Source organism: Alosa sapidissima, chromosome 13 (assembly GCF_018492685.1).
Source record: "Alosa sapidissima isolate fAloSap1 chromosome 13, fAloSap1.pri, whole genome shotgun sequence".
Taxonomy (NCBI): Eukaryota; Metazoa; Chordata; class Actinopteri; order Clupeiformes; family Clupeidae; genus Alosa; species Alosa sapidissima.
This window is the reverse complement of record NC_055969.1, coordinates 31,364,091-31,505,236: the sequence shown is the minus strand read 5'-3', so window position 1 is coordinate 31,505,236 and position 141,146 is coordinate 31,364,091. Positions and strand designations below refer to the sequence as shown.

The window sequence follows — 141,146 nt, the reverse complement described above, 5'->3', positions numbered from 1 at the left end:
ATAAAGGAGGTGTAAAAAATGCTAAGATATCTATATGGCTCTGGTTGAAAGGGTGTATAAGAGCTCAGCGGAGGTGGAAGACTGTAGGGGAGAGACACTACAACTCTGGATCTCTACAACTTCAGGTCAGGAAATTACACATTTCAAAAATCCACATTCACGTCTCTGGTCTAACAAATGAGCATCATATACATATACAAAGGTCCAGTGGACATCCTATTAATCATTCAGGTCTATATTGTTGAGAACAGCAGAAACCTGTTTAGATGCCTGTTGTGCTAATGCTGTGAGAGCTGTCTGGCTAAGATTAGCCCTAGCTAATATCAACCCAAGGGTATTGTTATTTCTCAATGTTTATAGACAGTGTTTTGTGCTACTGAGCATGACTGGGCTCCACCAGGGAGTTGTTGCTGGAAATAGCAAGGGTTCACCTGGATCTGAAAATGTAGTCAGCCTTAAATGAGTGAGTGTGCAGAGGGGCAACCTGGGAGTTTAAATGTGGATGTACCCAGCAGGGCTTTGTAGTTGGGCTTAGTGGCCTACCTGAGCTTTGCTGCTGGGCGTAGCTCCAGAGTCCTTCTGCAGCAGCTGCAGGCCCAGCCTGGAGATCTCCTTCTTGATGCTGATCATGATGTCAGAGTAGTTGTCATAGCGCTTCAGCTGGTTGGTCAGGGAGCTGAGGCTGTCTCTCACAAAGTCGTTCTCCCGGGTCAGATTGGTCTTTATGGTCTAGAGTACAGACAGACATGTGTCATTAGGGTTTCCCATAGACCCCAGAGCACAAGAGCACAAGACGAATGCGGATCACAGCCACAGTAGCTGCACTTCAACACTATCCCACTGGCCACTGCTTCTCTCCAGGGTGAAATGAATCTTTTCTGTCCAATTAAACCGTAACATAACAACATCATAGAACACACAGGAATGTGATTTTTCAATCCCTGAGAATCCTCTCTGAAGCTCATCAGAATGATCTAGGACTCGGCATTCCACATGTGTGGTGAAATGAAGTCTCTACGCATGTTCTCATGGGCACTGTTGATATCCATCACGGCCCTCTCTAAACCAACATGGCTGTGGTTTCCCATGGCCCATGTGCAGCTCCCACTGCACAGGGATGGGGTTTTAAGCAAAACACCACCATTAAGTGAAAAAGACCACAGAATTTCCTTAAGGGCTGTTTAATTCGACCACATGCTCATTACGCAATCCCTGCCAAAACGCAAATGGACACTTTCCCTGCTGTCCACTCTCTGAGAAGCACTAATGAATAGCTCACAGGAGACGTTTTAGGGCACTACAATTATTCCATTTCTCACAGCTGCCCCTGCCTTATTATTGCATGTCACTCTTAAGCCCTTTCTCTCTCTCTCTGGGCTGTGGCTTGTTGTTTGAATGTGTTTCTTCAATTTTATGACTTATGTGGATGTTTTTTTTTCTTTTGTGTGTCACAATCTCCCACTTAATTTTACTTTCCGACATTTCTCTGGACTACTCTCCACTCCTCTACCCTGTTTCTCAAACTCTCCTCACCTTCTTCCTCCCACGTTCTCTTAAATCTAGAAAGGTCACGGGGGGGGGGGGCGACTCACCTCCTCCAGGTTGTTCATCTGAGAGACGACCTTCCTGATGTACGCGTGAACTTTCAGCAGGTCCATGCTGTACAGGGTTCCCTCCAGGAGATCCACCATAGAGTGCAGCTAGAGGAGGAAGGCAAGAGAAAGAAAAGAAAAGGAAAGACAAGACAACAACCGAATGAGAACGCAAGAGAGCAAGGATGATTAACCCTTAAAGGTGTAGGTTTTTGAACGTTCTAAGTTCCGCAACAATTGAAGGTTCTAAAATTCTATGTTGAATTCAATGAACCCAGATATTCTTTAGAACGTTCATTTCTCAACATTCCCGTCACACCAGTGTGACGGTACTCCTTTAAGGGTTAATCAGCATCAAAGGCTGAAATTCTCTCAGTGGATCAGAACACCCAGACTGGGAGACTACTCTCTCTGGACGACGTTCGGGGAGCAGTCTCCTTGAACAGGAATGTCGAGTATCATGTCTGCATGAAGTCGTTCTAAGTTTATTTGTCTTGCCGGACAGACTTTGAAAAAAATCCATGTGGTCCTCCATCTGTTGTTTGAGTTCTCTGCTCATCAAGTGGATGTAAGAAAGACACGACGTAACAGGAACTAGGCCCTTGGGCGTATTTTAAGGACTGGAGAGGGTGTGAGGGGGAGAGAACTGTCCTGCAAAAGGTTCCTGTTTATCATTAGTGACACAGAAATATTCTCAATGGGCCAATGTCTCCCTCAACAGCACAGCATAAAACACGTGGCTAAAATTATACAACACTGTCCCATTCACTCTAAACAGATCCAGCTTCTGTTCAGATCAAACTCAGACAGTGAGTGAGAGCATTTGGATGTCATCGAGATGTTTAAAAGTGGAAGCGAGAGTCTTGAGACTTTGAACGATGGATGCTTAGCAGAGAAGACTACACTAGGGGCTGTCGGATGCCCATGAGAGAGAAAGGAAACACACCTTCCTTCTTGGCATATACCTGAAAGGGAACAGGGTTTGCTTTTACTCTTTCTTGACACCTGTAGTGTTTTCACTCTTTCTTGAGACCTGTATTTACGGCTACACCAGCAGGCATGTCTTTTACAGTCCAAAAAAGTAGGAAGACTGAATATGTGTGGAAAGGAAGATTGTTGGAGACAAGAGTGTGTGAAGGAATGCAGCTGGATGGCGTGGGCCGGAGGAGCACGCGGAGCCAGAGAGGAGAGCTGAGAGACAGATGGCCTCTCCATTTGAACAAGGTTCTGCTCATTGATCTGATGATTGAGGGAAATAGGGGAGGTTGTTCCACACCACTGCCGTCATAACAACATTCATTTGGATGACTTATACTACAAGACAAAAGTCATTGTTGAAGCGCAATAAAAGTACGATTTAATTGGGTGGAATTCCAGCAGCACATTACCAAACCGCTGAGCTAAACGCTGACATAAAATTTCTCCATTCCAAACATGTTCACCCACAAACACACAAGGCCACTTTACACAGCCATCTGGGTGTTAAAACATGCTGGGATAATATTGTGTACATTCACTTGCACACAACTGAATGACAGAGAGAGGGAGAGAGAGGTAAATAATTACACAAAGCTCCAATCAATAATCAATCTACTCTTGTGGAAAATCTGATCCGTGTTGATGCCTCGTTGACATTTATCAAACGTGTTGATTTTCTTAACCCACTGTTGCGTGCCCATGCAAGTTCATGACTCATTTGTGGGTGTACACCTGACAATCTGATTGATAAGCAGCCTCTGCTCTGTGGCCTAGCAGGTGGAGTTTTGGCCCTTTGCACGATTGCATCAGATGGTCTTTTCCCTGTCTTTTCAGATGTTCCATCCTCTCTTGTTTTTCTTGTGTGCACATCTGAGGGCTTCGCCCTGAATGAAAGTCATATGTGCTTCAACCGGCCCCTCTCTATCAATCCATCTCTCCACATGGCTCACTCAGTACAGTGTGAGATTCGGTGAGATTGGAGACATGCGGCGTCTGCTCAGTGTCCATGGAGCTGGGACCATTTGTCTGACTAATCGCCATTGTGTTGAGGTGCTGAATGACAATACGCAGCCTACTGCAGCAGTCATCTCCAGAGGGACACACTAACATACCTTGGGTTGAAGAACATGCTATACTGTGAATACCCGTACTGCCTTAATTGTATTGGTCAGTTTTGGGCATAGATTTTCATTTGAAAAGGCTATTGATTATATTGATTATTGACTTTATGATTGATGAATGAAAGCAGAGGCCCAATGGATGACAGTGACACGATAGGTCATTCTGTGTGTGTGAGTTTTGGTGAATGTGTGGTGTGTGTGTGTGTGTGTGTGTGTGTTTGTAGATAGATAGATAGATACTTTATTGATCCCCAGGGGGCCTTAATTGTATTGGTCAGTTTTGGGCATAGATTTTAATTAATTGGTCAGTTTTGGGCATAGATTTTCATTTGAAAAGGCTATTGAATATATTGATTATTGACTTCATGATTGATGAATGAAAGCAGAGGCCCAATGGATGACAGTGACACAATAGGTCATTCTGTGTGTGTGAGTTTTGGTGAATGTGTGTGTGTGTGTGTGTGTCTGTGTGTGTGTGTGTGTGTTTGTGTATGTATGTGTGTGTGTGTGATATATAGAGCGAGAGAGAGGGAGAGAAACAATAGTAGAATTGAGAAAAGAATTGAAGAAAAAAACGAAACAAAGGAAAAAGGATAAAAAGATTGAGGCAGAGAGGAGCAGGCAGAGTGTGAGTCTGGGCAAGAGATGCAAAGAGAATGAGGGGGAAGGTCAACCAGTCTGTGGGCAAGAGAGAGAGAGAGAGAGAGAGAGAGAGAGAGAGGAGTTCCTCGAGGGAAAGAGAGAGATTGAAATGAAGAGACAAAAGAGAAGTCTCCGAGCTACTGATGCATCTTGACCACATGGTGATTAATATAAGAGAGAGAAAACAATAGACAGGGAAAGATTGAAATGAAAAGAGAGAGAAAGAGTAGAGTGAAATGAAGAGATACAAAATCCTCAGTACTACTGATCAGAGAGAGAGAGAGAGACAGAGACAGAGAGAGAGAGAGACAGTGACAGAGTAAAAAGAGAGAGAAACCTCAAAGCAGTAACCTTAGAGTCTACATGGATTAAACCCTGAGTACCTTCACTCAAAGGCAGACACAGACCTCTTGGAGGAAGTGATGAGAGAGGTGGAAAGAGAGGGAGAGAGAGAGAGACAGAGGGAGGGAGAGAGAGAGAGAGGGAGAGAGAGGGGGGGGGACTGCAACTGAGAGAAAAGGAAAAGTGTCCGGTGGGAGGCGGCCGGCTGGCCTGTCCAGTGTTTACCTTCAGCAGCTCGGGCGCCTGCTTCTTCAGCTTCTCCATCTTCCACTCGTTCTCGCAGGGGTTGAGGGAGGAGGGCGGTGCGGTGCACGAGCACTTGCAGTCAGAGCCCGAGCTGACCGTCTCCACCGTGTAGAAGTCCTCCACTCGCACGCTTCCGCTCCGCAGCCGGGCGCACGCGTCGCGCGTCAGGGGCCGCATGATGCACTTACAGCGACAGTCCGAACCCTCGGACGTCATCCGCACAGGCTCCGTCTCCCCAAAGATCTGAGGGAGAGAGAGAGAGAGAGAGAGAGAGAGAGAGAGAGAGAGAGAGAGAGAGAGACAGAGAGAGAGAGAGAGAGAGAGGGAGAGAGAGAGAGAGAGAGGGAGAGACAGCCATTGGTCACTTGGTCACCAATTGGGTTCAAATTAGAGAGAGAGAGACAGGTATAATCTGTCTAAGCTTGAGGCATAAGGTATGACAAGATGATGAGACAGAAGTTAAACAGATTGGCCGAGACAACAAAACATTTGTTTACGATTATTTGCCGTAGATTTCTTTTTGTCCCTATGGTACCCAGATGTTCTGTGCTAGAATATCAGTGGGTCTTGTTTGGAACACACATGTATCTCTGAAGGATCTCCTCCACTAGCATCACAACACAATCTGTTTTCACTGTCGCTTTTCCAAACCATAGGAAAAGTAGGTCATAAGGGCACAAGTCAGGACACTAAAAAGGGAGAGAGAGGGAATGATGATGAAGAAACAAGCTGATCTTGCTTAATGAATTTCCATTAAGATAGGCCACAGAAGTTCAGCCGAGGCTATGTCCCATTCAAATGCCTCGTAAATCATAGATCCCTCTGGCAATTAAGCGAAGCATTAAATTAATAAATCAGTCTTTTTTTCCAACTCGGCGAAGGCTATGAATGGATTTATTTACTATGATATAGAGCTCAGACCCGAGGCCTTTGTAACAGTCCAATAACTGTCTACAAACATTTCATTTTTCTTTAACGCTCACTCTGCTCCCGATCGTGCCACATAGTTCTCTAAATGAAAACCGGTCCCGTCGACACAAAGGCAGGAGGTTCGGTTTGATCCTCCTCCAAGAGCCACAGAGCACTTCTCTCCGGCGGCTTCATTCGCATGCAGTAAATTACAGCCAGTGAGATAGATGACAATTTCACCGCCTGGTTCATAACCATCAGCAGTGGCGCTCCCAGCACCCTCAGATGAGCAATAAGGAGGACAATGGGAGTTCAGCGAGACTGCGGAGCTAGTGGCCAAACGGTGACACATGCAGATAGCCACATCCAGCACGTGTACATATTGTAACGATTTGATAGCGACACACACAGTTGTCCAATCAAAAGGTTTATTCGCTGAGAACGAGAGCAGAGACACAGACCCAGAACACCATACACACGGGGCAGGTCAAGTACACACACACACTACACATACAGGGGAGGACGCAGCCCCCCACACAAAAAGGATCACACACGAGGGAGAACTAAAAGGGAAACATGTCACAATAAAGACGCTAACTTTACACTTATAACTTAGGAGATATAAAGACATAAACCCCAAATGTTCGCTCCCGTATCCCAGCATGCCCTGCATGGGAGAACGCTAACATTGTCTTCTGCGGGCTAGTCTAGCAACTCTCCGTTGGCTTGTGAGCTCGAAAAATTAAACTTCTATCAGGCCAATCAAATCGTGTATAGAGTCGTTAGGCGGGCTTAACATAATGATTGATGGCAGAGTTGCAACGGTTTGGCTTGAATTCCCTGCTACTTGAAACAAAGAAGATGGATGTTGCTGTTGGCGAACAGTGTGAAAAGAGTTAAGCTTTTTTTAAGTTGGCAAAAGTTTGAACTAGCCAACTAGCTCCGCTGGTGGGACACGCATGGGACTCATAGCGCTGTCCTATTGCGTGCAGAGGGAATTTGAAAGACAACCTATTATCACGCCCCTCGGACTGAGCACTGCGAACAGTGAGTGCCCAGACCCTACATTTTAATGTGGGTCTGGCTCGTCAGGCTAGATAAATATATCACTCTCGGCCCATTTCACAAGAGAAAATTAAGACAAAGCACTCAGGTGATTCGATACTGAGAGTTCACATCATCACATGAATACATTCCTTAAGGAGTCTTGCATGTGAAGTGCTCATATAATGGTACCTATACTGTATATCAGTCTGTGTTGAACAGCATTGTGTAAGGACTGAACTCCTGAATATTTTTTTTTTTTTTTCATTACACACATAATTAAATGAGAATCAGGGAGGAATGTGGTGAAGAGTTAAGTCGTTGATCAGCAAGAGAGGGGAAGAGCATGTTCTGTAGACCAGGGGAACTGCTTCCTCGCTTACAGAGTCTCAATGGAACACCTGCATGTCTATATTTAGATCAAAGATACAATCTTCCGGCTCAGACAGGATGAGTTACCAGGTGAATCTGCTTTGGCATAAAATATCCCCAACAGGACCAGCTGGGCTAGTATGGCACCAGAGCAGTAGAGATCAATACATATCATATGAATATAAAGCTGCACTGTAGCCCTGCCACGGAACTGAAAAAACATTACACACACACACAGATCACACAGACACCCCCCCCCCCCCGCCTGACCACCACCACTACACACACACACAATGTAGACCGACACAATCAGGCACACAAACACTTTTCCCAGCCTTGTGTTCCCACAGTCGACCCTTCTCTCTAGACTTTGAGGAGCAGTTTCTCAGTGCGCCTCTGATCAGAGTCATTAGGCAGACAGGCCCTTTTACGTCATGTGAGGTTTAGACGCGTCACACTCACCACTACCACCTAGGACTGGGATCTGGGTTCCTGTGGGAAAACTCTCTCTTTACCGCTTCTGTTTGAAGGAAACCGTAAAAATGAACTTTTACAGGGGCATTTCCAAGCATCTCAGGCTCCACAAATGTTTTCTCCGTTTATAAGTTGGCGTTAGTTAACTTGGAATTGTCTGTCATTTCATGATGCCTTTCCAGTGCATTCCTCAGTCTGCTGAAGGACCCAAGAGGACATTACATTATAAAAATACAAAATAAATCAAATAAGAACTTATTCAGGCTGAAGAATGTGCACACTATAAAATGCATACACACCCAAACATTTTATTTATTTAAACATGCCTACAATATGTGACTTTTACTAACAAATTTCTCAGTTGTGGTTGTATTGAAATTTCAAGCTTAACTGTCTTGCCCAAACCCAGGGTGTTTCCCCTCTCTGCAGCAGCCCTAATGCAGTACAGATCTTTGTATTAACGTCTCTATCCTCTGACAGACACTATTATTATAGGAGATACCCGACGCTGAAGTCACTGTTCGGACATTGACACTGAAGGTCACTGAAGGTCAAAGGGGATAGAGAGGTCAGAGCCTGGCTCGACCCAATCTACGGCCCCCTGCGATCAGCGCAGAGTAAGTCATCGCTTGCTGGTCCATGTGGTCAGCCAGGGCCAGCTGCGCCTCGCCACGCTCCACTGCCTCCATTTTGAACCTGGTAGGGGAGGACACTGAAGAGGCGGAGGAGGGTGAGAAAGAGGATGAGGAGGAGGGTTGCTGGGGCGGACTGGACGGAGCTCTGTGGATGCTCCTGTCGGCAGAGGTCACATTCTCCAGGACCAGTGGACCAGACATGGTGAAATGTCTCTGTTAGCCTGATGCTGTCTCTCAGTGGGGAGGAGGGCTTTTGTCCGGAGTAATGTGCAGAGGGGCAAGGATCCAGTCAACGGGTGACATCTTTGTTTCGATGTCTTGGTAAAGAGTTACTGATGAATTTTGCAAAATTACTGCAAGTCTGACCTAAATTTAACAAAATGTCCACGTACGGTATCTATGTCAGGTCAAGTCTTCCTCCGTCCCAGTCGGTGTTTGAAGGTAGTTCTGAGTTAATTTGCTTAGATTTGATTCTGCTGATTATGAACCGTGCAGATCTGACTTAACTTGAAGATGCCCCTTCAATAACCTTTCCTTCTCAGTTTATGCAACACAGTCACTGCTGCTGCTACGACTACGGCAACACACACACACACACACACACACACACACACACACACTCTCTCTCTCACTCTCTCTCTCTCTCTCTCACACACACACACTTTTGGCTCACTTTTGTATAACATCATCAGATATTTCTGTACACACATTCACACACATTATATTCATAAAGCGAGTAAATCCATATGATCATTTATGCCCTGAGAATACAGTGGGCAGTTTTGTGAGGTGCAATAAAGGGCCCAAATGTGGATTTCATGGCATCTTGCGGCTCTCTGTTTGTTTGTGTCATCTCTGCTCAGCAAAATAGTCTGGCTGAGCCTCCCTGAGCGAGCCCTGCCAACGCTGAGCCTCTCGTTAAAGTTGTCTGAGCATAACTGAAGGACTTGAGGTTTCATTAGCTGAGGAATGCAGTGGCCAAGTCCAACAGGACTGGGTCAGAGTGTGGGGCTGGGTGTGAGAGAAACACTTTCTAATGTGTGTGTGTGTGTGTGTGTGTCTGTGTGTGTGTGTCTGTGTGTGTGTTTGTGTTTTGCCACTCTCTCATGGCAATTCAGTTGGACGTTAAGGGGGTTCCTTTCAGCGAGTGTTTGGTTAAGGGACCCTTAGCAGGCCAAGCCAAAGACCCTTCAATACGACTTCATAGCAACATGGGCCGAGTCTGATGAACTTCAGTGGTTAGGGCGTTAAGGGTTAGTGATAATTTCCTGATATTCACATTCCTTCTCTGGAGAAATAGAGCATGCCAGGTGGGGTCGATGGTGACGGTGGAGTCTCATGTCTGGATGCTGGAGCAGTGCCATGATGTGATTTAGAGGGTTTTGGAGCCGGGGGCGTTGGGGAGCGGGGTGTGTGTTCAATTTCCAGATCTTCCAGTTTAAGGAGACAGGCAGGAGATGTATTACGTCAGATTCAGCCCAGTTTCTCACACACTGTGGTCCCTGTTCAAACATACTTCTCACTAGGTTTGGGTCCAAATTGCTCTTCAGTGTCTACATATGGGACAGCTCATCCTTTCAACACACTAACCGGCTCTATCAGTGGGGATGGGTGTGTCTGCATTGTTGGGAGAATAAGACAGGGCCCTGGGTATTAATGTTAAACTGATGGGAAATATGTGGACCAAAATAGTGCCTGATATTTCAATGGGGCCAAATGACCTTCCTTGTTTTCCCCACAGGGCAGAGTTCACTTTAGCCACAGTCATGCTATCCTGGCAGCTGTCTCCAATCTCATCCAAACCGCTATTCTTTTGGTAAGCCCCAGAATAAACGTGCCGTGAGATCACTCCCTCGAAATCAAATTCCTCTCCAAACCTTTCATCTCTTTGTTGCCCCCCTGTTGATAGTCCCTGGAAGACGTGCCCGGGCCGAGATTAACCGACAATCTGGCTGGTTCCACTGCTGAACAAACTGGGCTTTTCATCCCGGATCCCTGGCTAAGTCCCACAGCCCGTGCACAGAATCCCAGCGGTCCCTTCACAGGTGCGGAGGGCACGTGGTAGCCGATTGACCGCAGAGTGAAAGAGGTGGCAGAGCTGGTCGGGGGGGCAGGCGTAGTAAAGCCTCGCATATCTGCCCTCGGTACGCGAACCCCCGGCCAGCTGCCATGTGATCTGTCTTTGCACAGCACCGTTATCGGCGCTGGCATCGGCAAGGGGCAGCTGACCAAACAACTGCGAGCCTGGCCTAGGCCTTCTGCCAAGACGGAGGGGGCTACTGTTCTCTACAACACACCCTAATGCAATCGCAGAAACTTACACATACTTACTGTAGACACACACACACACACACACACACACACACACACACACACACACACACACACACACACAAGCACACAGACACAAAAACACACACACAGAGACAGGGGATACAGACTGAGTAGGGGGGGGGGGGGGTGCAAGGAGACAAGATAACTGGGTGGAAAAACACAAAGACTGATTACTACTAGTCAAAATATCACTTGTCTGGTCATGTGAACTCCAAATTATTAGCCCCATGCAAAAATACTCAGAGGAACCCAAACATGGGTGTGAGTGCACTGACTCCCTCAATAAAAATGCCTCTCCAGGCCTTTCATCTTTATGAATTATGCAGTGTAATGAATTTAAGATAGACCTTCTCTTCCTGTCTGTTACATTGAGTATGTGCTGAAACGCATGAGCTGTCTGAAGCTGGGTGGCTGTTTCCCTTCTCCCCTGCTGACAATACGGCTACAGTATCTTACTGATATCAAAGGGCATCACAACACCACTGTTTGGGCCTCTTGTGAAATTCCAAAACCATCACCACAGTAACTCAATCAGTCACGAGTGAGAGGAGAGAGAGAGAGAGAGAGAGAGAGTGGAAGAAAGAGAGACATCTTGACCGAAGACTCTTAAAGTAAGAGGGGAAAAAATAAACATGCGGCTTAATTGTTCCTCTTGATGTCCACCCGTTTGGTGTATGACAACAGATCAAAGTCACTGTAATCCTATCGCTGTGGAATGTCCTTTTCCCTAAGCCTAGAAGCTGAAGGGGCAGCAGGCTCTCCTCCACGCACATGCACATACACACACACACACACACACACACACACACACACACACACACACACCACTCAGTCCTGCTGGTCAAACAGGGTGCAGGTAATTAGCTTGGTTACAATCTGCAGTCTTGAACCTCTGCCCAAACCTCATTAAGTGCCCGGTGCCCGCAGGGAGACCCTGCCCTCTGCTCTCGCCTCTCTTCTCAGGACCATTTTAATTGGGAGAGCACTGAGCTTCCCAAGACCCTCTCCACTGGCTGGGAGGGTTACAGGGTGGCCGGGGAAGTTATTTCATGGCTTTACGTCCCGCGGTATGAGACGTATAATACCATAAAGCGGCGCCTTTGACCAGCACTGACTCCATGAACAGAGAGAGAGGATTACAGAGGGACAAGTTTGCCCTTCAGAAATGGCTTGGTCCACATATGAGACTCCGATGCACCCTCAATCCCAGTTTCATTCCTATAATTAGCCTGGGTTTTCCCATGCTGCCTTACACGCGCGATTTTATTCACGCTGCTAGGCAGCCTGGATTCTGTGGACTTCTTTTTCACCTCAACGAAGGAACCAATCACAGAACGGAGGGAGGGCAGCAAGACGATGATGACACACCAAAGCCGTTATGAGCTATGCACAGACGCATTTGATAGACATTCGTAGCGCCCAATAAACGGCTCTGGGCATTCGTAAACCACGTTTCAAATACGAGAAAATGAATGTCTAGTTCCCAGACCCCATCTCAATGAGATGAGGTCTGACGTTAGCCAGGCTATCCTATAATAGGAAATTTCAACAAATATCCAGGGGACAGATTTCTTTTCCACTTTTCCTTACCCCTCTTCCCAACTGTCCTGTATATATGAACACCGCTCTGCAAACAGCTCGATGAAGACATAGGAGATATGCGGTTTACGCAAAAAGTGACACGTTATTGACTTTCTCTTCCTCTGAGCTGGGGGCCCTTTTGGGTGTTGACATTAAGGCACAGCACTTATGCCCCAGGTAATGTGATTTATTACAAATTCCTCGACAGCGTGTCGTGAGCCGAGTCCAGATGCATGGTAACGTTCTCCAATCACACGCTATAGGCATTATTATATTCTTAATCTCTTTGTGTCTATGTACTCCCTCACTCTGCCTCTTCCTTCAACAGACGCCAGCGCTCCATGAGGAGCAACACTCTTTAATCTGGCCATGAGAGAGACAGAGAGAGAGAGAGTGAGAGGTAGAGAGAGAGAGAGAGAGAGGTAGAGAGAGAGAGAAAGAGTGAGAGGTAGAGAGAGAGAGAGGTAGAGAGAGAGATAGAGAGAGAGAGAGAGAGAGAGAGAGAGAGAGAGAGAGTGAGAGACTGACGGCAGTCCCTGGGCTGACGGTGGAGTGGAGCTGAAGTTACTGATACCTTCAATTTCCTGCTGCCTCTGCCGGCCGGCTGGCTGGCTCCCGAGCCCTGCTCCACATGCCAGTGGCTGAGGCCTGCAGCAGCAGGAGCACTGCACTGCACAGTAGCACTCAAATGCCCTGTTTCTACTACTACAGCTTGATCAAACTCAGGAGGGCAACTGTCTCTGTCTGCCTCTGTCTGTTACTGTATATCCATCCGGTCATTCCTCCATGTCACAAGGGCAAGGAGCAGCTCTTGAGATTGTCAATTGTATGATCTGACTCCTAAAGTCTAAATCATGTGGGGTGATTTTTTTCAGGCAACTAGTTGCACTTTGAGAGTCTTTGTCTTTTTTTCATTGAATCTCTTCTCTGGTGTCCGTTCTTGTTATCTGTGGTCATCTAGTCATTGTTTGCATTGTGGCTTGTGCTGAGAGCGGATAACCAGGCACAAGAGTCGTCACATGCTTAAAGACCTGCTGGACCCCCCCATCTCAAGCCTTTATTTTCCATGACAACCGATTGAAGGCCAAGGGTGGGCAACCCATCCTTGTTAGAACAGGATTACCCTCAGCCTGGGAGAACTCATAGTCTCTAGAATGTGAGAGTTCACATTGCAAGTCCACATGCAAGACCACTCCACTAAAACGCCTCATTCCCACAGACCCTCCCCCCCGCCCCCGTATGGCTTGACTAATTAAACTAGTGGCTACTCCTAGTGGCTCCAGACACTAATGCCTGTGGTTTCCTCCTGTGGGACACAACAAGCCACCCCTCCCAATTCCAGAAGTGATATAGTGGTTCACAGGGCCACAGAGGGCTCCTTCTCTTACACCCCCCTCCTGTTTCTGTTACACAGTCATGATAAATGATGGGGAGGCGAGCTGCCATCGAACTGGACCGGACCAGAGCACTGAGCTGAGCTGGGCACTCTGACCGTAGGTGACACCCCACATGTGAGGGAGGCTGACATCCTGTCAGGGTAAGAGAGACCCTCCTGTTGGTGTCTATAGAAGGGTGTAGGGGTGAGCGTGGTCTATGGGAACAGAGAGAGAGAGAGAGAGAGAGAGAGAGAGAGAGAGAGAGAAAGAGGGGGGAGAGAGAAAGGGAGAGACTGGGTGTGAGTGAGTGAAAGAGAGAAAAAAAGGGAAGGGAGTGAGAGGGAATGAAAGACAGCACCAGGGATGGCTACAAACCCACAGCTGTGCAAACAACACTAATATTATTGTTCAAACACTGTTCCCATTTCACGCTACATTTTATTTACACAAAATCAGAAAATCTGTCGTTGCTCTGTCTCTGAGGGCATGCAGCACACCATGTTTCGCTCTGTTTTGATGCTTACACATGGAAATTGGAGCCTAGTTCTTCTGTTTTGATGCTTACACATGGAAATTGGAGCCTAGTTCTTCTGATTATCCACGCCTGTTCAACATCACCCAGTACAAGTACAATACCTTCCGCACTCTGCAGTGTTCACAGAACCCATTAATTGCATGTTTGAAAACACAATAAACTCCTAGGCAAACTGGCAATCGCTAACAATGAGACCGGAGCAAAAATGCTATTTTGGAACAGGCTGCAGTGGTATCCAAGTCAACACAGTGCGGGGAACTGGACAGCTGAGTCCCACCCCGCGGTACATTCATGCATCTGGCATGAGAGGGACACAGCTGTTGCGACACACTCTCGCAGGGGATCTTTGGGGAAATCCTCTTGCCTGCATCATGGCTAGGCAGGGAGAGACGGTGAGGGGGCCAAGTGCAGAGTGCCGAGGAGAGTCCGTGTGGCTCCAGTGCTTTATGGCGCAGCTTAACCTCCTCTGAGTCTGTCATTCTCCCCCAGGCACCTCTGACCTCACTCAAAGTGTGTGTGTGTGTGTGTGTGTGTGTGTGTGTGTGTGTGCGCGAGCCTGAGAATTTGTGCAGAGAAGAGTCCATGCTAGGCTTGTCTAATATACACCGCGTGTCCATAGCTAGCACCCATAGCACTGGAAAACAGACAGAGCATTCACTGAGGGAAAAGACCCTCGAACCAAATCTTCCAAAATTCCATTTTCACTGAGTCAGTCTGATCCAGTGTGCTGTTGAGAGTAAATGCATTCCTCTGTGAGAATGTAAGTAAATAGTAAAGTAAGTAAATTTAATTTATAGAGCACATTTAAAACAGTTTCCACTGACCAAAGTGCTGCACAGAGGATATGGCTAAAAAATAAAAAATAAAAGCAAATCAGAACAAGCAAAATATAAAAGGCAAGCACAGAGAGAAGCAAGACAAATACAGAAATACAATAGACAAATAGACAGCCCTAAACAAATAAATAGCAACAGTACAGAAGACACTTGAATATGAAGAAGAGAGGAGAGAGATGGACAGCTAGGAAGCAGGGAAGGCCAAGGAGTAAAGGTGGGTCTTTAGTCTTGATTTAAAAGTGGTGATGGAGGGAGACAGTCTAACATCTGGGGGCAGACAATTCCACAGACGTGGGGCTGCTACCGCAAAAGCTCTATCGCCTCTTTGCTTGAGGCGGGTGCAGGCCACAGAGAGAAGACCCTTGTCGGCAGATCTAAGGGACCTGGATGCTGAGAGGGGATGGAGGAGGTCTGAAATATATGAGGGAGCCAACCTATGTAATGCCTTATAAACAATCAGAAGGACTTTGAAGTGGACCCTAAAGCTAATGGGGAGCCAGTGTAAGGAGGCCAGAACAGGGGTGATGTGTTGGTATTTCTTGGTGCCAGTAAGCATCCTAGCAGCTGCATTTTGTACCAATTGCAGACGAGAAAGTTGGGACTGGGGGAGACCAAGATAAAGGGAGTTGCAATAATCTAACCGGGATGTAACAAATGCATGAATTACTGTTTCTAAGTCCATGGAAGACAGAGAGGGTTTGAGATGGGAAATAATTCTCAGCTGATGGAAGCTACTCTTGATAACAGAACTAATCTGCCTTTTAAAACAGAGCTCTGAATCAAGGATGACACCTAGATTTTTGCCATGTGGCTTGACAAAAGAGGAGAGGTGGGCTAATTTTCCTTCAATCAGGGGTCTAGCTTTAGAAGGACCAAAAATTATGACCTCTGTCTTATTATCATTTAGCTGAAGGAAGTTATCATTCATCCAGCACTTAATATCCTGGAGACAATCCAGAAGAGGCTGAATGGAGTTATCAGATCTTAAGGGCAGGTATAGCTGGGTGTCATCAGCATAGAAGTGAAAAGAGATGTCATATTGCCGGATGATGTCACCAAGGGGGAGCATGTATAAACAGAACAGCAAAGGGCCCAAAATGGAGCCTTGCGGGACCCCATAGGAAACAGGAGCTGAGGAGGAAGAGGAGCAACCAAGGGATACTGAGAAGGTTCTGTGTCTGAGGTAGGAGCTGAACCAAAGTAGTGCTGTCCCCTTTATGCCTACCCAGTTCTCAAGACTGAAGAAGAATGGGTGACCATGTGTTAGGCATCCCCTTCCTCCCAGTTATTTGCATGTACAGTACATCTCTATACTAAGTGATAGTGTGTGTGTGTGTGCGTGTGTGCGTGTGTATGTGTGTGTGTGTGTGTGTGTGTGTGTGTGCGTGTGCGTGTGTGTGTGTGTGTGTGTGTGTGAAAGAGAGAGAGAGAGAGAAGGGGAGTGTGTGTGAGTGTTGTGTACACACCAAAACCATTCTGAGCCAAGTGCTGCAAACCACATTCAACTACAAATTTATGAATTAGGCTATACAATTGTATGATTTATATGAGTAGCATAGAGTCAGTGTCAGACACCTAGGTAAAGAATATCAATACAGCTGTATTTACACATTACTGCAAGCCTGTGACTGGAAAACACAAGTGTAGGCACAACACAAGAAAAGGTCTATTCATTTCAGCACATCATAGCCCACCCTCCGCATCATGGGCCCCTGTCCTCTCACATGGGCTATCTGATTAGAGTTGCATTCCTGGGACCCATGCCCTCTGCTACGTGTGTGTCCTGATGCGCCATGGCGTCGCCATGTCACTTTTCCTCCTGCCGTTTTATTCGAGGTTAACCAACCGTTATACCAGAAGTGACTTCCACTACCCCGTTAGCCCGTCTCGACTCCAATAGCTCTTTGATCTGTCCGTAAGCTGCCACCCCGAAGAGGCTACTCTGCTTTTGGGCAAGCCGCTTTTAAGTACTCCAATACTTGTGTGGTATAAATCCGAGAGGCCGTCTGTGGTTTTAGTCACTAACAAAACAAAGAGCACACAAGCCCGTGAAATAGCCTTCTACAAAGGTTTGTTTAAAGAAGATTATTGGTATTTCACGACATTAATGAAACGACGTTATTACAGCTGAAAACAATAAGAAAAATGGACGGTGTTATATTATTTCTGTTAAAACTGGTCTCATTGGCAGCTGCCAGTTATAAACAACTGATAGGCTATAACTGGAATGAGTTTCGCCTACAGGGACTAAAAACACAATTAAACCTGCCTGTCATGAGTCAAATTCCTCTCAGCGTTGGCTTGTCGAGATAACATTTCAACATAATTGGCAACTTTACCATTTTCGTCTCACTGAGCACGGATGTTTGGACCGGTGCCAGGTCCATGCATATAGCGCGCCGATGGATACCCTGTTCGCTCAGTGGATTGGCCACCTGCTGCCTGGCTCTCTGCGCACAATCCAGACCAGCTTCACAGGGTCTGCTCTCAATTACTGATGTGAAAACTATGTAAAGCCTTCCATGTGTCTTTGACCATAATTGAATCTGTTCATTAAGAATAATAACATCCCGAACATTGCTTGCAATAATCTTTCAATAAGGGACGCTTCATGCAATCCCAGAGGAATTGAGGCTTACAAAAAAAGGATAAGAGTTGAGTTTGGGAGGCTCAGGAAATCTCTATAGTTTGGCATGCATCACTGCACAAATAACTTATGAAAAGCCATCAGAAACAAGTACTAAAGGCAACTAAAATCCATCATTGATGCCTAACTTCACAATTTGATTGCAAGTGAAAGGCTCTCCCATACACTGAAATAATACGTTTTCTTGTGACATCAAAGTAGCCAGAAGATAAGATGCATGAACCTAAATTCATGATTTGTTATATAATTAGAACAACATAATAATTGCGTTTGGTTTAAAAGTTAAAAATGTCAGCCCCAAAATGCATAACGTTAATGGATCTAAAACAGTTTGTTAAAAAGCAATTGTTAGATTGTTAAAATAGACCTACCTTGCTTTGCGCCTCCACATATTGTGAAAACAAAGGTAAACACAAAATGATGCTTGCCAGTCCCCACATTTCGCCAGAGATCGTATGAACTGTCAAGCAACTCTTATTTCCTATAACCGATTATCTGAGAGTAAAAAATCAAGCTTTCCAGTTTATATCATCTAATTCACTCCAAGAGAAGACACGAATTATGGTTCCATCTCTAGTAGGCTAACCCCAGGCTGGATCAGAAAAATATCTCAAGTCTTGCAGCATGTGTTTGGAGCTCCAACCTCGCCTGCACACTGACACACACTTAGCACACATCACACAATTCTGTTCTAATTCAGTGTAGGCTGTGTCCCAGACGCGCTCTCACCCATCTCCCGCTTTCTCCACGCCACATAAGAGAACAATGCTGCCCTCCCTTGGCCGCATCGTAAACACAGCGTTTGCGTTTGCGTCTAGGTAGATGGTATTGTTTGTGGATTCGATATACTTTTACATATGTTCTAGCCACACAACGTTTTTGCTTAGTTCTATTTTATCCCCCATGGGAACAAACTAAACGATGTAAGAGTCAGACTGATGCTCTTCTAAACCAACGAGTTACAGAGTCCAGTAGGTCCCCAAACCTAGATTGGTATAGTCTACTCTGCAATTAAAACATATAGTCGTAAATAGCGTTTTCACTCATCAGTTTATGCAAATTGCAACCAAATGGAAACACGTTTTGAGTTTATTTTATCGGCTGTACATATAATTGAATGTCTTTCCTGCAAGTGGCCTGTGATAATGTCATGTAGGCAGTAGATTAGTACAAGTATTTAAAAAATGGAGGCACTTACAATTACCACTAGATGGAAGTATTGCACAATGGATAGATCAAACTCTTCTCTGGTCAAGCTCTCCTGCTTTATGATGGTGCTGTGGAGTGAATGACAGTCATTGTCAAATGTTAATCAGTTTGTTCACGGTCCTTTTGTCTGATATTGAAGTGATGCACTCCAGTTCAGCTCCCACAACAGAGCCAGCTTTCCTTACCAACCGGTCCAGTCGCCCAGCATCCCTCTTCTTAGTGCTTCCTCCCCAGCATACCACAGCATAGAAGAGGACATTAGCTACAACAGACTGGTAGAACATCCAGAGGAGCTTGCTGCAGACGTTAAAGGACCGCAGCTTCCTTAGGAATACAGCCTGCTCTGCCCTTTCTTGTAGAGTGCTTCAGTGTTGGCTGACCAGTCCAGTTTATTGTCCAGGTGTATCCCCAGATACTTGTAAGTGTTTACCACCTCCACATTGACCCCCTCAATGGTGACTGGCAGCAGAGTGGGCTTAGACCTCCAGAAATCCACTACCATCTCCTTGGTCTTAGCAGTGTTAAATTGTAGGTGGTTTAGTTTGCACCACTGCACAGTCCTCCACCAGGCTCCTGTATTCCTCCTCTTGTCCATCCCTGATACACCCCACAATTGCAGTATCTTCTGAAAACTTCTGCATGTGGCATGACTCGGTGTTGTAGCAGAAGTCAGACGTGTACAAGGTGAACAGGACTGGAGAGAGCACTGTTCCCTGTGGAGCTCCGGTGCTGCTGATCACAGTGTCAGAGAGACAGTTCTTCAGTCTGACGAACTGTGGCCGCTCTGTCAGGTAGTCTGCAATCCAGGATACTAGGTGAGCATCCACACCCATCTGCAGGAGCTTGTCGCCTAGTCTGAGGGGTTGGATGGTGTTAAAAGCATTGGAGAAGTCAAAGAACATGATTCTCACAGCACTTTTCCCCTTGTCCAGGTGTGAATGCGTCCTGTGTAGGAGATATGTGATAGCATCGACCACGCCCACTTTATCCTGGTATGCAAATAGCGGGTCTAGTGCATGGCGTACCTGGGGTCTGAGTATCCCTAAAACTAGTTTCTCCATGGTCTTCATTACATGTCATGTTAGAGCGACCGGCCTGAAGTCATTGAGCTCACTTGGGTGTGGCTTTTGGGGACGGGGATGAGATGTGACGTCTTCCACAGTGTTGGGACTCTAGACGGAGACTCAGGTTGAAGATGTGGTTCAGTGGCTCCCCCAGTTCGGCAGCACAGGCCCTATAAACGACAATAAAACGACTGCACCGAACTATTGGAATTAAAACAGGTAAATTGTATTGCTATCTAATGATCACCTGTAATACGTATGTATTTTGTTTGGAAAAAATAGATTTTTAATATACTTGGTGCAAAGCTATAACAACTTATCACTATTACAGTTTGACTGTCCTGTTCATAAACAATGTTGAGGCCTTGTCATTCTGATTGCACTGACCGTTTCATTGGCATAAATACTTTTGAGACATACACTAAGCATTTTGAGCAAGATACATACTCTATAGGTAATCCACAATGTTGTGCAGTTTGCACTAATTGTTTTGAGAAATGCACCAAAGAGACTGAAAAATTTTGTTCATAACAGTGACACATGAACTTTTCATTCTGATGGCACTGATGGTTACAGCAAGTCACATGGTTTTGTAGACAATCCACTGCATGATACATACTCTATAGGTAATCCACAATGTTGTGCAGTTTACACAAATTGTTTCTAGAAATGAACTTACTCTTATACAAATGTTAATGATTATTTGAGGAAAGCACCAAAGCAACTGAGATTATGGGGCAGCCCATCGATCAATATCAGAATAAATCCATTGGATGCTTATCTCTGGAAACTCTGGGCTGAAATATCCAATATGCCTTTAACTTACCAAGCAACCTTGTGTATTGTTGTATGGCAAAATGTGTGAGAGAATATTGTAGGATGATTAAATGTTTTTCTTTTCTTTCTGCTAATATTTCACACCACAATATTATGACACAATGGGCTACATTCAAATAATAATCAAATAATACATGCTCATTGAAAATGTCCTTGTAAGTGATAAAAATATTATTATTATTAAATTGATGAAAATAATATAGTTTGAAATACCACTTTTGTTCAGAAATTCTAAAACAACGATGTTTTTTAACACTTCAAAATAACATTTGCTAAATGAACCTTATATTTTTCAGTAGCCATAGGTGTGTAGATTTGAACAAAATATGGTTTGGTTCTTAACGGGAGCATTTACTGCCTGAAATATCCGATTTTGTTTACCACGCTAGGAGTTATAATGCTGGCCTGATGGGTCGCCTATTTACGCCGTTTCAACGGCACATGAACGGTTAGACCGTGAATTCTCGTCATTAAATTAAAATTCCACTGGAGCTCCAAGCGGTTGTGTACACGCAGCCTTACAACACTGTTTACAGCTCTTCGAGTCACGGTAAAATGAAATGTTGGTACATAGCTAATTTAGATACACCTATGGTGTGGGTGGTTGCGTTTCTTTAGGAGTCCGCCGTCTTGGTTTGTATAGAAATGGATATTAAGTGACACATACACGCAAGACGGCGGAAATACGGGACCGACGGTAATAAGGGGAGTTCCGATAACAGGATGTCATGCAAGTATTTTAGAGCGTAAAGCCCTCTCGTTCCTAAATACATCATCATCATAATCATCATCATCTCGTAGCCAAAGCTAAAGCGTAGGCCTACATAGTTGTAACGCCATCAGTTTGTAAATATGTAGGCCTAAGTAAACAGCCCAAATTATAATCAAGAGCGCAGCTGAGATGGGCACCTTGGCAAAGGACTTTGTTGGGCAGCGCTGACTCCTAGCGCGGACTCCTAGGACTCCTAGTCCTACATATCCCAGAACCCCCATATGGTATTTTGTCACGTGATTGCTAAAACTACAGCAAGGTGTTTTTGATTCCGTGCTCGAGCGGGCATACAGCTCTGTGAACTGACAGCGATACGCAACATGGAGTGGCGCAGCTTCTTTTAAAATTCATACAGTTAAAACAGTGGAGAGTCAGCTTCCGTTAAGTAGTCTTTGGCGAAAGAGACCATTTCGACGCTCAGACAGAACATAAGGATGGAGGTGGAAAACCGAACCAACAGTTTTGAGTATGCCGAGCGGAGCAAGGCAATTAATGGTGAGTCAAGCTTCATTCATTCAGTAGTCATTCAGAACCTTACTAAACTATTGCGACGAGTCTTAGCTACTTAAATGTAACCCTGCAATTCATGTTCTCAGTTTAGAACAGTACAACAGTAGGCTAATTTGTAACCGTTTAAGGGATGGACGCCAATTTTAAAAGTAACCTATTTTAATGTAAACGAAATTCTTACTAATTAGGCTAAAGCAGACCCACCATCACCAATAGTCGAGGTTATTTACATAGTAGGCTGTGTTTTCCACCCACTTTATTTATTTGTGTGCTGCAATAGTGAACATATTTTCCGGACCACTTGTTGGATATTCTAACTGAAGACGTAAGGCAAGTCAACTAAACAGACCTTACTCCCCATAGGGGCAGGCCTAAATACGATTAGGTAGACGATTACGTGTTATTGAGCATCCGAGTTCAGAAACACGTGCAAATAAATAAATGTATTGCATTTCATAATATAGCAACGGTTTACGCTAGGGCTAGGCTACTGAGATTGGTGCACATACGAACGAACTGGTAGATAAAAAGCTATAGGAATGTTTTTATGTGGAAGGCTGTAGCTATAGGATCTCTGGAGATCGTAAAATGTGAACTTTTGAACTTGAGCGAACGCCCTGCACCACGCAACTCGACACTAACAATCCACCAAACCGAGAATGGAAATTCTGCAACTAAATGAGAGGAAAGACCTGTCCAGTCATGTAACTGGGTATATTTTATCTGACATGCAAATAATGGCAACAGTGACAGACAATGCTTTAATGCACCAATTGTCCTATAGGCTACTGGTGGATTATCCATAGTCCGCTTTCACAGACTAGAATACAATGCGTCCATGTTATCTTTGGAGCATTTGGCTTTTGTTTGCTCTGGTTATCAGTCGGCTAATCATTGAAATATAAATAAAATATTATAATAGCTAATACACTACTATCAGTGGTTGTACACGTTACATTTATCACGTTACATTGTAAGCTATTTTAATTTATTAGACTAGCCTACGTCTAAGATTATTTACTTTGACTGAAGTTAAATTCAATTTCTGAAATGTATTATAGTTCGTAAATGACATAACAGAAGCCAACTTGCAAGTGCTGTAACCTAGCAAACTCACCTGGGTTAAATGTTTTGCTTTTCTGTTTCCTGTATTGATTGCTTTCTTTGGGGAAATCTATCTCGATAGATTTTCTCAATACATTTATCCCGGATATGGTTAGACAGCCAAGTAAACGTGTATCGTTTTGTATCACTTTCGTTCTATTAGTCTCAAATAAAAGTAAATTCGTTTTTGTAGTGAATTTGGGAATTTTCTGTTGAATTGGGAGCTGGATATAGTCTATCCATTGTATTGATAGACCAGCTTTAAATAATTAAAAGGAACAATGGCGCTATACCAGTTTGATGTTGGTCTGTGTCACATGAGGACTAGGGCTTCTGTTTTCCCTTTATATCTCCACACAAGATCAAGATAAGATCATTATAGGAAAGCTTTTCCAGCCAATAAAACTAGATCGTGAGTCTTTGCTAAAGAAAATGACGAATGAAAGGAGGGGGTTGATGGATGCCCAGTGGCAGACCCAAACCCCCTTGATCAAAATATAAATAGTTTTAGCAAAGTATGAACCACAATAAATTTATACTTTACATATCAGTTCAATCATGAAATAATGTTTTGGTTTAGATGGTTTGCATATTGGCCTATTCAGAGACATGTTTGAAACATTTACAGGGCTCTACAGTGCGCCCATTTCCCTCGCACATGCGAGTAAAAATGATGCCGTGCGAGTGCAAAAAAATATTTAGGCGCACTGGTGCGAATGACTTTTAACCATGTCAATGTTTGTCTACAAAATACACCGCAACATCGAGAAACATTACTGGTTCTAACCATAGAATCACGTCGCGAATGCAGCATAAAAACTACACCTCCCATCAACGTTAGCAGTTTCGCGTTGTGACTCGCTAGTAGTCGCTTCTTTCAAATCCAAGAGCGCGCAGAAAAAGCGGAAAGTTAGACTAGCCAGCCAAGATGCAAAGATTGAAGAAATTAGTTCTTCTATCCACCGAATTCATTGGATATAGGAAGAACAGGATGAGATTCTGAGAATGCAGTGATAGAAGGAAAGGTAACCTAACATGCCTTTTAGCCCAGTTGACGTATTGGCTGCAATATGCAAAATATAGCTGTAGCGAACCGGCACAAAAGTAGCCTCCCGTAATACTCCCATTTTATTCAAAGGTAGAACGCTACTGACAACTCCAGGCTTCCACGCATGCTTGTTTGTTTACACCGAATACAAGCTGAAGTGCAAAACGAAAGTAGGCCTAACGTTTGCCTACTGCCCCTATCAATGCCGATATTTCAAATAAAAACTAAAAGTATAAAACATATATCCTTGATTAGCCTATGTTGGGTTTTGTGGAAGAGAAAATGGACTGTTTTAGTAGTAGTATTAGGCAGTATGCAGTCAGATAGGTCACCATGGGCATATTTGGTTTAGCTGTAGATGGATTCACAAATAAATAAATTAGCCTACATTTGGCAGGATACTTGATATACAGGCTAAATGCAAATATGGCAATGTATTATATTATTTTACATTAACAAAATGTAGGAAAATAGAACAGACTGAAAATAAAGTAGGCACTGATCTTTAAAATCCTGTTTCCTGTAGCCTAAATGTTGTCAGTCATTCTTAATATTCGCAATTGGTGCACTGGCATGTTTAACTGTTAGCTGCAGTATAATGTTAGATTATATGTAAGTTAAGTACAGAACTGACTGTGTGCCCCTAAATTTTTTAACTTGAGCGCAGAAGTGCTCCTGAAAAAAAATGTTAGTGTAGAGCCCTGATTTATCTACATTTAAAGAGTGTGCCATGTCTCATAATTTAAAAAAACATTTAAAAATATTCTATTAAAAATGTTCTACACATAGCTGCTGATTTATCTGTTACTAAATATATGCAAATTCGTTAAATACATTTTGTGCCTTACCTAATGTTAAACCAGTTCAACACTGCACACCAATGGGGGCATATTTCCATAGAGGGGAAGTCATTTAAGTCCTTGTTAAAAATGGGCTTTTTGGCAGAATGAGATGGTTGTTATTTTGCAGTTGTATGTTGCTATATTAGTAAGTTATAAGTTTTAGAATCTAATGTCTTGTTTTACTTTTCAAAGTTAACCAGAGCCAAGCTCGATCTCTATGGCACCAAAGAGCGTATAATGCACAAATATGTACATGTTTCTTTTAGCAAAATAAGAGCATCAAAGGTTGCATGTTTTTGATCACAGATTGTGTCCTTGTGGCATGCTGTTTGTGTGTGGTCTATGTATATGGGTGAAGTTTGTGTGTGTGTCTGTGTGTGTGTCCGAGCTCTGGCTCTTGCCTACAGGGAAAAAGCCTGGCAGATGTTTGAGATGTAGCCGAGGAGTCTGTTGAGATTTCCCCACAGTGGCAGTGATCGGGTGTGGGGAGTGGGGACATGTTGCCGCTCGTCCCTGGGGTGGGGGGTGTGTCGTGTTGTTGCTGGTGGGGTCAGGGATTCAGGGGAGGAGAGGGTTTTTGAGTTGGGATGTGTGTGTGGAGGAGGTTGTTGCTGGCTTAGTCCCCCCCCCCCTGCAGTGACCAGCAACAATGACTGGAGGCATACAGTAGAGGAAGACAGTGTGTGTGTGTGTCAGTGGGAGGGGGGTCCTTGCGGTTTTGCTCTGCTGACTCGGGGGTGGGGGGGGATCAATCAAGTGCCTTTTGCGATCACGTCTTGGCAGGAAACCCTCTTACCTCCCCATCTCCCCTGTCCATACGTCCCTATCTCTCTCCCCTTACTGTCACAGTCTGCCACCCAAATAAATAGCTCCTCCACAGTCCCAGCACTTGTACTCGTACTGAATTTCACTTAAGCAAACACTTACTTACTCCATTTGGGTGAACTGTGTAGTTCTCTGTATTAGTATATCGAGATGGTTTTAGCCTACCACAGGACATGTGATACTGTTTTCGCTGTACTCTAAGGCCTTTTCTAGTTTGATTAACAGCATTTCTTTATAGGACTGGAAGTAACTGCTGTAGTGGCCCAAGGTCCCTCTTGGGTTGTTTTTATCAGTGGAACTATGCACACTAAATGTCCGCGGTTGTAATTAATGACCAGTAGGCCTAGCTGCGTAGGATTGATAGGAAACTGAGAAGACTGTTGTACCCAAAAATGGCCTTTTCATGCCAGAGTCTTTTTGTTGTCCTATGGATAGAATAATCTAATAAAATGTAGGATTTTATGAAATATGTAATGCAACTAACTTTAAAAAATCTCTGTGTTGGTGTATTTCATTTTAATTAATTTTATTTTGTGAGCCAACAAATGCATTTTTTGTAATAAAGAAGATCTAAGCTTTTTTAAAATTATTATTAATAAATAGAATGGAACCTGGATCTCCTTCAGTGATATCAGTTAGAACCATGAGCAATTGTTCTTTAAAACATACTGACTATTCTGCTCAACAAATAACGAATTCCATAAAAAACATTATCATACACTTGTTATTTTGCATGCAAATGACTTGCAGAGGGTTTGTGGTATGCGTTATTGACAGTTCAATGGATGGGGCCATGATATGGTGGAAAAGCAATCAGATGGCCTGCAGCAGTGGAGGCAAAAAAGGTTCTTTGTGTGTGTGTGTGTGTGTTTGTGTGTTTGTTTGTGAGCTGGCCCTTGAGCCATAGGGCTACTTCAGGGTCAGTCCACCTAGGTTGTGCAGATGAGTGAATACCTGGCAACGTGGTTTTATTTGCCTCACGTGAAAGCCAGTAGACCCTTTCAACAATAAAAACAAAAACAATGCTTGAACATTCTATTTGGTTCCCAATCTACTTCCTCTGCATTAAGATAACATATGGAATGTTACAACGGAAGCCTTGTGGGGCCAACTATGATGCTGATAATGGAACTCTCTTGAAAGGGTCTGTAGGTGGAGAAGGGGAAAAAAAGTCATGTTCCGTTGCAAAACTGTTAGATAGATACAGCGGGGAAAATAAGTATTGAACACGTCAACTTTTTTTTTCAGTAAGTATACTTCCAGTGAGGCTATTCGCATGAAATTTTCACAGGACATTAGTATTAACTTAGGTAATCCACACATATATAAAAATTATAAACATTAATGTCTAAAAGTAGTGTTATGAGTAAAAAAGTGGAATGGCACAGGGAAAAAGTATTGAACACGCTAAGAAAAAGCAGTACACAAAGGCGAGGAATGACAAGGAACAAACTGGAATCTATAAGTAGTTAGAGAAATTATCCCTCCTGTCTGTGCAAATTGATATAAGATGGGTTAGTACATACTGGTGGGCTATAAAAAGTTTTTTTTATTACCAAGGTGTCACACAAGAAACATTTCATGATGGGTAAAGGCAAAGAGCTCTCCCAAGACCTTTGCAACCTTATTGTTGCAAAACATATCAATGGAACTGGTTACAGATACACTTCAAAACTTCAGAATCATCCAGCAAGCAATATTGGAGCCATTATCTGCAAGTGGAAGAAACATCACTGCATCATCAACTGGCCATGCACAGGATCTCCTTGCAAGATTTCTGACCAGGAAGTCAGAAGGATAGTCAGAAGAGCCAAGGACCACTCTGAGAAAGCTCCAGAAAGATTTGAAGGCAGCAGGTACAATTGTTACAGAGAAAATCATAGGTAATGCACTCCACCACCATGGCCTCTATGCACGCTCATCCCGCATGACTCTATTGCTGAAGAAAAAAATGTCAAAGTTTGTTGAAAGTTTGCTACACAACATTTGAACAATCCTATGAAATACTGAGAGAATGTATTCTGGTCAGGCAAGAGCAAAATTGAACTTTTCAGATGTCATACTACTCACCATATTTGGAGGAGAAATGGCACTGTGCATCACCCTAAAAATACCATACCAACAGTGAGGTTTGGAGGTGGTGGCATCATGGTGTGGGGTGTTTTGCATCTCATGGCACTAGCAGACTTCATACAGTTGAAGGAATGATGAATGGAGTCATTTTGTTCTGGGAGAATCTTTACTTCCACCAGGATGATGAGGATGAGACATGGCTAGACCTTCCAGCAGGACAATGATCCAAAGCATTCAGCAAAAGAAGCTCTCAATTGGTTTCAGAGAAAGGAAATCAAGGCCCTGACTTCAATTCAATTGAACAGTTTTGGAAGTTAACTAAAGATCAGGATTCACAAGAGGGACCCCTGAAATATTCAATATTGAAGGACTATCTGTTTAAAAGAATGGCCAAACTCACACCAGAATACTATGACTGATTAGTTTCGTCATACAGAAAATGCCTTGAAGCTGTCATCACGAATAAAGGCTTTTCCACAAAGTATTTAAGGAATTTCAGCAGGCGCGTTCAATACTTTTTTTCATGTGTCATTCCACTTTATTACACATAACTCTACCTATGGACATTAATGTTTGGATTTTTTATATGAGTGGATTATCTGAGTTAATTCTAATGTCTGGTGAAGATTTCATGCAAATAGCCTCATTGGAAGTATACTTACTGAAAAAAATGTTGATGTGTCCAATACTTATTTTCCCCGCTATAGATAGATAGATAGATAGATAGATAGATAGATACTGTACTGTATTGATCCCCAGGGGAAATTCAAGGTCTCAGCAGCATACAGACAACACGAACACATTCTTTCACAGCAGAAAGAGTAATTAAAGTATATAATATAAAAACACAACTAAGCAATAAGGACAGTAGAAGATAAAGAATATGCTAAATATACTAAAATACAAATTATACTAACTAACACTTAATCTAAATCAATTCTAAAAACAGTATCCACATAGTGGTGATTAATCAATCAGAGGTGATGGTGCAAATGAGTAAGTCCAACAGTGCAACAATGCAGAAATAAAGTAAAGTCTATATATCTATATATTTAACTATTTTAAGAAAAGGTATTGTCTCCTTAAGACCTTGAGGCCCCTGTATCTCTTGGACCTCTGAGCTCTCCAGCAATTCACTTGGTCGTACTTTTTATTTTGACATACAGATATTGCTTAAAAGATGGGGGAGGCCAGAACATGGACATACACAAACATAACACACCTACTCCCACCGACAGAAACCATCGTCTGCAGTCAAGTCCTTTGCCTGGCCTTTGTCTGAGGTTACGGTGGCTGAATAGGAGAGCCCTCTGTGTTGCCATGGGAAAACTGCGCGCGGCTCCCATTTGGCCCTGTGCGCAATGCGCATAGCAGTGTGTGCAAGTGCAGTCATCAGCCTTGACCCCTCACCGCTGCCTGACCCCGCTGTCAAAGCAGCCACCGAAGGCCGCTGAGGTGAACATTTGACTGACTCCTCTTCCTCTGAGAATGAGACAAAGCAAGATGTTGCACGAAACGGAGGTTGGTCTGGTGACCCTCCGATATCCTACACGTGTGTGTGTCTGTGTGTGTGAGTGTGTATAACTTCTTAGAGTTACAGTAGGGGAAAAAACAGGAACATTGAAAAAAGTATTTTTCACTCTTTCCACACACATCTTTTCTCCCTGTCTACATGCAGGAATAACAAAAGTTTGTATGGCCATATTTGTTGCTCAGCAGTCCAAATTACACAGTTGGTGTGATTACTTGTGTCATTTGTCACCATGTAAGGATCTTTTTTAGCACTAGCACTTGCTGGCACGAAATTTGTAATGTTTTAATGCAACATTATTTTGTCTCTGTCTCAGTACATCATTGATGTTGGGCAACCAGCAGCTGGAACATTTGGGATCAAATACAAGTTCTCAGGGGGAGATGAAACAGCAGAAGGCAGTATTTTAGGGTCATATAAAAGTGTGTGTGTGTGTGTGTGTAAGCATGGTACTGTAAAGGATCTATAGCCAGTTGGTACGGTAACAATGACCGCTGCAATCCCATACTGGGCCTTTTGTCGGCAGGCTGTGATTTCCAACAACTGGGCCATAAAAGCCAGCCCTCACTGTGGCTTGATTAGATTTTTGGCCAATGGGAGGCATTTACGGGTCCCCCAATAAAACAATGAACTTGGAAGGGCTGTGACACACTGCCCTCCCCAGCATTAACACACACACACACACAGAGGACACAGGCACTCACACACACACACACACACACACACACACACAGAGGACACAGGCACTCACAGTGACTCAAGATTTATCACTATGAACTGGAGAGCGAGCTAAAGCACTTCCCCTCTCCTCTCATAAAAAAATCTGCCCCTTTTCTTTCCTCCTCCTCTCCTTCTCCTCCTCCTCCTCCTCCGCTTCTGACTTTGATAACTGTAAGCTCACCTCAACCTTGGCTATTGGCCAGGGGTGTGATTTTCTGTGGCTTTTCCTTTTTTTGAGAGAGAGTAGGCCATAAAAAGGCCTGGATTGTTTTGATCTTCATTCAGGTTTCATTTCCTGCATTGGAGGGGGAGTGTGTTACAGGAGATGCTGAGCTCCGAGGTGACTTTGGGAGGAAGGAGAGTTCAGATGACTGGAGAGTGGGGAAAAGGCCTTTAAAAAACAGACCGACTCCCTCCAACTGCCACCATCAAACGTACATACTAAAAACGTACTTACCAAAAAACTTTCCAAATTGTTCCTCATCAGGCTGCCTTTAGGCTCCTGAACTTAGGTTTAAGTGCATCTTGTGTGTGAAGTAGTATAGAGATTTGTGTGTGTGTGTGTGTTAAAAGTAGAAAAAAGACCTTATTTGGGTAGAAATGGCATCTGATTCACATTCAGACAGTGGATATTTCTCAGTCAACAGCCAAAAGCGTACAGCATGAGGGCTCTCTCCTGCAGGAATCCGACAGGAATGCAGGAATTTCAAACACAGCGGCCCATCACCCGACTGAGTTTCACACTGCAGCTGCTGGCTCCTCTAACTTCCACACTGACCTCCTGTAATAGGAAATGACCTCTGGTCACCTTAGTGTAAATTTAAGATGTTGTGTAGGTTAAACCACATGTTTACACATGATTTAAAGTGTATTAGATATGCTTTTGAAGTGATGTATTTCTAGGTACATGTAGATTAGTTTGATATGGATGTTGATATTAACTCCCTAGCCTAGACCCATATAACCCCCCCCCCCCCCCACACACACACACTCACACAAACAAACAGCAGACACACACACACACACTCACACAAACAAACAGCAGTCACACACACACACACACACACACACACACACACACACACATTACACTTTTATGATTGTTTTTCATCTCGGGCCTGTCCTCTCAGGCTTCAACGCAGCGTCATATCATGCTCTGATCAGAATGGCCCTGCAGGCATGTCCAGCCAGTGTGAAGGCTACGCTAGCCAGGCCAGCCCTCGTAAATCTCCCGTCCTTTTATGTTGAAAGAGAAGATGTCTCTTTGAGCTTGTCACTCAGTGCAGAGGAATAACATCAGCCTCCCCTTCCCTATCATAAACACCCCCTCTGCTGCCCCTGACCAGGGCTTGACCTCGTGTGTGTGTGTGTGTGTGTGTGTGTGCCTCCTGACGTGCACGCACACATGGAGGTGTTTGGGAAAGTAGCGGAGATAAAGAGGTATGAAGGACACATTTGGGATTTTTTGGATGGACCTACTAGTTGTACTTGGACTCCCTGCTTGCAGCTTGCAGTTGCATGTTTGAAATTCTTAATACCCACTGGACAGAACTGCAGGGATGTCTGCGGAGGGCGGAATGGAGAGAGAAAAGCGCGTCATACCTGCTCCAGATCCAGTTGAGTCGCTTGTCCAGGCTAGGTCCTGCACTCCTGCGTCGTTTTGTTCTAGAGGTCATTTCTCTCCCACAGCAAGCCGGCAAATCCAAGAGGTCAATTGACATGTCACAGTTATAAACTTGTGTGTGTGCGTGTGTGTGTGCACACGCGTGCTTGTGTGTGTGTGTGTGTGTGTGTGTGTGTGTATGTGTGTGTAGTGGTGACGCAGGGGCCGTCTGAGGGTGAACAATGAGCCCTGGGGACGGAGAGAGGGCAAGGCTCCGTGCGGCGCTGAGCGGTGGCCGGAGGGTAAGAGGTCATTCGCCAGGTCACCGGGGTGGTCACTGGAACAGGGGGCCCTTAGAATGGGACCCATTCACCCAACGCAAGCTGCTGGTTTTGGCCACAGATTGACCAGTAGGGCCAAGAACAAGAGGGCCCACATTCATCTACCCCCCACCCCCAACACACACACACACACACACATACACACTAAATGGCTAAATGATACAGCGATCATGTCAAGGCAACAAAGCATCAGCTTTGACACCATGGAGCCCAGTGTTGCATCACTTATTGCACTGGAGTGAACTGAGGGACAGTGTCCTCTGGTTAAGTGCTTTTCCCCCTCTGTCCCTCATGCATTCTAACTGTAGAGACTTACCCCCCCTGTGATGTCATTTAAAGGTCACATGATCAAAGGAGGCTCGTGGTGACCTCACAGTCACCCTGCCTTTTGCAGTTTATGAGGACTTGACGCGTATTGCTCTCCTATTTTATAAGGATCACTCCGCTGGATTGGCTTTGCCACTGTTGCTCTGTCTGTCTGGTTTGTCTCCTGTGAGGTGATATGAATTGGAGGGGCTGGGGTTGGTTGTGTCTGGGTGAGCAGAGACAGTGAGGTGGTGATGGTGGTGGGCAGGAGGGAGGAGAGGGGATATTGGCACACTAGTTCTGACCTGGTTGTGGAATGCTCATGTCATTTAACTCCCACTTCCCCCACTTCGCTTCGGCCTCTGATTGTCTCGCTCTCTCTACACACACACACACACACACACACACACACGCACGCGCGCGCAGCAGCAGCAGCAACACAGTCAAGATCTGCAAGCTAGTACAGGCAGGAAGTGTGATTAACGTAATTCTCAGTTTCTCTCAGAATAGGTGGGTCGGCTCCATCTCTTTTGTCTCAGTGATCAGGTTTGAGGCACCGAGGTTCTTTAAAGATCATGGCTGGATAGACCCGCCGAGATCCTCTGAGGGTATGGAGGAGTCCTCTTTGTCCTGAGCCCCAGGGCCAGCTGCAGCCGACTGGCCAACGACACCATAGTCGAGACTGGCCCGTCAACTTTGATAATGACCATAAAAGGGGACTTGGAGAAGCCAGATACAGTATTGACACCACAGATTCCTACAGTGTAGTTTTGGTGTTCACAGATTACTATTTCATGGTTTTACTATTTCATTCTCTTATTTGTTGGCAACTTTAGTGTGTGGAATGTGGATACTAACTCATGTAGATGTTGATATGTTAGGACACATATTTGATTGCTTTGTGTGTGGATACTAACTCATGTAGATGTTGATATGTTTGGACACATATTTGATTGCTTTGTGTGTGGATACTAACTCATGTAGATGTTGATATGTTTGGACACATATTTGATTGCTTTGTGTGTGGATACTAACTCATGTAGATGTTGATATGTTAGGACACGTATTTGATTGGTGGCAAGTCTCCATTTTGGGAGCATGTCTGTTGCCACTGCTGTCCTCAAGGTGCAGCTTGGGATGTCTCATCTCATCAGCCAACTTTGACTGCTTCCTGTTGGGCTGAACTGCAGCTCTATGTATCCCCCTGGTAGCTCTTGTAGATACCTTTGATTAGGAAATATGTTTACATTTCTGCCATACTTTTCTGTTCACTTTTCATATGGCTGCATTCCCAATAGGGCCGGTTTTCCAGCTTCAGTCTTGTAAGATCACACACACACACACACACACACACACTCATAAGGACTAGATAAGAAGTCTGACTGGTATGAATGCTTCTTTGCTGATGAAGTGCTCTTTAGCCATACCTCTTCATCGCCCATGTGGAACCATGGCCATCTGGGCCAAGTTGGGATAGAAGTTTCTGTGTGTGTGTGTATGTGTGTGTGTGTGTGTGTGTGTGTGTGTGTGTGTGTGTGTTGGGGGGGGGTGTGTGTATTGGGATGACTCAAGGGATGATGAGACGCTCTAAGAAGGACTAAGTTTCACTCTGTGACTTGTGGGGTCTGTGTGTGTTGGCATACGACACCTCTCTCTATGGCAGATGTGGTGGGTCAGGTTGAGAGTGTAAATGGCTGTAGGTCATCGTGCTCTCTGATACTGAGTATAGGGATGACTGGACATTGCCCTGATGTATGGGATGCATTTAGGCCACCATGACAGACATTTGTTCTCCTTTTTAATCAGTTCCTTAAGGGAGAGGGAGAAAGAGAGCGAGAGAAAGAAAGAAAAAGAATGAATGAGTCCAGTAAGTCTCGATTTTGTTCAAACTAACTATAACTATGATGGTACCATGTCTATGCAAAATTGAAAAAAATATGTCCATTTGCCTGAAGAAGACCCAGCAGGGTTGAAACGTTGCATTAAATAATTGGGAGTCAAAAGCAGTGTTGCGGACATTACATTTTTTCACTTGAGTATAGTTTTCTTTTGTCCTGCACCTGCCAGAAGGTGGGATGTGCACACTATAACTGTTTGCTGAACCATGTCTATGCAATCCTTTTATCTTTAGCAGAAGAGATGGCCTACTTTGTGTGTGTGTGTGCGTGTGCACATTTGTGTGTATGCGTGTGTGTTTCTGTGTGAGAGGGAGGAAAATTAGAAAGGGAAGGAGAAAGGGATGCCCTGTGTGCTGCTAACTGTGCTTGCTGGTAACATATGCTGCTGGCCAGTGGTGTGTGTGTGTGTGTGCATGTGTGCGTGCAGGGGGCAGGGGGGTTGATACTTGGCACGTGGTGGGTCAGAGTGCTGCAGCTGTCAGCAGCATGTGTGTGTGTGTGTGTCTGTCTGTAAGGGGTAGCGTGGGCCTGACTGATGAGCGTGCTCTCACTCTCACCCAGGTGGTGATTGATGAAGAGTGCGGTGCAGGCGCTGGCCTCCATGCTGGCAGTGGGGCTGCATGCTGGGCACCCCAGATGGTGCCTACAGATCGGCCCGTGTCCATTAACCACTCCGGCCGGCCGCCCACACCACAGTGGGCTGCAGGAAAACAGGTTTTTAATGTCAGGCCTTCAGGCTCAAGTCTTATGAGGGACCCTCTCTTCATGTCTCTTCCCCGAACACCAGATTTGTTTAGCGAGCTTTGGACCAATCACACTGGGCAAGAAAACCGAATCTGTGAAAAAGAGACTCTCTTGCCTTGAGTGAGGGGGTTTTTCATCCTGTGGATTCTCTCAAAATGTTCTGCATGTACTAATTGAAGAGGTCAGTCCTGTACTGCTGTAAGAAAACAGCATGTAGTAGTGTGGCTGGGCTATTCATACTGTTACTGTCAGGTCACTCAAATGGTTTTTAAAACTGTTTCAGCTAATTAATAGCTAAAAACATTTTATGTAAATTATAGGAAGGTTAATGAAAATGACAACCCCTCTTGGATAGTTATGAACTGAGTAGGGTAACAAATACTATAATATTATAGCAAAGCATAACATGCTGCAAATCTTTATATAGTTAATATTACACAATTACAATAAATGTATTTTATAATTATATTATATTATATTATATCACTTGGAGAGAAGAAATACTCTTTTCTGATGGCTGGCGGGGTGAATAACAGGACACCTATGAAGTAGATCTGGTAAAAAAAGTTTAATCGCCGTTCCATATCAATGCTTATGAATGGTAACTATAACAACAATAGTAGGACGACGGTTGAGCCTGGAGGCAGGCTTCGCAACATTAATGGAATCAACTGTTAACAAGCTAACTGTCCATGTCATTCCGATTGAAAAATGTGTGCCATCTGTTTACACGGGTACGTTCTATTAAGATCTGGTGCTCCCAAGCGCTTTAGAATGTTTGATCGGAATTGCCATTGTTGCTTTACTTTGTCTTGGGAAAGATCCTGCGGGCAATCCGATTGACCATACATGGCTGTTTAGTCGCAACAGAGTACACAACCTCTAGCGGATCAGCAGTTTTATTCTGATCGAGGTGTTTATATGTGTCATTTTTATTCCGATTGAGCCATTTCTCCGAGTCTAATGGGAATAAAAGTGTCCATGTAAACCCCCCTAGTGTGGGTCTGCGTGTGCTGGCCGTGAGTACAGGAGCACTGTGGCTGACCCAGTGAGTGTACAGGAGGTGAACGTCTCCGTGGTCTTCAGGGAGCAGAGCCCAGGCTACTGGGCAGATGTCGGAGATTAGAGGGGAAGAGGGGAAGAAAAGTCTGCCAGAAAACTCAAAAAAAGAGTTTTGTTTGTTGTGGTTGCATGAAATTGTCAATGTGTCCTCCATCACACCTTCAGTATTTCTTTCAAGTCTTTTTATCCATTCCAGTTGTATTTTACTCTGTCGGCTGCATTTGTAGTACCACCAATAAAGGTTTAGCAAGTATGGTCGCCATATGTTGATAATGTCCGTCTCATTTTCTTTCATCACTCCAGCTTAGAGGCAGGGAGGCAAATACTGAGGCAGGGAACAGTTTTAGTGCATCTGGAAATTAAGCACATTTTAATTTAAAGTCCTGGGAGTGAGAAATGTGTTTTTTCTACACGCAACACTTCAACACACACACACACACACACACACACGTGCTGAGTCGAGTGGATAGGGGACAAAGGGCATGGCTCTGTCCCCAGGGTGGGGAAGAAGAGGATCAGGCAGATGGGTTTGTCTGGGGGAGGGTGTGTGTGTGTGTGTGTGTGTGTGCTGGGGGGGGGTCAGAGCTATTCTGATGCGCACCGGTCCAGTTCCCTTGTCTGTCCCTTTACCCAGCAGGAGCTGATCTGAACCGCAAACACACCCAGAGAAAGCTAAATAATAGCGTAAGGCCTCCATGAGGGGCTGCTTTTGTTCACTGATCCCCAAGAGTACGCCGCCCACCCCAAGATGGCTCGTGCCAGACCAGGGGCACGTGTGTGAGTGTGTGTGTGTGAGTGTGAGTGATAAGGCATATGATTGACACATCATGGGGTGCTCAATCTTGTAGTCGGTGAAGTGTGCTTCCTGAGTGCACACTTCTGAAAAAGGAAAAAGGGAACTCCTCCAGTTCCGCCCGCCATGTCACTGCGGGGCTTCCTCTGTCCTGCTGGACTGAAAACAGTATTACTACTTTTTTATTATGTTTTTATGAGGAGCTGAAGCAACATTAATGTGATAAAAATGAGTTTCAAAAAACATCATTACTCTTTCAGGAGACTAAGTCCAAATCCATTTAAATGAAAGATTACTTCAACAACATGCTTAGGATGCAATCAGAAAGAAAGCGGTCACTCAAAATAAAAAAATTAAAAAAAAGTACTAAAATGTACTAAATGACAAAATATGGTGAATATTTAAGATGCTTATCTCAAAGAACGCAAAAGTTACGAGGAACATTCTAAGTTCATTTGATCTTTGGAATTACCCCAATATTCCTTACATTTCCATAAAACATAATTGCATCGCAAATCTCTTCACTGTTACATAATTAACCCTAAAATACTTTTTTCTTACCTCCTGTAGGTTTCTACACAGATCACTCCCTCCACTCTGACCAGAATGATGGAATTGGTGAGTCTAATGCTTCTGTGTGTGCATGCGTCTGTGTGTGTGTGGGTGTGTGTGTTTCATTGGTCTTGTGTGTATGGATGCATGTTAATTGTTGACATGAAAGATTCTGCATGTACTGAGAACAATGTTAAAATGCTCATGTTACTGAAGTGGGCTCTTCAGTGACGATGCTGAAGTCCTGTCGCCCCCCACTGGTGAGTTTGTGTACAGCGGCTCTTCTCACAGCTGCTCCTGTGCTCTCACTGGTCACCCTTGATTTGAGAACACCATTTTATATCAAACAGATAACACTGTAACATATGAGGTAAGTAAAAGAAGCAGAGTAAGCAAACATCCTCTAACACTTGAGAACACGCCATCTCAAAAATCTGCTCCTTCAATCATCAAATTGTTGAAAATGTAAAAGTTAATGTAAGTTGCATCATACATGCCTGTTAAATGTATGGTGTAATGTAACGGTATTACTGTGAAGCCATATTCAGTGATGCTGCTCAATGGGAGCTGCTGTCAAAAGTGTTAAATCGTCGGATGAGAATGCACCGCATGTGGATCTACTTGACCCACCAGGGAGTCCGATGACACGTTTTTCTACAATAGGCTAATCAATTAAATTGAATTGATTGATCTGGCCATCAGCTCGCAGGAAAGAGATGGAAGAGTCGTTAGGTAGTGAGGCTGATTGATGTTTTGTTTGTGATCTTTTCAGCAGCATTTTTTTTGGGCAGACTGCACTAAAAAAAAAGGAACGGACTGTGTCATCATCACCCTGTAAACATTTTGCAGCTGGGGCTATAAGAGAGGATTTGTGTGTGCATTTAGTTTGTTTTCGGTGTAGGCATACATTTGATCATTTGGTTCTGGAGTCCATTTCAATCATTTTTGTACCTTAATATGTTACTGTAGTGTAAATGAACTTAACAAGGCCCCCCATTGCAAGTAAGGGTGTTTATGGTTACTCAGTCGATCCCCTATAGCCAGCCAGTGAGTTTTGAATGGTGTTTTAATTAGAGGACTTCTGCATTTTGAAGTAATTGCTTTGTTATGTTAGGAATGTGTGTGTCACGTGACTCTTGACATCTTCCTAATGAGAGTGGGGGTTGTTGTTTGCCTATCCCATTGATCCTCTCCTCTGTGTGTGTGTGTGTGTGTGTGTGTGTGTGTGTGTGTGTGTGGTGGTGTTCTATTGATGCTCCTGTGTAATAAGGGCCTGAAGTAGGAGTGTGTGTTCTGACTGAGGGATGTGTCTCTGAGGAAATGGAGGAGGAGGTGTGTGTGTGTGTGTGTGTGTGTGTGTGTACTGTACATCCAATCTTCACTGTGAGCAGTGACCGCACACACCAGCTGCTCTCTCTCTCTCTCTCTCTCTCTCTCTCTCTCTCTCTCTGTAATATCTTCAGCAGGGTCACTGATGGCTGTTTGGGCCATTGTCTCAGTCCTCACCCTCCCTACTGTGTCACTGGTGGATATGTAGTCATCCATCTTATGGACGTCTGTCTTCCTCTTTTTGCCACTGTTGTTGGGTTGCCAGCGCTACCATGGCGCCCTGATACCTGTGGGTCAGAATATTGGTTCTACCGGTAAAAAAAACGCTACTCTGTATCAAGGATTGGTCAATAATGTCCAAAGCAGCCTATGTGGTAACATTTACAGTTAAGATAAGAATGGTCTCACATTGTTGCAAATAATTTAATAGTCAACTTACCTCCGATGTCTAAGAATGTAACAGTTTGGTCAGGTGTATTCACTGAAAACCTCTGCATTGATTGGCCAATTATACGTAGTTGATCCCTCTTCTATACAAACAAAATAAGGTCACATACTGATGAAGTTGTGTGCTGTGGCCAGCAGAGGGCAGCAGTAGCCACCAAATGTGTCCCTGCTCTCTGCATGGGAACAGGCATCAGACCCATGGGTGGACACCTGTGTGTCAGAGTTATTTATTCAGTTTAATATTAGCTGACTGAAATGGTTTTCCTGAATCTGGAAAAACATTCTTAGCAAAGGCTTCCAGTCATTCATACTGGACGTCATGGTTGAAATGTGCCATCACTCAGATCCTTCAGATCCTTGTTGTGTTTGGAGTGTGTAGCGAAGGTCAAAGCTGAGGTGTTTGTGTAAGAGTGTTTGTTTAAATGGCACATGGTTGACAGTAAATGGAGGTAGATGCTGGAAATGCTGTAATGAGGTGCCCGCATCGTGACCACCGGAGTGGTGTGGTGTGGTGTGGGGTTAGGATGAGCAGTACGTGCGTCAGGGACTGACCTCTTGCCCTGGGCGGGTGCAGTACTGCAAACGGCCTTTGAGGGGCACTCTGTCCTGGTTATAAGTAGTAGCAGCCCAGCGCCTTGGCAGAGGTTCTTTGGTGCGAAAGAGGCGAGAAACAAGAAACGGAAAAAGAGAAGGAGGAGGCATGAGAAGAGAAAGGTGGATCACAGGAAGTGATCGAGCAAGAGAAGGTCACAACCCAAGAGCCTGCAAGCAGTCTCCCACTGCTCAGTTTGGCCATTTCCTCCATCCCTGCCTCCTTTCTCTGTCCACTGTGAGAGAGAGCAAGAGACCAAGATGGAGGGGAATGAAGAGGATGAGAGATGAGAGGGAGGAATGCAGAGAGAGAGAGAGAGAGCGAGGTGGGAAGATACAGAAGGATGGTTAGAGAGGGAAGGGGGCAAGAGATATGAAGGGATGAGGGAGGAGAAGATTGAAAAGGGGCCGAGAGAGACGAGGAGAACGAGAGAACGAGGAGAAATTGCGGGATGTGGGAAGGAAAAGCTGGGGAAAGGGAGTGAGGGAGGGAGGGAGGGATAGAGGGATGGAGGGTTGGTGTGTGTGGCCTGAGAGGGTGTGAGGTGAGGGGCTCACAGGGCTTGTCAGGTGTCTGCACGCATGAGGGGCTGTTCTCTGTGTGCTGTCAGCCTGTCACTCTGAGTTAGGCGTCAGTCTGACACGGCCGCCAGCAGCCAGCGCCAAATATGAGGAACGGATGAGCTCGACGCAACCACGCACATACACACACACACACACACACACACACACACACACACACACACACACACACACACACACACACTCACACTCTTTCGTTCTCTCTCTCTTTCTCTCTCTCTCTCTCTCTCTCTCTCTCTCTCTCTCTGTGTATCTATGTCTCTTCCATTCCCCCCTCACTATTTTCCCTCCCCTTAACTCTATGTATCTATCTTTTTCTCTTTCTCATACAGGTACACTACACACATACGCAAGTCTCTACACTCCTTTATCACACTCACTCTCAATCCCTCTCTCATTCCCAGTCTCTTTTAGACACCAGTCTCTGTTCCCTCTTCTTTTGAAAAGTCTGTTTGTTTTAACAGTCAGATATTCACATTGACATTCTTCTCCCACACATGGACAGTTTGGACACCAATGTGGCACAAGAGGCAAAATCTCTGTGAGTGATGGAGAATAATGTGCCATTGTAAGCACAAGAGGCTGGAGTAAAATTGATTTTGACCTGCATGCTGACCACTTGAGTAGTTTGGGTCTTCCTTGTGGCAAGCGGTCAGATCAGACCTCTGAACTTTTGGCCTGACTTGGGCAGAGTCCTTAGTAGGGCCGCCTCCGGGCAGCACTGCAGCTGCACTGAGGTTGGTCAGGAGTCCAATGTTAAGGTCCAGGTTCAGCTGAAGTTCATTTCTGCTCCCTGTCTTTTCTCTCTCTCTCTCTCTCTCTCTCTCTCTCTCTCTCTCTCTCTCTCTCTCTCTCTCTCTCTCTCTCTCTCTCTCTCTCTCCTCTCTCTCTCTCTCTCTCTCTCTCTCTCTCTCTCTTACTCTGTCATTCGCTCTCCCTCCCTCCCTGCCTCTCTCTCTCTCTTCCTTTCATTCTTGTTCTTGTTCTCTCCCTCCCTGCTGCCTCTCTGGTAGGCCCTCGCTGCAGGTCACAGAAGAAAGGTCACAGTTCACTAGCAGTTTAGTGCCTTGTGATCTCTGCTCACCCCCTGACCCCACCGTGACTCCAGGATGACCGCATCTCCCTCTGTTGCGCTCTATCCCTCTGAGTCTATCTCTGCCATTCTCTCTCTCTCTCTCTCTCTCTCTCTCTCTCTCTCTCTCTCTCTCTCTCTCTCTCTCTCTCTCTCTCTTTCTCTTTCTCTCTCTCTCTCTCTCCCCTGATACAGTCTTTCTCATTCCATCAATCCATCTTCGTGCATTACATTTCTTTATCTTTCTTATTCTTTCAGTTTAAGTCATTCTTTCATTCTGTCTCTCTCTACCTCTATGCCCCCCCCCCCCCCCCCCCCCAACACACACACACACACACACGCACACACACACAGCTGTAAAGCCCTGGGTCCTCAGAGCGGCTGTAAAAGGTGCGGAGCCTTGTAAGAATGACCTGCATTGTTGGGCAGAGTGGGTGAAATAATTGATTTATGTGAGAGAGCCCCAATTAAGTTGTAAAGCCGCTCCAGAGCACACAAAGCTGTCCGCTCTCCCAACCTCTCAGTCACCCTGGGCCACTTACCCAGAATGCCACGGCCTTCAGGAAGTGGGCACCCCTTGGCAGGGATGGGGGGGGGGGTGGTAGTTGAGGGTGGTTGTGGAAGAGGGGGTGTGTGGGTAGGGGGGTGAGGGTTGAAAGGGTGAGGGGCAGGTCGCAGGGTCATGAGGTGAGAGCTGAGTCAGAAGCAGGAGCTGTGCTCTTGGAGGGCTGCAGTTTGTAAACAGCGCTGGGAAATTCCTGACCGTCACCGGCCCAAACCGTGAGAGAGCCGAGGTTCAAAGGGCAAAGCCCAGCTGTTTTAAAGTGCTCTCTTTCTGTCTCTCTTTCTTTCTTTCTTTCTGTCTATTCTTATGTCGTGTCGGTCTGTCTCATCTTCTTTTCTCTTTCCTTATACGTTTTTATTTTCTCTTGTGTGACATTCGTAGTCATTGTTATTTCTCATCTGTGTTGTATTTGAAACTCAGACAGCCCTTTCATATCCCTATTTCATCAGGAGATAACAGATGTAATGAGGTTGGCATTTGGTTGCAGGACTTCATGTTGAGAAGGAAAAGATGCATCCGTGGAGATGGGTTGAGTCTCAAAGTTTGTCAGTAATCCTTTTGTGTGTGTATATTGTATGAGTGTATGTGTGAAAGTTTGGTGTTTGGTGTGTGTGTGAGGGAGAAAGAGAGTATGGTGTGTGTGTGTGTGTGTGTGTGTGTGTGTGTGTGTATGCCTATACCCTGTCTGAGCTTGCCAGCTCTAAAGCGGCTCAGCAGTATCCAGTAGTGACTTCTCTGATGGGATTTGCCACCCCAGATGAGTGGCTCTAGACTGACTCTCTCTCTCTCTCTCTCTCCCTTCTTCTCTTCATCCCTCTTTCTCTCCCCACTCCATCTCTCTCTCTCTTTCTCTCCATCCCTCCCTCCCTCCTTCCCTCCCTTCTCTGACCCCTCTCAGTCCTGATCTGATCCATTATCAGAGCTAAAGCCATGTGTGTCTTGCTGGCTCTGCTGGGCCTTTGAAATATTTGGCTGAGTTGGTCAGTGATTGCACCAGCAGTGACGATACGACCTGCATCAATGGCGACATGGCTCTGTGTACATAAGTGTATATAAGTGTGTGTGTGTGTGTCAGTCAGTCGGAATGTCAATTTTTGAAGCACCTTTAGGCATTATAGGCCCCGTGTTTGTGTTAGGAGGGCAGAGAATGTGTGAAAGAAATGGTGGGTGCGTGGGCGAGTGGAAGGAGAGTGCGCAAAGAAGCCGTGTGCATAAATGAAGGCAGCGTGTGAATGAATGGACATGAGGAGCAGATAGCCAGAATGGACATGAGGAGCAGATAGCCAGCAGGGCTGAGCAGAGAGAGAGAGAAGGATGAGTCTGAAACCCAGCCAGCCAGCCGGGGAGCGCCTCCATCTGCTCTCTCCAGGTGAGAAATACACACACACACACACACATAAACACACACACACACACGCATGCATACACACGCACGCATACACACACACACACACACACATACGCTCACACACGCTAACACACACACACTCACACACATATACGCTCACACACACGCTAACACACACACACTCACACACATGCTAACACACACACAGACTCACAAACACATACTGTATACACTCACACACATACTGAATACGCTCACACACACGCTCACACACACACACACACACACACACACTAATATAATTCATACCTTATAAACACTCCAGTTTCCCTTAAGAATCTCTGCCAATGTATTCATCTGAGATCTTCATTCTTGTGCGACCCAATTGGCGAGGATCCGTCCTCTCTCTCTCTCTCCTCTCTTCTAAAATCATTGGCTTAGCCGCATCCGTAATCATCTGAAATCGCGCCTCTAATCGGAGATGTTTCCTTCTTTTTCCCTCCATCTCCTCGCCTCCGTCAGCACAAAAAGGCATTAGCAACCGATCCGAGCTGTGCGGCCAATCGGGCCTAGCGTGGAGGACACCGTTGTTTGTCACTACAGATGAACCCCGAGTTTATCTGTCACCACTGAAGATTTCAGCGCCGTGCTGCCAAAACGCGAGTGTTTAATCACATCTTTGGGGACAATGATGGAGGCTGATTTGGCAGCAGTGGTGAGAGAGGGAGTTGGGGGGGGGGGGATGAAGAGGAAAGTCGAGAGATGAAAAGAGGAGGAGGAGGAGGAGAAGAAGTCTTGAGCAGAGCGATGCTGAGGATGTGTTTTTTTCCCCCTCAGTACTAGGCCACTTTCAACTCCGCTAACAGACAAAGGAAATGCTGCAGTCACTTGCAAAGGGTGGGAGATTATGGGCTGTAGGTGCAGCAAACCCCAGAACCCTCCTGCTCAGAGTAAGACTCTCTCTCTCACACACACAGACACTCACACGCGCACACACACACACACACACATACACAGAAACATGCAAACAATGTCACACTTCCACGCATCACCATTTCTCCCCCACAATTCCAGCACTATAAGCACGCACACATAAAGTATATCTACTTAGACACCCAACCGCAACTACACTGGACACTCACACTCAATGGCACACTGGACACTCACACACAATGGCACACTTGCAAGCGTTAACCGTTTCTCTCACGCAATTCCACAACTGCAGCCACGCATGCACGCATAAGTCTACTTACATACACACACACACACACATGTGCACGGATGCAACACACTGGACTCACGCTCACATACACTGATATAAGTACATAATTATTTATGGACCCACTGATACAGTATGTTAGGCCTAAACCTCTCTCAGCTGGGAACAAAGCCTGCTAGCCCGCTCCTAATCTGAACAGGCTGTTGGCGGCCGGCTCCATCCCTCCAGTTTCCATGGAGACAGGCCTCTGCCAGCCAATCCCGGCCTCCGCATTGCCGGCGTGACCAATGGGATTATGGGCTGGAGAGGGGATGATGCGGTGGTAAAGCCGGGGGGCCGCTGGGCCTCTGCTAGCGCTTTGGGAGAAGTGTGGGCGTGTTTGTTGTCTGTTGGGGTGGTTGGGTGCTGGTCTCGGAGGGCAGAGGTGCGTGTCGGCCTTTGTGCGGGCGATGTTACGAATCCAAACCTTTTACACGTCGCAGACCCCCCTCGTCCTTGACCTGCGTTACAAAAGTGACGGTGGCTACTCATGATGTCAGGCAAGCGCACATTCTGGCCCACACGCATACATATGCTCAATGCAGACTTGCAGAATGCGGAATTCATTTCAGATACACGTGAGATTCATTCTATGCCACTCGTGCTCGCCAGTGTGCACAAAAGCAAAGTACAAATACAGTCAATGTGTTTCAGCAACTTTAATGTAGCTTAACATGAATGTAGCGTACAAGGAATCTCATTGATTTGATTTACATGAAGACTTGGCTTAAGAACTCAGCAAAAAATGTAAACAATTGGTTGTTAACTTTCAAGAGAAGACTGAAGCATTTCTAGTGTGGTTTACACTGTCACTTGAGTGGCAGTGTGAATGAAATCAAGTCAAAATTGTTTATACTGTATCAAGGAAATCCTGTTAGTCATAAGACAAGACTGTATATGCAACTGTAGAGGGTCACGGGGAGGGCTCCATCACACTGTGGTGATTCATTTTATACATTACGTCATAGAGTAAAATTTGTGTCTTTGGTGCACGTTTTGTTCATGACCTGTATGACATGTATGGACCAAGTGCAAATTTGGCGTGTAGTTAAGATGAAAGATGAAGAAAAAGAATGTCACACAGCCTCTCTTTAATCACTGGTCAGGGCTCCAGAGTGCGACCAATTTGGTCGCAAATGCGACCAACATTTTTAAGGGTGCGACTAAAATTATTCCTGGGTCGCACTGGTGCACCTAATGTCATAAGGTTCAGCGCCTAGACTTTCCTCACATCTGCTGTCTCTCCACGAACTAAGCGGTAGTTCTACTTTTGACTAGTGGTGCATGGTGTACCAATACTGCAAAGGTATCGCAATACCCTGAAATTAGAAACCTCACAATACCTAATTGTATTATATCGATTTTCTTTTAAAAATGACAGTCGTGCGCTTCCCGTAGCCTATGTGTCTTTTCTCCTCACACGCACGCAGCTATGCAGCTGTCGTGATCAGAGCGAGTAGCAATGTTGATTTGCTGACCTTGCACCTCTCACAAGTTTGTGTTGTTTACCTACCTAGGCTATGGAATTTAGTTCATTTAGGCCTACTGTCAGAGTTTTCCGAAATAAGCTACACAACCTATTGGCAAACTTTTACATCTTGAGAGAGTTCCTTCTAGGTAACTGTTAGCTCACACGTCATGTCTATCATTAATGTAGGGATGATTTCAACAAAATCATAGATATTAACATTGCAAGACACTTAACTCTTTCATGATCCCATAAATATTTTCTTTGACTTTTTAGTTTTTTGAACATTTATTTTATCGAATGACATAGAAAACATAATGAATTGCATCCATATATCCTTGGACAATGTGCGACTATTTTCCTCTACCCTAAAACCATGAGAATGAAAGCTTTGACGCAATTACTTAGCAATTACTTTGACGTTCTTTTTAAAGTGACCGGCACTCAATTAGACCTACATACCACCACTATAATAACATTGAAGACAACTGTAATAGTTTAAAAAAATCAATATGAAGTATTCAAATTACTAAATATTTTTAGCTTTTAGTAATTATGCAGATCATACAATACTATACATTATTTGTCTATCGTCAAAGTGGTGGAGGCTCCAAATCAAACCAATACTTTCATTCCTGGTCCATGCTCTGACAACAGCTCATGTATATGGAGAGCAATAAAAAGGGGACCTTGAAATTGTGACGTTAAAGGTGCCGCGATGAAAAATTTGGGTGCACCTAAATTTTGTGCTGGTGCACCTAAATAAAAAAGTTAGGCGCACCAGTGCAACCAATGCAAAATGTTAGTCTGGACCCCTGCTGGTATGAACAACTGTGTTCACTATTTGCAGGAGACAGGCAGTCTTACGGTGATATCAACACAGAACGCTACACAGTCTTACAAGCAGTGCTCGTTGCACGGACTTGAATGTTGATATTTTATTGTTTAAAGGTAAAATGTCTATCTCAGCCATTCTTAATTTGGGCAGTTTCGAAGGACATCATGCCAGCTTTGACTGTTGCCTAGTCGCTAATGTTTCTCCTAACTTCTCACTGGTTTAAGTCTGAGGCTTGCTGTGAAACTAAAGAGGAATTTCTTTGTATTTCTGCCCAGGTTTTTCAATGGGGTTGTGCCTGTGGGACCTTGTATCCACTTAGCATCTTTTTGGAATATAATTTTTTTTAAACAAAGATCATACATTCTGTTCCTTAGTTTAAACTAAAGGGACAAGTTCTAATTTTACTACATCAGTCTTATTCCCTGAGAAATCATTCAGTTGTAAAATGTTTTTTTCCTTGCTTTTTACAGAGTTCTGTAACCGCACCTCATTAAAAAAGCCAATTATGTTTCAACCGAATGAACCAGCGATGTTTATTTTTATACATCACTAGCGCAGGGCATCTCTGAGAGGGATTTTATAATTTGGCTTCACAGGATGAATTTACACTGGACTTCACACAGACACACAAATAAAGATACACACACACACACACACACACACACACACACACACACACACACACACACAAATAAAGATATACACACACGCACGCAAACACACATACACACACACACACACACACACACACACACAAACACAAACGCATTGTGACACATGGTGACACATGGGCACACGGGGCGATGCCTGTGATGTAATGCGTTCGACTGGAGATGTATGACCTCACCACTGCTGTCCGACATGTTTTCTTCAATTAAATCTCTTTTATGTAAGGCCTGACTCACTTTCACTACCCTGCATGCTGCAGACACACACACGCACACACACACACACACACAAATACATTCTCTCTGACATGTGATCTGTTTCCTCTCTCTTTTTCTCTCAGTCTCTCTCACACACACAAACTGCTCCCATATTGCACTGTATGGCTCATTAACATACAGTATGTAGGCGCTGCATGATGCAAATTGAGGAAAATGTGTCACAGGAATAAATATTGCATAGAGTTTTTTTCCTCCAAAACACTGCGTTTCATTGTGTTGCGTCGGTGGAGCTTTCTATTTTTACAGCACACCCTCCTCATGATCGTTTTGGAGATAGCGAAAAATGAGAGGGTCATATTCAGTGGACTCGGAACGGATTATTTGAAATTCAAACTGAATTTAAGTGGCAGATAAGAGTCTTTTGGGAGCACTTGCTGTAGATGGATTTTTTTGATGTGATGCCGAGGTCTTTGTCAAGAAAGTTGCCTTTGTAGTCGGTGGTTGGAATGGGCGCAGTGCACAGTCTGTCCACATGGAGGCTAATACCTCAGACTTCATTCAACCTTTGACTAACTGGCACAGTCTCTCTCTCTCTCTCTCTCTCTCTCTCATTTTCTCCCTCTTTCTTCCTCTCTCTCTCCCCTTCTCTCTCCCTCCCTCCTTTTCTCTCTCCCTCCCCCCTTGCCTTGTTTTCTCCTGTGGGCCTGTCAGATCAGATGTGTGTCTCACTGTGGATCTGGCTTTTAGGGCTGCCCTCACTGAACACCACCACCACCACAGCCCCGGGAATTTCATTATATATTTAGCAGCACAGCATTGGTCTGCGTTCTCCTCCCTAACATCTCTCCTCTTTATCAGCTCTGAAGGGCGATCATGTTGGCCACCTGCCCTGGAGTGGTCAAGAGTTTGCCTTTTAGCTCTTTAGTCTTACTGCATTCATCCTTATTGCAGTGGGGAACACCTGTTTCCAGTGCGTTGTGTCTTCTTTGTGTTCAGGGTTTTAGGTGTGTACTGTATGTGAGGTTTATGGCAGTCACTCATGTAATATTTGAATGAAAATTATAGGAACTTTTGTTTGCGTGTTTTTTTTTTTGGGGTAAGTGCTCGAGCAGGTCTGCACAACTGCATGTAGGCCTCGCACAGAGAAATGTTAGAGTAGCAAAGCGTATCCACATAGAACATTCTGGAATACAATCATGATCAACTCTGTGCAGAGTGCCCTGCAGTCAGGCTGTCCGTCCCTCTTCTGCCCGGGACAGTGTGAGGACATCCGTTTCCTGCCCACTGACCTTTCTGCTCCTCTGTGCATAAACAAGACCGGATTTATCATCGGAGCGTCTTGATTTTAATTAGAAGTCATTTGCGCCAAGCTAGGCCTGTGCTCACATCCGCGGGAGCAGTGAGCGCAGGGAGAAGCTTATCTGGAATGACATCTCGCTTCTCATTAAAAACCACCACGGCCCGTCCGCTTTCTTTTTTTCTCTCTCCGTGCCCAAGCTGGCGGAACTGTAAGGTCACGTTTTTGAAGCTGCATCTTATCTCTGTTCCCCCCCCCCCCCCCCTTTTTTTGGGCAATTTGCTGATTACATTTACGGCTAGACAGCTACTGATGGGCCTTGATGAGACTGAGAGGGAACCAAAATCAGCTCCCAGAATATTAATGTTGGTGTCATGTGTGGAAAGAAACAAAAGCCACTTTTTGCTACTGCTAGTTGGAATGCAATATTTTTTCTTTTTTAAATGGCCGAGGGAATTTTGGACCTGCACCCTGATATTGTTGCTCTTGTGTCTGGTCCTGTTTGAATTCCGCTCGACCACCTGAGTTAGGTCCTGGCTCTGAAGACTGTGCAGTGATGTCAACTGGGCCAACAAGCCCTCCATTGTGTGTATGCGGTGTGCTGAGTAATTTATGTCACAGACGCACGTTAACAGGAGAGTAAGGCTCCTTGCCATTTCTTTCTTTTCTGCCCTGCCTTTCCAGATGACCTGAACTTTCCCATCCACAACCCAGACGAATCAAAAACATAAACCTTCCTTTTTCCCCTTAGTTAGACTTTCAATGCAGATCCCAATTTGGACAATTAAGCATGAGTGCTATCTTTAGTCGCTGTCCCGACGTGCCTTTCTGTGGAGGGACACAGTGGGCTCTGGTGAAGCCAGAAAGTCCTCAGATGTAATCTGTGGGAGGGTCCAGGCTGACTGACAGATTGACCAAGACAGAGGTAGCACTGTTGTTTTATCTTTCTCTCATCTCACTCCTCTGTTCCGTCCCTTAGAGACTGCCAGCCATAGGCTACATTAAAACGCATGCCCAAAAACTAGATCAGCCAACATACAGTATACTTCAAACAGGACTTTTTTTTTTTTTTACTTTAATGCAAATCAGTGCAATTCTTCAGAGATAACAGACAGAATGGGAGGGCTATGGGGAAAGTTAGAATGGCTGCAAAAAAGATAAAGATAAGGATTTAACTCTTCTTAGCCATTTTTTAAGCACTTTTCAGGAGTTACTGCCTTTTACTCATTTACCTTATTATCCACATTCATCTCATGTGAAGAAATATATTATGACCTGAACTGCTAGGCTTGGTGTTGCTGTTGAACTTTTTAGGTTCAGACTCGCAGTGCATTCTGGCTGGTGATCTAGTTTGTTTACAGCTATGCACTAACACTTGATGAAATACAAATAAAAAAAAACAGACCAAAACAGTCACAAATTTTTTTTTCTGTTGATCTTTTGTTTAGAAATTGGATATTTTAATGATCTAAGAAAAGTCATATCTTGCATGTGCAAGTTGTCGACGTGTGAATGAAGAGTAGTCCGCTGTGAAGACCGTGCTCGGTGTGCCGCATGTCCCTGATTTGAACTGCTCAGTGAGAGAGACACAGATTGGGTCATTTGGAAAAGAATGACTGACTGTCAGAATGTACAGACGAGACTATTGCATTAGAAGCTCCTTCCAGCAGGTTAAAATAGGGTAATTTTTATGGGCCAAATTAAACAAACATCGCTGACCTTTTCCGGTAAGTCACACAAAAGCCAGACATGAAACAAACTGGGTGTGTGTGTGTGTGTGTGTGTGTGTGTGTGTGCATCTGTGTGAGTTTTATGGTCAGAAAGAAAGAGCGTCCACCGCTTTCCATTTGGGGCTGGAAAGAAAAGGGGAAGAACAAGGAGGCAGCGAGAGCTGGAGCAAATGTGCACGCATGCGGTCGGAGCTGACTGGAACATTTTGATGTGTTAAAATTCCCAGCGTGGTTGCAATTTAGAGGCAGCAATTACCCGCAGATTAGCTCCACATGGCCCCGTGCGTTTAACTCAATTTAAAAACACGGAAAACTAACTAGCACACAGATTTGTCCCATGGAGTGGAGCAGTCTGAATCTTTTCTAAACTTTTTTTTCTTTTTTTTTTTTTTTACAGTGGCAACTCGTCGAACACTCAACTGAAAATGGTTAAATTCCACTTTATTTCTTGTCACAGACATTAATGGCATGTCAGCAAGTTTAACTTTCAGCTCCTTTTTTTTGTTTGTGTGAACAGAGAGCGAGAGAGAGGGAGGGGGGGAGGGAAAGACAGACAGAGAGGGAGAAAGAAGGGATTGTGCTGAAATTCAAGTTGGTAGTAGTGTGTTGCCTAGACGATAGTCATATAGAGAGAGAGAAACAGGAAGTGAGAGAGAGAGAGAGACTATGTTGGCTCGGTGCAACAGTATGTCACCCAAACGGGATCCTCCGCTCTGCTCTCGTGGACCACTCTGGGTCTGGGCTGCCATTTGCTGATATGGTTCCCCTCCGCTGCTCCTGCCCACGAGAACACTGTGTGCTCGGCTAGTCTGGGCGGCAGATGCCCGCCAACCAGATCTCCCGTCTGTCCGCCCCGCGCCCGTCTGGCGGGGGTGGGCGGTGGAGAGGGAGGAGGTGAGGATTGGTCAGTCTGTCACCCATCCTGAGGTGGCCGTTTAGCTCCTTGAGGTGTTTGTACCGCAGTTTGCATTCATTGATCAGTGAGTTATTCTCATGGCAAACCCACCGACAGCAATGAATGTTTATCGCAGCCATTACGATGTGAGGAGAGGGAGTCCAGGTTGGACGAGCGCTCCAGGGGCTGAGGAAAGAAATCTGTGTGTGTGTGTCACTGTGTGCCTTATCGGTGTGCCTCCATGGACTAGCCTGTGAATATATCACCTGCCCGTGTGGTCCGTGTTGGTCTCAGTTGGCGGTAAGAGCAGCCTGCGGGGTACAGTCAACGGTCGATGGTTTCTCTCAGAGCTCCAAACTCACCGACAGCGTTGAATGTTCCCCGGGGGCCCCAGAGGTGTGTGTGTGTGTGTGTTGCAGCCTTCCCTCTCTGTGAAACAGCAACCCATCCATCCATGCACAAGCATCTATACTCCAATACATACGAGGATCCTGGCAGTTAACTCACATGAGACACTCATAGCACCATAATAGTAAGCTATCAGCTGTAGGTTTGACATCAAAGACAGGTGTGTGTGTGTGTGTGGGGGGGGGGGGGGGGGGAGGTTGCATTCTTTGTGTAGTCCTTGTGTGTGTAGTGTGCAAAATTGTTGTGCTAAGGCACTATGGAGAATGCTGCATCCATGCTTGGATCAAAGCAACACAGGTGTGGTGTGTGAAGTTGCTCCCGTTGAAGGCAGCGCTGTTCCACCTGCCCTGCTCCTCGGCTCCACGTCTCCACCCATCCTCTTCGTATTCTGAGAGAGAGAGAGAGAGAGACAAACAAAGTCAGAGAGGTGTTTTATAAAAGTTGTTGACATTCAGTAACCTTCCCCCTTCCACAGGCATCAACCCGTAGTTGGAGCAGAGTTTTGGTGTCGAATCACAAATGAGTAAGTGTGCGTAGAGGAGCAAAGTGTCGGAGTCTGAGCCCAGTAGTCAGATCAAGATTATGTGTGCGTCAGGGAGTGTGTGTGTTTGTGTGTGTGTTTGCGTGTGTGCGCGCGTGCACACGCCCGTAGTGTGTATGTGTACCATATGTGCGAGTGTGTGGGTGTGGTGTATATGTTGAGGTGTGTGTGTGTGTGTGTGTGTGTGTAAGCCTCATTCTGACTGAGCGCAGCCTTGAGAGACGTATACCACCCCCACCCCCCCTCTTGCTCGGATGAAAGGCTTGCTCTCCCCCTGCAGCTTCCAAGTTTACAGAATCGTGCCATCATGTATAATTAATGCACAACCTCTCTCTTCTGCCTCTCACCCTCCCTCCCTCTCCCTCTCTCCCTCCCTCTCTCTTTCTTCCTCTCTCTCTCTCTCTCTCTCTCTCTCTCTCTCTCTCGTTCCCGCTCTCATTCTCGCTCTCTCAGTGTGTCTGCATTTTTTCCTCCTGGTGCGATTTTCACTCATCTCCTCTTTTGTCTCTCCACTTCCTGCTTGCTAAAATCCTCCAGTCTGAAACGCTTGTGGGAGTGGGACGCCGCTGCTGCCACATGCTCGTGTTAGCGCACTTCGCCTCGTCCCTTCAAGCTATAGACAGATTCAGTCTCTCCACGCCACTCTTTTCTGCGTTACACGATTCCATGTCAAGTACCTTCCTATAAAATATGTAAATGTTTGTTAAAAAGCACACTCTCTGTGTAGGGTATGGTAATGAGGAGTGTTCTGTGCATAGTGAAAAGCAGGCCTCAAAGGATGCGTTCTGGGTTCTCTCCTCTCTTTTCCTCCCCTCTCTCCTTCTTCTACCCCTCTCTCCTTCTCTCCTCTCTTCCTCCCCTCTCCTTCTTCTACCCCTCTCTCCTTCTCTCCTCTCTTCCTCCCCTCTCTCCTTCTTCTACCCCTCTCTCCTTCTCTCCTCTCTTCCTCCCCTCTCCTTCTTCTACCCCTCTCTCCTTCTCTCCTCTCTTCCTCCCCTCTCCTTCTTCTACCCCTCTCTCCTTCTCTCCTCTCTTCCTCCCCTCTCCTTCTTCTACCCCTCTCTCCTTCTCTCTCCTCTCTTCCTCCCCTCTCCTTCTTCTACCCCTCTCTCCTTCTCTCCTCTCTTCCTCCGCTCTCTCTCTCCTTGTTCTACCCCTCTCTCCTTCTCTGCTCTTTGTCGCTAGACAGCTGCTCTGCAGCTTTGACTCATAAAAACAGCAACTTTTTAGCCACCACAGGAGGCCTACGCCACCTCAGGACTTTCTGTGTGTGTGTCTGTGTGTGTGTATGCACATATGTAGTTAACTCGTATGTTAATGCAACCATGGTTCTGGATGGAATTTTGGAATATCATGTTTCTTGATGCTTGAACTGTTTTGGCACACAAATTAAATTAGTGATGTAATTCTTTGGTTTGATGTGTGCATGTTTGTGTGTGTGTGTGTGTGTGTGTGATGGGGGGGGGGGGGGGGGGGAAGAGTGTGTGTGTGTGTGTGTGTGTTTTTGCTGGCAGAGCTGTGGGTCCTAAATTATTGACTGAAACTCTTGTCAGCAAGACCCACTGAAGTGAACACGCCACATTCAAGAGACTACGAGAGGCTAAATATAGAGGCGGCCTCGGCCCTGCCCAGCCCAACCCAACCCAAGGCAGTCTCGCAGTCCTACACACACACACACACACACACACCACAGCGCAGCTGCCTCTTAACGGAGCTGGCCAGGGATTAATCAGCTGCATCTCACACAAGGTGCCTCATTACTGTAACATGTGTGCTCACACACACACACACACACACAAATACACACACTCAAATACACACACTCACAAATATATACACACACACACACAAGCTGAGATAGACACACTTAAAATATGCATACCCACTAAGAAACACAAACATGCACAGAAATACACTCGCTCATTCACTTATAAATATGCTTACTCGCTCAGTGCAAGATGGGGGAGAAGTAGATCAAGATGCAAAGGGCCAGTAAAGGGGCTGATCTAATGCTTAGGAGTAAAAGTGGAAATGCCTTCCACAGGTAATCAATGCCTCAGTGAAAGGTAGTGGCTGATTGTAGAGCCTCCGGCCATCGATCGAACCAGACCAGGTCAATAAACCCCAACCAGCTTCCCTTCATGTGCCTGGTGTGCACCCACACAGGCTGAACACACACACACACACACACACACACACGCAAGACAAATACACTTACACACAAGCACACACGGAGGTGTAGTGTTTCCAGATAAAAATGGATTTCCATGCAGGAAATATCAGGCACCCTCTGATTTCTGCCTTGGTCATTTGTGGGCAGCTATTGGGTTACTGCGTGTTATTATGGTGTGGAGCAGGATGATGGAGAAGGATGATGGGAGCAGGATGATGGAGCAGGATGATGGAGCAGGATGATGGAGCAGGATGATGGAGAAGGATGATGGAGAAGGATGATGGAGCAGGATGATGGGAGCAGGATGATGGAGCAGGATGATGGAGAAGGATGATGGAGCAGGATGATGGAGCAGGATGATGGAGCAGGATGATGGAGAAGGATGATGGGAGCAGGATGATGGAGAAGGATGATGGAGCAGGATGATGGAGCAGGATGATGGAGCAGGATGATGGAGCAGGATGATGGAGCAGGATGATGGAGCAGGATGATGAGCAGGATGATGGAGAAGGATGATGGAGAAGGATGATGGAGCAGGATGATGGAGCAGGATGATGGAGCAGGATGATGGAGCAGGATGATGGGAGCATCTCCCAAGTGAATATTCAGCACATCCCATCAGTCTGTGGTCGGTCTCTTTCTGTCTGTAAACGTTTCACTCCTGCATACCCTGGCTGTCTCCTTTTCTCCTTTTGTCAATCTTCTCCGCTACCCCACCCCACCCCACCCCCACCACTCTGCCTCCCCCTGCGTCTCTGTTTCTATTCCAAGGCAGGCACTACCACAACTTTGGCACCTTGCCGTACACTAACGAGATTTTCATTCTTGGATCACCCCTCCCCCCTCCCCCTTACCCAGCACCCCCTCTTCTCCTCTGCTTCTCATCTGCTCGTCTTCCAGCTCTCTCTCTCTCTCTCTCTCTCTCTCCACTTCTCTTTTTCCTTCTGTCACTCTTGCTCTCTTATTTTTGCTGCTCCTTCACTGTCTCCTGTTCCCTCTCTGCATATGAAAGATCCTGCATCCCAGAGGTTCTTTTTGTATCCGTATGGAGAGCAGAAGCTCAGGGTGGTGACAGCTAACTGGCTAGCGACTAGCTACCATCATCGCCGTGGCAGATAGGCCCCATCGGAATAACAAACGGCGGATGGGGACGCCAAGCAGGAAGCTTTGAGAGCGAGTGGCACCGTTATCATGCGTTAGAGTACATCCCCATAGTATTCCCTCTCTCCCTCCCTCTCTCTCCCTCTCTCATACACTCTCGCTCCCACTCAATCTCACCATCTCTCACTAGCTCACACATTTCACTGGCTTTCTTTCTCGCTATCTTTCTCTATCTATCTCTCTCTCTCTGCACAAAGCCCATAGGGGTCAGAGAGCTCCAGGACCGCCCTGTCAGCAGATTCCAGCAGGCGAACACCAGGGGAGTAGTCTAGCGAGTGGCTCAGCATACTGAAACCCACTGTTTTTTTTTTCCAACCACATGAAGGCTTTCTGACTTTTATGACAACTCTGTCTTTAAAAAAAAAATCTACAATAAATTTGATTTCTAACCAGATCTTAAAAGCTGTCATGCATGAATGGGTGCATTTAAGTACATTGTGTACATTTCCAGTCACACATACATTGTATTTTTCAGTGGGAACTGTATAGGCAGTTCGGCCTTTCTCCTCTGAAGCTGGTTTCAGTCTCACTGACAGAACAGCTGGAGGGTTGCAACTGCAGCACTGTTGTGGCGGTCAGATGGTGATTTGTGGAAGTGAGTGGAGATGGGTTTCGGGAGGGGTTGGGGGTTCAGAAACCCCTGAGGGAGACGGAGAGGAAGAGTAACCTGACACTGACTCTCCACATACCTGAGATGCCAGCGTGTTTAAAAATACACCCATAGAGACTCTCAGGACCAAAGATGTGTCCTCCTCCATCAGCCCAGAAACACAGCCCCAGGTGAGATTTGATGAGTTATGGGCCTAACACACAGGAAGCGCTGTGTCAAACTTCTCACATTGCCCCTCCCCTTCTCTCAGAATACACTGGACCTTTAGCCCTTGACATTTCATCTCATCCATCAGAAATTGATTTGCTGTACATGCATATCTGCTGCAGTCTCTAGCCCGTACAAGTGAATTGACTTCATGCTGCAGTTGACCACACACACACACACTACATTCTCCACTTCTCCACAGACATAGCTGTAGTTCATAAAGCACGTTCACAGTCGGACTAGCATGTGTCTCAAGTCCACGTCCAATCCTGACAGACATGCAATCATGGTCGTCGTGACCAATGGTCTATATTTGGTTGGCAGGCAAGGTCCCTCAGAAATCCGATAGCCTGTACTCTTTGGCTCTACTGTACGTAAAGTACACTCCATTTTAAATCTGTGTTCGCAGGAGGGCCACAGGCCTTCGCCATCTCGAAGTTTCCCCCCAGTGTGAACCAAACTCTGCAGCGGTTGCCGAGGAGGAGGCGGCAGTGTTTAATCAGCTTAACGTTTTCAATGGGTGTCATCGCAGCGCCTCTACCTGGCATTTCAATACCGCCGGCGCTAAGCTGGCAGATCTATCTGGCAAAGGTCTTAAACACTCAGGGTTAAGCTTCGCACCGCGCGTTTGAAGGCCGACACAAAAGAGGCGCGCTGGAGAAAACGGCCGCGCTCAGTGCGATGGCATCTCAAACGAGTCACGTTGCATCACTCGTTTGTGTCTTTCTTTCTCTTTCATTCACCTCCTCCCAACACCCCATCTCTCGCTCTCTCTCTCTCTCCAACCCCCCCCCCTTCTTATTCCTCAATACTTTTTTGCCCCCAAAAGAGGTCAGGTTTATCATTTGCCCTCAATTTTCTTCAAAGCCTTGGCATTGTGGCGGCTTCAGAGGCTAAATCCTTGCGGATGGTTTAATTCACTGACTCATGTGGCGTGACCCTCCGCTCTGCCGCCTTATCAAAGCCTTGGGAAGAGCAGCAACAGCCATCCCCATTTGAATAATGCAAGCAGACTCTCAATGGCTTCGCTGCACATCTCACTTTGAAGTGGAGGAGCACATCCAACCCACGCATCCCCCTTCTCCCCACATTAACACACACACACACACACACACACACACACACACACACACACACACACACACACACACACACACGCAGACAGAGATAGATCTCGAGATGTGAGTGTCCTTTGGTCTTTGCGACCATAGACAGTTAGCCGGGGCATTGCACCAGTGATAGCGATGCCGCTACTACAAAACACAGTGTGTGTCAGTAGCTGTCTGTCGTGTTTAGCGCTCACCCTAGCACGATCTAACGTTAATGAACTGTAATGACTAATTTAATGAAGCAGGTGAATTGTAGGATGAAAGCAAAATTAAAGCGCCCCCCCCCCCTCTCCTCCCCTGCAGCCTCCCCCCCATGCTTCCGTGGTCAGCATCTGAATCATTAATGAATCGCATGATGCAAGAGCAGACGTGAGTCTTGCTGAAACTCGATGACAGGCTGTGATAAGCGTGTGTGTGTGTGTGTGGTGTGTGTGTGTGTGCCCGTGCCCGCAGAGCTGTATCTGTATCTATATGGGGCTGGTGATATCATCCCATCCCTAGTCAACTCATCCCAACTCTAACCCAAGCCCCCAGCCCTGGCAGTTTTTTTTTTTTTTTTTTCATGGGCCCGCCGGCGGATAAAGAGGCATGAATAGCCCCCGCCACAGCAGCGCAAATCAAACAAAAGGTTTGCCCCGCGCTTGTTTTCGCGATTTGCCTAATCCGCGTGGTTTTAATCTGGCGGGCAGACGCTACGTGGCCGTGGCGCTACTGTCCAGCTGATGGATTAGCATCTCTCTCTGCATCTCTCTCTGTGTCTCTCTCCCTCTGTCTCGCCCTCTCTCTCTCTCTCTCTCTCTCTCTCTCTCTCTCTCTCTCTCTCTCTCTCTCTCTCTCTCTCTCTCTCTCTCTCTCTCTCTCTCTCCACAGGCTCCAACTGTTATAATCATAATCATCGCAGGCGCTCTTGATAATAACGGTAATGTGCGGCCCTTAGCCCGGGCTGACCCCCTGCGGCGCGGAGCTCTCGGGCGGAGGGGAAGTCTACGGGTGGTGGGGGCCCTGGAGCCCCCACAACAGAATAGAGCTCTCGGGCCGCTGTTGCTCACGCAGCTTGCCATGGTGCAGAAGGAAAGAAGAGAGAACAACAGAAAGGATGGAGGGAGGATAAAAACATGCCAAAAAAACAACAGCAATATTGTTGCCACACGCCTCTCACTCCAGAGCTCAAATGATACTACTCGTAGCAATATATACTTACACAAACACACACACACACTGTATGCATTAGAAAGAGGTGATATGTGTGTCAGAGAAGGGGGGGGGGGGGGTAGCAGGCTGATGACCTCATCAGTCCTGGCCCCCATGCTCTCCGGCTCTGCTGAGATGTTGGGTGAAGCTGCCATGGCTGCTGACCCAGAAGTGCTTTAGCTTCAGTGAGTGCCTGGCCCTGTGTTCGGTTGTTTGCCCTCCGCTGTGAAGGGGGTGGCGAGGTGGGCTTTGGGTCCTCACGTCACACTGCATCAAAGTCATAAAAGCAAGTGGCCGTGTTCTGTGTGGACGCAGGCCTTTCACACACCCTGCTAGCTACGTGTGTGTGTGTGTGTGTGTGATGAATGATGATGAACATCAAGGACTCGTACCCCGCACCCGTCTAATCCCGTTGGCTCTTTCGGGAGCAGGGAACAAAACAATCTGACAGGCCCCCCTAGCCGTCGGAGAGGCTGGCCTGTCACCTCGATGTGTCCTCTGTCCCATGCAGCTCAAGGGGGGCCACCAGCCCTGCCACTTTGGTCCAACACTCTGAGGTCATTGCTGGGGATGCATTTTGGGGGTTAGCCTAGAGGCGATTCAAGCTGTCGTCCCCGTTATCACAGGGGAAGCCGAAGTGGTCACTAAAGTCGACTTCTCAGCACTTTTTCCATCTTCAGTCCACCTACTGTCTTCCATCCTCAGTCCACCTACTTCGAAATTCGGAGGAATTTTCTTGCTATCAAAAGGTGATTTTGTACCTTGGTAATTCTTTTTAGTGGAAGATGAGGAATTAGATTTTTTTATTTTTTTTTGGGGGGGGGGGGGGGCGCTGCTCTTTAAGTAGTTTAAAGTATCCCCATAAGAGCAGAGACAAGCCTCAGCTTAAACAGCCTGATAAGGGAAAGCACTTGAGAGATGTACGGTGCTTAACCCCGTCATGCCCTCTGCTTGCTAATGCACATCAGCCCAAAGCTGCATGCCGAAGCAGTAGCGCTGGTAGTGGTCCTCATAGACTCATCCATCAGCGGTGTGTTTTAAACAGGAGACTCTTGTCTCTTCAGTTCTTTTTTCTTTTTTTTCTCCTGCTTCTCCATCCCCCATCCCTCTTCTGTCTGTCAGTCAGTCAGTCTTTCAAAATGTCTGTCTCACTCACTTGTCTCATTTGCGATCACTACATCCTTCGCTCTGTGCCCTCTCTGGTGTACTGAGATCTATGTTCTACTTTCTTGCTGTTAAGATCTCTGTTTTATGCTCTTACTCTCTCTCTCCCTCTCCCCCCCTCCCCCCCCCCTCTCTCTCTCTTTCTCTGCCCATATATCTCTCTCTCCATCTCCTCTCCTCCTTCCCCTCACTTGTTCTGTCAGCGAGGAGCATCCTCCGGTTAGCCCGCAGTGAGATATTGTGTGTTAATCTGCAGCGGTTACCGCACTCTCCCCCCTCTGCGCTCCTTATCTGTCCAGCAGATGGCTGCTGCCAATTAACAGCAGCCCGGTCCTCCGCGAGGCAGAGTTCTGCCTGAAATTCCTGAGGCTGGCTAAAGTGCTCGAGCGCGGACACCCGACATGCACCACACGGGCACCTTGTCGGCTGCCATCCTCTGGCAACTGACCTGTGTGTGTGTGTGTGTGTGTGTGTTAACAGAGCCGGAAGCCGTCCTGCTGCAGGCGCTGTGGGAAGTGTTCGGGCCCGAGGTTTTCCCCTTGTCCCCTGTAGGCAGCCTGTCAGTCAGCAGCTCATCTGGTTTGATGGCCAGTGAGTCACCTTTCACAGCTGCCACGGGCTCTATCAAGCTATGCTGATTATACGAGTGGACAGCTGCACACACACACGCGTGCGCGCGCACACACACACACACACACACACACACACAGTCCCAGAATTTCTGACTTGATGAAACATTTAAGATGCATGTACATAGTGGAATAATGAATATGTAGGGCATGGATGCCTAAGTAGTGCTGTGGGTGTGCAAGAGTAAACTTGTCTTTGTTCCGGCTCCATGTCTAGCGCAAACAGACAAAAGGGAGATGGGCCAGATCGCTATGCTCCACGTTGCCGCTTTAAAGATCAGACACGTACACTCCACTCCTCTCCTCCTCCTCCTCCTCCTCCTCTCCTCGTTCTCCTCCTCCTCCCCACCTCTCTCACTCTTTCTTTCACTCTTTTTTGCCTCTTCTGTGTCTCTCCATTGCTCTGTAACTCTGTCTCTCTCTCTCTCTCCTCCTGTTCTCTTCCCCCTCTCTATCGCTTCCTATTCCCTCTGTGTCTCTCTTCTCTGCTCCTTATTCCCCCTGTCTTTCTCTTATCTTTAGCGCAGTGTTCTGTCTGCAGGAAGGCTTTGATCTTTTGCAGAGCCAAAGGTGCATTAGAAATGAGCTCTGCCTTTGGTTGAGGAATAAAAGGCCGAGACCCAACCTCGAACTGCAAAACACAGCACGTGCCGCAAACACACAATCACTCACACACACACACACACACACTCACACACTCACACATCAGGCTTGTGCCACAGAGAATATCAGAAGTCCTACATACCCCAGTTTTTCACTATGTAATAATTTTGTTACAAAATCAATGAAAACCTAACCCTCTCTTACACTCCAAAAATAATCAGCGAACTCACACACATCCACATCTCACATGCAGTGCAATACACACACAGTACCGTCACTCAGCGCACACTTCAACCCAGTTTCGCACCATAAAGTACACCATCACACTCGTGATGGTGTACTACACCCCTCCACACAACCTGTCATGCTGTCAAGCTCATCATACCCAAAACCGGCAGATGTGTACAATACTGTTCCCAACTAACCATCCCAAGTTCACACTGGTGGTGCATAAAACATAAAACACACATTTTAGCTGGTTTTCCTTTTATGTTTACGGGGATATATATACATATATGTGTGTGTGAGAGAGTCACCGTCACTATCACTGTGCTCGTTAGACAAGGCCAGAATGACAGCGAGTGATGAGTGTGTCAGAGAAATGTGGGTCACGTTGGCCGATGACCCACTGAGGCCGCTCCCGGCTCGCGCTTCTGCCTAATCTGCACTAATGCGCAGAGAATGGCCGCCAGACGGGGCTCCTAATTGACCCTGATATTCAGTGAACAGAAAAAAAGCCTGTCAAATGGCTCGCTTCGTATCGCATTTTTTTTGTAAGACACCCCCCCCCCCCCCGACACACACACACACACACACACACACACACATACACACACACACTCAAAATGTAGGGAGAGAGGCAGAGTTGCACTGATACGCCCGGTCAGACATGCATCATTTCAACGGATAAGTGGAGGCACTGCACTCGCAGGAAATCGAACAGTCAAAATTCACTTCGATCTTTGTTTGAAAACATTGCAAAGTGCGCTTTGGAGTCGGCAAAACACTGCGAAATCCTTTCCTGTGTGGTGATGAATTTGCTCACAGACTAAGCCAGGCCATTTATCTCTAATAATAATAAAAAAAATGACAGAAGAAGAAGAAATAAAAAATATCAAAGATGTACGTAAGAGCCCCCTTTTTTAATTTAGTCATTTGCGGGAACAATACGGTTGTGAAGCGCTACAATTACACGCCATTTGAAAGTGTCAGCCTCAGAATGAGTGTCCTGATGATTTTGCATGCCGCAGTGAAATGCTGGCAAATGCTATGCAGTCAAGGCAGGAGTGTGACAACGGCTCTGTCTCCCATCTGCTCGCACGATAAAAGCCTTTTTTTGAACAGTGCGGTGCCATCTCTATCGCTCATCAATGTCCAGCAATTTCTCATTAAAAAAAAAGAATATTTGAATGTTAATAGCACCGCTATATTACGCGGTGGATTTAGAGCGTAACATTTTCAATCCTATTTTTTATTTAATTTATGAGAACGCTTTATACAGTATATTCTTAGATATTTCTGTTATATTTTTCTAAAACAAAACTGGAAATGATACTACACCTATACGATTAATTGCTCTTTTAAGTGTCAATCTTAATGTTTTTAATAAATCTATCAAACATTTAATCTTGGTTTTATGACACGGTTGCACTTTGCTTTATCTCTGACCTATAATTACTTCTGGCGTAAAGCTATGTCTGCGTATTTTTTTTTATTGCCCCCCGCCCCCACCCCAACCGCTGCTTTGAAGCTCTGATTAGCAACATAGCGCTGTGGAATGCTTTTCAGTTAGGTGTGTGTGTGTGCGTGTGTGTGTGTGTGTGTGTGTGTGTGTGTGTGTGGTGTGTGTGCACGTGCCAAGCTCCTTGTCGGATGGGTAGAGAATTGTCTCGGCCTTACGTGCTTTGGCCTCTGCCAACCCTCTAAAAAACACATTCTGAATCTCTTATTCACTCACTGGCATACACACACACACACACACACACACACACACACACTTACACACACACACACACACACTTACACACTCACAATACTGCCCCTGGCTGTACACCTGGTCACCCACCCCAACAGTCAGTCTGACTAAGACAACCCAGGGCTGTTTTTCAGCTTGGGCACACATCTCTGAGGAAGAAGGAATGCCAGCTCTGGCAGTCACACCACACCGAAACCCAGACTGATACACAACCACTGACACGCCAAACCAGATAAACACTTGTAACACACACACACAAACACCCACACTCATCACTCATCTCGCACACAGGTATAAACAAACATATACCCCCATACACACCACTCTCTTTCTCTCTCGTAGCCTTCTCTCACTCTTCCCCATCCTCTCCTGGGTGTCAGCTCTGCTGAGGTTCACTGACTCCATGCTCTGGATGTGAGTGTACAGCAGTGAGCGAGTGAGCGAGCCCTGTGGAGTAAGTAGCCTCCGCTGACGGTGAGCATTGCTGAGTTGCCTCCAAGGCTCCCGAAACGTCACAGCCAACCACCACTGTCACCACCACAGCAGCTCACGGGCAGCACGCCCTGTGGTTTGGAGCCTGCTTTGGAGAGTCTCTCTCTTTTTTCTTTCTTTCTCTCTCTTTCTCTCTTTCTCTCTCTCTCTCTGTCTCTCTCTCTCTCTCTCTCTCTCTCTGTCTCTCTCTTTGTCTCTCTCTCTCTTTCTCTCTCTCTCGTTTTTTCCTCTCCTTCTCTCTCTTTCCCTGTGCCACACCCCACCCTGAAAACCTTGGGGAACGTCTTCACACTCCACTCTCCACTCCATCTCTCTCTCTCCCCCTCCCTCCCTCCCTCCCTTTACCTCTCTCCATCTCTCTGTCCCTCTCCCTGCATCTCTTTGGCCACTGCCAGTCTGCCTGCCTCGTCACGCTGACCAGACTCGCAGCCTTTCCATCTGTCTCTCCCTCTGACTCGCCTGTCCTCGCACCCTGGGAGGCGGAGCCTTTCATCTACCTGTACGCTGATCAGAGGCTTCTTTCCTCCTCCATAAAGCTTCATGTACGCTGATCAGAGGCTTCTTTCCTCCTCCATAAAGCTTCATGCAAACCAACCGTGTCTCCTTTGAAACCATTCTGGAATTTGATTTCTGCCAAAACTAAAAAAAAAAAAAAAAAAGGCTTAAAGTAAATAAAGAGGGAAAAAAATAATACAAATATGCTCACAAACCATCAAAGAATTGTTTTTGAGGTAGCTACCTGAACCTGTTAAAGACAATAGTTATCCAGACTGCTGATTTTTTCAAATAGCTTTCCCTGCTTTCATGTACTTAGTATTCATTCTTATCTCTGTGCCTTTTTTCCACCCATCATTTTGCGGCCTGGCGGTAATCACGAGCTAAATAAAAGAGGACGATATCTTCACAGAGTTTCAGGGACAGAGCATCTGTCTTCTCTCTCTTTCACACAGAGACGATAGAGGGATAAAAATTAAATGAGCTACTTGTGAGTGGAATGGTGGTTCAGGGGTGCGACATAAAGGGGAAATGGGGAGATAGCGAGAGAGTGGGGGCAGGGCAGTGCGGAGAGGAGGCGAGTAAGATGCCCTAGGGTGGTGGCAGGGCAGTGCGGAGAGGAGGCGAGTAAGATGCCCTAGGGTGGTGGTTGTTTTTGAGGCACCGGAGTGTCTTTAACAACCATGTCATTGGAATAGGAGCTAACTGCAGACAGGTTAAGTGGCTTTTTATGTACACACAGCCCCACTTCTCCCTTCAAAGTCACAGTCACAAACACGCACATACATATATATACCCCCCCCCCCCCCCCCACACACACACACACACACACACACACAGACATTCCTTTCCATACTCATGTTTTTTAGCACCAAATTGTCTACAGAGAAGTCAAGAGCTTAATTGGTTTCCACAGCATGCCGGAGAACGTTCCACGTACCAAGTGTGTCTTTGTCATGGAGAAGTGTAGGGGGGCGAACTTGTCTCTGAGAGGTCCATCAAAGGAAGTAATTTCCTGTCTAAGGCAACCCTCTTGCCCCCGCCAACCAAACCCCCAAAAGCCCTCCCTCTACCCTCTCCTCCCTTCCCCTAATTCTCTCTCTCTCTCTCTCTCTCTCTCTCTCTCTCTCTCTCTCTCTCTCTCTCTCTCTCTCTCTCTCTTCCTCTCTCTCTCTCTGCCCACTCTTCCCCACTGCTCTATGCAGAACTTTGGCTTTGTGTGCAGGCGGGACTAGCTGCTCGCGACTGGGTGCTAACAGATCCCCATTGTCCATTGCTGAGGCCTGAATGGCCGAGGCAACCTCAGTGAATTGCTTGTCTGGTTTCTATTCAAATCCAGGTAGGGAGAGAGAGAGGGAGAGGGAGAGAGAGCGGCTTCTCTCAGGGGAGGCGTGACTGAGGTCTGTGATAGGCTCTGCACTTGTGTGTGCGCGTGTGTGTGTGCGCGCTGTCTCCCATGAACATGGGGACAAGCACCAAGTAACACCCCCCCCCCCACCCCCCCCACCCACCAATAGTGCACGCACGCACAGGCACATGAATGTTCAGCATCCCATGGGCCATAAGGGCAGCTCTGAGAGACTACAGACTATGAAGGGTGCTAGGGAAGTCTGCTCAAGTGTGGCTCATGTCAGCAGCGCGTTTATCATTGATATCAGCAGGTCGTTATCAGTCCACATTCCAACTCAACTCGGCTCAAGTCTAGCCCAGCTCCTCTCAAGTGTAACACACACACATACACACACACACACACACACACACACACACACACACAGTCTTGACTCCGCTACGTCTTCACTTAAACCCACTGGCAGCTCCGACAACCTCCAGATAGCTTTCACATGTCATGTCACCATATTTTTTTTCTTTCTCCCTCCTTCTCCCGACAAACGTCACCATATACTCAAGAAAAAAAAAAATATCTACAATCTCGACACTGTATCCTCTGGCAAAAGTAGGCGCATTAATTCTCAAATCCTTAACACAAACGAAACCGACAGTTGCCGTCACGCTCACCACCGTCGGGTTGTTCATCCAGGCGAGGAAAACTGGAGCGCATTCACATAGAAACAAGCCACTTTGAAGCTTGGCTGAGTCCACTGCTAATCTGATGACTTGTTTGACTCCTTTTTCTCGGGAGCGCAAGCTGCCTTAGCCCTATAGCCCTCAGAGTTATATAAGCCACAGTGTGCTTGGTGAACTTTTAGCAGGACACTTACAAGTGATAAATACATGCATGACACAATGACTCATTGCGGCGCTCAAGGTTTTTTTTTTTTTTCTTCTGTCATCTCAGTGGTTCTTTTTTTTGTCTGTGCGTGTCTTGCGCTAGTTTTGTCCCCCTCCCCCCACCACCGCTAAAGCTGCCGCTGCCGTGCCTTTGCATGAGAACCACAAGTCAGAAACCCCAACGCTAAGAAAACCCGCAGAGGAGGGGAAAAAAGTGCCCACTTCGCCTTTTGAGAGGCTAGTCACGAGCTCTGAGCACCTTTTGCACACCGGGTTCTCCTTCTTCCTCCTTACCCTGGCCCCTGGATACCTCCCACTCTTTCCTTCTCTCTCTCTCTCTCTCTCTCTCTCTCTCTCTGCGCCTCATGCAGTTCTTCTCCTCTCCCCCCAAGCAGCTGGCTGTCCTGTCTTATCCAGGGCTGGCCCTAATGACCTAGCGAGGCTGTCTGGCTGGGGCCCCCTCTGCTTTTGTCCAGTGTCTGGCCTAGTTCCTCCACCCTCATCCCCAACCACCACTAACCACCACCAACACTCCTCCTCCTCCTCCTCCTCCCCACCGTCCCCAAACCCTCCCTTCTCCTCTCCGCTCCGCTCCTCTCCTCTCCCGCTCGCTCTCCCCTTTGCTCCCCTCTCATGACAAGCCGTGCCCCCAGGCTTTCAGACATGCACGCTGGCCGGCCCGACCCGACCCCTCAATGCCCTCACCCCACTGACCCCCGTCTGCACTCAATCTCCACACAGAAGAGACACGAGAGGAAGAGAAAGGACAAAAAGCACAAATGATCAGGAAAAGAAACCTGGCGCCCAGAGTTTCACAGAGGTGCTGGTGGTGGGTTTTTTTATTTTTTTAAGTGAAGGCAGTTTTTTTTTTTTTCTTCTGAAGTGCCATTTAAAAACAGTGTGCGTGCGCACGCCAACAGCGCCAGGAAAGGACGGAACGCTGCCAATCACAGCGATGACAAAAAGGACCTCACCCTGTTGACTTGTCTCGATGAATAAGCCATCGCTCAACTCCCTATCCAAACTGCCCACTGCGTGTGTCTGTGTGTGCGTGTGCGCAAACGGTAAGGATTGGTGCGATCCGTACACATACAAAAATAGATAGCAAGTACCAAACAGCTCTGATTCACCATACTCCTAAATAATCACACAAGCATGCATTACACGAAACACAACATGACACACCGGGTGAATGGGCAAAAAAGAAAGAGTGAAAGAGACGAGAGAGAGGGAAGAGGAAGGAAGAAAGATTTGCTCACCGAGTGGAGAAGTAAGTCCCGTGAAGTTCTGCGCTCGTCAGACTGGGGGGCCACGCTTGAGAAAGGCTGATCTGTCAAGAAATCAAATAAATAGGAGGGGGGGGGGCAAGCACAAAAGGAGGCCAAAAAAAAGGAGCAGGAAAAAAGAGGGTGGGGGGTCGGCCGGGAAGCTGAAGAGAAGAGAAGAGAAGCGCGTCCACACACACGACAGCTTGGCAGCACGGCACAGTTCTGCAGGGGCAAAAAAGTTGAAATGGGGAAAAAAAGGGAGCCGGGCTGGGTTTTCTTCCTCTTCTTCTTCTTTTCCTTCTTTCTTCTTCTTTTCGTTCCCTCCTCTCACTCTTTTTCTGTCTCTCTCTCTATCCCCTCCCTCTCTCTGTCTGCTTCGTCGTCTCCCGTCTCTTTCCCTCTCTCTCTCTCGCTCTCTCTCTCTCTCCGTGTCACTGAGTCCCTGATCTCCTGTTTATGCGATCCTCAGCTGCTTCGACAGGAACTCTGTCATTTTTTTTTGTCCGTGGATAATCAGTAGCTTGAGAGAGGGAGGTAGAAAGAAAAAAAGGGAGGAAAAAACAGAGGGAAAAACACACACACACACACACACACACGCGCATGCACTCTCACACTCCACAGACACACACACACACACGAACAGCCGGGGCTAGACAAGCTATTGAACAGCTCCACGCTTCATACCAGCCTAGTCTGTCCCACTTGAAATGAACTATATATGACCCAGTTGATGGACAGGAGCAAATTAAGTCATGTGGTGGGAAGGGGCACTCACCATTGGCTAGGCTCCCGGCAGCCCCGGGGCTTGCGCGACGTGATTGGCTAATGCAGGGATCATTGAAACACGAGTCTCACACCATTCACAGGCGGATGAGCTGGGCAGGGTCACTGTTTGGGTGTCTGGCTTGCTTGCAATCAGGAAAGAGGAAAGAGTAGAGGGGAAAAAATCCTTTTATCTTTTTGGATTCCCACTTTTTTGTGTTGATCTGAAGACGTGTGTGTGAACGCAGTAATTAGTGTTTGCCTTCATGGCTTGGGTTTTATATGCATAATGTGGGTTTGTTGTCTTTATGTGCAGTTACGGTTGATTACTGTGGGACATTACTTGGTTCAGGAATGGGATTTATTTGATTTTTTTTTTCTTTCATTGAAACAAATTGTATTTATTCTCCATTTATTTCCATTTGTGTTTTTATATTTGTGTACATTTGTGTGTTTCTGTGATCCCAAACCATAACTAATCGCTATTCCCAGATGCCACTATTCCCAGATGCCGCTTCTTGTTCCCCTTTATCTTTTCTCATTTTCTCCTCTCCTTTTCTCTTTTTCCCCAATCTCCTCTTCTTCTGCACTCTTCTCCTCTTGTCTCTCTTTCACCCTCTCCTTAGCATGGGAGGCCCCAGTATATCTGAAGAGCGTTGCCCCCAGGTCCTGTGGGACTGTCTCTCAGTGTTAATCCGGCGCTACTGAGAGAGGTGCCGATAATCATCTCTTTGTCTCTGGCTCCCTTCATCTGTCTGACCCGAGCACTCGCTCACTCGCTCCCGCCAACGGAGCACTCTTCGCTCTGCTCCTTCTCCTCTTCCTCATCCTGCAGACCGCAGTGTTGCCGCCTCCTCCTCCTGTTCATCCTCCTCTTTACTCCTTTTTGTCCTTCACCTCCTCTTCCTCAGCCTTAAGCCAGTGTGGCGAAAGGAGAAGAGAAAATAAAGAGGAGAGGAGAAAATGAGAGCAAGGAGAGGGAGAGGAGAGGAGAGGAGAGGAGAGGAGAGGAGAGGAGAGGAGAGGAGAGGAGAGGAGAGGAGAGAAGAGGAGAGGAAAGGAGAGAAGAGGAGAGGAAAGGAGAGAAGAGGAGAGGAAAGGAGAGGAGAGGAGAGGAAAGGAGAGGAGAGGGAGAGGAGAGGATGCAGGCTGGATGCGGCCGACCTGCTGGCAGTCAAATGCTGCACCTCTCCCCACTGTTCCAGGGATGTGGAGATCTCTCTTTTTTTCTACCTTCTCTCCCTCAGTCTCTCTATCTCTCTCTTTTTTTTTTTCTTGCTTCTTGCTTACATTCTGCTTTTTTTCTCTCTCTCACTTTGTCACTCTTGCTTACTCTCACACACACGGATATCTCTCTCCTCTTTTTCTCTCTTTTTCCCCTCCCCTTCATCTCTCGCTCTCTTTCTCCCCCTCCTTCATCCCTCGCGCTCTTTTTCTCTCTCTCTCCGAGTCGCACAGTTTGAAAAGTCCTCCCTCTGCAAGCTCAGCAGCGAGTGTATCAGAGATCAGAATAGGATGTTATTTTCAACATCATTTACACACTGAGTGTGTGTGTGTGAGAGTGTTTGGAGTGACCTACAAAACTGTGCTGGCATGCACAATAAACACAACTGGCCAAGCCAAAAATATTGACATATCGCTGGCATCATAACGAGCAAACAAATGCAAATGTAGCTGGATTTGGAGGATGTCTTTTGAGAGTGTTCGGCCAAACGTGTTTACTGTTTACCCATTCCAAGGCATCAAAAACAAACTTGCTCCAGCTTATGATTAGCATTTAGCAGTACTGCTCTCATGCAGATTGTGTTCAAATTATTCTCATCAAAGAATACCCGATACGGACTAGTATCTGTCAGATTTGAGATCAGTGGGGGAAAAACCCGGAGATGAGGGAGTGACGGCAGTATAAAAGTGTGTCACTCAGGTGTATACAGAAATGTATATCAGAGAGAGAAAATATGGGGAATTGAGAAAAAAGCGGCTCACTCCCAGCCAGCCCTCGGAATTGAATTAGTTTCCTGACAGCGACGCTCGAGTCATCGGTTAGTCACGCTGCCACTGGAGTCATGTGACAGCTGAGCACCGCTGCCGCTGCATTCCGCATGGGTCATGGGCGCTCATCACCGAGAGGCTGAGCACCATCCGGGCCCCCCTAATTCCGCTTTCATTTCACCTCATCGTTTTTGCCACTGTATGGCTGTCATGCACTCTGTCACATAGTAGCAAAATATCCCACTTTGCTTTTGCACAATTCAACCTAGGCGCCCTTGTGCAGCATGTAGACTCTTTTTTTTTTTTTCTTTTTTTTTTTTTTTTTTGCGTGGTGGTTCTCCGCTGTTCCGTAAGGAACCGCAGGGTTCTCGCTGTGTGTTTGTGAGTCATTACGCGGACATTTTGTTAGCAGCACAGCATAATAGCCTCAGGCGTACGCTGTTGCCAAATGCACTTTTTCACACTTGATTCGATCAGAGTGACCTGAATAAAAGAATTCTCTCAGCTCAGTGCCCTGCGTTGTTATCGCTTAGAACCAAGGGAGGTGAGAAGGAGGGAGAACAAGAGAGAGAGAGAGAGAGATGAAGGGAAGAGCAGATAGAAAGATAAGGGAGGTGTTATTTAACCTCCTTTCATGTTTTTTAACTGAACTTTTGATAACTCTTCTGTTGTTCTAAATTATGCCTGCTTGCTAGCCATGTGACAGTGGCAGGCAATGTATATTTACTACTGAGCATTTCCATACCACCGCACTAAAACTGCAGCCCAGTGGCACTATAGTAAATGTAACCCCTGGACCCCATGCAGTGTTCGAGCCCATTTGATGTTTATTCAGGGGAGCCATTTTGGCTATGAGCTCCCTGTTGTTTCTGTAGGCCTTGTTTGTCAGTTCGGGACGGTGGTTCAGTGGGTAGGGGGAATGTGGCTCACACCTCGAGGGCAGAGGTCACAAATAGCCCATATCCATACATCTGTATCTCACACACACACACACACACACACACACACACACACACACACACACACCATCTGTTCCATCAGATTGCCATTATGTCTGTGGACAGGAAGCTACAGAGGAGAAACTATTCATTCCCTTCACAATCATGCTTAATCCATTATTCAGTAATGCTATGACATTGTTGTTGTTTTAATAGTTTAATAAAAGTTAAGAACATATTTTTCCACCTATACACAATTGTCTGTGGTGAATTTACATACATTTTCTCTTGGACCTAATTCCAACAGAGGCAATGGAATCATATACTGTACTACGCCAGTAATTAGAGTTTGACCTTTTCTCAAAAGTAGAAATACCAGCATATCACATTATAGTCATAGCCACAAGACATAGTCTGTAGGTAATATGACTATTTACAATAACTGAAGCAGACACAGCTTTCCTGGTTCACACGTTGGATATTGCGTAGTGGTGTTTATGGATGCACCACGGCTGTTCTGGACCGCTCCCAGAGTTCCTGCACCCCCACTGGGGATCAGCTTAGCACTCTCTGGCCCTCTCAACCGGCGCTGCTGTCCCAGCTCCCCGTCACAGCTGTGAAAATGTCGGTCATGGCTGCCTCCGTTCTCCTCTGCCATGGCCTGCTGTGCATCTGCTTTCTCTCTGATGCTGTTGGGTTCAATTTGTACTCATTTAGAGTATGGCCCATTCCCATGTTGATGGAAAGTGATTTACTTGCGAAAATGTGTATTTGTTGCAATTTTATTAGGGGGTTTCCCTTGCAAGCTTTGTAGTTTTGGTCCCAAAATGTCTCCTTTGATTGACATTTGAGGCAGCCATGGCCTACTGGTTAGCGCTGCGGACTTGTTATCAAAGGGTTGCCGGTTCGAACCCCGACCAGTAGGCATGGCTGAAGTGCCCTTGAGCAAGGCACCTAACCCACCCCTTACTGCTCCCCGAGCGCCGCTGTTGTTGCAGCTCACTGCGCCGGGATTAGTGTGTGCTTCACCTCACTGTGTTTTCACTGTATGCGGAGTGTGTTTCACTAATGCACGGATTGGGATAAATGCAGAGACCAAATTTCCCTCACGGGATCAAAAGAGTTTATATACTTATACTTATACATCTCCTATTTCTCCCCCCCGACTCTGGTGGGTGGCCTCCCTGTGCTCTCTCGGCTGCCCCATAGGTAGGTTTGCACAGGGGCTCTGCATACATCCAGTACACTCTTGCACTGCTGTGCAATGTTGACTTTGCTATACCAATAGACACTCTCTATTGCTACCACTCTACATCTCTTCTTTTTCTCTCTCTCTCACACACACGCACACACACACACACACACACGCACACGCACACACACACACACACACACACACACACACACACGCACACACACACACACACGCACAGACACAGAGAGAAAACGAAAACTGTTTATGTCTCTCTTGCTGTGTGTGTACATTGAGCAGGAGAGGAAGCCTGAGAGGTCTTCACGTGATCCTGTTTGAACTCGCTGAACTGAGCTCCAGCCATGAAAAGGCTCTCAGTCCTCTGGCTCTCACCCTGTCCACTGCGCCGTGACCATTGGTTGGCTCGCGGGCCTGCCTGTCCGACACTGGGCCCTTCACTGCACACGCTCAGAGCCACACAGTGCCAGCAGAACTCCATGTCCCAGTAGCCTTGCTTGACCCGCCTGGACCCATTGTCACACGCGAAGGCAGCGCGGCATGCCCTGAATTACGCACCGCGGGCAACAGGGCTCTCATTTAAAAATAACTGATTAATGCCGGAGAGAAAAACGTCCTTTAAAAATGTTTACTCAGCTGGACATATCACGTCCATCCTTCCCACCAGCCAACCCCAGACCCCCCCCCCCCCCCCCCCCCCTCCTGACCACCTCACCCCCCCCCCCTTCACCCCCCCCACTGTGCCGTCTTGCATGATGACTGATGGAAAGTAAGAAATGCGAACTGGTTCGGGAGTCGGGGCAAGCTCTCAGCAGCCGTCCAGTCATGGCCAGGGTCAGGAGAGGAGGGAGGGAGGGAGGGAGGGAGGGAGAAGCCGCACAGCCAGCAGCAGCTTTAGGCAACGCAGAGTGTGGGAGCCGTGGGCTGAGACTGGCCTGGGATCAGAGCGCGGCGGAGAACAGCAGGGGCTGCGGCAGACGCAGCGGGGTTTCTGTTCCGATGAAATATGATGGAAACGCTGCATGCAGCGGAGGTGGTGGTGGTGGTGGTAGGGAGTTGCGCCCAACACGAGGGTGTGTCTTGGGGCTATGTTTGGCTATTAAACATGTACCATGGGATTTAAAAGATCACTCTTTTCGAACCTCCCACCTCCCCAACTTCACCCACAACTCCCCGCCCCACCCTCAATTAACCGGACCTCTCTCTCTCTCTCTCTCTGTGTCTCTTTCTCTGTCTCTCTCTCTCTCCCCCTCACTTGTGCTTTCTTGCTGGTTGTATAATTTATATTTTTCTTTTATTCTTATTAAACCTTTATTCACATTATTTTATATCCGGGCAGCCATGGGCATCCACATCTGTTATATCATGGCAACATCTCTTTTTTGAGCACAACAACCGAGGCAAGAACAAGGTGGTGCCTCACTGGTGGAGGTGTCTGAGAGCAGGTCTAAAACTAGGTGTAAAAGTGTTACAACAACGCACATGCAATTTAGATGGGAAGAGTCAGGAATTGTTTCACATAGCACATAGAGTCCTTCTTTTGGACTCTATGTCCTTCTTTTGGAGAGTGATCACCCCACCCTGCATCACACATTGCGTAAACCAAGTAAAAAAAGAACTAGTGACCAGATAACAGGAAGGACAGTTAAGACGGGCCTCCCAGGACACCCATGGGCTACACCTTGTGAGAGTCAAAATGACACTTCTTTTTGAGGTCAAGCAGGGTGGTGTGGCCAAGCCCTTGGCAATAACAGTGTGCCAACACCTTACCAGTTTGCAGAGCACCTCCTCTGCAATTGGTCAAAATGCGTCATGGTTATTTGCGTCATAGTTGACCAACAGGGCACAGAATTTAACCTTCTATTCCTCTTCATTACCCTAACATGCTTGTGCTAAAACAAAGTCGGGGATCAGAAACAATCAGAAACAGTTACTGTGAGGCAAAGCTATGAAAAAAGAAACATTGTTTGTTTGTGTGGCCAATTTAATGCAATAATTACAATTTTCATGGTCAACACAAGGGATGGGTTGAATTCTAAAGTCAATGGAATGATTCTAAATAATGCAAAAAAAAGAAACATTTTTGCCCTCCTTTTTTCTGTTTACACATAACATGCGGAGAGTGAGGGAATGGCTTAGATGAGGGCTGTGGCAAAATACTAATCATAGTAAGTGGTAGGATTGGGGTTTGTTTGCAGTAGAGGTGTGGCAAGGAGAATAGGGGTATGGGTAAGGGGCTACATTAAATGTTGATAGATAGATTTGCTGACTATTTAAAGAGGTTTTATAAAAAACCTAAAACAGATTATCCGGATTAAATGTTGATTATCCAATTATTGAATAACATGCCTACCTCAAACAATCGCTAGCTGCATGTTCAAAATGTATAGTGTTTGAAGGCGCTTTCCTCAGTAAGTTGCAGTGAAGGCTCGGGGATTGGCAGAAGGAGGAAGTCAATGTAAAAGGAGAAGTGCATCTATGGAGATGAGAGGATGGGGAACCTTTGCCCTTTCAACCCTTCCTCTTTGGCAGTCCCAAAGGTACCCAGAGGAAAGACACACTTGTGTGTGAAATCAGTGCTGTCCACTTAGTTCTCTGCCCTTATACATTAAACACATTGTAACACAAGCGTCACACACATGCAGTTCTCATAGGCTATAAACTGGGCAAACACAGTGCTTTTTTGCATATGTAGTAAAGAATTGCATGACCGTAGGTAATTGCTTTTAACTCTTTCACGCTTGCTATTGGATTCAAACCCCCCCCCCCCCAAAAAAAAAAAAGACGCATGCACACACACACACGCACACAAGCAGGCTCCCTCTGGCTGCTGGCGTCCATGTTCTGATGCTGTGTGACAGGCTGTGTGGAGCCCGGGGCCTCTGACTAACCTGCTCAGTTGTGCAGCTGTTCACACAGCGTGTGTGTGTGTGTGTGTGTGTGTGTGTGTGTGTTTTTTCTCCCCCATGCGGGATAGGAGATGCAGAATGTGTACTGGGCATTGGTTTGTGTGCATTTTCTGCGTGTAATTGTAGATTGTTCACTGGGCATTTGTATGTGTGCTGCTTTGCTGGCTGTCTCTCTGTATAACTGTCTGATCAGCCCGGGGATGTTTTCGCCCGTTGCCCTTGGAGAGGTGACTCCACTGCACACACTCTCTCACACACACACACACACACACACACACACACACACCATACAGCCAGCCAGCAGCCCTATGTCAGGCACACTGCCCTCTGAATGTCAAGTCAGTGTGTGTGCCACTTTGCATCGGTGACGCACATGTTCAGTGTAAGACAGCGCGTGTGTGTGTATGCTTATGTGTGTGTGTCCGTCATGCCTATGTTAGGGAGTGCACACATGCATGTTCTGTATATTCGCCCATGCAGATGGTGATTCATGTAATGTATGTAGACTCCTCACGCTTGACCTAATGTTGCAAATAACCTCATTATACCTGACCTCATCGTCCCCTTCGTTAGATTTTTTTTATCCTGTTTTATTATGTTGTTTATAGCCGTACTGCCGGAACACAGCGTGTGTGTACGTGTGTGTGTTGGGGGGTTATATGTTTGCATATAAGCTTGATTGTATGATAGGATTGGGTCACAAGTCATTCAAAATGTCCAAGCCCAGTCCCTGCCATCATGTTGATTCCCATGTGTCAGTGTTCCCATACTTCACTTTATCTGAAGATTGAAGGCAGTGTCTCAGCAAACTGGCAGGGCCCCTCTTCCTCTTCCTCCGTCTTCCTCCTCCTCCTTTTCATCGGAGTGTGTCATCTTCATACTTGGCGTGCTAGGCAGGAAAAGACGTTCCTGCGTGCAAGCCATGACATCTCGTCTAATCGCAGGCGACAGCGGGGGTCTGTACCCAGCATGCACCCCTGCAGCCCTGCCCTGCTGGACCTTGGGAACCACAGCGCAGAGCCACGCTCCCCCCACCCCGCCCCTCCCCGCCCCTCCTCTCACCTCCCCACCCCGCCCCTCCATGGGGAAACTAGGTCACCACTCTCCAGTGGAGCCACTGCTTCCCGTATATTTAGTTTTTTTTTTTAAACTCAAAAATAGGACTTTTATGTAACATGCCGAGATGTGTTCCACAGATATGTGCCAATGTATGTGCGTATGAGAGAGTGTGTGCGTCTTTTTCTCACGCGCAATTGCAACACCCTCCACCTATCTCTTTTTTTCCCCCCAACCAGCCCCACCCCACCCCTTTTTTTGCGGAGGCGCAGTACGTCAGAGAGCAAGCACCCACCCAAACACCCCCCCCATCCCCTTTTTGCCAGTCTTGCGGCGGCCATGTTGCAGGATTAGCGTTAGCGTAGCAGGAGCAGCAGCATAGAACAGTGCTGCAGCGCGCTGGGTTTGGGTGGGGGGTTGGGGGTTGGCGGGAGATTAGCCGCAGCGCTAGCTTCCCTTTGAAGTGTACATCATTCTCCCCCCGCTCTCTTTGTGTGGAAGGCGAAGGACTCCATCTGAGAGCGCAAAGCCTCAGCCTCGGCTTCACACTCCTTCGCCTTCTCCGCAGGTTCTTAAAACCGACACGCTCCATCACTGCGCCTTGCCCAAACCCCGCCATACTTCTTTCTCTGTTGAAGTAGCTGTCAGTTGTTTTTCGATTCCGTAACATCTTTAAGCCTGTTGTGTCTACCTAGCCATACAACAAACATCCCTTGTCCTGACAATATGAATGTTTCGGAGTGTTTCTGTCCGTTTGTTGTACAGAAAAAAAAAAAATGTCCTGGCGAAAAACATTAACACAACTTAACTTAGTGTTTCATAATCTTCCCTCCAGTAAAAAATTGTGAATGTCTGATGCACAAAAAGAGACTTTATCGTTAGTCCCCGTCAACTTTTTTTTTTTTTTTGTTCGTGCATGGCAGTCATTTTAATGCCTGTAAATGTGACATCTTTTCATTGTTCCGCGCGAGTCGTTTTGTTCCACTCTGCACACTGGTGCTCATTGTGCGAGGGACTCACGGATGTCACGGCGGATTGCGCCTCCTCCGTGTCAGCGCTCGCCATCCCTGGAGGAGCTCGGCTGCGGCAGGCTTCGGCGAGGGTTGGGCACGGAGTGCTTTGATCTCACTTTTTCCTCGTCTTCATCGTCATCGTCTTCTTCGTCTCAGGGAGGAGAAGAGGAGACGAGGCGAGCGCAGAAATTGCAGCAGGAGGAAAATGAGACAGAGTAAGAGAGGAGCGAGAGGAGAAAATGTAACAACATGGCCCCCGATTTTGAACTCCATCATTTGTCATTTGTCCTGATGGCGACCGCGCCTTTGTTGTCAACTTCAATCTTGAGCAGCTTCTGAAAATTGTTTGGCATCAGACAAAGCGTTTTTGAATGCAAAACCTACTTGACCCTTATATCTCTTGCGTCTCCCTTCTCATACCTTCAGGCATAAACAACATGAATCGCTCTTTTGCCCTTTAATGATCAGCTCTACATTGTGTGTGTGTGTGTGTGTGTGTGTGTGTGTGTGTGTGTGTGTGTTCTCTGTTCTGGGATGCTGGTAGAGCCCCAGCGTGCGTGCTCTGAGGAGTGTGTGAAGCTGTGATATAGCATCAGGTGAAGGGAAATGGAGCGAACACACACACACACCACACACACACACACGCACTCTTTGATCTTCGAAGCCATGTGGAACACCTCTTTGAACCCATTTCCAGACTGGGCTTCTTTGTCACTGGATGGGGGGGATCAGAGAGGCTGTGGTTTGGGGGAGCGGGCGCGTGGCCAGCCACTGTTAGCCAGCCCACAGCCAGACTCGGCCCCAGACGGGGGGGGAGGAGAGAACCCCTGCTCGTGTGTGGTCCTACCTTTTTGTCAGGTGCTCTCTGACGCCAGAACACAGTGTACCATTTGTCTGGTGTGTCTGCGTGTGTGTGTGTGTCTGTGTCTGTGTTTCAAAATGATCTATGACTGTGGTAGACTAAACAAAAACAACCCTGGTGTTGTCTCCTCTGACGGAAGGGAGATGTTGGGACTTGCCTTGTTCTGTGAGGTAGTGTACACACACTGCTCCCTCCCCCTCTCTCTCTCTCTCCCCTCCCTCCCTCTTTCTTCTCTTTCTCTTTCTCTCTCTGTCTCGCTCTCTCCTTTACCTGTAAGGCCCCTCGGTGTCATTGAGGACAAGCTGGAGGCCCAGAGAATAGGCTGCAGGCCGCTGCATCTAGCCCACTTCCCTGAAGACGTCCCCCAGCTCAGCGGAGCACCTCAGCCGTGCCAGGAATAGGGGGGCTGCATAAACAGAGCTGCAGTGTTGGGAGGCTCAGTCTGATAGATTGAGTGCCGCCACATCCTGTCGGCCGGCCACACTGGATGGCCGCTCTCTCTCTTTCGCTTTCTCTCTCTCTCTCTCTCTCTCTCTCTCTCTCTCTCTCGGTCTCTCGTTCCCTCTCTGTCTCTGTCTGGCCCGTGTTCCGTGAGGGGCTCCTGGGACTGTGTGCCGACACACAGTGAATGGCCGCGAACAGGACGCATTTTACTGCATTTTTCCCCCCCTCCCAAATGCGCCTGAATTATTCAGCTTGTGTGGGGGAAGCTGGCCCTGCTGAACAGGAAGAGAATATTTTTAGCCCACAGACATTTGGGGTGGGGTGGTTATGGGTATGGCGTGGGTTGCAGGGGACGGGGGAGGGGAGAGCGAACAGACTGAATGATAGAGACGGGTGGTTAATGTTCCTTCACAACCGACTTGTTTCCTTTCCTCCGGAAGTGCTTCTTCGGTTCTCTTAACTCGTTTGTCGGCCATTGCGTCACCTGTCTGCTCCTTTGCGTTCTTATTCAGGTGTCCTATTCCTTCACCGCTCCCGCCATCACCTCCTCTTCATCTGCATCCCTCCATTCTCTCTTCATCCCTCATTCCTTTCCTCCGTCTCTTTGCCTAAGTGAGTTAGAAAGACTCAGACAGGCTATCGGAAGGCTTTACGAACGCAGCCAGTGGATACCTGCCTCCAATTTGTGCTTAGTCATTCTGAGTCATCGGGACGGCTGTCGGATTTCCCTCTCCTCCCCCCCCCTCTCTCTCTCTCTCTCTCTCTCTCTCTCTCTCTCTCTCTCGATCTCTCTCTCTCCCCCTCGATCTCTCTCTCTCTCTCTCTCTCTCTCTCCCTCGATTTCTCTCTCTCTCTCCCTCGATCTCTCTCTCTTTCTCTCTCTCTCTCCCCCTCGATCTCTCTCTCTCTCTCTCTCTCTCTCTCTCTGTCTCTCTCTCTCTCCAGCTGATGTTGTTTTACATTTCTCACGATCCTGTCAAGAGGAAGCTCTTGTGCAGGATGTAGAGAGGAAAGGAGAGGAAGTCTGTTGAAAATGAGAGAGAGGGGGGGGGGGGAGAGAGGGGGGGGGGGGAGAGGTTTCTGTGAGGCAAAGGGAACAGGAGGTGGGGGGTATGCTGGTATTCAGCGATGCACAAACACTTCGGCTGAGTGGAATCCTTAACTCTTTTATTCAAATCTGCCTCTCCTTCACCAAGCCCAGTGGGAGTGGTACCTGCTGGCCATGTCCAGAGGCTATAACCTGAACTGGATGAGTGCTCCTCCTTCCTCCACCCCTTCTTCCTCCTTCTCATACCTTCTTTTCTTCCCTCCCTCTCTCATTCCTCTCTTTCTCTTGTCCCTCTCCACGCCATCACCCCCACCCCCCCTCCACCCTCGTGGTTGAGGATGGTGCAGAAAACCAGCTCATTGCACACACGGCAGGAGTCGTCCCCACCTCCGCTCCTGACAAGAGAAATTCCCATTTCAAAACACTTCTGCTCTCTGCTGCTGCTGCACTCCTCTCTCTCTCTCTCTCTCTCTCTCTTTCTCTCCCTCCTCCGAGTCGGCTGATGGCGGATCCCCATGGCTCGCTTAATGACCACTCTTCCCCTCATCATCGCCCCTTCTTCTCGCCCCACGAGCGGAGAGCAGGGTGACCCAGGCGGACGCAGGCCGTGGTTGTGCATTTAAAACAGCGAGGAGGGCGCCTAATGGAACACTATGGCCATGATTTAATATCCTGTGACATTTTGAGTCTATGTTTTAGCCCACAGACCTACACAGCTGTGGCCTAATTCTTCTTCTTCTGTGATTTTTTTTTTTTTTTTTTTTTTCCACCCTTTTTTTCTTCATCCTGTCATCCCTTCTTTTCAGAGCGATATCCTCATCCCTGGCCTTTTAAGGATGGGTTATTGTGAGCAGACTGTGTGTTCCGGGTGGCACGTGCGTGTGTGTGTGTGTGTGTGTGTGAGGGCGAGTGTGTTGATGTGACTCTGAAGTGCCCACTGAAAGGGGTAGATTAGCCTTAGACCGGTGTACAGAGGGCTAGTCCCCATGGGGTTGGGACTTGATTATGGGGAATTAAATCAAGAGGGACCCTGTCCACGAGGCGCTGATAACTCTTTCTCTCTCTCTCTCTCTCTCTCTCTCTTCCCAACCCACATATCCTCCTCCCCTCCCCCATCCCTAGCTCTCTCTCTCTGTCTCTTGCTCACTATCCCTCGCTCCCTGCCTGCTTACCATCACAGCCAAGTCTTATTTTTCATGCCTCGGTGATTCCCCATGACCCCCCTTCCTTCCTTCCTGCCGGCCTGCCTGTCCCCTCCCTCCCCTCCTCTCTGTCTTCCCCCTCTCACTCCATCACACACATGCAGGCGTGCACACTGTCCCCTCCCTCCCCTCCTCTCTGTCTTCCCCCTCTCACTCCATCACACACATGCAGGCGTGCACACATTCACAATGTTGCATGCATGCCTCAAAACAGGCAAGCATCAAAGTCCTTGCACGAAATGGCCTGTGTGTGTCTCAGGTGTATTCTCTGGGGGCTTTGGCATGTTTGTGTCCCTGCTGTTCTGTCACTCACCTGGGCTGGATGCTGGGTCCGAGCCAGAGGCTGCTACCAAGAACTGTCCTCTACTCCTCTCCTCTCTGCTTCTCTCCTCTCCTCTCCTCTCCGCTCCTCTCCTCTCCTCTCCTCCCCTCTCCTCTCTGCTTCTCTCCTCTCCTCTCCTCTCCTCTCTGCTCCTCTCCTCTCTGCTCCTCTCCTCTCTGCTCCTCTCTGCTCCTCTCCTCTCCGCTCCTCTCTGCTCCTCTCCTCTCTGCTCCTCTCTGCTCCTCTCCTCTCTGCTCCTCTCTGCCCCTCTCTGCTCCTCTCCGCTCCTCTCCGCTTCTCTCCTCTCCTCTCTGCTCCTCTCTGCTCCTCTCCTCTCTGCTCCTCTCTGCTCCTCTCCTCTCCTCTCCTCTCTGCTCCTCTCCTCTCCTCTCTGCTCCTCTCCTCTCCTCTCCGCTCAACTCATCTTCTCTCCTCTCCTCTCTGCTCCTCTCCTCTCCTCTCTGCTCCTCTCCTCTCCTCTCCTCTCCTCTCCGCTCCTCTCCTCTCCTCTCCTCTCCTCTCCTCTCCGCTCAACTCATCTTCTCTCCTCTCCTCTCTGCTCCTCTCCTCTCCTCTCTGCTCCTCTCCTCTCCTCTCCTCTCCGCTCCTCTCCTCTCCTCTCCTCTCTGCTCCTCTCCTCTCCTCTCCACTCAACTCATCTTCTCTCTGCTCCTCTCCTCCAGTATTCTGTGCTTCACATTATGTACATGTCTCATGCTACAGCGGTGTGTGTGTGTTTGTGCCAGTGTGTGTGAGCGAGTGTGTGTGTGTGTGAGCCAGTGTGCGTGTATGTTGGCAGGTTTGTATGTGTGTATGTGTGCAGTGCATATGGATCTGTGTGTTAGAATGTATAGCCATCTGTTCAAGTCTTCATCAGTCAGGCGAATCCGGTGTTATGGAATGCACATGCATCTTTTATGAGATACCTGAGAGTACATTAAAGTAGCAATCAAAAACTAGCAATCTCACTACTAAAATGACATACAAAACCTCAATGTGCACTGACAAAAGGCTTGCTAGCACAGTAACTCAGGTCTTCTGGTGGTGATGTACGTATTTAGCAATGCCGAGCTCTGAAACCTTTTTTATTTTAATTTTTTTTTGCTGGGTGGTACCAGCTGGACCACAGCACTTCAGACCAAGCCTATGTGGCTCGTTGGATTGACTGCTGTGGTCATGGGAGTAAGCAATACTAGCTGCCTACATAAACCATGCCTTGAAATGTCACACATTGTTGTGTACGGTCTCTTCCATGTCTGAGTTGGTTTCTCCATCGTGTTTGTTTGCTATGCTGCTCGTGGCTTATCCAGTTAGTTGGTCTCTCCATCGTGTTTGTTTGCTATGCTGCTCGTGGCTTATCCAGTTAGTTGGTCTCTCCATCGTGTTTCTTTGCTATGCTGCTCGTGGCTTATCCAGTTAGTTGGTCTCTCCATCGTGTTTGTTTGCTATGCTGCTCCTGGCTTATCCAGTTAGTTTGACAGTTAGAGCAAATGCTGTCTGTCTGTTGTCCAACTGTCTAACCAGGCTAATGCTTGTTAGTAAGATTTGTATGGTGGGTGGATGGTGTGTGTGCGTGTGTGTGTGTGCGTGTGTGTGTTGGGGGGGGCATGTGCAGCAGCAGTCAGCTGTGTGTGTCCAGCCTCTTGTCTTTTCTCCTCTCCTCTCTTCTCCTCTTCTCCTCTCCTCCTCTCTCCTCCTCTCTCCTCTCCTCTCCTCTGTGATGGGGTGTTGCAGGGCGCTGGAGCGCTCTAATGCGGCCCCATTTGAACACAGCCAGAACACAGACCCACGCCAAACCCTGAGGATCTATACCTCAGATACTCCTCATCCACAGATCACCACAGATATCGCTCTCTCCCTCTTTATCTCTCTTATGTTCTCTCTCTCTGTCCCCCTCTTCATATCCTAATTTCCCTCTTCCTCTCTGCATTCCCCCTCTCGGCTATAATCCTTCCACCCACACATTTGCAGAGAATTAAGCCGCACAAAGATTTTTTCTACACATGTTACAGGGCGGGAGTCAAATAGAAGTTGGCATTAAGTGACTCTTTAAGTGCTGCTAGGTGAGGTGAATGGTGGGGTGCATGGACCTGTGTTGGACAGGTCTGCATGGACCTGTGTTGGACAGGTCTGCATGAGGTGTGCTGTGTTACTCCAGTGCTGATCTGTCATGTAGCGGAGTGTCAATTTAGTGAGGAAGCAACTCCAGTGCTGATGTGTCATGTAGCGGAGTGTCAATTTAGTGAGGAAGTCGTGGGAGTGAGCCGGGTCCCTGATGACTGAGGCGCTTAAAGGCCTTTTGTTTGGAGTAGGAAGTGCCAGGTGACAGAGGGAGCGCCTTTAGACTCCTCTAATCCCAAATGAAATGTTAGAATGTTCTCTCTATCTACTACATACACACCATACACAACTAAAGCCATACATACTCTACGTTAAAGAGTTTGTCCACATAGAATGCCAAAAGGCTCTCCTTAGAAACCCACTAATGTGTTAATTCACATTATGGCAAGATGCACATTACGGAGCCCCTTGCCGACTCTTTGAAGGGTCAGGCCGACAGACCGAAGTTTGGACGGGTCTACTCGGGGGTGTGTATTGTCACTGCTGCCTGTGTTTGCTTCTCCATGTGGTGCGGTGCAAATAAGAAGCCAGCGATGGCAGTGAGATCTGTGGCAGCCATGGATAAATGCATTGGCGTACTCGGCCCAGCCCCCTTTAGTCTTCAGGAATGGTGTGCGACGCAGCCTCTATCACTTCAAACAAACCAGGCTTGAAATTTCAATTTTAATAAATACATAAATAATGACTCGGTGCTCAGGGACCTGTGTCCTTCCTCAAGGCAAAACGTGCTGCCGAGTTTCCACCGCAAAATTTGATTAAAGGTGAGTGGATGGCCAAAAAACGCAAGAGAGAGAGACTAAAAGCTTGACATTGAGGAGTTTGAGCGCATAGATGTGGAAAGAAGCTTGTTTATTTTTTATTGTTCATTGATTTCTGTTTTCTGTGCTTCAGACCTAGCTGCTAATCATACTGTATGTAGGCTATGGAATTTCGTCAGTGTTCATTTGAAATGGATGTATGCTATTCAACACACTAAAGTGGTACCTTGACCCTTATGCTCAGTGACTCCAGTGTGCAGTCTGTGCCTAGCTGGCATATGTTCACATATTTCTTGGCATTCGCGGGTTTATGTTTGTGTTCCTGTTTTTACATATGTGACATGGGAGTGTGGGGGGCCGGGGGGAGTTAGGTGCAGCACATGACGCGGAGGGTGAGGGGTGGGGGGGGGGGCATGATGGTGGTGAGAGGGAGGCACAGAGACCTTCGCTGCCATCTGTCTCGGAGGTTGCCATGTGCTGTCTCTCCCGTGCCCCGTGCCCACGCGCTGGGAGGCTGAGGGCGCATCTGTGGCTCCTCCTGCAGCCAGCAGCCCCGTTGCCTCCGCCTGTGTGAGCGAGTGGGGTGGGGGTTAGGGGGGGGTTAGGGTGGGGTGGGGGTTGGGGGGGGTGGGGGTTAGGCGGGAGATGGGGTGGGGGTTAGGGGGGGATAGGGTGGGGTGGGGGTTAGGGGGGGGATAGGGTGGGGTGGGGTGGGGGTTGGGGGGGAGATAGGTTAGGGTGGGGTGGGGGGGGGGGTTAGGGGGGAGATAGGGGTGGGGAGGGGCTGGGAAGGATGGCCACTGCTGCTGCTGCTGCTGGGCTGCAGGTGTAAGGACTTGGTCCCCTGAGCCACACTGAAGGTCCACAGTCAGTGACAGCCGACACACACGCACAAATGCTCTCTCTCCCTCTGACACACAAATGCACACACATACTTTCTCGCTCTCACACATACACATGCACATGCACATGCACATGCACATGCACATACACATGCATTCAAGCACATATATATACTAGCAGTAAAGTTTCAAATGCACACGGGCACACAATTAAATCAGACATACACAATCACACTGTACCATATGTGGCAGACATATTTGCATACATCACTGGCACATGCACACAGACATGCATAGTCTGCAACAAACAGATATGACCAGACTTCCCACTTGGAGAAGGAGGCGGCGTTCGCTTCCTCCATTATGGGGACCGCAAGAACACAGTCTGCTCTCTCCAGATCTCCACAGTTTTCTCACGACTGCCAAGCAAACGGCTGTGATTACAGCCCATGTGTGACTCATGTGGCCCAGTGCGGGCCAGACTGTGGCCCAGTGCGGGGCAGGCTGCGGGCCAGTTGAGGGCCAGAGCTGAGATTTGGGGGGCTGTTGCTGTGGAATGTTGGTGTGAGCTGTCATATGGAATCGGCTCTGTGTCTTCATGTGTAAGTGGTTGTTTCTCAGCCGCGTCAGGAGCAGTCGACAGGATTGGAAGGCTGGGTTTTGATATCATGATGAGTCAGCCCCTTACCTCGTACTTTCTCTCCCTCCCTCTCTCTCTCTCTTTGATCCCCTACCTCCTGCTCCAAAACAAGCCCTCAGATGATTTGCTTTTCCCATCACTCAGTGCCTTCTGGTTCATGTGTCCCCAGGCATTAACTGACTAATGATTTCTCTTTTCCCCCCTTCCAGATGGACTAAAGGAGCACCATTTAGGTAAGAGCCTGTTTATTCTCTGTGTATGTCCTTCCTGAGGTAAATGTCATTTCTGAGAGTTGGGAGATGCATGAGTGTGACAGACTGTTATCCGTGGCTGTTGTAGGGACAGTGCACTACAAGGCCTTTCTGTGCACCCTGTCTGGCTGCAGGCACTCTGCAATTATGCACACAGTTCACTGGGCTGCAGTGTGCCCACAAACTCCCCGGGGTGTGCAGACGCGCACATACATATGCACGGACACGCACACACGCACACACGCACACACGCACACACGCACACACGGACACACACACGGACACACACAGATTTGTAAATGAACATATAAAGGCGCATTAACTTGACATATGTTTAGAAGGTCTTTTCAATGAATTATGCAGACTTTCACCCAAAATCTCATCAAGTCAAAAATCAAGAAGTCTGAATAGACATCGCAGTACATTGCTGGACACTTGCGCTATCTTGTATCTAACCACCGTGTAGACTAGACGTAGCGTTCATAACCCCCGTGTAGACTAGACGTAGCGTTCATAACCCCGCGTTGACGTCGCGTCGCTCACCACTCTTCAGCAGTCCGAGACATGGGAGGAGAAGCGCTTAGGTGGGGGAGCGGGAGGGCTGGACTGGCCAGGCTGTGATTAGGAGGTTCCTCCACCCTGATAATAGGGTGGCGTGGTGCCGCTTCCTGCTCACGCTGCTGCAAAACCCACTAAACCGTCGCCTCCGCCAGACCCCAACATATCATTACTGCTCCTCTGCTCCTCTGCCCAAGCACGACCTGCGTCCATCCTCCCCGCGGACAGCTCCGCACTGTCCAGGGGCCATCAGGAAGTCAGACTACAGGAGGGGCCTCATACACAGGCTCCTACTGCTTATCGCCATCACAACACAACTTTGTGGGGAGACTCATCTGAGGAATAGTGTACTGCTAATCAACACTTTCAGCAGGCGATTCATGATGACAGAAAGACATACACACACACACACACACACACACACACACACACACACACACACACACACACACACACACACACACACACAGTTCCACTTCCAGCCAACCCTGCTGTTTAAATCATATGACCCACAGTAAGACCTCAGTGCAAAGCCTAACTTGAAAGGCCACTATAGAAGGTAAGACTTAACCTTCTGTTCCTCTCCGAAATGTGCTTCAGGAGCTGGGGACCAATCCTCCTGCAGGGGTCTTCAGAAAGGAGCCCAATAAAAAACCCTGACTCTTTTAAATCCACACTTAATAACTCGCTGTCATGACATCATAATGCATAATCATGAGCTCATGGAGCTTCTGCCAATCACGCACAACCCCCAGATGGCTGTAGTGACACAATGTTTCACTCACGCATCACATTTGCATGGGCACTTTTTTTGCGCCTTTTTGAGCACGTTATTGGCCATGTGTGGGTGCATGTGTTTTTGTGTGTGTGTGTGTGTGTGTGTGTGTGTACACATCACTCTAATGCGGAGTGATTTAGAAGGTGCAGGCGCGGAGGTTGAGAAGGAAGAAGAGGGGGCCGCGTTTAAACGGGTTAGGGAGCGGAGTTAATTTGCGGCGATTAGAGTAAGCTCCCCGTGCGGCGGGGGAGCGGACAGCCCGCGTGCTGCTAGCGCCGTTTGACATCGGGATTAATTTGACTGGAGATTACCGCGCGCCGCTCGCTGACAGCCATTTTACACTCGTGGCAAATTTGTGGCGCTGCAGCAAAAAAAAAAAAAGGGAAAAGGGGAAAAAAAATTTGAGTGGAGAGTTCACTGCTCTCCAGGAATCCATAGCATGTTTGGAATGAGGTGTACGTTTCAAACAGGAGCATTCTTCTGCCCCTCTCGGTTCCCTCGAGAGAAGAAAAGGGTCGAACAGGGTGGGGGTGGGGCAGAGATGAAGGGGTACCAGGGCAACAGCGGCTGAGGCCTCCACAAATGAGCTTACCATTGATTTTAGCTTCATTGATTCAGATGATTTACTGTACTTCATCTGTTCAGTCTTTTTTGTTAAAGACATCTGTTTTAAGTTTTGGAGAAGATATTCTTTTCTGTGTATACTACATGATTCATAATGTATAGATCACAAGAAAAAATGTCAGGGTAGAGTTCCTGAACTGGCCTTGCAGTTAATGTGAAAAAATGAATGATGAAGGATGATCAGTTTAGCATGTTTCCCTGGGAGTGTAGTCAGCCAACAGATGGCATCACCATAGACCCCTTTTCTCCCCAGTAGAATTGAATACGAAAAGTGTCAATATGTCTGCGACACTGCTGTATAATTATTACGCAGAGGTATCATCAAGCCATAAATCATGCTTTAATAAAAAGCTTGCCAAGTTTTCTTCTTTTTTTTTAATCTTTTTCTTAAATATATTCAGATCAGTCCAGACATGAAGAAGAGCAGAATAACACTTTGGCAGACATTGTTGAGAATTTCAGAATTTATACCGGTTACCTTTTAAATGCCGTCTGTAAGCAGAGTGCAGTCATGTAACCACTCTCTTTGTTCTACGGCTTATTTCTGCATGACACCTCTGTGTTTGAAGCCAAACATGGATTAATGCACACAACACCTCTTTTTGTCATTTCCAAATCATGGTGCCGGTGTGGGACTGGGATGACGTCCGGCGCGTCTGTCAGACCATGGGAGTCCGTGTGGGTTTAGGATGCCACACTACGACATCGCCGCGATCGTCCACGCTAACGTTAGCGCTTGCGCAAGCCACAATCCCCCCAAGAATAGAAGGAGTTTAGTAGGCCGACATTGTGTAAGCAAGGGTGGTAAGTGTGTGTGTGTGCGTGTTTGTGTGTTGGGGGGAGGGGGGTGGATGGTGGGGGTTAGTACTGCATGAATAAAATAACGTGGGCATCTTCCCAGCAAAATGTGTTTTGTCAAAAAGAGAAGTGGAGCAGGAGAATGGGGCAGCAGTGAGCTCGGCCTGCCTGTTATTTCTGCAGGCACTGAGCTCGCCAACCACTAATGCAATGTGACAGTTCTGGAGCAAGAAGAGGAGGGTAGAGGAGAGAGAGAGGGAGAAAGAGAATAGAGGGATGAGAGAGAGGGAGAGAGACAGCGAGAGAGGAGGAGGGGAGGAGGTGACAAACAGCACAGGGAGGAGAGTGGAAGTGACAAAAGGAGGGAGTGACAGAGGATGGGTCTGAAGGAAGAGGTAAGAGGGAAGCTCCTGAAAGCAGAGCGTAGGAACATGCCATAGCACTCAGACACACGGAGAGGAGCAGTGCAGAGGAATGGTCTGCGTGTGAGTCATATGATGAGGCCGTCCCGCTGATGAATGTGTGTGTGTGTTTTGGTACAGTCTGGCCTGACATTAGAGGGCCCATCCCCAGGCTGTTCCTGACCATCTGTGGTGAATCTGCACAGAAAATTCAAAGCCGTCGTACCTAGCCATAACAGCATGTCATTCAAATGCAGAATTGAAATATAAATATTTTTTAAAAGAGAGTATATAAAAGAGGAGTGTATGAAATAGTAATGGTGATATAAGGGCTTGAATATTTTATGGGGCGGTTGAAATCTGCCTGGCTGTAATGCTGGCTGGATTGGAGCTGCATATTCTCCCGTTGAGCCCCCAGGAGAGGCAGTGAGGTGGAACCTGTCTGTTTGAGGGGCCGCTGCTTCTGTCGGGGTTAAAGAGCCCCTCACACATGGGCACACCTATCACACGCCTGCACAGCTACACGCGCACACACACACACACACACACACTCTCGCACTCCCACACTGGCATTTTCCTGTTTTTATGCTAATTATACATTTTTGCATTTCATAAACTGAAAGGAAAAGTCAGAAATGTATTTGAAATACACCGCTTTATCTTAAAGCAACATTATTTAACAATTTTCACTGGCCTCCAAATTTTTCTGGCCTTGGTCTTGTAGCTATCTATGTCTCTCTTTTTGGGAGAGTTGTGTTTGGGTCAGAGCGCCAAAAGAGCACCAGAAGATGCCAGATAGCATGTTAGCAAAGCTTTTAGCAGTACCAGCTGGGATGTAAATGCAAGGGTTTTGCATTTGTTTTAGGTCGATGGCGCACTATTTGTAGACTAAAACACCATATTAGGTAGATGACCCGCTATCTGTAGACTAAAACACCATATTAGGTAGATGGCTCGCTATCTGTAGACTAAAACACCACCGTGTTCCATTATGCTACATAAAAAGGCATTTCCTTATCAAAGTTACCTTGTCAAAGTTAGCCCCAATTTATTTTTCATATACCATAATGCAGTCTAATACTATTTCGCTGCTGTATATCCAAGTGCACGTGATTGGGCTAACATTGTTTTGTTAACTTCAGTATTGCAACAGATGTTATTTATCGTCACCACATCACAATGTTATGTTCCTTACAGTCTATGTTAATGGATATTTATTTCTAAAATACTGGGGGGAAAAACACAGCATATATTGGAATTGACTACCTATAACATAATGAAGTGGCAACTTCAGGTAATGACATATAATAGACCGTAGGTTTATACAGTAGATGATTTCAGTTGTGTTGAATTCAGGCATCCAGTTGCTTATGACACACATACATGCAGAACAAGAAAAACATTCACAATGTTGTAAGGGTGGAGATGCAATTGAGAAATGATAATCTATCTATCTACTATCTATCAATCTATTCTCTATCTACCTACTATCTATCTATCTACTTGCACTGATTCATACTTTTAAAACATTTAAATGGAAACATACTACAGGAACCAGGCTGAATAGGCCTACATTATGTTTGCATGTTCAGTGTCTGTCTGGCTATGTATTTGTCATGTTCACTTTCATGAGTCATGGATAGTGTTTTTGTGTTCAAAAGTGTGAAGAACTGAGACTGTCATTTTTCTTGCACTGTTTTTGCATGTACAAGACCAGATATTATCTTCTGAAGAAGAGAAGAGGATGGTGAGTGAGAGAGAGAGAGAGAGTGAGTGTGTGTGTGAGAGAGAGAGAGGAAAAAGACAGTCTGTTCCCCTCTGTCTGAAACCTGTCATTATGAACTTGGCAGTGTTTGAGAAAAAAGGAGAGACTTGGTGGGGTGTCTGGTGTCTAAAAATAAAGGAGCTGTAGAAAATGGCTCTTTTCTCCACCACACGGGCCACAAATAACAAATAGGAACGCGCCTGCAGCCCCAGGGTCCCTCCCCTGGAAGGAATGTCAGGGTAGGGTGGTCTGGGCGGCAAGGCAGGGTCCCCACATACCGCTGTGGCTTTTGTGTAACCCTCTCTCTCTCTCCCTCCCCCTCTCTCTCCTTCTCCCTCCCTTCTCTCCTTCTCCCTCCCTTCTCTCTCCCTCTCTCTGTCTTGCTTGTGACTTTGTCTCTGTGCCCATGTCTCCAGAGAATAAAACCTCTTTGCTTGTTGATGCAAGTCCGGGAGATGAGGGTTTGTTCCTTGCACAGTGGCTTAACAGTAGCTGGCAAAAATGTTGGGGTTCGGAGCCGCGGTGGCTTACTGTGTTCTATTCCTGTGATCCGTGATGGATGTGTTTGCCTGGTCCCTATCTACACATATGAAAGTCATCATCTTGCGCGCTCCATGGGCTGCATTCATTTGCCTCCTACAGCACTGTGCTTATAATCATGGCAGCCAAAACACACTCTAAGTAATGAAGCATTCGGTTTTCGGAGTTTTTTTTTCCCCCCTCCCATTTCCTTCCTCCTTGTGTCGGCTTCTAATGATGAGAATTCCGTAATTCACAGGGTCCGGTGTACATTCGCTTTTCGCCAAATAAACCTGATATGCTCACTTCCTGTCCGCCTCTCTCCCAGTGGCACGTTAATGAAGGGCAGCGGAGGATGGATTATGGAAATGAGCTTTTGCAGCAGGCCCCTGAGATGCTCTCCCCTGAGGAAATTGTGTTAATTATGGAAAAAATGAGGATTAAAAAAAGAATCCCTCATAATATTCAAAGAGCGCGATGTGACCTTGTTTGTTGGGGTGGAAGTAATCTGCCCTATTTATTTCCCTGGCTCTTTTCCTCATGTGTGAGGTTTTGTTTTTGCCTGACATCACGTTAGCGCCCCGTGCTAATGGCTGCGTTCTCTCGGGCAGGAGGAGGGGGCAGTTGGGGTTTTTTGTCCGGAGCGCAGGGGTCCTGGTGGTGTCGGCATGTCTCCCCCTGCTGGGCGAGTTGAAGTACTGCAGCTCAGTGCTGTGCTTGTGCGGAGAAGGCTCCCCACCCCCCACCCCCCCACCTCTCCCTCACACGCTCAGGAGAATAATCCTTTTTGTTTTCTGACCCCGTGTTTCTCCGTATCTCCTTTCCTTTCTCTCCTAACTTCCTTTCTCTCTCTTCCTTTATTCTCGCTGGCTCTGTCACACAGACAGACACCTTGCGAACACACGGTGGAGGTCTCTCTGTTTAACCTCTCTTTAGAGATGCGAGTCTCCCACGTCAGTAGCAAATGGAAACATCCCGTCGCTTTCTCATGCAATTTATGAGTCTCTGAGAGTGCCTAGCATAATGACACATTTCCTGCATATACTCCCATGTACACGGACCATTCACAATCTTCTCACTGCAGAACAACAATGGAAGTGATGTGTGCTTGATTACGAGTTATTTATTGGGTATTTGTGTGGTTAAGCTGGCATATTTGTGGTACAATGTAATAAATGTAAACTTCAGTTTAGGTGGAGAAAGTTTTTGATTGTTTGTGCTTGTGTGTGTATGTGTGTGTTTGTGCGTGTGTGTGTGTGCGCGCGCACCCTTGTGCGCTTGTGATTGCGTGTGATTGCGCGCGCGCGTGTGTGTGTGTGTGTGCGTGTGTGTGTGTATGCATGATGGATGTAAACAGAGGGAGTGTGCTCCTCGGTGTTCTGGTTGGGTGGTTGGTGAGTAAATCCCATTCTCAGTAGCGCAGAGAGGAAACTGATGGAGCCAGACTAATTACACTAAAGTATAATTAGTCATGTTTTAAAGGCGGCATTGCTCCCTCACAGGCAGGCCAAGGAGGTCGGGGACATTTTAGTCAACCAGAGAAGGAGAGAGCAAGATTGTGTTTAAACCATGATACTTTCCAGTAGTTGCTATCCACATGGAAGGTTTATTGCCTTTTAACAGTTATTTTGGAGTGCTGTTAAGATTCTGCTGCTGGACTGAATTTGTGAAGAAAGTGATAGAATCAGAGCCTAAAGGAAATTCCCTTTAGAGTGCACTTCTTTGAGACGGACTTCAGGAGTCCGAACGTGTTCTAATTGTGTTGCCACATTGTGTTACAGTTCAAGTCGGTGCTGTGCTGTGAGGTAAGAGAGCAGAGAGCAGCGTGGCCGAGTCCCCCACCCCCATCCCCCAAAACATACTGAGCCATCAGCCATCAGCCACAGCAGCAGACTCCCACAGGGACCTCCCAAACACACACCAACAAACACACACAAACAAACACATGCATAGGCTACACACACTAACCCACACCAGCACACTCAACACTAACACACACACAAGCACACACTCAAACACATGCTAGCAAACTCGTATCAGGACACTCACATGAACACACAACACATTTATTTGAACACAAGCACATTTTTACACACACACACACACACACTGAGAAATATGCAAAAGCACATTCACACAGGAACAGCTGATTCACACAGACCTACACTAGCACACTCACATCATCACTCTACACCACATATTATGCATCCTCTCTGACACAGAGATCATTATTCAAATAAACAGAGAGACAAATACTACAGATACGCACTAACAAAAGCGCACACACATGCACATGAAATCTCCTACAAACATAAGTTATACACACATCACGTCTTACCATTAGTTGCTTAGGTTTGTACTGTGTTTTTATACAGATTAGCTTGAAGCAGAATGACTGTTTTGCACAAAGATGCAGTCTGAGTTCACACACAAGCACATAGTAGTTTGTGCTGCCGTGTTGGGCTTTTTCCACTTTCATGCTGTGTTTTTCATACTTTGTGAATATCCAGGGGCAGCTGTGGTCTACTGGTTAGGGGTTCGGGCTTGTAACCGAAGGGTGGCCGGTTCGATCCCCGACCCAGTAGGAAAAATGTGGTGGTGTGCAAGTGGTTGAGCACTGCTCTTCCATGCCCACATCCACGGCTGAAGTGCCCTTGAGCAAGGCACCTAACCCCTCACTGCTCTCCGAGCGCCGCTGTAGCATGGCAGCTCAGTGCTCCGGGCTAGTGTGTGCTTCACCTCACTGTGTGTTCACTGTGTGTTCACTGTGTGTTCACTGTGTGCTCACTGTGTGTTCACTGTGTGCTCTGTGTGTTTCACTAATTCACGGATGGGATAAATGCAGAGACGAAATACCTTGTATGCGCAAGTATACTTGGCCTATAAACCTGATTTACATTTTACATTTACATCTCTCTTTATCATTCTTAGCCCTTTCAAATGAATGGTGAATCAATACAAACTCTTCCTCTATCCCCAAGCCTATACATAGCCCTACTGCATGGTCTTTTTAGCCACGGGAAAAGGATGTGAATCCTCGCCACAAAATACTCTCGATAATAATAATACTAGCGCAGTGCCCTTTCAAACACGGCATTTCTGTGATATGATAGGGAAAAACATAATTCCAGCTAAGCATTCAATAATGAAAACTGAATATTATATTATAATGTATTTGCCTATAATTAATGTGCAACGATGTGACTCAAAAACAGTCTTTGGAAGCATAAGTGACATGTCGCTCTGTCTGCCACTCGTTGTCTAGCTGTGTGGCATTCTGAAACGTTTCGGACTATTAGCCTATTGCTCGTTTCAACTTGGGACCTTGCAGTCGGAATTGTCGTTTGTTTTTGTTGTATTCATTTGTTTAAGTCTCAAGTCCAAAGTAGCCTGGGTTATTCAAAGTGTCAGTTTATTGCATATCATTTAAAGGTTTGTGGGGTGATGTGTTTGTTGGGCTAATATCTGTCCTCATCAGATGTGGCTGAGGACTGGGCTGCCTAAGGGAGAGCCTCAGCGCACGACTATACGACTCCTCTGTTGGGCTTGACACTCTTATTTTTATGGCTGCAGCTTGATGGACAGCTGCGCCAATTTATTTTTAAAAATATCTCGAGACTCTGTGTCTCTCTCAAACAAACCACACACACACACACACACACACACACACACACACACACACACACACACACACACACACACACACACACACACACACAGATACCAGAATATCTACCTTGTCATTTGTGCAGAGCAAATTGGAAAAACAGTGAAGGAATACATTGCACTTTTCCAAAAGAATGAAATCTTGTTCTCCAAAAAATCCATGGTGGTGAAGAGCCACACACACACACACACACACAAAAGCCAATGCTTTATTTAATTCCACAGAGACATAATGGCAGAATTGTACACACACACACTAATGAAACACCCTGGTGTGTGTAGGCTTGGACAGTAATAAGGATCTGAGGCTTGTGTTTGTCCTGTGTAACAAGCCTGTGCTGAGGATCAATGCAGCTGATCAGTTTGCCTTAGGCCATCTCACTGTGTAGCCCGCCCAGCTTAATTCTGTACAAACATGCCAAGGCCAGAGATATTGATCACATTTATGTGTTTGCACACATGTACCGAAACACACACCTCCATAGTCAGTCAACACACACACACACACACACACACACACACACACACACACACACACACACAGACTCCATACCTCCTCCTTCAACTCTTCTGCTTCATCTTTTTTTTGTTTATCTCCTCTCTTGATTTTATTCCTTTTTCACCCTGGTTTTACTCTCCCCCTTTCTGCACACAACCTCTCGCGATCTCTCTGGCTGTGATGTGCATTGCACTGCTCTTCTCAAAGCACTGCTGGGACCACATGTGGCTTTTGTGATGAAGACAAGTGTGTTGCATAGCAAAACTTCAGTCTGAAATGGCACTCCGCTTGACATCGCTCACAGCTGATGGAAGATAACAGGGCCATATTTGGCGCAAGAAGACACACACACACACACACACACACACACACATACACATACACATACACACACACACACACATCAATGACACCCTTGTAAGCTTAAAATGGCTGCAGTTATCACTTTCAAGGTCAGATCAGTCATCGCCGGAGCCGGTTATATTTCCTTTGGGTGGATCAGGGGCCACCCATGTCAAGGGTCAAGTGTGACCTAAAGACGGCTCAGTCGGAGTGATTGTTGATGGTACATCGCTAGTGATGAGGCTGGATCTCCCACGATCACATGCCCTGACTTTTTTAAGTCTGAGTGGATGCTGTTATTGACCACCCACTCTTCTTCACTGTTTAGCACAAAACTAGTCTGTTGATCACAGTACGACAAACTTCACCCTGTTGCATCAAGTCCATTCCTCCTCACTCCTGTTTTATTCTGGGTCTAGGTCCTTTCCTATTGGTCCAGCATGGTGTCACGTGGTCCCATTGATGATGATGGCAATGTTATTGAATGCTGTTGAGAAAAAACCTTTGTTCACAGAAAATGGCTATTTCTTTTTTTCTTTGTGTTTTTTAAGAATAGTCCCACTTTAAGTGGAAGCTTTTGCTTACTGTTTACAATCAGTCCATCTATTGCTATTGAATGTCGACAATCTGCCAGCAATGACTGTGGGGAAACGCAATAGTTTACTTTGTTACAACTTAAAGAACTTGACCTGAATTATTAACCATGTGATCAGGTTTTATTTATATACATCCAAATAAGGTCATGTTTGTGTATGTCGATATGGTTCGATACAACAGATATGGGAACTGGAGCTGATGCATTGAAAAAAATTTTTTTTTGACAATGCCTGCAGTACCTTGCCAAACCACTTTATGTATGTGTTCATACATATTTAAACATGGAAAAGGTGCCTTAGTGTCCAACAAATGAATGGTCATCTCACTCAACCCCTTTTCCTGCTTTCAAGCACCACAGATGATGATGACCACAGCGCTCTCTCTTTTCCGCCTTTCTCTCTTCTGCCGAGCGCCCACGTGGATGTTTTTGCCTCTGCTCAGCGCCATTACCCAAATGAGCCCTCACAAGGCCATTAGCACCTGGAGCCCCGGCGGCCGCACACACACGTGTGTGTGTGTGTGTGTGTGTGTGGGGGGGGGGGATGGATGCACAGGGAGCCACTAATGAGACGATTTGTTGACGTCACTGTTTGTTGCCAGTTGGGAAGAGTGCTAATCCCTGAGCACACAACCATCCTGTAAAGCCAAGGGTTTTTGGGTGTGGGGGGGGGGGGGGGGGGGGGGGGTGTATCCTAGCGGGGGAGGAGGTTGAAAGAGGGAAGAGAGGAGCCAGAGAGAGAGGGAGGGGGCACACAAGGGGGGGAAGAGGGGTAATTTGGGTGGAGCATTGTTTGAAAGGCTCAGAGAAAAATAGGGGCAGTTAAATTGAGATAACTAGCCTCTCTCCCCCTTCTGCCCCCCCCCCCCCCTTCCTCCTCACGCCACCCGCCCAATGAGCTGCGACCTCAAGCCAAGCCATGACCCCTGGGCTAGAGTCCAGCAGTCACATGACCCGCCTGTAAACCGACCTAAAGGGGCCGTCCTCTTCACAAGACCAGGGGTGAGAATAGGTGAGAGAAGCTACTGGGAGAGATCGAGAGTGGATGAATGAGAAAGAGAGAGAGACTCAATGAGACAGACAACAGTGGCAAACAAGAGAGTGATAGTTTGAGTTGGTAGTAGACAGAGGAAGACATTTTGTTTGATAGAAGAGTGGAGAGGAGAGTCATGAAGCTTTGGGTTTCCCACTGGATGCAGCATTTGTAGTTGATTCTCAGGCCCACCAAAACAGAGTGGATGGTTGCCAGGTGACTCTCTGGCAGGCTAGGACCAGCATGAGATGGATACATGGGATGGTAAGAAACCTTGCATGGGAAATGTATCTGTGTGTGTGTGTGTGTGTTTTGAAGGAAAGAGTGAGTACATGCATATGTGTGTGTTTGTGATTATAGAAGAATTTGAAGGGGTATGTGGGTGGGGGTTTAGCAATTCCTCTTCCTCAAGCTACATTCCATTTGAGTTGATTATGGGAAGGATGGGATTTAGGCTCGTAGGGTGAATCTAAAGCCACATTTGTACAGCACTACTCATCATGAGGAGGCCTGGTTTGCATGGAGAATCACTGGACTAATTAACCACAGAGACGTGTGTTCTCAAGGCTTTAATTAGATGACTTCAGGCTGATGAGATATGAGGGACTCTGAAAGAGAAGCTTACTCCTCTCTCTCTCTCTCTCTCTCTCTCTCTCTCTCTCTCTCTCTCTCTCTCTCTCTCTCTTTCTCTTTCTCTCTCTTTCTCTCTCTTTCTCTGAGGCTACATGTGCCAGTCAGTTTGAAGGAAGCTCCAGCTTTTGGCCTTGAGAGATTACTCAATCAGCATTACAGGCGCAAGACTAGGGGCAGAAGTTGTCAAATATGAATTGAATTCATTACCAAAATATCAAGCCTGATTTATTTCCTAAATGTTTATGTAAAGAGTGTTTTTTTCCCCCCTTTCCTCTCTTTATGATATGTGATGCTCTAGTTTAAATGGCACATGTGGTGATCTGAATAGGAAGAGCATTGCTCTGTAATTGCTGTACTTTTTGGAGTGATTGAAATTATGAAATGGCAAAGCGATTTACTTGTTGATTTGTGTGTGTGTGTGTGAGCACATGTACACACTGGCAGCCGTTTGTCTCTTTTAATCACGTCAAGGATGTAATCGCCTGTGTTAGATAGAGAGAGAGAAAGAGATAGAGGAAGAGAGAGGGGGTAAAAACGAGTGGGAAACATGGAGGTTTATTTGCGGTCTGTGTCTGCTGGGGCCCATCTGGAAAAGGTTTTTGTCTGCTGGCAGCAGTGTTTATGTGCTGCCGTGGGGGTCGGGGTGCTCCTGCCGAGCACTGTAAAATCCCCCGGGGCTTATTGAGACCCACAGCTGGGCCAAATCTCCACGCCGGGGACCCCTCTGCGGGCAGCCTCTCCCTCCCCACTCATCTGCAGCCAGAGCCAGGCGAGGCCGAGGCCAGACCCAAACACACACGCACACCCACACCACTTGGCTCCTCTCGGCCCCGTCCCAGAATCCCACCATTCCCCTGTAAGAACGGAACCCCAGCCCAGTCTACGCTGTGGTCAGCCCTGGACGGTCCCTCTGTCATTTCTGTGGTTGTTATTGTGTGTGTGGTTCGGGCTGGTTTGGGTTGTTCTGCTTCCTGTTGTTATGGGCGCTGCTGAGAGCTTTGTTTTGCACTGTGTTGGGGTTTGGCCTAGAAAGTCAACCCTTCTCATCTACTCATCTAAACAAACCCACACGAACATACCAGACCAGGCGTCACTAGAACAACTTGAATGAAGGGATTGCCCAATATGCATGACTGGTCCCCACTATTTCCTGTCTTCGTAAAAAAGGGGGGTTAGAGTGTTGGGAATCTGGTTACTCCTCTAAAGTTGTCCTGTATTGATACTCAATCTTTTGTTGGGGAAATATTTGGGGGGTTTTGCATTCCCCCAGTTTCGAGGTCGACATTCTTTTGACTGACTCATGGAGTTGCTGCATAGTTTGGCTGTGCTCTGTTAGTTTTTATGTAAATGGAAAACCATGTGTGCTCATCTCTCAAAGAGGGCCTGCCGCTGTGCTGTGAAGCAGCCGTTTAGCAAGACAGTGTTGAGTCGCCTTTCAATCAGCCAGCCCCCGCCGGCCCCACACCCCCTCCTCTGCACTCCTCTCTGGTCAGCACCTCAGCTGCCTTTCTTATGCATGCGGCCCAGTGTTAATTTTGAAATCCTGCTCTGCAAAGGTGCAAATGAGGGAGGGAGGGGAGGGAGGGAGGAGTGGAGGGGAGCTTGCCTCATCCCCCTTCCAACTGTAGCAGGACTTACAAATCTGATCCCCATCTATTACATTTTCCTTTAACAATCTGATCCAGGGGTCCAGTGAATGGGCAAAGATCATTCTTCTTGTTGGAAATCGACTTGGCTGACTTATCTTGACCGCTGCTTGGCTTAGCCGCTCCTCCACCTCCACCTTCTCCTCCACCCCCCCACCCCCCCGTTCTCATTCTGGGTCATGTGTGCTCCACAGCTGCCTGATAACCTTTTGCAGCAGCAGCCAACATGAGGGCCTTTGTCTCAGCTGATAAAGGGTTAATTCAATGTAAGCCTTTCATTTTAATCCTCTCTCCTGTGTGTGTGTGTGTGTGTGTAGGGGGAAGGTAGCTAGAGATGTACTTTTGTGTGTGTGCTTGAGGCTGTGTGAAGATCAATATCCATGAAAAGAAACGGGAAGCACAGTTTCACTGTAATTCATCACATATTAAAGCGCTTTGATAAGTGAGGCTGCTTTCATCTGGCCACCGCTGCTATCTATCTATAGTTTCCCCTCCTGTAGCTGAGCTACTGGCAACTCCATCACTTCTCCTCTGTCCCGCACTTCTGAATCAGAGAGAGGCTTTATTTTATGAGAGAGAGAGAGAAAGAAAGAGAGAAGAGCTTCAGTGCAGCCCCACCCCTCCCCCTCTGTTCTCACACCCTCCCCCCCTCACAAACACACCACCACCTTCACCAGCATCTGTCATCATCACACTAAAACAAAGGGACTGGCTTGGGACACATTAACTGGCTTGTTTTCTGGCTGCCAACTTATGAAAGCTTGTCATTTGGACAATTAAACATTTTGTCTGTACAGATGTTATGTAACCACTGTTAACACTGGATAATACAGTATAGTGCTACTTTGCCATTGAGTAATCATCGACCTTTTGCTAGTACATTTAGCTTGAGTGGTTGTATTCTGTTGCTCCTAATGAGCTGGAGAAGTGAGACCTCATTTGAAAATGAGCCCTTGCTGATAGACTAAATGAAGACGTGGCAGTCACTCTGAACCTCCTGGCTCTTTATCTCCCCTGCGGAGAAGCCCTGGGAATGTCAGGATCAGGAATGCCAGGAAATAATGCCTCACTGTCTCTGCCGCATCTTCAAGGACACATACTCATGCCAGAGAGAGAGAACCCTCAGTGGGAATTCCGAGGTTGGAATGCAAAGTGTAGAATCTGCTTTGCCATAAGTGGTTACAAGACCCAGGGATCAATTGAGCTCCCTGTCATGTTTGGTTAGTTTTTGGTGATGCCCACTTTGCCCTCTACTTATTCAGTTAGCATTGATCATGTGGCCGCAGGTTCAGGTCAGAGGTTGCCAGGGGGTCAACATGCAGTTTGGATGAGCGTGCGGTAGAAAACAGCATTAAATGGAGCATCCTGCCTTCCAGTACACAGTGCAAACTCTGTACAGCCTGACTATGCATAGATTGCACCTTCCCTGAGATCGGAATAGAATCCAAATCCAAATAAATAAATATTGTTTTTTAATTCTTTACAAATTCTCAGAAGCAGAAAGAAAAGCCTCTGTTCAACATTGCAACATTGGTTTGTACCCATGAGAATACTCTTAATGTACTTATTACTCAGAGATGATAGCAGTCCTAAACGCACAGATTGTGTTGTGCGCTATACGTCTCTGAAGTGCTAATCTGCCACAGCGCATCTATGGCCTCTGCATCATTAACACGTTTGGAGCCGTTTGGAGCTTGGGCATAATCAGTTAAAGCTAATGACACGGGTGCTAATGTCTTAATAAGATACGGCTTACGGCAGGGGCCAGTCGATGCACTGAGCCCTATAATCCAATACAGCGCTCGGAGAGACGGGGAGGGAATGAGGTCCCTTTGTGTGGCATCTCTGGGCGAGGGCCTTCGGAGATCACCAGCTAAGGGATTAAGACGAGAGCCGCAGCCGCTCCCGAGGAAGACCCAGCTTATACGCTGGAGATGAAAGCGAGCGGATTGACGTCCAACTATTCTGACCTTCAGGAGAGTGCGTGTAGCGAACTCTAGAGCCTTACAGTTTTGACTCTTGTAGGAGTGTGGCAGGGTTGTGTGATGTGCTTTTTATCTGATGCATTGAGGGAGACTGAGCAGATCGCCCTCTGGTAAAGGGATGGAAAGGTCTTGGCACGTGTTTGAGTGAGACTCTCAGCTTTGCATCATTGACTCTCTATGTGTGACATTTAAATTAGTGCAGAGGGTAAAAGAATGTCATGGTTGTAGCCTACATCTGCCATGACATTTTAGTGTAAAGTCAGAGCGCTTAAATTTAATTTAAGATGACGTAGTTTTAGCCCTTTATATCTGTATAATTGTGTCTGTTAAAATCTCATGATATCTTTTTTTTTGGTCAATTTGTCAAATGCATGTTATCGAGCTGCCACTTTGTTCCCGGGCTGGGCTCATGTAAAAGTGTGATTGGTCCGCACTAAACTGGATAAACTTTGATTTATTGATTCTCCTGAGCGGTGGTGTACTATTGGCGAATCTGTCCCCTTAACAGCCGTTCCCAGGTCAGCAAAACGGGGCATGCCGCACCAAATGCGGAACCCCTTCATTGCGCCGCTTTTAAAATGCCTGAGTTGCATTTCCTGATTGCTTTAAAGTTTGGTATGGCACCCAGGCTGACCCCGGCGGAACACAATGTGGCCCTTTTAATGGGCTCAGGGGGAGGGGGCTCCGGGCAGGGGCTGTAAAACGCCCCTGGAGTTCAAGATGAGGTTGAGTGCTGGCCAGGGCATTGTGGCTCCTCGCACACTGGACCACAGCTCAGTGATTTAACACAGCTGTCACAAGACCTTACCATGACCCTGTTCTCTCTCTCTTTCTCTCTCTCACTCTCTCTCTCTATCTCTCTCTATCTCTCTCTCTCCACCTCCTCTCTCCCTCTACACACACGAGCCTTACACAAGGCCCAAAACCACTCACAGAGTGCAGTGTAATGATATGTTCCCATGTGGACATTCTGACGTCACAGTTGGTTGTGTGTAATTTGTTAGATGGGATCGTGCGTGCAATGCGATGCCCTGAAAGCACACCAAACTAGAGATGGTAATGTTGTGGTGTGGTGTGGTGTGGCTGAGGGCGGGGGAGCAGGAATGGGCTCACTGATTTGTGGTCAGTGTGAGACATTCATCACAGAAAGGTAACATGGTGGCCATTTGTTAGACTACGAATGAGAGGGAAAGGGTGGTAGACACAGAGCTCTGCAGAATTTTATATGTTGTTAAATGTATTTATTTGCTGTAAATGTATATTTCAAGTTCATTTGAGTTCCAAATAAGCTTTTACCAGTGCAGTAGTTTGACTACTATTATTACACCAGTATTACATGTATTTTGCAAAGCTCTTTTGTAACTCACTTACCTTACCTTTATGAGTTGGTCAATTATACAACATAATGATTAACATTTTAATTAGTAGGAAAACATTCAAAATCGGTCTTTGTTAATAGTTAACCATTTGCACCCCGGGGCTGGGAGTGGAGGAGGTGTCCCGCTGGACGGAAGCGATGGACATGGGGGAGCCCTGGGGGCTCGCTACTTTTCGGATGTGAGGGGGTGACCGGCGGGATTTACTAAACAAAAAAACAAGTCAATGGAGTCAGTCATGTCATCAAAACGGTGCGGCTGCCTTGCAAGCACAGGCGCTGGCGGATCCATTGTTCAGAGCCATTGAAATCCTGCCTGCTAACTTGCACACACAGGCAGGAGAGAGGAAAAGCTATTTAGGTATTTGCTATTGGAAAGGCGAGCTCGCATCAATGGGCATGTGTGCTGCAAGCAAGTGATAGTGTTGAAAAATGAATTCTTTACCTCCAAAAGCTTAATGAACACAGAGATAGAGAACCCTCAGTGGGAATTCCGGGGTTGGAATGCGAAGTGTAGTGTAGAGAGTGCAGCTACAGAGCTGAATGAGCCTTTTGGTATTTGCCGTAAATGTTTGATGTGTGATACACTGGTTTCGCCTGACTGTTGGTGCATGTTTGAAAAACCTGTTGCTAATACACAATAGCTTTCAAACATTTATTTTCTTCCAAAGGCTCGTAGTAACTGGGAAAGCATTTGGCATGAGTGTCTTATATGTGAGTAATAGTCTGGTAGCCTCATGGTGAAGTGTTGGTGTGTGTTAGTGAAATTTCAGCTGTTGTTGCTACCTCCTTTCCCCCGTCATTGATAGATATTGGTTTGTTAATCTCCCCTGAAGGTATCAGTAAAGGTCAGTGACCACAGTGCCTATTTGACCTCCCCCTTCCTGCCCTCACACACCTCACATAGAATTAAACCTGGAGCTGCTGTGGTCCATCTGCATGTGAAAAGCTGTGCTGGGTTTTTCCCTATTCTCCCCAGCGGATCTTTGGCAGGGTCTTACTTCTACCAGTGCCCAGTCTGCAATCCTCATGATGATGTGTTTTTGTGCTGGAGCACAATGCATCGCCCAGTCCCTCCTCTCCAGGCCCCTTTCAGAGCCGGCGCGTCATCCCTCCGCTCTCACCATCCTGTTCACTCGCTCTTTGTGGAGGTCTCACCTCTCCTTTTTTCGGGGAAATGGAGTGAGGTGATTAGACGCTGATTTGGGACAATGGAGTAGTGTGAGGGTAACCTTGGCACACGACCTGGCCCACATTTTAGCACCATTATTCCCTCCCTCTTGGCCACCTCAAGTGTTTTAATTTACCTCCAGGGTTTTTTTTTCTTCTTCAATGGCCAGAGGAAAGCAGCTCAAGGATGAGCCATGTCCACCGAGGCAAGTCTTTTTTTTCTTATTTCATTCACAGCTCAGCGGTATCTAAATCTTCAAGGATTGGTCCATCTTAATGTACATTTTCGGCCATGTTGAAGTTAAGGTTCAACTTCCCTGATGAGCTCATTTGTGCTGCCTTTACCTTTGGAACTGTGGTGCAATTGTGGGCTGAAATGTCATGACATCCAGGAAGTGACATAACACCACATTTCCATTTCCAGGCACGGTTGAGTTCACCCCAAACACCAACACAAAGACCGACCAGTGGTAAGATCCATGTGCAGCACGTTATACATGGGGACGTTTTCTCTCAATATTGAGTTTCAGCTCGACACTGTAGAACGTGGCTGTTCCATCTTCTGCTAAACTGATATATGGTGTTTTGAAGCACACTTAAACACGTTTTTTTTTTTTCTTCTTCAATCCGTTTTTTCACCACCAAGGTCATAGGAATGTCTCAGAGAAACATTTCAATGTAGATCGATCATTATTAAGGGCACCTGTTAGCTACCATTGAACAGAAGAATACACATGGATGTTTTTGTGTTGGTAAGCTGAATGTTAGTCGTCCATATTGGTGTAGGCAGGAAGTGGAGAACTCCTTGACCCTCCCCAGCATTATGGTGCTTAGGTTGGACTGCAGTGGGATCCCAGTAGTGTCGTGAACATCAGAGCGGAGCTCCCAGCTTCATCTCTATCCCCACACCCTCTAAGCACACACACACAACTGCACATACGCACAACTACACACACACACACAACTGCACATACGCACAACTACACGCACACACACAACTGCACATACGCACAACTACACGCACACACACAACTGCACATACGCACAACTACACGCACACACACAACTGCACATACGCACAACTACACACACACACACAACTGCACATACGCACAACTACACGCACACACACAACTGCACATACACACACACACACACACACACACACACACACACACAACTGCACATACGCACAACTACACATACGCACAACTACACACATGCACGCGCCCACACACACACACACACACACACACACACACACACACACACACACACACACACACACACACAAAACTGCACATACGTACAACTACACACATGCACGCACGCACGCACACACACACACACACCTACATACATGCACATGTGCGTACACACACCCTACCCCTACAACCCCCCCCCCCCACACACACACACACACACACACACACACACGTACGGGGTGATGAGCTGAGCTGGGCTTAGCTTGGCCTGTAGAGACCAAGTCCATCCTCTGGCCCATTTAGCTGCTCACTGACCTGCAAGGCCGAAACACGGAACACATAGTGCTGTCGGAATCATCGGAGAGTTTAGCACCATCCCCCTCATCCCTTTCATTCCTGTCCAACTGTGCTCATCCCTCTCTCTCTCTCTCTCCTGCTCTCCCTGCTTCTCTCTCTCTCCATCCCTTCCTCCCTCCTTCTCCCTCATGGAATATAGGGAAAGGGTCAAAATGTTGCAGGGGTGAGAAACTACATGACGAAGATGATGATGATGATGATGATGGTTGTGATAATGATGATGCTGGTGCTCATGTGGGTGGATGGAAGATTTTTCTAATTCTGTCTGAGAACAGAGGCGCAAGGCCCGGGCTTAATTCCCCCACTCCTGCCTGGAGGATTTAAACGCCAGAGGAAGGTTGGGGGGGATTATGTCATTTAAGAATTCACACTACTCCTATTTCCAACGCTTTGAGCCGCTTCATCTCCCCAAAGAGTGTGGACCAGTGTGGAGGGTGATTAAGATGGGAACCACACACACACACACACACACACACACACGCGCACACACACACACACAATTGGCATCAGAGGAATTGTCATACATGTGCTCTAAATATAGTTCCTTTGAAGACTGCAGTAATTGGTATGCATGGTATTCATCCTCTTCAGCAACCGTTCATTCATTTATTTGCATCACCCAAGTCTACAGCTCTGCTCACAGGGTGCATCTAAACCGATGAGTGGATTTTCAGTCAAGATCAATGGAAACAACTGAAATTACAAAATGGTAAAAGAGGCAAATATAATTGCGTTCAATAAGCATGTCATCAACAAAAACAGTTTGTTTTCATTGTGCTGAATAAATTCCTAAAGCACTGCTGTGCATATTGAAAATGTGATATGCAGCGGGAGAGGCTCCATGGTCCGTACCCCAAGTGCCCATAGGGACCCGGCTCTCCCCCCCCCCCCCCCCCCCAATAAATAAATAAAAAATAGGCTACACATGCTGAAGTATACTGTTTTGGATACTGTTGCTTGCAAAAGTATCCAACCCCTGCAAACCGTTTTCTTGTTTAGAAAAGGTATCTACGCTTATTCCCCAGTCAGTATTGAGTATTTCCATTGTGAAAATGTATTCTTTAGCACATTTCTGAAGGCTAAATATGTTGCCTGCGTGCTAAAATAAAAATAAATAAATAAATAACAAATACAGAATATACAAGTACAACAAAATAGCATATAGCCTGGCCTTGAGGGCAGTCTTGCTACATCAAAGTAAATCACCACTTTAAGCCCCTGACAAGGCTCAAAATATCATTACACGTCTGTGCTACAATGGAGAGGGTCCCTGCAGCTAAACCAAAGGAGTTTTACCTCCGCTACCTAAGTAGAGGGGGTTGAAGTACCTTTTTTAAAATGTAATATGGTAATACATTTCAAAGGTGTTGAATACTTTTGCAACCCACTGTACATAGAGACACACAGGTCTAAATTTGACGTAATTTCTTATTTATTTTTGACTACCAAATCCCACCCTTTAAAGGACCTGTGAAAATATCAAGTTAATGAGGTCAAATATAATTTAATGTGTGCCAGAATGTGCTAGACTGATAAAATAATCTCCTGCACTGACTTAGTACCACAGGTAGCCCATCTACTTCAGTGAGGGGAATAGTTATCCACAAACTGCACATGCACACACCAGTGTCCTACATCACCAGATTATCCAAGACTGATGGGGGGAAATGGAGAGGATGGAGAGGTGCTTTAACAGCAGGAGTGAAACAAGGCTCTCGGCAGCCATCTTGTCCTGGTTACAGGACCCATGTTGGCACGGATCTGGAGCTGCCAAATACTCGCTGTGCGACCACGGATGCCAATCCGAGCGCTTGGCAGGGGTCTGGCTGACGTGCGGCCCGTTCTGCTTGGCTGTAGCAGCTTCTGAGCGAATTGTCAAACTTTTAAAAGTAGGTTGGAGCAAGTTAGATTCTCTTGGCAGGCAGCATAGACAGGTATGGTTGTGTGTTTATTCATGATGAAACCTCAAGCATGCTGTTCCTTTCCACGTTTAGAAGTACATTTACAGTGTTTTATTTTAGTGACCTTTGCCCTGATTGAGCCAGTTAACACCAGCTGGATGTTATCACAGAGTCGCTGCATATGTGTGTATATAGTAGCATCAACACCACCCCAGCCCATGCATACTGTATGTGTATATAGTACCATAACCACCACCCCAGCCCATGCATATAGTATACCACCACCCCAGCCCATGCATATGTGTATATAGCAGCAGCATCACCACCACCCCAGCCCATGCCTTCAGAGTGTCTTCTCCATTCTCCTACTTCCACTCTGTGCTAAGTAGCCAAGCCTCTACCTGCTACCTAGTGGCTATGGTACCCTGACCACTCAAGTGTGCTTTAAAATGCCCTTAATTAAAGCAAGGCCTGAACATTGGGACCAGCCCTGTAGCACCTGCAGCCATCACATGGAGCTGATGGTGCACAAACACATGGAGAGAGACCCTTCCGCAGCATGATTTGCCCCACTCACCTGAAGGGCAGGAGCTGCTGCTTGTGTCGTGGCATTTCTAGGTGCCACCCCTGGGGGCCTTGCGGGCAGTAATCCGGAGGGAAATGTGCAACGTGCCAACGTGGCTGCTCATGTGAAAATGCTCGCAGTGTTGTGAGCAGCCACATGAAATGTGGAACGAGCAAAAAGAAGAAGGGGAAAAAAACAGCAGTTGACAGCTGAATTCTTGCAGATTCACACTTGCACGTAAACGATCATGGCAAATACACACATTGGGGTTCGTGTGTGTGTGTGTGTGTGTGTGTGTGGTGGCATGAAGGGTTGCTGCAGCTCTCCTCTTCCTCTCCTCTCCTCTCCTCTTGCTCTCCCCTCTGGCCCTGGGCCCCATGCGCCCCCCTCATGCCTCACTCTCCCCTGTGCCCGTGTCCAGGGGCGAGCGCGAGATGCCAGGCAGCGTGCCGCTCAGCCTGATTCTGTCGCCGCGCTGGGCCCGCCATCTCCCCGCTCACCCCCGATCCAATGTGACAGCCCCCCCCCCCTTCGCCCAGAGCGACTCGGCCAGCATCGGCACAAAATGGAGGCAAAGGCAGGGCAGCAGAGCAGAGAGGTCGGGGCTGGTGGAGAGGGCAGGATTGGAGAGGATGGGGGAATGCAGCCCCAGCAATGCGCCTGCTCTGGGTTAGACTGGGGTGACTCATTTTGGTGCTCACTGTGATGCCTGATGGCTATATGTGGGTATACATGCCACTCAATGGTGTTATCGTGTACTAAATGCCTCTGTATCTTTTCTCATTTGTCTTGATTTCTTTCTTTTCTCTCTATCCTCCTCTCTCTCTCTCTTTCTGTACCTGCTCTTCCTCCTCTCTTTTGGTCTCCCTCAGATGATCAGGCTGACCAGCGCTCCTGCCTCATCTGCGGTGACCGCGCCACCGGCCTGCACTATGGCATCATCTCCTGCGAGGGCTGCAAGGGCTTCTTCAAGCGCAGCATCTGCAACAAGCGCGTGTACCGCTGCAGCCGCGACAAGAACTGCGAGATGTCGCGCAAGCAGCGCAACCGCTGCCAGTACTGCCGCCTGCTCAAGTGCCTGCAGATGGGCATGAACCGCAAAGGTAAGGCCGTTCGGAAGTCATTCTTTTAAAGCGGGGCCTAAAATCATCCAGTGTACAATCATGGAGCTAAAGCCATTTTCGAAAGCCATCGTTTGTTAGTCGAGTAAGTCACAGTTTGTCAAAAATATTTTGACATAGAAGGTATGGGAGGTGTAGATGATTTGAAAAAAAAAAAAAAACAGTAAAAAAGTGGACATCTACTTTCTGCTGAAAGCATGTCAGATTAGAGTCGTGCTGTGGGACTACAGGAAGTGTTAAGAAGCCTGCAGCAGCAAACAGCAGGACACATGTAGGCTATCAGCACGCAGCACAGATTACATCACAGGTTCGTCCAGAGGAGGACAGATGTCACCAGGCATCACACCAAATCCTCAAATAAGGCATTATTCTTTACCTGATGGGCCCATCTACGGGCAGATCCTCCAGGTGTGTGTGTGTGTGGGTCTTAATTCGGAAGAGGATTATGATGCAGCCTGACAGGTGTTGGCCTGGATAAATCTAAACTACACACACCTGAGAGGGCTTGGTTGTGGGTGGCAGTCAGTCACATTTAATCTACTCGATTGGATGATACTAGACCCCTGACGCCACACACACACACACACACACACACAGACACACTCAAATCACATGGTCTTTCTCATTTTCTGAAACTCAGGTTGACATCAGTTCCGCTGTCTGTCACAGAGGCTCATTGAAAGGGACACTGCTTGTGATCCTTTCCTGTCCTCTATCTTACACACACACACACACACAGACTCATAGATACACACACGTGTACTGATAAATTTTGCATCCCACCTTTATAGTAACTTAGATAACATCTGATTCCTCGCATGAAATGTTTGATCAAACATTGATAAAATAAAAACATTGCATAGATCAATCCGATAAGCAAAACCCCTCCTTTTTCTCGGGTGGCAAGATTGCCCTCCATGTGACTGCACAGATCAGCCTGAGCTCCACACAGTCTTCCATCTGTCCACCTCCGCAGCGATTTCAGGCCTCACTCCGCATGTTCTGGCCTGTCATCTCCAGGCCCGCTGTGGGCACTGACGGTCTGCCGGTTGACGCACCTCATCAACGCCGACAGGTGCGTCTCGGCTGCGGAGAGGCGCCAATCCGACACGCCGCTCTCTGTAATCCGAATTTCACCCTCCATCTCAGTGCCTGGCCCAACCAACAGCACGCTCCCTCAGGCCTGATTAAATGAAAATGAAATGTAAAGAAATGGCCCAGCAGCTTCATATATTTAAAAGATGCGGTTCAATTTTGCTCATGAGTTGCTTTACATGGAACTAAAAAGGGGTAGCATAGAAAAAAGGAGAAAGAGGGAGAAGAAAGAGGAAGATGCAGGGAGAGAGAGAGATGTGTGATATGTAAAGTTTTCGATAGTGATCAGGCATCTATGCCTGCAGAGTAATGGAAGAGGGTGCCACCCCTACCCCCACCCCTATCAAATCAGGACACAACATCTGAGCGTGCATGCGTCCCATATCAGATATGAACACAAACTCACTCACATGCACTAACAGCAGGTACCCATCCCGGTCGTCTCCAGAGGCGAGGCAACAAACTTAATCCACTTAAGGTGTGAACGCTACAATTAAAAGACAACGACCATGGTGTACTTAGACCAGTGGTACATCGAGAGCTACCTGTCTTTCAAGGAAAGGAAGGGGGTTGGATGTAGTGCAGGCATGCCAGGGATGCGTGTGGCTGAGAGATTCCAAGCCCGTGGGAAGTTCCCCTTTTGTGGTTGTTGTTGAACTAGTAAACAAACTGCCAGTGCTGTTCTCTGTTGAGGCAGTTTAAACCACTGCAGCATTGCCCCTTGAGAGGACAGGCATTCCCGTAGGACACACACACAATCTCTCTCACACACTCTCTCTCCACACACACACACACAAACACACACACATATAGACACAAACACATACACATACACATACAGATATGCAAACATGTGTGCGTTTGTGGGAATTTCTGCCCTGATTTTTTTCAGTCAATTCACATGGCCTACGGCTCCCCCCAGAGGCCAGAGCAGGGATTGAAGAAATGTGATGCCCCATTTTCTCACCTCTGTTATTTGATCAGATTACCTCCCATGTTATAATCCACAACCACATTCAGTCAACACATCTACAATATGCAGTTTCAGTGACTCAAATAAATCACCACCAACCAAAAGGACTGGTCACCATGTATTAATCTGATATTCAACCAGTGACATTAACTAACGGTAGTTTCCCAGGAAGTGTGAGAGAATGCAAATAGGATGTACATATTCCAAAGATAATTATTAATATTAAACAACACTCACACCTTATTCCCTCCCATTTTTGTGAGATTTTTGAGGTGTTCTATTTTAAGAAAATAAAACTAGATGCTAGAGGCTAGATTTGACCCAATCTGGCCAGAGTTGCAGCACCATGACCTTTTTGGTTCCAACGTGGTCCCCTTAGATGAAATGCTAGTTTCAACCTTTAAAATTCTCCATGTGTACCTCATCAGAATATGTTTCTGCTATTTCTCCATGTGTGAATACTCCCAGAAAAAACTGCTGATACCTCTGATTTTAAATAGCATTGAATGTTTTTTGCATGAGGATGTAAACATAGTCCATAAGCCTAAGTCTTTATTAAATGGTGTAATAAAGACATATTTATAAATAAATATTTATAAAATGGCAAAATGAAAGTGTAGGTAGATGTTTGATGTCCTGATAGTGGATTGGGTGCAGTGTCTGGATCTGATTATGATGCTCTCTGGCTCACCCTGCTGACATATAGCTGCATTACATCTATCTGACACAGGGTTATATAGTACATATAGTATAGTATAGTATATAGTACAGATATTGGGACAATACTAACCATCGAAAAGTGGGCACAACGTAAGTAAGAGCTCGATGCATACTAGCAGTGTACTGATGGAAGTATGCAGTTTGAGACTCAGTCAAGGCCTCCAGATTTCTACGCAAGTCCCATAGATGTTATGATGTCAAATTGAAAATTTAAAGGTGTGCCCTGTATGTTAATAAACAGTTACTTGGAGGAGTTCACTATTAGAATCCACATATTATGTAGGTCCATTCAATGTAATGCAAGTTTGTATGTGTGGTCATCTGCATAGTCAGTTTTCAACACTAGAGGGAGCTGTGCCTATACTGATGATGTGGGCTCCATCAATAGTTTCTGCAAGAGCTTTTTTTCTCCTCATGATCTAAGCAGCAATGATGGAGGTTGTGGATCTGGAAGGGTTATGAATATTACTCTGAAGAATTGTTAAGAATATGTTTTTGAAATTGGGTCGAAAAAGAGGGTCATTCCATACTCACCTCAATTTCCTGAGTGAAACTCCTTTTATTTGATGCTTTGTATGCTGGATGAACTGATCATATATCATATTTTGATCTGATTCATAACGATACCTGTCTCTCTCTCTCTCTCTCTCTCTCTCTCCCTCTCCTTCTGTTCATCCTTCACTCTACTCCTGTTCTCCATGCATTCTGTTTGCTTTCCCTTCTTTACCACTTCCAGCTATCAGGGAGGATGGGATGCCAGGTGGAAGAAACAAAAGCATTGGGCCAGTACAGGTAAGCTCTGCTCCCACCCACCATATCTGCAGCCCCCTCCTCCCTCCTCGCCTCACCCCTCCGTCAATTCACTTCACCTCCAATTAAGTATCCCTCTCGCCCCCCCCCCCACCCCCCCCTCCCTAACCTCCTTTCAGACAGCGCGACAAAGTGCAAGCGCAGAGATGGACAAACATGTCTTCTAAAAGAGCACGTCACACATTCTTTGGGAAATGGATTTGAAGTGTCTGGGCTGTATGAGGGTTTTGTGCCGAGCTCTACAGCGCTCTTCTTGTCTCTCCGCTCGGTCTTCTTCTGGCCACGAGTGGTGTCTGACGGCAGCGAGCGCCGAGACAAAAAGAGAGAGAGATAAAGAAAGAAAAAAGAAAGTAATAAAGTGTGTGTGTGTGTGTGTGTGTGTGTGTGTGTGTGTGTTTCGATTTGTATTTTTTCGACGGAGCTTGTGTGGCCTTCAGAGACAGCGATGAAGGCCACGTTGATTGATCAGATCAATGCGGAGGCCTTTGATAGAGGGAAAAACCAGGCAGCACAGTGCTTTGCTTTCGCAGCCCCCCAACCACCACCCCCCCCTCCCACCCCACCCGCCTCTTGCCTGCTCGTCCAAGCCTCCAACATGCTTGCAGCATTCTCAGTGGCTTTGTTGTCAGTCATCTGCACAATGTTATCCATTAATGGCCAAGTTATGTATGATTTCAACAAGTGTAACACTTTTATTTACCTCTCCCCACTGCTCTGACCTCACTCTCCCCCTCGATGGCGGCAATGAGATGCGCCAGTCTCGTGTTCTTAAAACTGCCTGAAATCATTCCACAGTGCTCACGATACCACATATTATGCCCCCCCCCCCCCCCCCCGCCCGTTAAAAAAATGTTAACAGAATGGCTTTTTAGATAACATTCCCCACATAAAGCTTTGGCGAACAAGCCGAAGCATTCAGATGGGCCTCGCGGCGCTTTGCTTTGCTTCGCCTCGCTCAAACCGTGTCCTTGCATCGCTGCTTAAAAAAAAAGAAAAGAAAAAGCGGAGCACTCGGAGACAAAGACGCGCTGGCCCTTGCCTGGCCCTTGCCTGGCCCTTGCCTGGCCCTTGCCTGGCCCTTGCCTGTTCCTTATTATCCGCGGCCCAAGTTAACTCATTAGTCTTAATCTTCATTCTGCCTGCCTGCGCATTGAGAAAGTAATCAGACGCCTTTCAGCCCAGAGAATAGAGCAGAGGGAAGCAAGAGAAAGTGTGTGTGGTAGAGGCGGCAGGGCAGGGTTCAACTCCCCGTGCACCCCACACACACACACACACACACACACACACACACACACACACACACACACACACACAAGCCCTACCGCTTGCCCACACACTCTCACTCTCATACACACACTCTCATTCTCTCTCTCTCTCTCTCTCTCTCTCTCTCTCTCTCTCTCTCTCTCTCTCTCTCTTCCTTTAGTATCCTCTTTATTAATGGTTTTATTTATTCTCCTGCTTATTTCTAATGAGACTCCTCTCCTCTCCACTCTAACGTCCCTACAAATACTTGTGGCTGTGTATTGATTGTCTGCCAGCTATCGATTGCTTGTGAAAGATGCTCCATGCCACCACGTGGTACAATGAACCAAAACCCCATGGGGGGGGAGGCAGCTAAAATGCCCTACCTCATCCAGGACCCCCCTGAGTAGCCAAAATGCCCAACCTCATCCAGGACCCCCCTGAGTAGCCAAAATGCCCTACTTCATCCAGGACCCCCCTGTTCAACATTAAATTCAGACGGAATAATGGCAGTAAACAACAACTCACCACAGCTGATAGAATAATCAGTGCTCCGTAAAAAGAAGCGAGGCTAGAATAGCCAGTGCTCAGTAAAAAAGTAGGTTTTGCCCTCCCAGGCATATTGTGTTTTAAAATGGAGAAAAGCAGCTGGCTTAATTGTTTTTTTTGTGTTGAATAGTGCAATGTCTGTCTGGGTAAGTGATGAGGGAAATACAGCCAGATTAACCTCTGCCTCCTCATCCTCATCCTCCTCTTCCTCCCCTTGTCATAGATCTCGCACGAGGAGATTGAGCGCATCATGACTGGTCAGGAGTTCAAGGAGGAAGCCGGCCTGGCGGAACACACCTGGAGCAATAACGGAGACAGCGACCACAGCTCCCCTGACAACGGCGTCTCCGAGGGCAACCATCCCTCCCCCATCTCTACCTTGTCCTCCAGGTAAGGAGCTGAGGTGGCTGTGGGAAATGAAAAAACATATCAACAGACAGAAAATGGTGCAAAGCAAGAGCATTCAGATGCTTTCAGCAGCAATGAGTAATATCTTCCTGTGTGGGCTTGTGAAAGGCTTCCTCATTGTCCTTTTGTTGCAGTCTGAACGGTCAAATAGAAACTTATGGAGAAAGGAAAAGCACAGGAGAAAAAGTCAAAAGGAGACTGAAGAGGATTGCACAATTCTCTAGACACACTAAGAAACTTACATTCATACTTGTTCAGTTCAAATTCTGTAAACAGATAAAGCATGAGAAATGAATGAAGCCTTACTATATTCCCTTCTGTGGGAGAAAGGACAATTTAGTCAAAAATAGTCCATTTTTTGTGCCAATGTGCCATTTTGTATAGTTTGGCTGTGGCTTTGGGCTCATAGCTAGGCCACAAGGCACAGAGACAAGTCACGCTGCGCTGTGAGACCACGCACGTGCACCTTGGCCTCAGCAGGGATCCTCACCCAATGCCAAATTCACACCACACCCATAAACCAGCAGCGCCTCGGAGCTGACACCGCAACCAAAGAATTCTGGAAAAACCTTGTCGCCTTTTGTGGCGTCTGCCAGTCAGAATGTGTGTTGCCGCGGAAACCGAGGCGCGTAGTGGTGTGTTTTTCGTTCCTGCAGTAGCGTGCGGCGATAAGCACCGCGGCGAACGGGCCGCCACCTCTGAGCGAGCCCGTCTCAGGGTCACCTCTCCTGTGCTCAGTGACTCGTTTGGGGGGGAGGTAGCGTGGACAGCAACACGCTCCACCCTCACCATGTCCAGTACGTGCCGAAGTCCGCAGCTCCCACTTCACCCTTTCTCTTTCGCATTGTTTTTCTCACATGAACGCGTCTGTACATGTGAATCTCAACAGTACATCAGCCGAGGAACACCAACAAAACTGACTCTGCAGAAGTGGAGGACAGCTTCTTGACACATTGTTTAAACACAACAATAGATGGCAACTTCAGTCATAACACTGCTGAATTGAACGTCCTATCCATAAATTGTCCTTGTATGCCACTGCGTATGTGCTCAGTGGAGAAAACGGCTGCTCACAGTTGTTATGCCTTCTGCATCATGCTTTCATTCACAATGTACTTGCTGCCAAATCACTGACTGCACATATGGGTTCGATAGATTAATTAATTACAGATCAATACCCTTCTCTTATCACAGTGCACTTTCTCTCTCTTTCTTTTTCTCATTGAGCAGCAATACAGAGAAAGGTTCAATAGATGAGTTATAAAAGCCAGCTCCGTAACCATTCCCTAACCACAGTGTAACAGCCCAATCCAGCCACTGAAATCCCTTTTAGCCAGCCAGCAGATGTTGTTTATTTTCTGTTTTGCTTCAGTGTTATAGAGAAACGTATTTAATGTGTTGGTTCATGGATTCATGGATTCTCTCTCTCCCTCTCGGCCCCTTAGCCGCTCGCTGGAGATGAACGGCTACTCTGCCTACAGGGACCAGTACGCGGGCACCCCCGTGCCCCCTCACTACCAGTTCCTCCCGCACCTTTTCGGCTACAGCACCCAGACGAGCCTGCTGCCCACTCCTGCCCGGAGCCTGTACCCCCAGTCCCAGACCCTGGTGTCCCAGCTGGTGGCCGCAGAGGACCTGGCACCACTAGCCACACCCATGCTGATCGAGGAAGGGTGAGATGATGATGATGCTGCTGCTGCTGTCTTTGTGTGTGGGGCAACATGGCATTTACCACCAAAGCATTATTTAAACAAAGATCACCTGGTTTTTCATTTGTGGCCTGGGCAAATGTGCGTTTTTTAAGATGTGTATGGTCTGGGGAAGAATACCATAAACTAAGGAAATTCTTGTTTACCACGGAATAAAGATTCTTGTTGTTTCAAGCCAAAGGCTTTCATTCAGCTGAATCACTGTCAGAGTCATTACATTACTCAGCATTTAAATCAAATGAATGGATATTTCTATTTGATCCAATTGATTTGGCTGCTATTGAGGCTTTGAATGCCTAACACATTGTGCTGGGATGATGTAGTTGGGCTCCTGTACTCTATGCGTGTCATGGGAAGTGGAGCTGGCTGTGCATCGGTTGTTTCCCAGGCTTGCATTCTCCTCTCACATTCTCTTCTCTTCTTCTTTCCACTCTTCATCACTTTCTCTCTCCTGTCCCTTACTCCCTCACTTTCTCATTACCCTCCCCTATTTAATTTTCTTCTATATACATCTCCTCTCCTCTCGTCTCCTCTCCTGTTCCCTTCTCTCCTCTTCTCTCCTCTCCTCTCCTCTCCTCTCCTCTCTTCTCCTGTTCCCTTCTCTCCTCTCCTCTCTTCTCCTGTTCCCTTCTCTCCTCTCCTCTCCTCTCCTCTCCTCTCTTCTCCTGTTCTCTCCTCTCCTCTCCTCTCCTCTCCTGTTCCCTTCTCTCCTCTCCTCTCCTCTCCTCTCCTCTCCTCTCCTCTCCTGTTCCCTTCTCTCCTCTCCTCTCCTCTCCTCTCCTCTCCTCTCCTCTCCTGTTCCCTTCTCTCCTCTCCTCTCCTCTCCTCTCCTCTCCTGTTCCCTTCTCTCCTCTCCTCTCTTCTCCTCTCCTCTCCTCTCCTCTCCTCTCCTGTTCCCTTCTCTCCTTTCCTCTCCTCTCCTCTCCTCTCCTGTTCCCTTCTCTCCTCTCCTCTCCTGTTCCCTTCTCTCCTCTCCTTCTCTCCTCTCCTGTTCCCTTCTCTCCTCTCCTTCTCTCCTCTCCTCTCCTGTTCCCCTCTTCTCCTTTCTTCCTTTTCCTCTCCTCTCCTACTCCTGCTCTCAGGTACCGTGTGACTCAGGTGGAGCTCTTTGCGCTGCTGTGCCGCCTGGCGGACGAGCTGCTCTTCCGGCAGATCTCGTGGATCAAGCAGCTGCCGTTCTTCTGCGAGCTGCCCATCGAGGACTACACGCGGCTGCTCAGCGCCACCTGGCAGGAGCTCATCCTGCTGGCCAGCCTCACCATCTACAGCCCGCAGATCTTCGGAGACCTGGCCCACATCACCACCAAGTACACGCCCACCGACGAGGAGCTGCAAGGGTCAGTCAGGATGTGCGCGCGCACACACACACACACACACACACACACACTCACGTGCACACACACACACACACAGACATACACTCACGTGCACACACACACACACACACACACATGTGCATACACCCGCGCATACACACACACACACAAACACACACACACGCACACACACACACGTGCATACACACAAACACACACACATGCATGCACACACACACACACACACACACACACACACACACAGTATGTCATGAGCTAGTGCAATGAAGACCAGCATGCCAGAAAACGATAAACATCATATTATACCGGTACATATTGTGTTTGGTGTCACTTCAGTAAATACTTAAAAGTCTGCACACTTGTCTAATCTTTTCCTTTTTTGTGTTTTATTTTGTCATGCTGTCTTCTTTAGATGAAGGTCGAAATTTTGTACAGCATGACAAAATAAAACCAAGAAAAACACTTGAAGTGTGCAGACTTTTTAGTATTTACTGTTTTTTGACAGTTTGTGATGTGCACAATGATGTCCCTAAACTAAACTTTGGGTTCACTTCAGCAGCCATAACATACTAACTGTTTATATTAGTAGATGAATGCTCATGATGAAAGCTTTTTCTTTTAAGTTTGCAAGGTATTATAGAGTGACGTATTTGCCCTTAGGCAGACTTGAACAATTTTGTACTAGCCCAATCCAGCCAATGAAAGCCCTTTTTCAGCCAGCCAGCAGATGTTTATTTTCTATTTTGCTTCAATGTTAAAGAGAAACGTCCTATTGATGTATTGGTTCATTGATTGGCAGTTTAATTGGATATTGATTATTGACTCAGGTTTGGCGAGGACAGCATGGAGGTGATGGAAAGGCTCATCTACTTCTTCCGCAAGTTCCACCAGCTGAAGATCAGCAACGAGGAATACGCCTGCATGAAAGCCATCAACTTCCTCAACCAAGGTAGCCCTCGGCCGCCCAGCACCCAAACAAGACCCACACAGAGCAGCCAGTCAGCAGCGCTGTGGAGATTCACATCCATGTGACCCTTTTAGGCTAGCACAGATCTGGAAGTCATGTACTGTACATTCTTAAAAAGTCCTGCTCCTAGCCTTGGGATGCTTTTTGCTTAGGTACAAGTAATCAGCAGTTGACAATTTCAAACATGTGTGTGTCTATATATATATATATATATATATATATATATATATATATATATATATATATATATACACACACACACACACACACACACACACACACACACACACACACACACACACACACACACACACACAATCTGTGAAGGACACACACACACACAGGCACAGAAACACATAGACCCCAAGCCTGTGTGGGGGGTAGCCTGGTTAAGATGACATGACATGAACTAAATGACTGAATGAACAAAGTGACCAGGCAGTACTCACAAACTCCACTGCTGTCACCTGTATGGGGGCCACATTAAATTGTTAGGCCCGTCATAATGAGTCTCCCTTGGCTGCTCAGTAACCCTGTGTTTACTGGATGTGTTTTTGTCCAAGCAGACATCGCCGGTCTGACCAACGCAGGCCAGGTGGAGCAGTTGAACAAGCGCTACTGGTACGTGTGCCAGGACCTGACCGAGAGCAAGTACCCACACCAGCCCAAGCGCTTCCCTGAGATCATGATGTGTCTGCCAGAGATCCGCTGCATCGCAGGTGAGCTGCCATAGCCAGGCCACAGCCTCACACACACACACACACACAGGGTCCAATGACAATATACACACACAGGGTCCAATTACAATCCAAATAGAACCACAGGACATGTCCTGTCAAGTCCAGTGATATAAAGTGCTTTGGTGACATTGTTGATAATGGCAATATTGTCTCATGGCTTCATAAAGGGCTAACAAAGAGTCACAAAATAATCACGTCTATGTAACTTGACAGATTGAACACAGAACACGGGTAACTCACAAGAGAAATAAGTAGAATGTTCATCATCAACAAATTCAAAGGAAATTGCCTAATAATAGAATAATTAATCAGTATGACAGGAATTAAATAATAAAACAGGGTAAAATGAGGAACCATGAAAGGAATAATAACGATACAAACTTGTCAGTAAAAGAGTAAAAGGAGAACCAAGTACAATGATTAAGAAGTTAGTTACAGTAAAACTTCTAGTACAAAGCCTTGTCAAAAATTTGTTTTCAATCTAGCCTTGGACTGTCTTGTTATACCAGAAGTTGAAATTGTTTAAAAAAGAATGTCACATCATGATAAACTGTCATGCCATCAAATATTATGTGACACATATTTTGTTTAGGCTGTCATTTGACACTCTTTTATGAGCTTGTTAGGAGAAATGTTTGGCCGCATGTTCCAGTAATGAGTATCCAAGTATCCTAAGGCTGAACACTTCAGTTTAACCCCATAAGGCTGCAGTTTTAGTCCTATGAGTCCTGTTACTTCAGGCCTGCCACTATACTAGTCCTTTACTATAATGGCCCAGCTTATGACAAAGCCTTCCTCTGTCTACGAGGCCTGTGTGATGTGGTGTGACGGTGTTACTTGCAGCTATTCAGAATGTCAATCTTCAGAATGTCTATCTTCTTCTCATTCATTTGACTCCATGCGGATGATGAGACAGAACTGGTTGATGAGGGCGAGTGGAGACTCTGTGGCCTCTCTGACCGTGTCCTGTTCCCGTATGTCTAGGTAAGATGGTCAACATCCCCCTGGACCAGCTCCCTCTGCTGTTCAAAGCCGTCCTCCACTCCTGCAAGTCCAACGCGAGCAATCTCAGCACAGTGTCCTCCCCCGGCCTGACCACTCGAGCCGCTCCTGGAAACTGAGCCACGCCTCCTTAAACCTACCGTCGAATAGGAGGAGAGAGAGCCGCAGAGGAGGGAGGGGCAATGCTGACAAGCCACCTCCCTCCCTTGCGGCCCAGTGTGTGAATGTGCCGAGCAGCTGTTGTTTTTTTTTTTCTTTCTCTCTCTCCTTCATAATTTTTTTAAAAAAAAAACAATGTTGTTTTTGTCCTCTATATCTATTTATTACACGACAGAGATGAATGTATGATTCTCTATGCTGTGCACATGCTTCTGTTCCAGAATGCACAAAACAATGCAAGTCACAGTGCAGTTTACCGCAAGTCTGTTAAATCAAATGTTGACAGCATAGACAGTATTTCTCTTTTTTCACCCAGATTAGTTCTGGCCGATATTCTCTCTCAAAATTTTTTTAATTCTCATGATTGGTGATGCGTGGGCAGGAATGAACTACATTTTAGCCAAATATACTACCTCAGTTGTTACATGTTCAGGTGCTGATTGCCGTATTTACCTGTGTAGAATTTTCCACATATTTGGAGTTGGTGCATAAACGACAGCACCTTGTCATCATTTTTTTTAATTCATTAATTTCTTGGTCATAACTACCAAAAATGTCCATAGATATTGACAATTGCAGCAAGCAGTTTAGCTTTGTTTATGGACTTTATATGCTATATATATATATATATATATATATCAAGCATATATCAAGAGACATTGAGTATTCGCTGTTCTCTTTCTCATTTCCGAGTGCTAGTTTAATTTAAAGAGAACAATACAGGTATTTTCTACAGTCCCACGTAAAGAAATCCTGTGCAAGGGAGTGGATGGTAAGACATTTTATTCTTAGGTTTGATTTTTTTTTTTTTGAGCACCAAAAAATCAAGTATTGTTTTCTTTCTACGATGGAAAGGGGCTCTGGAAGGACGCTGTGAATTTGACCACTAACTAGTCGATTGGGAACAAACATACGAGTCCTGTGACTGTTTGGCCAGTAGACTGTGGCCCAGTAAGCCACCTTAACGTGTGCCAGTTGCCGGGGAGACAAGAAAGTGCAATACGCACAGTGTGAGAACGAACTAAACAACCCCATGACTGATACAGTAGGAGGGACAGATGGATGCTGACGTGCTAGGTATCGCTACACCCAGCCGTGTTCAAACATGCTTCTTTTGGTAAGGATCCTTTCAGAACCACCACCACCCCCCATTCTGACTGTGCTCTGTGTGTGTGTGTGTGTGTGTGTGTGTACGCATCCGTGTGTCTGTATCTGTGTGCGTGCGTGCAAACACACTTGTGTGTGTGTGGGTGTGTGTGTGTGTGCGTGCAGGCTTCCAAACACATCAGCCAAAGGGTTCCAGTTGGCGTCTGTAAGGACCTCTCTGGTCTTCTCTCTCATGGGTCCCTGAAGACTTGTGTTTTAAACAGGGTAAAAGCAAGTGTATTGTACTGTGTTAAGAAAGAATTCTCAGGAATCACTATTGTTGAAGTACATATAGAATTGAGTAGTTTTAGGTCCTGGGGACATTGTACGTTCCCAGTAGTGGATATTTTTTCCCCCTGGGATATCTGTGATTTGGGTGGGGTTCTATTTTCTTGGTGTGTGTGGAGGATTTGAGATATTAAGTGCTAACTTCCAAAAAAAGAGGACAAATCGTCGACCGTTTCTGCTGTGTGTGCCTGGACTGGTTTGAAGGCATTATAATCTTAAATGGTGCTACATTATGCAAGTTAGATTAGTAGATTACTGGGTGCACCACCACTAAGAGACAGGTGCTCTAAAACCCAGCCAGGACGATCAAGGAGCACATCCAAACGTGGGTGACGAGCGAGGTTGAACTGACTGACACATTTGCATTTGACCAGTTTATTGTTTTCTGCCTCTGCCTGAAAACATTCCAAGTATTGCTTTGAAAAAAAAAAAAAAATTGTATTTCTTGTGTCTCTAAATGTTTACATATTTGCACCAGACAATGATTCTAAAGTGAAGTAACTGTGCCAGATTGGAAGGTTCTGCTATGCTGTGCATGTCCACCACTCAGCAGTGGCCTTCAGGGCTGCGTAGACGCCGTGGCCAGGCTCTTGAAGTGCCTCCATTGTGCTACTATGCTAACCGTGCAGCCATACGTATGTATTGGTCTTCTCGTTCATCATTATGTTTTGCTGTCCTTTTTAAAAGAATATGTTGAGTTGGATTGTATTTTTGTCCTCTTCTATTGATGATCATTGTGAATGTTACATTTCTGATTTTTAAAAACAATGTGTAATTTTTTTATCTGTGTTCAAGCGAGGGATGACTTTTTTAAGGGTCTGTTCTGTTGCCATAGTTCATGGGCAATGTGAAATCCATTTTTGATTGGAAATGGCAAATACCACTCCATTTTCTAGGGGGCCGTGCCTCTGTCAATATAAATACTTTTGTTTTGGTTTATTGTAATCTCCACATCAGGTCTGCAGTGGGGGTTTTGTTTGATTGATAGGTGGTGTCTGTCTCCAGACTCAGACACTCAGGGATGCAGCACATCGCTCCACTCAGACATGGCCACTCTCCTCACCAGACACAAATGGGCATAGAGTGCTCAGCCTGCTTACATTCTCTCTCTCTCTCTCTCTCTCCTTCACTTTCTCCCTCTCTCTCTCTCTTTCACTTTCTCCCTCTCGCTCTCTCTCTCACAAGTGGGCCACAATAGGAGCTTGGGGTTATTTTTCATTTTCAGTCTCCTTCGATCTGCCTCTCACTGTGTTGTTGTGTTTTTTTTTTTATTATTATTATTATTTGATTTAATTTTCACATATTCTCCTGAAAGATGAACTACTGAAAACATAATCTGAGGAGTGGGATGTTTCATCAGCCACTGCGCTGATGGGTGAATGGATGGACATTCACAGATGCGTTAACATTTTGAGGTCATATCTTTAACAGGAGATTCATTCATGGCTGAGTGTTTAAAAAAAAAAAAAAAAAGCAGCCATCAGATTTGAGGAGGTAGAAATTGATAGCCATTCTGAGGATTAGCAAGGCATAATGCATCTTTAGTCACCCCTTTTCCAATTTCCCAAGAAACTGGTGTAGTTGTAATTGCCATAAATGTAGCGCTGGCATTGATTGGATCTTCAGTGGCTATTGTCGGGAGTTAAAAAAGTATTCAAGGGACTTGGATTATACATCTCATTCTGTGAATTTGATAACATTGTGTTGTGCAGTGAGTCTTGAATGGTCAATGAGTAAGTAATTGATTAGTGTCATGGCCAATAAAATGCCAGAAGACCTCTATCAGATACTTTCAATGATATCTTATCACTTTCACGAGTCAAGTGATGATGTAGATTGGTATATTATCCCCAGCATGTAGATTATCCCCAGCAGCCTCAGCTTTGCCTCTCTCTCTCTCTCTCTCTCTCTCTCTCTCTCTCTCTCTCTCTCTCTCTCTCTCTCTCTCTCTCTCTCTCTCTCTCTGCTCTCTCTCTCTCTGTCTCTCTCTCTCTCTCTCTCTCTCGCTCTCTCTCTCTCTCTCCTCTCTCTCTGCTCTCTAACTGGGACTACCTGTGGCAGTGTGACCAAGAAATGTTCACCGCATGTTTAGAATGTTAACTTGATGCAAAATAAATGTGAATCTTATGCAACTCAATTCAAACTGCCTCTGCCTTATTCTCTCATTCTCCATTTGTTGCGCTCCACGCTGCGAATGTGTAACCACTACCAGTACTAAATCAGAAGAGGCTCTGAATGGACGTACTGCCTGCCCTTATCAGAGTTTGTCAGCAGATTTTGTAGTACCTTCTTCCAACCAGCCATGAACTTCGGCCCCTGTTGTTTTCTGGGCTCCCCGACACTTCTCTCTTTGATTCGGGTCGTGTCTAAACAGAGACCTTCTCATCCCTGATCGCCAGCCCAATTAGAAAGCCCGGTGTTTATTTTAAGCTGTGAGTGAGCCTGGGTCTAACAAATGCCTGGCAGCGAAGGTCATTAGCCCCTAGCAAGCCTGAACCCCCACCCCCACCACCCCAGAGCCGCTATTTACCTTGCGATAAAGCACTCTCCATCACCATCACATCCACCGGCTCCAAATACAAAGTGGGGGGGGCGGGGGGGGGGGGGGGGGGGGTGCTGAGTCAGCAGGGTATATCAGCCAGGCAGCTGCATCCCTCTGCTCACCTCAGCCCCTTATCATCCTCCTATGGATGTCGAGTCGAGAGGTGAAGTCTGTTTTTAGCCAGAATCGAGTCCTCTCTCACATCGGGGCCTCCCACTCCAGATGAAGGACAAATGACCTCCACGAGCACTGCAAATGAACTGGAAGAATGATCCAAGGATACGAGGAGTGGGGTGGCGGAGTGTACTTTGACGCGAGCGCGCTGTGGTTTGTTATGGTGTATCATTACGTAATGATGAAATGTCCCTCTCTTCTTGCCTTACTTCCTCTCATAGCTGTGGCCAGGGATTTGCCCTGGGACACAATACGCTCTGACCTTCTGCCTGGCCGTGCAGAGGAAGCGCTCTCTCTTCCGTCTCTGAAAGGCGCTCAAGTGCCTAGCGACCACCTCTCTATTTATGGGCTTCCTCCGATGCAGGCCAAGGGGAAGTGGTCCAGTATTTGGGATGTCCTTGGCTACTGTCCCAGGAACCAACGTTACCCCCTTCCTACTGCACATAAAATGAACTGGATAAAATAGTGTGCTATCTTATTTCACATGTCCAGCTTGTCCTACATTGTTTTTTCTTCTGTATGGCTGAGCAGCCTTATAGTCTGCCGCCTATATGGTTCTGCATGAGCAGTACATTTCCCCGAGTTCAAAGCATTTCATGGAAACAAAACAATAACATGCTTCTGTTTACCTCACAAACAATGTTACAAGAACCTCCATAGGCCTGTGCAGGTAGTGTCTTTGTTACAAGCTGAATATCCTGTATTGATTGCGGATGAAAAAAAAATACCTACTGTCTCACAATAAATGAATGCCAACATAAGTCTTTAATTTCCATTTAACTGGAAAAGTTGTATTATTAACTAAAGAGTAAAATTACTTTTATGAAGTGAAGACCTGCCAGCTATTCTTCAGACAGTCCCAGGGAATAATAAATCCAGAGAACAGCTGAGTCTTTAGTAAGCACCAGGCAGGCTGATTACATACACAAACACTGGGTGACAGTCATTTATATATACCAAACCATCTAAACATATTAAGACTGTCCATTCTGGAGAGGGCACTAGCAGTGGTATGCCTCCACGGGTGAGGAATAATATTGTGACTGAGATTAGGGTTCAGATGGTGACCCCCGACTAAGCACTTTCCTTAAAAGGGCTTGTCGGGGCCCTCTGCTGACCGAAGGGTACCACTGCAATCAGGGGGCCCACACACTACGCCTCATACATACAGTCAAATACTCAAATACAGTAATCTTATCTGGACAAAATGTCCAACATCCCAAAGAGATGGGTCAGATAAGAGGCCTAACAGTGATTTAAGAGATAGAGTGGGGAGAGGGGATGAAATGACCTTCACTTCATCTGACTTGAAAAGTGAGATGGACTTTGTCCCTCCTCCTCCCCCCACACACACACACACACAGCACTCCTCATCCCAAAGCATGTGAGCTTATTGACCCGGCGTACGTCCACTAACTGATATCTTTCACATTACTGCCAGAGGGAACACAAACATGGCTAGACTCCAAGATGCCACTTGACATATTACTGTTGTTGTAAGCGAATGCATTTTCTCCCCTGTCAATACGCGGAGCATGTTTGTTGACGGGTCAGAAATGAGGAGCTTTGTGAGGAGCTGTGATTTAGAGTTGTAGAGTTTCGTGTGTGTGTGTGGGGAGGGGGGGGATTGTTGTTGTCTTTTTTTCCTGCTCTGATCCAAGGTTCTACGGGGTTGCTCGGGGTGAAGCACACCCACGTCACGCCGGGGCCGGGCTCAGGGCCGGGGCGGCAGCCTTGTCTCTCCGCTGACCCCCAGCACACACCGTATCTGCAGCCCCCCTGCACACACTGCCACACGGGCGCACGGCGTCGGCAGAGAGAGGGCAGGAGATGGAGAGAGAGAGAGGGCAGGAGATGGAGAGAGAGAGAGAAAGAGAGAGGAGAGAGATGGAGAAAGAGAGGAGAGAGAGAGGGAGATGGAGAAAGAGAGAGGAGAGAGAGGGAGATGGAGAAAGAGAGAGAGATGGAGAAAGAGAGAGGAGAGAGAGAGAGAGGGAGATGGAGAAAGAGAGAGGAGAGAGAGGGAGAAAGAGAGAGGAGAGAGATGGATAGAACAGGGGTGCATAAAGTGACAAGAGTCAAGATAGAGAAAGAGAGGGAGTGGGGAAAGTAGAAAGAGAGAGAGAGACATTAATAAGGAGGGAGAGGAGACCAAGGTGGACACAGAGAGAAAAGAGAGGGATAGAGCCAGGGAAGGGTGAAGAGAGGGAGAGATTGCTGGAAAGGGTAGAGAGGTACAGTGAAAGGAAGAAAGAGAGCAGAGGTGATAAGTGGAGTAAACTGGGAGCTCTGTCCTAGGAATGCAAGTGTGCAAGGCTACATCCATCTGAGCACACGGCAGGACAGGGCAGTGGATGAGCTGGAGGAGGAGGATGGACAGAGGAGGGGTGGGGGCAGCATCATTTGGCAGTCTTCATGATAACTGTCAGGGTTACTGCCACAGACAGATGGCTAGAGACAAGGGCCTATGCCTGTACTGGTACCTGTCTGTGTGTGTGGTGGGGGTGATGCTGTGTGTGTGTGTGTTTTTGTGTGTGTGGTGTGACTGTGTGTGTGTGTGTGTGTTTTTGTGTGTGTGTGGTGTGACTGTGTGCATGTGTGTGTGTGTGTGTGTCTGTGTGTGTGTATATCTGTGTGTGTGTGTGTGTGTGTGTGGGTAAGAAAGTGAGCGTGTGTGTTCCCTAAAAGGGGTAATGATAGCCACACCTGAATGAGACACACTCCAGGAGCGTGGCAGAGAGCAGAGAAGACGTGCTTAACTGAAGGGCAGAGAGATAAGAGCCTGAGGACCACCATGCACATCACACTCACACACACACACACACACACACACACACTAACACACACTGAGGGAGAGATAAAGAGAGATCAAGGCTATGAGCTACTGCAGATACTTTTTAGAAATTTCTCTCTCTCTTTGATTTCCAAAAAAAAAAAAAAAGTTTGAAAATGCGCTGCAAATGTGAGCCAATTGGATTGATTGGATTGAGTGCCAATATCAACCAACCAAAGACATATCCACATCTTGAATGATGAATAGAGAAAGAAATATCACTGACTGCGGGACATCGATTTAAGTCGGTTAGACCCACTCTAAAATGGAGCTAAATTCACTCTTTATTTTGGCTTTTAAGGGTCTCATTGTCTGAGCAGGCATAATGTAGAACTGTAGACCAAATATAATACAAGCATGTTTAGACTCGCTGTGTCAAACTGGTAGGGTGAGGTCACAACAGTAGGTTCCCATTCCTGAGATATCAACTTTGTGCTCTGACAAAAGCCAGTGTTGGGCACAAATCAAAAAGATGAAGGTCTTTTTTTCTTTAATTCATCAGGGATGAAGGCTACTTTTACTTTTTTGATTCAGCAAAAAAAAAAACGCTGTTTCTTTTATTAAGATTACATTGGTGCCCTGTAGACCTAAATTGCTTTGACCCCCTGTTCCCAGTTTGCCTGGACACATTGGTCTTTTCCAGATGGGGAAATAAAGTTATTTGTATCTTTGAGCTGCATGATGCACTGATGCTGGGGGCATGCATACAAGCCTTGTTCTTTTCACTGGGGAAAACACTTGTTCATTTCATCCCAAATGCAGGTTGTGTTAGGCACGCACTCCTAATGCGCTCCCACCCATCGTACAAACATGAACTTTTTACGGAGCTGCACGCTTCAGTTTGCTTTTAGACCATTTACAGAACAATAATGACCAATTACACTCAACATCCGAACCAGGCGATGGTGACCTTGAATGTGAAGAAATCATTTCAATTTGGCAATGCATTCAACCATCTGTGCTTGGTGAGATATTGAAGTGTCTCAAAACTAGACAGCTGTGTTGTGCTTGGGTGTGATTCTTTCCACTACTCTCCTATCTGGGCCAACAGTATATTGGCAAGAACTACTTTTAATAAGTTTCCATATCAAACAGAAAACGACAAGTCTGAAAAGACAATTTTAAAGGGGAGTCAAGGAAAGAGGGGGAGTTGACTGGAAGGAAGAGGGAGACAGACTTTGTTGTGGTAAAATTATATTTGCTGGACATTTTGAGTTCCAGCTGTTTATATTCATCTGGGAAATGCATAAGACAATGCAACAAAAGCATTAAGAATGGATCCAGCAAAATGACCACCTCAATAGAATACCCACCCCTGTGCTCTCCTTGTCCCTTGCATTGCTTAATTTTCACATCAATATGAACGTCATTGAGATACAATACTACAGTACTAATGTAATGTGCTACAGTTATTCTGTGCAAAAGAACGTTCTTCTGAATGCCCATAGCACATAGTGTATTGCAAAGATCTTAGAGTGTAGCGCTCTATATAATCTTTGGTGTATAGGCCTACTGAAGCTTACACCACTTTTAGATGAAGTTACCACATCCAACCTGATGGTGGTGGTGTGTCGACAGTGACCTCAAGGTGAGCTACCCTATACAGACCATTCAACTGCAATGGAGCAATGCTGCAGTATTATTCTGCAGTATTATTACCAAAAAACGTGGTAGCCTAGGTCAGTGTTTTTCAACTTTTTTTGTGCCACGGCACACTTTTGACACTTGAAATGTCCCACGGCACACTAACATCCCGTGTGAAGAAAAAATAAACATACCATAGCCTAAAATTTCAAATAATACACAGATATGGCCTTATTATGGCTTCTATGCAAGACCTGCTCAATAAAACAAGCGCCCTCTGTTTCATTTGTAGGTGACTATATCTAATTTAATTGTTGTTATGAACTGGATATGTGATGATTCTGTGAATACTGGATATGGGGCCCCCGTTGTACAATGCCTGCCACAAATAGTGCAATCATACAATCAATGAGAGCATGTGGTTATAAATTATTTGATGCAACAGTTGCTTTTCTGGACCAGTGAATGACATTTGGGTAATTTTCTGCGGCACACCTGATGATCTCTCACGGCACACTAGTGTGCCCCGGCACAGTGGTTGAAAAACACTGGCCTAGGTGAATGAATAAAGAAAATGGCTTCTGTTCAAAATGTTTTTGTACCCTTCAGCTAGCCGAATAAATGTTTATTTTGACTTTAACCAATCCAAGATGCAGCATACTCCGTGTGGTACAGCAGAAAGACTGGGGTGGCTAACCTTAGAAGAAGAGGCTTTTGATTGTTTTTCCATTCGTGTTGCCACACAAAACGCATTTTCTATGCGGAGAGGCGCAGGTGAGGTATCATTACATATTCATTTTTAAGGTTAATACAACTACGCCTAATCGTTGAATTAAACATACATATTGGCCAGAAGCTTTGATTTATTCGAAAGGCCATTATCACTATTGCAATCAACCCTTTCTTTCTCTAAAGTGGATTACAGGCCAATTTGTCCCTGCAGGTGTGATTGTCATGCGACTGTGTTCGGACATAGGCACGTCTCATTGGGGCATAATCATTCGTATGCTATTTAAAGATAGATAGATAGATAAATAGATAGATACTTTATTGATCCCCAAGGGGAAATTCAGGAAGTAAAAGTAGCCTAGCCTATATTATTGTTGGAATGAAGACTGTTGACCGTTTACTGATTGCGAATATACATACTTCACGCAATTTAGCTAAATATAGCCTAGGCCTACTGTTGAGTAGAATTAATTCACATAATTTATTTGCGCGACGTTGAAGTTACGGGGAACCTTCTGCCTCTCCTTGCTTTGCTCTCTTATCTGAAATGGGCTACAACTGTTGCTGGCCAATCGCGCTGCGGGTCTATGATAGGTCTGCAGACCTAAACGTACTTTAATTGGAACATCTTTGCTCTAAGTCCAGTAGGCTACCTTTTAGTGTGGAGGCTTCTCTGTGAGGGATGCAAAACAATGACGGCGCTGGGAATAGCACCATATGGGTCCACTTGGGCGTTTTTGTTCTTGTGTGTGTCTGAGTGTCTTGGGGAAGAATTCATGTGTGCACAGGTCTGTCATTCCATTGTCAGATTTCCAACAGTGCAAAATGGAGGATCATCAGCAGGCGCAGGTTAATGCGAAATATTGAAAAGACGTAGGCTACTGGCTGATGGTTTCCTCAAGTGTAGGCTACACAATGGAAATTGGAAACTGTTTTACTGTTTCTTAATCGTTTCATTGTGGTGCGGCTAATTTGTAGCGAAAATAATTAGGCCAGGTCGGTCTCACCCCGTGACGAGCTAAATTTGGCCTAATCTGCACCATCCGACAATTGCTTTAATAACATTTCGTAATGTTAACATTGAACATGTTTTAGAATAAATATAATAAGCCAAAATAGGCGATGTTGGAGGCTATACTCCATAATTTATTTTGCATAAGCATGGCATATTATTGAGTTTAATTATAAGAAATATAGGTGTCAATAGGTTTCAAATTCAGTTTGACAGGAGCTGATGTGAAAAAATACCAAGGATAGCCTATGTCTATCGATGTCAGACGCCATAAATCAAATCCTGTTAAAACTGAAATGAATTGTCATGGTACCAAGTAAGCCACTTGAGCACTATAATTGCCGTTTTTTTTTTCTTTAGGAACTTCTGTCTAAACTTGATATTACATGTATATGATGACCTATTAGGCTACTGATTCGATTTCTCTATTTTCCTTTATCTGTTTGCTTCAATTAATCTAAAACAGAATGATGTGTTCAAGGTTTAGCAATATGTTATAGGCCTAGATAGATAGATAGATAGATAGATAGATAGATAGATAGATACTTTATTGATATATATCTTAGCTCCTGCATTGTCAGATTTTTCCATCTTTTTGCGTCCTAGCTTATCATGACAACACGACACGACACAACACAATAGGCCTACGAGCTCTTCTTTATCATCATCATTATTGTTATTATTATTAAGGAAGTTAAGTATGTTTTTTTTAATGGAAATGTTATCCTATTATTGTTATTATTAATATTATTATTATTATTATTGTTGTTGTTGTTGTTGTTGTTGTGTAGGCTATGGGTGTTTTTGTTGTTTGTTTGTTTTGTTTATGGATGCGATTAAAGTTATCTCAACGTTTCACAAGTCATACCTCATATTATTAATAGTGCTATTATCTAGCTCAAATTGTTTAGCCTATAATGTATAGGCTTGTGTTTTTCATACCCCTCTTATCTTTGACTGGGTTGCCCTTGAAAATCCGCAATAAAGAGGAATGCGCAACAGCCTGTTCTGAAGGCGACTGAAAAGGATGCACGTCGACTCATCATCATATTCTCAGTCAATTTGGGTGCCTTTGGTAATCTGAAATATACCGGGTTTCTTTAGTAGCCTAGCGAACACCTCCCAGAGTTGCCTTGTTAAAATTGATCGCTCATGTTCTCCATGGGCTGCCTGAGAAATAGTCAAAGCAGGCCAATTCTCTATTTTAGTTACACGATCTAACATTATTCACAACTAAACGAAGAAGGGATTATTTTTCCACGTGTAAAAAACGTTACAGTATATATTCACAAAAGTTTCACATTAATTTACATGAATTAAAGCTTCTTGCAATTGCGACAATAGGCTACAAGAGCAAAATATTTAAACACTGATCGTCGTGTTTTCTTTTTGTAGTCCATTCTTTATTTTAAAATGTATTCAATTTAATAAATGTTTTATGCATAGGATTGAAAATCTGATTGATAATTGTCACACGTTTTAGCCGATGTGTTATATGTATAACAAATGGCTATAGGCCTAAATAAGAATAAGACTAGGCCTATAGGAGAGAGACAATGACAATCAAGAAGTTCTGCAAGCATTTAACTAGGTCTAATGTTTCAGGTAATGCTAATGTTAATTATCTAATGTTTCATTTAATTGCAATAATGCCTAGAAAAAGAGAGCCTCAGCCTACCTGCTTTCTATAATTCCCTCGCAAATTGTCGCACGTCTGAACGATTATGTTTTTGTGAACGCAAAGCCATGTAAGCTAGGCTACCATAGCCCCTTCTTGTCACCACAGGCGCACTGTAAAATCTTACCTACTGCATCTATCCACTAGCCTTACCAGGGCTGCCAATGGAACAGACTAATCGACTAATACTACTCGACTCCAAATGCACGTCTTTTTGACGATCTTTAACGAGGCGGAAGAGAGGACTATATGCTTATGGTCGGCGGTTTGTCTCCTCCTAATAACGAATACCTGTCTCAGATAGGACGTCTTGCCTGTCCATCACTTGCGCTACGGCCTTTTTCGCTCCCCCCTCCGTGTAAATATGACGAGGTGCCGCACTCCGTGGTAAAGTCAGATGCTACGGGTTGATGGGGCCAACTCAGTGGGTGTGAGCTTTCTGCAAGTGATAAACTCGTGGTCATCGTAACCAGAATAGCGAGGGACCTGGATCTGGTAGAAGTGAGAGTAGCATCAAAGTTGGCATACAAGACAGTCATAATTGCTAAACCGCATCGGCGTTGAGAACAGCGCGGATCTGCCAGGTAACAATTATGTCAGGTTGTCACTTAATTCGATTGTGAATTATTTCTGAAATCTGAAAGCGGTTGAAATGTAATTGATAAAGAGTTTCAGCGCGCAAACAGGTAACGAATTGCCTAGCGACATTAAACTATATATTGGATAGCCGATGTTCTCCCGAACTTAAATGGTTAAAATGAGATTGCATGAAATGAAACAAACTCATTCTATATTTTAATAGCCACTCATTTACCTTCATTTTGAAATATTATCTGAACTCTGAAATATTTGCCTAGTTTGCCTGTGTCAGACAATATGTAATTGGTAAATTAAATCTATGTCTACTGACTAAACAACATTTTTACATTAGCTTACCTTTGCAGGATTATTAGATTTTGACATGAACGAATTGTTCTAATGAAATCTGACTGACATTTTTGACAGGAGACATTCCGTGAAAAGGAATGGAGTACAGTTATGATGTTGATCTGGAAGAATTATGTCCTGTTTGTGGCGACAAGGTGTCCGGATACCACTATGGACTACTGACCTGCGAGAGCTGCAAGGTAGGCTACAGTAAATGTTAAATTAATCTGCGCAATTCACCATTTCACAATATGTGAATTTGTCTATGACTATTTTAATTATAGGCTATATCTTTTGTAGTTCTTAGAGCACATTTCACACGAAACAGAATTTGTCACAATAACTACAGCAAATGCCATGGTCAATGCTGTCATTTTTATTGACTTTTTTTTTTTGTCTTTCTCAGGGTTTTTTCAAAAGGACTGTTCAGAATAACAAGCGGTACACTTGCGCAGAAAGTCAGGACTGTAAAATAGACAAAACACAGAGAAAAAGGTGTCCATTTTGTCGATTCCAGAAATGCCTCAGCGTTGGAATGCGATTAGAAGGTATGCCATTAATCTGAACGCATTTATTCCACAGGTTAGGCATACAAGACAAAATACAGTCTATTTCAATTTAGGAAGCCTACTTGGCGTTTCGTAAACATACTTCCAGTTAAAAATCCAGGGAAATCCAGTGTTTTATTTTCAATTAGTGTGGCAAGATCGCCTATTTAAACAATTGGATGTCTTTGTTTTACCCGCCAGATATTACAACTTTAGCCAGTCAATTAGCCTATATCCTACCAGGCTATTAACATCAACACATTTATGCCAGTTCTAAACTTGGTTACATAGAATGCCTAGCTTATTCTGGTAAATTTCCCACGGCCGAACTGTTAGAAAATGTAAGAGTTTATCAGTCGTCCTGGACATAATATTGAATAATTTGTTTAGGTTTGGTGCCAGAAGCTATAGTGTGATCAGCTATCTTAATTAATAGACTTATACACTGCGTAACAGTATAGCTCTAGACTGACGCAATATTTTCAGTTATTGAATTTGAATTTGATCCTAGCCTCAATTAGACTGGCAGCTTTTTCTTTTTTTTTCTTTTTTTTAACAAATCAGAGAAATTAAGGGATTCAGCTCAGTCTTACAATTTGTGTTTAAAGAAACTCTGCAAAATGCTAATAATAAAACGACCTATCTGTCTTCCAGCTGTCCGCGCGGACCGGATGCGCGGGGGCCGGAACAAGTTTGGCCCTATGTACAAACGGGACAGAGCCTTAAAGCAGCAGAAAAAAGCTTTGATACGAGCCAGCGGACTCAAGATGGAGTCCACGCCGCCGTTAGTTCCCCCCACGCAGACGGACTATAGCTTCTCTGGCAGCCACCAGGGACTGCCGCCCGTTCCCAAGAACATCTTACCCGCCACCCCGAACACCACCACACCCACAGACTATGATCGCAGCCTGTACGGTCACGTATCGCTGGGCATGACCATGCCTTCGCACGGGCCCTTACTGAACCAGTACCAGTATACCTCCTTCCCCAGTCGGGCTATCAAGTCCGAGTACCCAGATCACTACACAAGTTCTCCGGATTCTGTGGTCGGGTACACGTACCCAGAGCAGGCGTACCCAACCGGCGGGTCACCTCAGCAAGCAGGCGTGCCACCCTTGGTTCTGGAGTTCCTACGTTGTGACCCAGACGAGGGCCAGGTGCAGAGCAAGATCGTGGCCCACCTGCAGCAGGAGCAGAACAGTCGAGGCAAACACGACAAGCTCAGCACCTTCGGCCTGATGTGCCACATGGCGGACCAGACACTCTTCTCCATTGTGGAGTGGGCTCGGAGCTGCATATTCTTCAAGGAGCTCAAGGTAAGTTGATCAGAGAAAGTTGTATATGTATTGAATGTATTAATGTTTAGGAACTAGTTTCAGTTTTGACAGCAAAATCGGACCGATTACGGGCGTAAAAACTACCCAAAAATGGACATGGATACAGATGTAGCCTAGCTTCTGGTGATTGCGAATGTTATGCTGTATTTTGCAACACATGTCATCAGTGGTCAAATAAGTTGTCACACACGGAGACAGCCCAGACAGTCACGTGTCCACCGCCCGCTATTTACTGAACTAATAGGGGCTTGTCCATTGAACTCTGGCGATGAGATGATGGTGGCAGGGGCAAACAGAACAGTGTTACACCAGCAGACAGTACACGAGGGTGTTGAGGGAAAAGTGTAGTGAGGTGTGTGCAGGGCCGGAGTGGGGCCACTTTTCAGCCCCGGAGTTTCAGGCCCAAGAGCGGCCCACGTTTTCCATAGTGGTGGAAATTGGATAAATGAAGCAACATTTCAGCTCTTAGGCCTACTATCCTGTAGTTTTTATTAGTACCATGGTTCAACAAATGTGTAAAGGTTATATTAATTCACTTCAACTGAGAAGTTAACAAAAAATATTCCACTATTCCACAAGTTAACAAAAACAGAAAAAAAGAAAGACAGAAAGAAAGAAAGCCTTTGTAGCCTATCCCACGCTTCCACAAAGAAGCATGAACTAATGTTTTGGCTACATGTTTTTTGCATGGGTAGGCTATATTGTTGTTTGGTGATTTAGCCTACTCCTTTATTAGCCTACATCCTCTTCTAAGCAAACAAGGCATATAGGTTCATCATGTAGCATAAATATTTTGCTCTTTCTTACATTAAATAACTTTAATTTATCCTCTCTACTTGCCCCTGTAGTCATGGCCTCCTCATCACTAATTTCGGGCTCATCATTTTCAGTGGATGCTAAATGTGCCAAGCTTCTAGATTAGGCCTACAGACAAAAGTGGCAATGATTATTAGCAGTTATTGGGCTAATATTGGACGTTTGTAGCGTTGTCAAGCTATTTGCAAGCAACCTATTACATTTCGTAAAATATTAGCCTTTTGTATCTGATTCATAGACTTTGCAGTATGCAAATATTAATAACAAAACTGAAGTTTGATCTGTGTAGGCCTATGCGGTAAATATTGTAGCCTCTGAGCAGCAGATCAACCAGACCACCTGGCCGTTTCAGTCCTTCCTGGCCTCTTTCTACCATCCATCCTTCCTGACGCTTATGGCTACTGTAGGGCCGGGCCGGCTATCCGTATCTGAGAAAACTTTTTGGAAAAGACGGGCTATATGGACCCAACCAACTCTTTTTGGGAGGGGAGAACTCCCTCACACGGTAGGCTACAACCCATGCAGAGGCAACGGTGCCATGCACAGAATGCGGAACGTGTAGCCTACTTTAAGCGAAGTTAGACTAACGTGACAAATGTCAATATTTTTTTTCCTCGACCGGCCCAAAAGTGAAGCGGCCCACCGGGAATTCTTCCGATTCTCCCGATTACCCACCCCGGGCCTGGGTGTGTGTAGGTGGAGGGATTCTCCTTAGGCCTACTCTTTGACTTTTAGGTGTAATTAAATGTCTGTGGTCTCTCGCTGTTGCCTGTATCGTGGCTATTAGCACTGGTTAAAGACAAGGCATTTGATAGTGCCAGGGCTTATTCTCTCCCCTTTACCCTTTATTTATCTCTGTGGCTAGTTTGAGCCCAGTTTTCTATGAATTCTAGAATCTGCATAATATTTGTTTGAATATTGAAGTATTTGTTAGAATCGCACTGTGCTATATCAAAGAGTGGAAGTTTTGTTTGCTCATATTGGGTTGTAAAACATTATAGCTGACAAAAGTAATGTAGCCTATATGATAATGTACATTTTTATTACTATCTACATATATGCATTATATGTAGTCTATGCTGGAATGTCCTTTACATTTCATTAATATGCTGTATAAATAATTATTTATAATAAATATTTTCTTACTTATGGTTTAAATTATATTATTGCTTATAGAAATAATTAGCAACACAAAACTAGATAGATCAAACATATTATTTTCTTCACCCAATTTGAATACCACTTTAAAAGCTTAAAAAACTATCCCTTTGCTGTAAATGAAATTATACACTACTATTTGAGGTAGCCTAAGGACTTTTATCACACACACACACACACACATATTCCTTATAATGAACATCAATGACATTTTTAATACTGGCATTTAATTATACTGTAAGTAACGGCATTTCATGTTGTCACGAAGACACATAGCAATAATTCTTCGCATATATGTATAAAAACATTCCCTGGCACGGCAGTGATGACACAGTCCAGAGCTATGCCTCCTGGATGACTGGCTCTGGTGGGCCGTGCAGGGGAGGATCGTGCCATCAGGGATGACTGGCCAGGGGAGTCACTAATGGAGGCTGATTCAAGGAGCGAAGGGGAAGAGAGGAACTCAAGATGGACTCAAGTGCCTTGTTACCCACTTTGTGCTGAAATGAGTTCGGCTAGTGGCTCTTGCCCTGCAAGTGCCCTGCGAAGGAGCAAGCCAGCACTTAGAGAGAGAGAGAGAGAGAGAGAGAGAGAGAAGGAGGGGATTATAAAATAGGGCAGTTCAACTGTGGTTTCCAACCTTCATGCAGAAGATATGTCAAAATAAGAGCGATTCTTGAGTAGAGTGGTGATTTGTGATAGCTGCTGTGCAGTTGTGTCTCTCTCTCTCTCTCTCTCTCTCTCTCTGTGTGTGTGTGTGTGTGTGTGCGCACTCGCATATCTATAGCCAATTCATTAGAACGTAGATTGTTTTCCTGCAAACTGAGCTTTTATGCTATGCCAGGAGCTGAGGAAATCAAGATCTTTTGGATCTTTTTGTGCCAATTTAACAGAGATGTTGGCCTCAGTATACTTTGCGGTGAAAAAATGGCTTCCACAACTTTTGATGACTTTTCTTATCTCAACCCCCCACCTTCATTCCTTTGGTTATGGCCCTGATGTGTGTGCATGTACTGTATGTGTGTGTGTGTGTGTGTGTGTGTAGGCACAGCGATTTAAGAAATGCTTGCAAGCACACACGTGTACGTGCCTTTAGCGCTGCCATTGCATTGTACTGTTGCAAGGATTGAACATGGCAAGGTCGTGTGCACGTGTGCTAAAATAGAGAGCTCTTGAGACACGGCCGGGCTTGGTTTGGAGGAAGGAGACACTCCACTGCCTGGCCTCTAACTCCCTGAGATTCTCATTCCCACCACAATTTGGCTATTGTTCCACTCGGATAAGCACCAGATGAAGACAATGACAGATTTATATCCAGATGCATTTGGCCATTTATTCCTGGGACAACTCCTTTACTTTCATGTTTATGCTTACTCTTAATATTAAAATATTTATTTTTGGAAAACAAATTGCAGCAATACATTTGAATACATTATCTATAACAATTTGTTTGTGACTATATTCAAATTGAACTAAACTTGAATTTGTTATAATTTTTCAAATTTTCTTGAATTTCCCCTGGGGATCAATAAAGTATCTATCTATCTATCTATCTATCTATCTATCTATCTAACATATGTTCCTCTTATAGGCTTAGAAGGAATTTTAATCCGTGGTTTCTAGTGGTTTTAGAATTCTATACAAGGCCTCTCAGAAATACTTTTAGCAAGGTCTTATAGTGTGAGGTGAATCTGCACAAAGAAATCCATTAGAGCTTTTGATTTGAAACTTTTCTTGTGCCCCCAAACACTTAAACTAGCTTGCTGTGGCGACAGACAGCAAGGGAGCGCTTCAAAAGTATTTTCTCTCATAGTAACTGCATTTTGTCCATCAGATAAGTAAGGAATGCCTGCACCCACGGCTATTGTGTTAGCTTATTTTGTGATGACACATTTAGTCTTGATGATTAACTTTTCGAGTCCCAGATGACTTGGATGTCACTGTTTTTTATATAGTGAATTCCCCTCAAAAATAGTTTTGCCCTTAATGCACAATCTGCTAGCTGCCAGCAATTTGGTAAATGGTTTAATCCTACCAAGGCAAAGATAGCTGAATTTTTGCCATTGCGTCTTCCAATACTTTCACTGTTGGTGCAAGTGAACTTTGATGTGGATAAATGGCAAGACTGTTATCAAGAACGATTCAGTGTCCATGTTATTGAAGGTTTTCAACCGCTTCTTTATATTATACAGAAGCTGCTAATGTTGACCGTTCTTTCAATTCATCCAAACACTTCTGTCACCTGCCCCCGACTAAACATGCTCACTGTAACATGCTCAGTGTTTAGTTGGGGGCTATTGGCACTTCAGTCAGAAGTTGTGATATTGTAATTGAAGGTTACTGTGAAATGATTGCATTTCACCAAATAGTTTGCTAATTTGAGAAGCACCAACCAGATCATTTCTTTTGGGGTTGAAATCAGTTCAATTTTTTATCATCTACTTGAATAGTGTGTGTGTGTGTGTGTGTGTGTGTGTGTATTGCTGCATGCTAACCACGTACAATAATCATTTGTGCTGTTTCTTTTTTTTCCATGCCAACTGCTAAGCCGACACTGTCTGATATTTGACAGCACCACACATCCACCTACTTGTTGATGGGTAGTTTCCAGGTCTTTGTGTCCTAACAACACAAATGCCCCCCCCCCCCCCCCCCCACACACACACACACACACACACACACACACACACACAC

At 46.2% G+C, this 141,146-nt stretch overlaps 3 protein-coding genes and 1 long non-coding RNA gene across 7 annotated transcripts in view; 2 read left to right on the top strand and 2 right to left on the bottom strand.

Annotated features, from left to right (window-relative positions):
• The window catches only part of LOC121680656 (olfactomedin-like protein 2A), a 45,681-nt gene extending 27,352 nt beyond the window's left edge, over positions 1-18,329 (bottom strand). For both annotated transcript variants that reach the window (XR_006021767.1, XM_042060127.1), the window contains exons 1-4: positions 18,036-18,329; positions 4,901-5,164; positions 1,593-1,700; positions 544-729 (exon numbers count right to left, since the gene is read on the bottom strand). Coding sequence is in view for 1 of the 2 variants with exons in the window: in XM_042060127.1 (XP_041916061.1) it covers positions 544-729; positions 1,593-1,700; positions 4,901-5,164; positions 18,036-18,104 (627 nt within the window). In the remaining variant the exon portion in view is untranslated. The remainder of the gene's footprint in view (positions 1-543; positions 730-1,592; positions 1,701-4,900; positions 5,165-18,035) is intronic.
• A 3,486-nt stretch (positions 18,330-21,815) lies between these two features.
• Positions 21,816-122,246, top strand: nr6a1b (nuclear receptor subfamily 6, group A, member 1b). 3 transcript variants are annotated; one of them, XM_042060285.1, is made up of 11 exons: positions 21,816-22,041; positions 37,517-37,564; positions 86,389-86,412; positions 109,718-109,948; positions 113,491-113,546; positions 115,582-115,748; positions 117,212-117,439; positions 118,558-118,812; positions 119,640-119,761; positions 120,343-120,498; positions 121,504-122,245. In XM_042060285.1, the coding sequence occupies exons 1-11, from the start codon at positions 21,981-21,983 to the stop codon at positions 121,638-121,640; spliced, it is 1,485 nt and encodes a 494-aa protein (XP_041916219.1). In that variant the 5' UTR covers positions 21,816-21,980; the 3' UTR covers positions 121,641-122,245. The 3 variants fall into 3 exon arrangements, with proteins under 3 accessions (XP_041916219.1, XP_041916220.1, XP_041916221.1); XM_042060286.1 differs by having other exon boundaries at positions 120,346-120,498; positions 121,504-122,244; XM_042060287.1 differs by lacking the exon at positions 86,389-86,412 and having other exon boundaries at positions 121,504-122,246.
• On the bottom strand, positions 49,430-68,365 carry LOC121680756. Its single transcript, XR_006021808.1, has 2 exons — positions 68,052-68,365; positions 49,430-52,601 (listed from the first exon to the last, which is right to left on the bottom strand). It is a non-coding gene; the product is annotated as an uncharacterized LOC121680756 (long non-coding RNA).
• An 11,822-nt stretch (positions 122,247-134,068) lies between the features above and the next one.
• nr5a1b (nuclear receptor subfamily 5, group A, member 1b) overlaps positions 134,069-141,146 on the top strand; it is a 14,525-nt gene continuing 7,447 nt past the window's right edge. Inside the window, exons 1-4 of the mRNA XM_042060006.1 lie at positions 134,069-134,250; positions 134,672-134,793; positions 135,000-135,141; positions 135,796-136,457. Coding sequence (XP_041915940.1) covers positions 134,692-134,793; positions 135,000-135,141; positions 135,796-136,457 — 906 coding nt within the window. The 5' untranslated portion in view covers positions 134,069-134,250; positions 134,672-134,691. The remainder of the gene's footprint in view (positions 134,251-134,671; positions 134,794-134,999; positions 135,142-135,795; positions 136,458-141,146) is intronic.

Bases quoted from the DNA above. Each gene is read 5' to 3' on its own strand.
- nr6a1b (XM_042060285.1), top strand. From the start codon at position 21,981: ATGGAGGTGGAAAACCGAACCAACAGTTTTGAGTATGCCGAGCGGAGC. The intron at 22,042-37,516 runs GTGAGTCAAGCT...TACCTCCTGTAG, and splicing joins GCGGAGCAAGGCAATTAATG to GTTTCTACACAGATCACTCC. The intron at 119,762-120,342 runs GTAGCCCTCGGC...TTTTTGTCCAAG, and splicing joins CATCAACTTCCTCAACCAAG to CAGACATCGCCGGTCTGACC.